The following is a 144,179-nucleotide window of genomic DNA, read 5'->3' as shown; positions in this document are numbered from 1 at the left end:
ACGTATCCCTCACATCCGTTAATCAAACGTCAACTCATCGATAGGGTCCATGGGGTCTCAAATAAGGGGGTTCGGGATCTGAAAATAATTAAGTAGCATGAAGTTAGCCGTTTATCTAATTAGAATTAAGTCAAGTAAAATATAAAGGTTTATTAGATTTAGAATTACTTATTTTTATTTTTGATTACATAACTAGATCTATATTATAGATACGATTCAAATACTATAATTATACTATTATCATAAAATGCTAATTATAGTATAAGAAGAAGAGATCTGTTTTCTTTTATATAAGAATATTTCTAAATATATAATTATAAAATAAAATCAAAGGCTAAATAACAATAAGTATAGACAAGGTATAATTTAATTTTATAATTCATACTCTATCTTGATTAATTAGAGACTATGTAGTCTTTACTTGATAAATAATAAATAAATAACTAAATAAGCCTAGTATTTATTTATTGCAAAATAATAATATATAATAAATTAATAGAATTACTTAAAATGTAAGAATATTAGAATATAAATCTAATAATTATAAGTTACAAATCTATGTATTAATCTAATAGACATATAAGTAAATAAATAAATATAAGTATTACCTATATTTATGTGTAATAGTTTATAACCTAATTAATCATTAATTAATTATAATTAATAATAATTATATTGATGAATATATATATTATTATTAAAATAATTAATGTCTAAATCTATTTGTATTAATTAAGAAAGAAATACCTAAATAAATAAATAATAAAATAAAAATAAGGAGTACTAGCACTAGTGCTGGGCTTGGCCCAGCACTGGCCTACTATAGTGCTGGGCCGAGCCCAGCACTGTTGTAGAAAAAAAGAGAGGAGAAGCAGCTGAGGAAGAAGAAGAAGAAGAAGAAAGGAAGAAGAAAGAAGAAAGAAGAAGAAGAAGAAGAAGAAGAAGAAGAAGAAGAGAAGAAGAGAAGAAAGAGAGGAGGGGAGGGAAGGGAGGGGACTGGGCCGACGGGGAGGGGCTCGGCTGCTGCTGGCTAGCCAGAAGTTAGCCTCTCGCCGACAGCTCTATTCCGACGAACTTGAGAGAGAGAGAGAGAGAGAGAGAGAGAGGGGGGGGGGAGAGGAGGAAATAGGCTCACTGGCGTTAGTGGAGGTGGCGGTGACAGTGGTAGTACAGAGAGAGAGAAAGAGTGTTTGAGAGAGAAAGAGAGGAGAGTGAGAGAGAGACCAAAAGAGAGAGAGAGAGAAGTAAAAGAGAGAGAGCCAGTGGGGAGGGAGGCCGCGGCGACGGCGGGGCCCATCGTGCCAGCTGACCCGACCAGGTTGGAGCATGGCAGGCCTCGTGCCATGCAATAAATTAAGTTTTTTTTAAAGGTTGGGTTGTTACAATTTGTGCGTTCGAACTTAACCAATAAAAATCAAGTCATCGTATTCAAACGCACTTGGGCCCGTTCAAACGCACTTGAGAACAAGTCAGCTTGTTCGAATGCACTTAGGCCACGTTCGAATGCACCTATGTAATATGCAAATTCTAAACTTACATGAGTTCTGACATGACTAGGATTTGGCTCTATCTTGGTAATATATATAAGCATTGTGATGCCCTAACTCTAGTGTGGTTGGTGAACGCAATTGAAAGAGAGTTCTTAAGGCTACATCGTTTCTTCTACCAATAAGGTCTGTCTCTTCTACATCGCATTAAGTTTTCGTCTTAAGGGTCATTTAGACGAAAGATCAATCTCGAGGGCTACTGAGGTTGGAGATTAATCACGGGAAGCGGTTGTTTTGTGAGTCAGTCTTGTAACTGCTACTATTTTAGTGATTGGTTTTTATCCGGGTTTGAATTTGTGATTTTTTCCATTTGGGTTTCGTTATAGATCAAATCTGGAATGATCCATCCATAGGATGATTATGAAAATTTTAATGATGGTAGCCTCGTGATTTAGGATTCTAATGGCTCTAGTTTCACCTAAATCGGAGGTCGAGATGAAAGATAAAAATAAAATAGTGGAGATAGGTCAGGGAGGGCAGAACGGTAATTTCTGACATTATGACGGTCGTCAGAGGGTGGTGGATGGCCAAGAGTGGTGGTGAACAGCCGTGTAGTAGGTGGCTGCTGGAGGTAGGAGGTGACTAGGGTTTGGATGCTTAAAAAGGATCTACGGTTATGATCTACTCCTATAAAGATAAAAATAATATAACGACTAAGGTAAAAAGATAAGGACAAAAATAATAACTGTCTAAACTCATATTTCTTTCAATGATAATTATCAACTCGTGTCCACCACTATTTATAGGAGTAAAATCCCTAGCGGATTGGATCCACATGCGGATTATCTGATTTATTTGAAATTCAAAACAGAAAGATAAAGCTAAGTAACTAATTTGACTCGACTCGACTTGACTCAACTTAACCCATGTGATCAGATGGTAACAATCCACCACGCTTCCGACACTTTGTCCTCAAGGTGACTAGTCTCTCACACCCTTGTACTCATATAACTTGTCATGCCAATTAGTGGATTTGTGTTCGTCTTCTTCGAATCCACCTAGGAACATGACATGGGATGGTTCGCGCTTGCATTTATGACCGGGGGTAAATCGATCATCACAGTAAAAACACAAGCCTTTTCTTCGGCGCTCTTCCAAGTCGTTGGGTACAAAGTGGCGCATGATCATCTGTCGGTTAGGCTGAGCCATTGGTGTAGGCTGAGTCGGGGCAAATGCCGTCTCTAATGGGCCGTGGGCTTGGGCCGTCTTTCTTCTCTCCTCCTTGTAGATCTGGTTCAGCTAATCCAACTTGGACTCTATCAGAACAGCTAAGGAGAAGGCCTCGTCAGAAGTAGTAGGCCTCAAAGCCTTGACCTTAGCCTGAATGTCAGGCCTAAGCCCGCTAATGAAAGTACTCTTGAGGGTCGAGTCAGACTAGTTAGTGACTCGGTTGCATATCTGCTCGAACTCCTCCTAATAAGCTCGAACTGTTGACTGAGTCAGCTTAGTCAACATGGCCTGAAAGTCCTCGTACTGGGTCGGACCGAACTGAGCACAAATCGTATCCGCAAAGTCCTGCCAAGACTTAAATGGTCGAGTTTGCTCAGCCGACTGGTACCACCTAATCGCCATGCCCTCTAAGTGGAATGAGGCTAGCTAGGCCTTCTGGTGGTCGGGCGTGCCATGGTACGTGAAAAACTGCTCCGCTAGATAGGTCCAATCTAGCGAGTCTCCTCCAAAATTTTTTGGAAAATTAAGCATGACGATCCGAGCTTAGATCCCAAAATATGGTCTGTCATCACGGACGAAGTGACCTCAGGGTCGAGGCTGGTCTCGTGGGTAATAGGCCCACGAGTTTGGCTCATATCGCCCTCGGGCTGCACGCGAGTTCAGCTCAGTCTGACGACGCGGGCCCACCGGTTCATTCCACCATTCACCCTTGGGCTCGTACTCACATGCGGGGTCTTGTTCATAGGTTCCAAACTGATTCGCACGAGGTGGTCAAACCAATTTGCAAAAATTTGGCCTGCCTAAAAAATTGTGCACTTTATCTCCTTCATTCCAATAACCTAACCTTAAGGCTAAATTTGGAATTCGGCCTAGGGGCACTACCATAGGGTGCATAGGGAGCAATGGTAGTTGGGTTCGATTGGGGGTCGTTGGCAATCACCCCTAGTTGGTCCTCGCAGCGGTGGAACGGTGCTGAGCAGCGGTAGAGGGCTAAACTCGAGCTCAAGCTCGAGCTAGTACAACGGCAGCCCTAGTGCGTCATCAGCCGGTACATTGGACGCCAACGGCTGCGGAAGGGAGATGAGATCGTGGCGGAGCCACCCCAACATAACCGTAGCTTCCTGCGGCTATGGCTGTCGGGTTCGACGACCCAAAGGTTGCCTACGGCTACGGCAGCCACCATTGGCCGGCAATCGGCCCAAGGAAGCCGGTTGTGGTCACCGGTGGGCGTGGGAGTGTCAGACCCACGATAATCAGCTGTGAGTTTGCTGCAGCGTGAACCGCCATTACTGGAAGTCTCTTGGCCAGTGCTGACGCGAACGGTGGTCGGGGCTCGAGTCTAGGGGTCCCATAGGAGGGACCGGACATAGCGGTGGGGGTCGGGAGCGATTGGATGACCGCCGGGTCTAGCCTCCCACCACCGTTGGGGAAGACAGCTTGAGGGCCGTCTCTGGCGGCTGCTTCAGCGTCGATGCGGCGACGGGCTCGGCTTGCAGGGACAAAAGGCATTCCTCCACGACCAGAGGAAGGGTTCTCGCCAGCGGTTGGGTCTCCTCTCCACCTCCTTCACGATTTGAAGTTGGTGGTCATGGTTGGGCTATTTTTGTAGTGGCCGTCGGCACTGTCAGCATAGGTCGGTGGAGGGCGGCTAGTAAGGCCTCTGTCAAAGCTTGGATGGAGTCCTTGAGGGCGATTTGGATCTCCTTCGCATTCTCCTTCGACTCGACCAAAAATGCTTTAGAAAAAGCTTTTGCCCACACCGGTGGCTCGTTATCGACAGCTGTTGGGGTTGGAGGGGGGGTGTGCCAGATCAACTCCCACAAGAACAGAGATGAGATTGTGGTCCTCCATGGTCGATCCCTCCTCATTGGCCTTAGAACGCGTGTTAACCATCTTTCAAGGAACATCGACTCTGATACCAATGTTATGGACCAGATCTAGAATAATCTGTCCATGGGATGTTAGATGAAGGTAGCATCATGAGTTAGGGTTCTAATGGCTCTGGTTTTACCTAAATCGGAGGTCGGGATGAAAAGATAAAAATTAAATAGCGGAGATAGGTCAGGGAGGACAGAACGGTAATTTCTAACATTGTGGCGGTCGTCGGAGGGTGGTGGACAGCCGTATAGTAGGGTGGCTACTAGAGGTAGAAGGTGGCTAGGGTTTGGATGCTTAAAAAGGATTTACGATTATGATCTACTCCTATGAAGATAAAGACAATCTAACGGCTAAGGTAAAAAGATCAAGACGAAAATAATAACCGGCTAAACTCAAATTTCTCTTAATGATAATTATCAACTCATGTCCACCCCTATTTATAGGAGTAAAATCCCTAGCGGATCGAATCCACATACGAATTATTTAATTTATTTAAAATTCAAAACAAAAAGATAAAGCTAAGTAACTAATTTGACTCGACTTAACCCATGTGGTCGGATCGTAACAGTTTTTCCATGTAAAAATCTTGGTGTTCATATTTTCTTTTGTTTTTTTAATATTTATTCTGCATTTATTTAAGTAAAGTGGTGATATCGTTGGCTAGGGTTTAGATACATACGTGTGTCTAGATTTTTTTCAAAAATAATCATACGAAGAAGCACAACTAAGATTAAGAAAGTTTTTCCTGGCAATCTATGTTTTCATAATAGAAGTATAAAAACGCAAAATGTGCGTTCGAAAGCCTACATCGTGTTTGCACATGCAAAGAACGCCTTTCGTGCGTTCGAATGCGATCGGGCGTGTTCAAACGCGATCGGCGGGAATCTTCAAGAATTAGGGTTAATAATTGTATTTTGGCTTGTTAGCTAGCCTCTATAAAGGTGTGGATGGCAGCCAAAATCATTATACTATTGGATTATTAATTTCTTGCCTCCTATCTTCTCTCCATTCTCTCTACCCTAATCTCTCTCATTCTTTACCAACCTACCACCTCTACTATTGGCAAGGTCTCTCCTAACTTCTAATCTCCCTCGTCTGTCGAGTCCTCCCTTTTCCTTAGAATCTCGACCACTTCTTCCCCTTCGTCTTTATCACTTAAACAACATCAACCATCCACCTTCATCTCCATTACCATCCAATACCTAACATTCACTCCACCCATCACCACCACCATCATCCGCAATATATCGTGTTTTCATCCTAGTTGTATTTTGAATCTACGAAGGGTCAAGGAGTTACAGATTGATTCCATATGATTTCGTAATTTTTTGACCACGAGAGAATATTTGGTGAATATTTTCCCTCGTTTGCGCCTTACTGTTTCCTACAATAAATTCAGATTTTGAAGGAATCGTTCTGTAGCCCTATCATTGGTATCAAAGCCAGGCTAACCTTAGACCTCCATTAATGGTTGAAACAAGGAAGATGACATCGACAAGGAGATCAATGAGGAGCACACCAACAAGGGAAGACTCAACCCACGATAATCCTAACCGTGAGGTCGATTCTCTTAGAGTGACCACGATAGAATCGAGTCAACCAACGATCATGGGTGTGAATATGGGCTTAGCAAATAAACTTAGGGGCATGTTCCAAACATTGCTGCATAGAGTTGATGCAATGCAGAATAATCATAATGCTTTAAAGGAATATGTCATGAACCGACCGGCTTCATCATCTCCTCGACGAAGATCGGTGCCTCAAGAAGGACTAGCAGTGGGACCACACCGAACCGATACCCCATAGGTTCAGACCTGAACCAATAATCTTTTGCGAACCCAACAATGCTATTTAGGGGAGAACCGCACATTTAAACTTTTCAAAATTCCAAGGCGGTGATCTAACCGATTGGGTGTTTCAAGTTGAATAATACTTTGATTGTCAAGGGATAGTGGAGGACGCAAATGTTCAGATGGCAAGTTTTCATCTCCAAGGAACGACATTGCATTAATATAGATCAGTTATTTATGGTGGAGGATTTACTGATTGGGCTAACTTTTGTAGGAGGATGAAGATTTTGCTGCCACATTAAGCAAGATGGTTCAAAGGATGACCGTATTGGAGTACCAAGCTGAATTTGAAAGAGTAAGTAGTTGTTGTGAGCCACCTTGGCCCGAATCGAATCGATATTGATGAGCACATTCATTTCAGGGCTACGAAATAAGATACAGGCGGATGTTAGTGCTCTTTGTCCTACCACTCTTGAAGAGGCCTTTGAGAAGGCCGTGAGGATGGAGCAAAAACATAAGGCTCTTAAGATGGCAGCAAAAACAAGTTAGAGTAACCGAAATGGGCGGTTTGCGCCTAGAACGCCAGCTAGAAGTTCTACGGGTTAAAAAACAACGGCTACGAGTACTAGACCACGACCACCTTTGAGACATTCCTCCGATGTTAGAGGAGTCACTAGACCCCCTGTTCGAACTCTCACGCCTACCCAGGTGGAGGAGCAAAGAGCGAAGGGCATTTGCTTTCGATGCGATGAACGTTTCACCCCCGGTCATCGGTATTCCAAACCGATCGGGAGTGTGATGCTCATCGACAGTCTCGAGGAGGATGATGAGGTTGTTGATGATAGAGAGCGTTCAAAGGAGGTTCATGAGGAGGTCGTTGAGGAGGGTGCAAGAGTGTGATACTTTACCATTACAATTTACGTATAAATAAATTAGAGATAGTTTAAATAAATAAAAACTCTTTAATCAATATATCAACATAATATTCTTGCAAGTAAATTATAAAAAAATTTATCAATTAGTTTAAGTACGAAATTCGTAGTTTAAGTATGAAATTCTGACAATAATTCACAGTTTTTTAAGTACAATAACAACTTTCATTAATTTTAACAATTTTATTATTTTTTTACATTGTAGAATTTATATACTTCACCATTACAATTTACATATTAATAAATTAGAGATAGTTTAAATAAATAAAAACTCCTTAATCAATGTTTCAAAAAATATAACTTAATCTAATATTACAAGTAAATCACAATATATATACTTAAAAAATATGAATTATTGTCAGAATTTTATACTTAAACTACGAATTTCTTCTCAAATTCTTCGTTTCACTGTAGATAAATGTCAAATATGAAGAAATTCTAAATGCAAAAGTTTCAATTCATATTTTTTTGGATGTCAGGTGCATATCTTCTGAATATTTTACTTAAATTACGCATAATTAGAAATTTGTAGTTTAAGTATGAATTTCATATTTTAAGTATAAATTTCGTACTTAAACTATAAAATTTTAGTTTGCACAGTTTTAAAAAAATATTCACAAGATAATCCTCTAAAGTCAAAAGTTATGAAACTAATTGGAAAAAATCAATGACATTATGATCTATAATTTTTATATTCGGAGTATTTTTAGATTCAAAATATATTTACAGCAGAATAAAAAATTCATAGTTTAAATATGAAATTCTAACAATAATTCATAGTCTTTTAAGTATATATTGTAATTTAATTGTAATATTAGATTAAGTTATATTATTGAAACATTGATTAAGGAGTTTTTATTTATTTAAACTATGTCTAATTTGTTTTTATTTATTTAAATTCTACAATGTAAAAAAATAACGAAAGTTGTTATTATATTTACAAAAGTAATTAATTAAAGATATATTTTTTATACTTCTCTCTAATCACTATTTAATTAATACAATAAGAGACTAATTAGAGATAGTTTAAATAAGTAAAAACTCTTTAATCAATATTTCAAAGAGAGAACTTAATCTATATTGCAAATAAATTATAATATCTACTTAAAAACTGTGAATTATTGTAAGAATTTTATATTTAAACTATGAATTATTTGTTCAGCTGCAAAAAGATTTCAAATTTAAAGAAACTTTGAATACAAAAGTTCTAAATCATGATGTTATAAATTTTATTTAATTAATTTCATAATTTTTGGATATTAGATAATTATCTTTTAAATATTTTTTTGAAACTGTGCTGAACTGAAATTTTATTATTTAAGTACGAAATTTGTATTTAAAGTATGAATTTTATATTTAAATTATGAAATTCTAATTCTACATAGTTTAAAAAAAAATAATCTCTTATATATTTAACCATTGGAATTGACATAGAAATAAATAATAATCATGCCAAGTTATGTTTTTAGTTATTTAACTAATTATAATTATATCATAATTATCTCATATTAATTTCTTATTTTGTTAAGTAAAGAGCGATTAAAAATTTGTATAAAAGTAGAAAGAATTAAGAGATTTAAAAAAGAGCAATGGAAGAAGAAAATGATATGATAAAGAAGAAGAAGAAAAATGAATTAGCAATAGCATATAAAGTAGAAGATAAAGAAGACTAAGAAAATGAGTATGAGTCATTTCTCTCTCTTATAGTGTCCCATTAATATTTAGTGACGCACTAAATAACAGAAATGACAAATAAAAAAAAAAAAAGCCTCAAGTGCAAGAGAAACAAAAAATGACCCTAGCTCTTCGAATTGAAAATCAAGTTGTTTTTAGATACAAGTAACTAATAAATTATAGTATCTACTTAAAAATAAATTACGAAATACAAAAAAAGTTTCGTACTTAAACGAAAATTTCATATTTACACTAAGAAATATTCATTTTGCGTAGATAGATTCCTTTGAAGAAACTCTGAATACACAAGCTCTAGATTATGATGCCACCAATTTTATCTAATTAATTTTATAATATTTTATCGTTAGACGATATCTTATAAATATTGTTTTGAAACTCCTAGTAATTAAAATTTTGTAGTCTAAATATGAAAACTATGTGACCCGTACTTTTTTTATTTTCTTTTTCTTGTTATGCTGCCACTCAGTTCTTTTTCTTTTTTTTATCTATTAATTACTTTTTTTTATACAAGTCTCTATAATTATTCAATTAATATAGTAAAAAATTAATTAGAGATAATGATAAAATAATTATAATAAGTTAAATAAACAAAAACTCCTCAATTATATTTCAAAAAGAGATCTTAATCTATGTTGTAAATAAATTATAATATCTATTTAAAAAAATTATAAATTATAGTAAAAAAATTATACTTAAACTAAGAATTATTTGTTCCACAGTAAATAGATTTCAAATATAAAGAAACTCTAAATATAAAACTTTTAGATTATAATTTCATAGATTACATCCAATTGGTTTAATAATATTTGGACATCAGATAAATAAATAAAAAATATCTTATCATCAAAGAAAACCGAAAAAGGGTCTACTAATTGGATTTTTATTGCAAATAACCCAACTTCTAATTATAAAAGGAGAGCAAATTAAAGTAAAAAAGAGGAGAGTAAATAAAACCTGCCACCTCGAAGGTGGACTCCCATGGCTTTTTCCCCTTCTTCCACCTTGGAAGGAGCTCTGCTCCTCCTCGTTGCCGTCCTCCTCCCTCTCCGCCTCCTATCCATCGGCATCGACCTCATTGGGAGCCCCGATCGCCGAAGATCTGGAACTGTTCGATCAGTCGTCGTCCTCGTTTCCGTCGCCGCCTTGCTTTCCGCCATCTATGCTCTCTCCGATCTCGAGACCTCGTCGTTAAAAGATGCTGCGATATCGCAAGTAGAGGAGTCAAATCGCATCATGAAATCGGAGGTAGAGGAGCTCAAGCTCAAGATTACTCGACTAGGTAATTAGATTTGTCACTTTTCTAGTTCGAATGCATAGCAAAATGGGTTCTTCCAGTTACAAAGAACTGCATGGTTGCTAATATGGAATTGTACAATTCTATCAATGATTCTTGCCAAACTCTCTAGTTGGTATCGTTGTTAGGAACAACCGGCTCTGCAAAAGGGGCAAAAGTTTCATCTGTTATCTTAATTGGAAAGTGGACATACGCAGAAAGTTTAAACCTTTTCTTTTTTAGAAAACCATGTAATGCAATTAGAAGGAAATTTAGTCTTTGGATGGTAATGTTTTGATGCAGTACATCAAAACAGACAGCATGTGGGAATACAATGCATCTACCATTTAGTGTGAGAGTTTAAGCCCATGCAACCTAGATACAACCCCTTCAAAAATCCTCTGACATATTGGATTACTAACTACGGAAACACGATGGATATTAGGTATAGAATTGTTTATTTCCATGGACCATTACTTCACTAACTTGCTATTTAGTTTCAAGTTGGAGACATCGGCCTAGATGAATTTATGAAATATTCTCTTACAACCATACTTCTGCATTTTGAAACCATGTGGGTTTTTATAAAATGAGTACAACTTACTTTTGATATTTATCAAACCTCTAATATTCTGCCCAACTACTTGTCTAGAACTTGGATATTGTACTTCTTATGAACTAAATCATTAATGGAAGAGCATTATTCAAACAGAACATTGACTTTAAATTACCGTCTTTATGGTCCTTAATGTGCATAGATTCCCAATAGTGAACTTCAATTGTCCCTACGGCCTTATCTAAAAATTTCCAGATGTACTAGTGAAGTGTAAACTTCTTATTTTATCCTAAAACTCATTGACACGAATTCTAGATCTAGTTCACACATAAGGGCTGAGCAAGAAAGACCATGTATGATGATGGATAAATTCTTTCTACGAGCACATTTAAGGAACCATAAGGTGTTAACCAACTGGGATTCTTGCCAATAAGAATGCCCTCTGTAGAACTAAATATATTTTCTTGTTAGTCAACTATTAATGGTGTATATGTTGGTAGAATCTGGAAAGCTCACAGCCATGGTGCAGAGAATGGTCCAATTATATTGTCCAAAAACATTCATTAAAACTTAGGGATCCATCATAAAGCTAAGAGAAAGAGAAGTGTAAGATGAAATTGCAGCCAATTGATATGATGTGTAAGTGATGCCCTGTAAGGCTGTAACTACTTTTAGCTTCTCAAGAACTAACAAGAATACTTGGAATTCAGGTTGTATGGGTAGGTTATGCTGTGGAAGGCTAGGGAGAAGTTGGTTGTGGTGTGATACAAAAGAAAAGCCTACAATAAATACAATATTAAGTGAATTATGGCATAATAGTTTCAAGTTTGTAACTACAAGGTGTTTCAAAATGTTTCCACAAAGGAGGATTTTGACTAGCTTTACTTTTTCGGATAATTAGCATTGATATTTATAATTTAGGCCTTCACCTAATGTTTCTTCATAACAAGTGTACTTTTCATATATATTTTTTCTTCTTTTATTTATTACCATGATTTTCCTATATCTTGTACCTTGTGCAGAATGAGATGTATTATGTAATTAGTTCAATATTGTTCACAACCAATAACCTAGATGCCTAAGCTAGTGTCCCATACACTTTGGGAAACTCCATTTCCTTGATCTAGAATATAGTACCTATATAAACCATAGACTATTATGTAACTATCACTTATATTTTCTTTATTATCATAAGTTCATAATTTTTAATAAATTAAAGATTTGTTTAGTTTTTTATATTTTGTTAAATCATTAGTTGACCTAAAAGCTTAAGTTATTAGATAACATACCACTAATACATATCATATCTTTAACATTCCCTTCATGTGTAGCATCTATACATTGTACATGGATTAAGGAAAGATAATAGATTGTGCGGCCTCTACATCGTATAAGAATAAATAATAGAAGATTAGGATTAACTAGGGCTAGACAAGATTTAACTCCATACCTTTAGAATATCAGACTCCGATACCATGTTAAATAACTAGTTGACCAAAAACTCAATCTATTAGCTAACGGGCTAACAAAGCATATCATATCTTTAAGGGACTAAAGGGCATCACAATGTAAAGGGCTAAGGATGGGGTATGGAAATCAAACATTACATGACCTTACCCTTACTATTAAAGATATTGTCTCCATGACTTGAAGCATAGGCTTCTTTGATGCAAGTGTCAAGCGTAAGTGTCAGCAAGTCTTTCAGTCTCAATGGTATTATAGTATGTATATATTTGTATAAGTAATTACTCAAAACAATATTTTTCCAATTTTTAAATCCTAGAGCTTGTTTGCAAGATATTCTTGGTGGTAATGCTTAACATCAAATAACTGCCTCCTATAGTTGGCAAGAGAAGTTCTGAAATTTTTTTGAAAAGTTTTTGTTGGCATGAAGATGTTACTGTATATAAACTATTATATGTTGTATGAATCAAATCAATATGTTTGGTTAATTAAATATTTTGTTTTCATCCTTCTTTCAATAAATGACTTTTGTACAATGCATGTAGAACATATTTTGGAGGAAAGTACAAGAACCTTAAATTCGAGAGAAGCTCAGTTGGAAGAAGACAATAAACTTATTGAGGCAATGGAGCATGATATCCAAGCGTTAATATATGAGCAAGACAAAGTTAAGGTATTATAATTCTGATCTCATGGGAAGTTCCTAAAGTCACATGTTTTGCTTTCTTTTGTACATTTAGATTTTTCTCAAGTCCAATTCTGAAATTACGTGGGAACCAATGAATATTCTTACAGAAGTGCTGCTGCAGATGACTAATATCACATTTAAGTTGTTTCAGTGTGAAGACTGTTGGTGATGATCTTAATACATCTTTCTGGGGCATCAGCATCCAGCGGATCTCATTTGTTTTCATTGGCCCCCTCCACTTCACCATCCTAGACTGAGTTTGTGTTGCTTTGGTCCTTATTAATGGCCTAGGACACCGTGTTAAGTCTCTCCATGATAGATGGCCAGCAATCCTTATTGCCACCAACATGGCAATCCTTGATTTGATTACTTGAAATAGACTTTTGAGCTTAGATTTGGTTCACTAGCATCCAAGGTTTTAAGTATCGGAATCAGGATCGGGATTAGCCGTCCAAAAAAATGATATGTATCGATGGTATCGGTTGTCTGCATCAGTTTGTATGTTAAATTAAAATTTAAAATATAGAAAAATTCTATAATTTTAAAAAAACAATAATAATAGGATATAAATATAAATTATTCATATATAAATTTAAAAATCAACAAATAAATATTGTTTTCTTAATTTTATCTCTCTTTTTACCACTCACACTCTCTTTCCCTTTCATATAAATAAAAAAAAAAATTCATACTCTCCCTCACTAACTCTCTCTCTTATTAATTTGTTCTCCCACTAACTCTTCCTATGGCTCACTTACTCTCTTTCTTATTAACTCTCCCACTACCACTCCCTCTCCCTCACCGACTCCTCTCTCTCATTAACTCTCTCTTCCTCTCGTCGACTCCTCTCGATCTCTCCCTCTCCAATTCTCTCTCCCTTCTCGATCTCTCTCTCTTCGATTCTCTCTCCCTCTTCGATTCTCTCTCCTCTCTATCTCTCTCCCACTAACTCTTCTTTTTCCTCACCGACTTCCTTCTCTCTCGGTCTCTCCCTCTTTGATTCTTCTTCGGCGATTCTTCTTCGACAATTTTCGATGAGGTATTTTCTTTGTTTTTTTCTCTCACTCCCTCCGACAAGCTCTCTTTATATCTCCCACTCTCCTCTCTTTTTTTTCTTACTCTCCCTCTCTTTCTCCCTTTCTCTCTCGATTTCGGTCGGTTTTGGCCGATATGGCTGATTCTGACCCAAAACGGGATCGGGTATCGGTCGATCTGCTCTTGCCGATCTCGATCCATTTTGGCCAATCCCACTCGGGATTGGTCGAAACTTGGAACCATGTTAGCATCATCATAGAATGACATTTCTCTATTTTATCATATTGGGAAGATTTAATTGATTGACTGTATTTCATAAAATCTGCATTTCTTTGGTATCTATATTGATAGGTAATTTTATTACTCTTATTCTACTTAGTGGTGCTAATTCTTTGCTGGAACTGGATTATACAGAGGTGGTGCCTAAAATAATTAAATGACCTTTGCCCTTGTGATAGTACATTTTTCACAATGGTTAAACCATTATGGCGTAATACTAGTTGATAGCCAGAATGATTCTATTAAGAATTCTATGTAAATGGCTCCTAACAAATTATATCCAATCATTCTATATTTGCTATCTAATCCCATGATTTAAGGAATTCACTGCAACTCATTGTAATTGCATTGTGTTAATATATACATGTGATTGCCTGGCTCTCACTTCAACTCTAATAGAGAGGAGAAAATTATTCCATTTGTTTCTTCATGTTATTAGACATCGTTGTCTAACGACACCGATAAGACCTCACAACGTCTCTCACCTCCCTTCTATTGTTAATCGCTTAGACTCCACCAATTATCTCATCTAGAAGACTCGGTTCAAACTATTTCTCCGCGCCTAGAAGCTACTTGACATTGTCAAAGGTTGTGCTTCTTTTTCAACACCTATGTTCTTGTCCTCTACCAAGGACGGTGTTGAGTCTACCTTCTCCTCCACTCCTGCCTATGAATCATGGCTCATCCATGATCAACTTGCATTTTGTTGGATCTTGAGTTATGTTGATGATGCTATTGTTCCACAATTGATTGTCGTAGATTCATCACACGAGGCTGGCAAACCCTTGCACGCCATTACTCAACAGAATCAAGCATGTGTTATGCAACTTCACACCCAACTACATCACTTACAGAAGAGCTCTCTGACAATGGTAGAGTATCTCAACAAAGCCAAGATGATTGTGGATGGTCTTGCTTCCATCGGTTGTATTACATCTCGTTTTCTACTTGGGCTAGGTCTTGACCACTCGTAGTTGAGAATGGCTCTCAATGCCATCGGAGATGTTCATACTCTTGAATCTCTTCATGAAATTCTTCTCATGTTTACTGGCCACTTCTACGGCCAACATAGTGCAACACACCTCGAAGCCTTACAAGTCTATCGTCTCGGATTCAACATCATCTCGACCAACTTATCATGGAGGAAAGGGTCATGGCAAAGGACAATGTGGCCTCAAATGCTAAGTCTGCTCTTGTCAGGGCCACTCAGCCTTGGCATGCCACAATCACTTTAATCTGAACTATCAATATCGTGCTTCTACAACGAGATCCCATTCTGCAAGCTTATGTCGCTCTTCTTCCTAGTCCCAACACACTTGTTGGTGATTCCGTGTGGCATCCGGACTACAGCGCAACTCAACATGTTACATCTGACCTTGCCAATCTCTCTATTCAGTCAGGCTATGTAGGATCGGATTAGGTCAAAATCGGTGATGGTTCATGTTTAATGATTTCCCATATTGGCTCATCTTCTTTTATTTTCAATAATAATTTTTTTCGACTTGATAATAAATGACGTGTTCCTTCTATATCTTGTAATCTTCTCTTTGTTTCTCAATGCCGATTTTTTGCAATCGAGCCATTCAATCACTTTCTAAGAAGAGCTTGACTATATAGTGCAGTGCAGCCCCAGCCCCACATACATCTTCACAAGACAATAATTGTACTTTTTAGTTTTCTCCCACCTTTTGTCTTGTGAAGGATCAATCTGCGAGCAAAATACTTCTCAAAGATCCTTTGCAAAATCAGTTATATTGTCTTCTACCTTCTAGTCCATGCTTTTCCCCAGTAGCTCTCCTTGCTGTCTCGGCATCCTCCCCATCTCTTTCTACATGGCATCATCATCTTGGTCATGCTACTATGGATACTACTCGTCGTCTTCTTCGTCAAGAGTCTTTGTTGTTTTCTAAAAGTAATGATATTTTTTGTTCTTCGTGTGTTATGACTTATGAGTAAATGTCACCAATTGCCTTTCATTAATCATATTGTGTGCTTCTAGCCAATTGGAATTAGTGCACATGGATATTTGGGGTTCTAGGCCTATTTTGTCAAAGTATGGTTATTGTTATTATATTCATTTCTTGGATGATTATTTGAAATTCTCATGGATTTATCCTATCAAATTTCATTATGAAATATGTGAATTTTTCAAAAAGTTTTGCTCATGGTGAAACATTTTGAATGTCAAAATCAAAGTTTCTACAATCTTATGGCGATCGTGAATTTTTATCCAAACACTTCCATTCTCTTGATATATGGTATTGGTCATCACATTTCCTGTCCTCATACGCCCCAACAAAACGGGGCTGCAGAACAAAAACATTGTCATATTGTGGAGTCGGGACTTGCTCTATTACATAAATCTGGTGTTCCATCTCATTATTGGGACTTTGCTTTTGATACAGTATTATATGTTATGAATCGTCTTTCTACTCGGTCTTTATGTTGGTCATAACCATGGGAAGTCTTACATCACAAAAGGCCTGATTATGCTTTTCTTCGTGCCTTTGGGTGTCTTTGTTTTCCCTATCTTCAACCTTATACTCATCACAAGTTGGAGCCCCATTCAACACTGTGTTTTTTGGGGTATCCAACTGGGTATGTTGGCTTTAGTTCCCTTGATATTCAGTCCGGTTGCATTTATATTTCTTGTCATGTCTTCTTCGACGAGAACGCGTTTCCTCTTTAAGTCATCTCCTTCCTCTTCATCATCGTCTTCTTCCTACCCATGCTCGGGAGTATTTTAACGTCACCCGTCTATTTTTTCTGTCTAATGTTTGGTGGTCTGTAGGTAACTATGGTGTTTTTGCCACGTCGACCACTATTGAGTCCTTGCGACCTCAGCCACTACAACTCACTATCCCTTTGACAGAGCACACCTCTCAGTCATTTATTCCACCTGTGCCACCATTGCTGAAGGTATATAGTTGACGACCACATGGAATCATCATTAGTGTTTGTCCGACTACCACCAACTTTTCAGTCCAAGAACAAACACTTCCTTGCAATGTCAACTCTACTTCACACGTCAGTTCCGGGCAAAATACTAATGTCGTTTCATTTGCTCCTGATGTTGACAACACTCATGTTCATGAGGTGCCTATGCTTGGTGATCCTGGTGATCCTGTGACTACCAATTCCATGTTGGCTGTTGCTGATTCCTGGTTGGCCTATGTGATTCCTCCTATTCAGCCATGTGTCAATTCTCCCACTCCAGCTATGGTGAAAATAAGATAAAAAAGACCATTTATCAAAAGAAGTCCAAAACTGATACGATGAAACTGGAACCGAATCCGACCAAGATGTTTCGTTTTATAATGAAACCATAACCAAAAACAAAACTTTAAACTATGGGTGAAAGCTGTTGTTTGGTTGACCTGTGATAACCAAACTTTGACTAAGGATAATTTGGTTAAGAGGAGGTAGTCTGGGAGGAAGAAGGAAGGTTTTTAAGTACTATTTCCTCCCTTAGCATGTGATTGATTTACTTGATTGGAAGAGCAGATCTGCTAGTAAAAATGGTAGGCCATGGTGGAATATGTGTACTGCTGCAGTAATTTGGGATGTCTGCTTGGAAAGGAATAGGAGAATTTTTCAGCAACAAGAGAAGACCTAGAAGGAGATTTTAGCTAGTATTAAAGCTATTTTCTTGTGTTGGACAAATGCAGTCAGAGAGTAGTTTAAGAGCAAGGCCTGGAGGCTTATTCACACAGGAAATGAGCTAGATCCTGTGATTCTGGATGAAGATTGAAGCTGATCACCTGTTATATTGCTGGAAGCTGTACTTTGCTTTTATTTCACCATGAAGTATAAATGGGTTTAGTGGTGTGGTAAAGTCCTTGTTTTGGCTTGCTGATAGTAAGCTTGAAGTTGTGGCGATGGATAGTGGTATAGTTTTGGTGATGGTTGTTGGTCTATGATTGTAGGTAGACTTGGTAGTGCTGTGGTTTTCTGTTGATGTATTTTGGGTGTTTGTTTTTTGGTATCGGAACAGCCTGTTAGAGATGTGATCTTCTGTTGGCTTTGTTTTGCTACTAATGGTTGGAACTCTTCTTTTTTTTAGTTTCAAATGAAACTGGACATTTTGTGTATGTTCTTCTAAAAATAGTCCTAATATCCAATGGATCTTCCGTATAGCATAGCGTGAGCAGTATTGGAATACCCATCTAGGAGAAATTTGATAAATTCTTAATTTTGTTTCTGATTGATTCTTTTTTGTTATATTAAGCTTGTGGCATATGGAAGAGGAGGCCCAGCTATTCTCAAGAAAGTATTAGAGCTATGGCAGAGGAGATCTCACTCTCTCTCTCTTCCTCTGCATGTTTTATGTAATTATATATGTGTGTGCCTGTCTAACTTTATGTGGCATTGACATGGGTAATAACTAGGTGCAGCTTTTAAAGGATGAGTCAAGAAAGATGAACTCCAATATTTACATTCTAGAATCATTAGCAAATGATTCAGAGAAAAGATTGGAAGCTCTATCTTCAGAAGTTAAGAAGGTGAGTTTTCTACACAACATTGATTGCTATAAGCATCTTACAGTGGCTTTAAGCAATGTCACTTACGCTACAAGTTTGTACAGATGACTTGCATTAAATTTATTTCTCTCAGGTATTAAGTTCGATTAGTTTGATTATGTCAAACTTCAGAATTTTATTGTTTCTTATTGCAAAGCTAGGCAGAAGAAATATTGATAACTATCATATATGCTAAATCTGGGGACCTATACCAGAAAAATGGTTGTAAGTTAATTTCTTGATTGATTAGATTCATGAGTCATAAATATGTCTGCTCCTCAAAATGTTTCTCAAAGTAAATTAAGAAAAATCATCCATGAACACAGCCACTTATTTGCTTAGTCTAATTGTAAAACTATAAAAGTTACTAAATGGAGATTATAGGAAGTCTCAAACTTGAGGACTGGAAAGAAAGCAAATTTCTTTTGAGGAGCCAACTAACTAATTGGAGTAATACTAAAATAGTTAGACTTCGTAAGTCCAGTATGAATATGCCATACATGCTACAGACTAAGAGTTAAATTCTGCATGGTACATGCTAATTTACAAATAAACATGAATTATTGCTTTAGTGAAAAAAATGAATTGTTTTTCTGTTGTGCAAAATTAATCATACTAATTAAGCACTACACAGTTATATGGTGGTTGTTGGTGTCGGAAAATTCAAAATGAAAAATTAAGCATGAAACAATGTCCTTGTTTTGGGGACGATCGTTATTAAATGTCTTTTGTTATTAGAGTCTAGAAATTATGTACTATATTATTTGGTTTTCATTTTTCTTCTTTAGCTTTAGAATGCTAGAGATATTAATCATTAGTATTAAATTGGATATTTAGGCTTATTTAGCAGAGAAAGCATCATTCTAGGACATTGCCCTTTGACCTTTCTGCTACTCTCTTAGAGTTAAGGACAAGACATTGTGTAATGGCTTCTGATCCCATGAGTTTCATAGAAGGCCTTGGAGAGTCTGGATGTAAGTTGACTATCAATCAGTCTATCACTATAGTTAGCATGTTTGTATTGAATTATGTGCCTAGGATGTGGAAAGCAAGAGTGTTTATAAATGAGTGTGATTTATTTATAAGAATTCATGGGATCTTATGATCAATGATCATATGTCGGAAAATTTGCAACATAGGATGTCAACTTGGTGCACCTGTTTCTCTTGAAAGGTTTTCTGACTAGCTTTCTATCAATACATCAAATGCATATTGGTGATTGGAAAGCTGACGATGATCCTAGCAATCTTCTGTGGTTAACTACGGCCTAGGAAGCAGTGATTATGTGTCACCTGAAACTATTCATGCCTAGTATTTTTGTGTGTAAGGGTCAGATTCAGGTTTGACCTGAACTGAAACCTACTCGTTACCCTTTTTAACTTAAGTTAAAAGGTTTCCGACTTGTGTTTCAATCAAGTCAAAATTGAATACTACCTGACCTAAAAGTCTAAAACCCTTCTAACCTAAAGGATTTCTAGGCTGGGTCCAGGTTATGTCATATTTTAAGAATTCCTTTAATTGTTTCCTGAGAGCTATTGATATGGACCAAGGATTAATTGGTAATGAACTAAAGTCCTCTCCTCAAATACTTTGTTTGCAATGGCTCATACTCACACTTTTCATATTCTTCTGAATGTATTATGTTTTCAGACTCAGAAAGTATCATGAAGTTATAATCAGAAAGAATCCTTTGAATTAGTTATTTGTCTATAATGATCAGATTGAGAATGTGGTTGCGGAGCAATGGATTCAAGTTCGTCAATTTGAGCAAGCATTTCAATTAACAAAGGTATGTTTCCATGCACTAATATTTTACTTTTTGGTGACACAAACAAGCAGAGATGCTCATTGAACTTGCTTGTAGATGATGGCATCAAAGGTTCGTAGGAGAAGTATGCATAGAGATGGGAAATATCACATATGGCCTAGCAAGTACATGATGTCGAAGGTACTTTGATATTTACCATGTTTTTTCTCAATTAGGGATTAATGTAGGAATGTTTGAAACTTATGGTTCAAAGGTGCATATTTTGAGAATGCTATTACATTAGCATTACCGCTGAAAATTGTTCTGATTTATTCAGAACCAAATCTGTTTCTCTTTCCAAGCATGGATCAAAATTTTGATTTTGGTGTCCGTCAGTTTCTCTTTCGATCCTAGGAATAAACAAAACATTTTGGCCACAATAGATTGGTTTCAGCTTGGGGTAGTCCAAAATCAATGTTGAGACCACCAATCTTTCTAGTTGAGCCTTTGAACAGTGAGTTCTGGTCATTGTTTTGGATAGTTCTTGACACAAACTTGAAACCATGGTTTTTATAGATTTGTGCTGATGGAATGTGTTAACCCAGATTGGTTATTTGACTGAGATACCAGATTTCTAACAGTACCTAAGATGTTGATTGGTAGGGCTCAAGGTTCGAAAAATCGGGAACAGGATCGGCCTTCCGAAAAAACGATACGTGTCGATCAGATCGGCCGTATTGGTCGCCTAGATCGGATCGGACTTTGTAATTACATAACATTCTAAATATTATTTAAAAATACAGAAAAACTTGTAAAAATTTGGAAGCAAGTTTACCAAAAATAAGAAAAGAAAAAAGAAAAAACTATGGTGCAATAAAAATTGAAAAGAAGAGATTAAAAAGAGCGTGAGTGGAAGAAAGTCAAACAAAAAAAAAACCATGATGCAGTGAAGAAGAAGAAGAAAAAGAAGAAAAAGAAAAGAGAAGAAAAAGGGAAAGAGTGGAAGAAATAAAAAAAACTGAGAGAAATAATGATTATATGGAAGAAAGTCAAACAAAATACCGGAGTTTGTTGGAGTTCGCTGGAGTTTGTCGGAATTCGTCAGAGTTCACCGGATATCTCTGTAAGAGAAATAATGATTATATGTAAGGAGAGAATAAAAGAAAGAAAGAGTAAAAGAAAGAAAAAGAGGAAGAGAGAGTGAAAGAGAGGAGTTCGGATCGAGGCTGGATCGGGATTGGGTTCAGCTGATCCCGATCCGGATCTGTCGATCTGTATCGGGATCGGCCGATACGGTGAACCATGGGACTAGGCCTTTTTCCTCTTTACTATTTTCTCCCTTTTCTCTTGAGCTCATCAACATAAGTGTGGCTCTTCATAACTCCTGAAGAGTGCATTCAATATAAATTCCACTTATAAAGTTATAATAGATCTAAGTCCTTTCATTGCCTCTGCCATCTATTGCCAAACTCACCTGTGGAGAGCGAGAGCTGGTTAATGTCCCCGGAATGGTATTCTTCATAGAATTATGTTTCCAACATAGGATTTTGTTCTATCGGTTGAAGGAATCAATTAGTTGAGGCTTATATATTGGTTATATGGTGGTGAACAACAGGGCCTCTTTTGGCAGTCGATTGTATGCTTAAATGCCCTATTTATTTGCTATTTGACCCCTGCATTTTCCTAAAAATAGTCAAGACACACCCTGTTGTTGGTTTCTGTAACAGACATAAACCTTGGATATGGGTTAATTTAACTAGACTTATAAACTTAGTAAACTGCCCTTCTTTCGATCCTCGCTCAAAATGCTATTATTGTCAGATCCACTTGGTGTGGGTCGGCCTTTCCATCAAGATGGTCGTGGTTGCAGCGCACAGTAAAGTTCTGTCGAGCCTGACCTGTAGCATGTGGCAAGCTCGGTTGAAAGAACTGTGAGGTTCTCCCATTCTCATAGTAAATTGACATTCAACCCAGGACTTCAAGAATAAAAAGTAAATACCAAGAAGAAAGAAGCATTGAGGACATGGACACTCTTGAAGTACAAGCACAAATTTCCCACTTTATAGGGAAGATAACAGTTAAAGATCAAACACCTAATCTAATCCAAAGTCCATGAAAATTCATCTTCTTGGCAAAACCAGAATTCAAATAGAAACCCAAAGTGGCTTTGTATACTATCCTAGTGTCAATGGCCTTGAAGAAAATATCCTAGTTGCTCCGCTGCTGCAACGTGTGTTTGTTGTCAATAGAGGTGCTCGTTGAGGAAGCCGAGATGAACATCGTAATCAAATATAGACCACCAAATGTGGTGAGGAGAAAGAAGCAATGGGTAAAGGTGGCATGGTTGCCATGGGCATCACCTCCTCTCCGGCCTTTGCTTTTGCTTCAATGCCAACATTTGGGGCCATGGTTTGTGTATATTGTTATACGACAACTTGGACGGAAAAGGGCAAAAGGTATAATGATATTTTGGGTGTATAAGAATAACGAAATTTGGAATCAAGATGGAAATTTTATTATATTAAAAGCTTGTCCAATTAAATCTAACCCAAGACATTTTTTGCAGTTTTTTTATAGAAATACAAGGGGTGAATGGAAAATAGGGATAATATAGGGTGTGAATTGCAGAATTACTTAAAAACAGCGTGTTGTTTGCAAACTTCCCATTTATATTTGTTTTATTACTCATTAATAAAGGTTGAAAACAACGATGGTCGTGCTACAGGCATGGAATGTACCGACCACCGATCGGCATAGCACGGTATGACATGTGCCATAAGAGAAGAGAAAAAGGTAAGGGATACTCACCTTTGCCTTCGCCGTCGTCATCGTTGGGGCTCGCATCAGGTGCCCTAGCCCGAGGGAGGAGGAAGGGAGAGAGAGAGAAAGAGAGAGAGAGAGACTTAAGTTTTTTGGCGGTCGATTGTATGCTTGAATTGTGCCCTAGCCCGGTAACCTCTCTCTCCCTTTCTCTCTCTCGATATTTCTTCCTCCTTCCTCGGGCTAGGGCACCCGATACAAGCTCGGGCAACGACGACGGAGTGCGACGATCGATGACGGTGATGGGTAGCTCGACGACGAGGTCGATGGCGAGCAAGGCGAAGCTATTAGGAGGGGTGTCATGCAGCACCTCTCGTGCCACGTGCCGGTACGTTGCCGACACGGCCATCCATGGTTGAAAGTAAGGATTGGTTTTGGAGCTAGTGATACTAAGTCCTTCAAACATTTTGGAAGTTATTGAGGAAGCATCTATTGGCTTATTTTAGAACCAATTCTCACATTATTCCACTCTTTTTGTTGTCTTCAATATTTCTCTTTACACATGATTTTTGAATTGTCTCTCGCCTTTTTTTTTTACCCTTTTCCTTGTGAATTTCAATTTTGATGCTCTATGCTTCTCTTTGTCACATATAGACTCAGTAGTTGAGCTGGTGTACAGGCTATAGAAAAAGGCAGTGAGAGGGGTGCTTCTTAGTCTGTTCGTACAAATAGATGTAGAGATAGTGGGGCAGCATGAGTTTGAGTGAAGATGGTCCTGAGTGTATTTTGTGTGATTCCAGAGAGAGGAATGGTAGTTTGAGGTCAGTGGTATGGGTTGGGTGAGGCTGGCATTTCCTAAGCTCCTGGATTTATTATTGACTTATCTTGTGTAGGAGTGTTATTGGATTCATTATATTGTGCAATCAAATTTGATTGCACAGTATTCATCTAGTGTCTTCCAAGAGCACTATTATCACAATTTATATATATTGTTTGAAGACAATAGCAGAAATAGACATTCATATAACAGTTGAAACAGACATGTCATATACATTGTGGTTGTATTGATTGAGATTAATTTCTATTGTACTGGTGCCATTTTGTGGAATGATGCTTGTGTTTTTCTGACCCCTATAATGTTCTTCTAGGTCCGACAGTTTCTTAAATGCATTAATCTCCAGCATATGACAGAGGTTGCTCTGCCTGATTCCTTCTTTTTGGGGGGTTCAGTCTCACAGTCTTTCATATCTCAAGCTTATAGTCAGAGTGAAAGAATCATGTCAGGAGCTCAAACATATCACTATAAGGTGCCAGTCTTTCACATTCTCCTTTATTGGTTGGTAGACGACGTATTTTGATTATTCATGTTAACAAAGGATGTCTATAAGTGCAGATGGCTTTTTTTTTAAAGTCTCTTCCATCTCCTGCTATTCACGTGCAGATAAATATTTTCACTTTTTGTTAGTTCACTCTCTAGTCAGTATAGATAGCTGACAATTGCATGGATTTTTGTTCCGCAACTCATTAACACAACCATGGCTTTTTGTTGAAAATGTTCAGTTGACCAGGATAAATACTACTTTCTTGTGTAGGTTAAAGAGTTTGTGAAATATATGATGGGATTGAACAAATATACTGCACCATTCGCAGACACAGTGATTGGCTTCTCGGTATGCATTTGTTCACCTGTCTTTCTTACTTGAGCTTTATTGTTTCCATGTGTTTATGGCAATTCAAAATGGTGATTTGACTGATATTGTTCTTTAAACTTCAGGGACATGCTATATTGATATTCTTAATTTGGATGGCTTGGATATCCTGTTTGGCTTGGTTTTGGCCAGCCAAAGAAATCATCCATGTCCTAGAGAGTTGTCAAGTTTATTTTTGTTTTTGTCTTTGTTTTTGCCTTTTCCTTTTGTACTTTTATTTTTTTTAGATAACCGAGGCTGGTCTAGATTTTCTGAGCTCTTTCTTAAACAGGTTATAATTTTTAAGTCAATGTCTGCTTTATATAGGTGTCTGCGTCTTGTAAATATTGGTTAAAGTGATTAGAATTTTTATTAGTTATTACTATTTTTTGAGTTGTATCTGTATCTCCGCTACATAACAGTGAAAAAAGCATTTATATGCTCTCTGGTTATTTTTTCAGAGAGAGAAGTGAGAATTTTGATGATGTCTTAAATTAAATCTATGTTGCTGGAATTTGTATTCAGAAACATTCATACAATATAAATCCTATTAGCTTTTGATTGGCATTATTTTAGAAGCATTTTATTTCTTTGTGCATGAAGATACCATTAATAGGTGGATCGTGAGGAACAAAACACTACACTTGGGCATCTTTCAATTGAGTGGTATTTCATTTCACAATAACTAATGAAGTGCTAGAACAATTTAAACCGGTGGGATTGACGGAAAACTGAATTTATAAATTTACCCTTCCTTTCTCTCTCTCTCTCTCCTCCTACTATCATCTTCACTACCTCATCACAATGACTGCCATCTTATTCACCATCACTTATATCACCACCACCACTATTAACAATCTATCATGTATACCACCAGCATCATCCCCTTGCTACTTCCCTCACCACATTTACCACTATGTCAACATCACTTCTATACTTTCCCACCACTTTTGATCCAGAAGCACCTTCGAACATCCTAGAGCTGACATAATTATGAAAAGTTCTCTAGTTCTCGAGTTCTAACTCAGGGAAAGAGTCTTCTACTTTTAGAAGAAGGGCAAATTGTGCTCTCGCTGTGTAGGTTGTATGGCATCCTTGAGTACATCTGGCTGGCAGAGTATCCTTCTGCATGGATCCATTCCATGTGTCTGTGCTAAAGGAAATACTTACATAACCTTTTCCATGTGCTTCAGAAGGACCTAAGTTATGAGGAGCAGCCATTGTATATACTTGATAGAGTGAGGTCTCGGAGGGTTAGAGTCATAGCCTTGGTCAAGGTTCTTTGGAGAAATCAATTAGTGAAGGAGGTCTTGTGAGAGAACGAGGAAGAAATGTGGTTGAGTATCCTTTTCTATTCAATGTAGCCAGTTTTTGGTCAACATTTTATTTTTGGTCAACATGACCACTACCAGCCACGAGCAGAGCAGAGCATCACACAATTACCACACCTCAATTTCTTTCTTTACTCTCTCACCTTTCCCTCTTGTTCAGCTATTCTATCACCATACCCCTCTTCTAAGCTCTCTCTCTCTCTCTCTCCTATTAACCCATCTAGACATTTGTTGGTGAGTCCACTTTCCATTTCTTTTGTGTAATTTGGGTTTGGTTGCATAGTGCAAGTCTTCAGCACCACCCTGCTGCTATCCTTCCCTTGGAAAATTGGCCGATGGTTGAGTTTCCATTGGTGACCTTAGAGGTCCGGAAAGTAAGCCCTGTCAAGGACTCCCATTATAGCCCCTCTCTATCCTCTTTTATCAACCCCTAGTCGACACTATCGTCGATGTCTTCCTTTCGAAACCAACCAAGTAGGCTTCATAGTAGCAATCCCATGCCACGAGGGTGTTCTAATACCACCACTACTTTTCCTAGGTCCTAGCAATGACAACACCTTGACTCCGATCAAGCTTCCCCCTGTCGACTGCTAGAAACCTCCTCGTTGCTTCAGAAAAGCAGCTAGGGAGATGTTTTTCCTTTCAAGAGCCCATCGATTTAATTGGGCCACCCTCTTTTCCCTTTCCCGTAGTTGCATGTGTGCACAGGATTAGTGTACGTGGGTTGCTAGTGATTGATAGACAACTAGCAACGTCACTCCCTTCCCCTTATACTTCCCTCTTCCCTAATCGCTGTAGGCATGTGGTTGTAGAAAAGAAGTGCGTTTAGAGTGGAGCATCCTCATCACTAGGGAAACTAATGACTTCATATAAGTGGACTAACCCATTACTAATAATTAATGATAATATGTGGTGATAAATTGATATAAGAAAGGGCCTAATGCATAGTGTAATATAATTTATTAGAAGAGTTTATATGGTTGACATAGCATGACACTTGTCATTACTCATGAATTGTCTAATTGATTCTATAGTTGTTGTAGCATGTTTACAATAACAATATATAATTATTTTATGATGATGATGACCCGTGTATGAATATTGATTGCCATATTGGTATCTTACTTACACAATAACATGTCACTAACATGCATGCACTACTATAAAGGGTATGGCCTCTATGTCTCGATAGTAACTAACAAACCTCTCCAGCCATGGTAAAAGGTAAAAAAAGTTATATTTTTATAGTATATAGTATGATCCACACTTAAAGTCTCAATCTATGATTACAAATAATCATGTATGTAGTTTGTTGAGCTTAGAAAGGTGAGTAAACTATCATTAAATAATTAAACCTCTTTGGGTATTAAATTAGAGGTATACGGGGTAGGATAATGTGAACCTAGTGGTACTTGATAGGCACAGGGTAAGGTGCCTTTAATGAGTTCAATGATTCCACGGTTTTAATGCTTGTGTAGACGCATCGTACAAGTGGTGGTTAGAATGATGAGCTCATGACTAAGGTTTTCAATCTATGGTGGCAGATGATTAGTCAGATGTTAGCTTGGTGATGGGCATACAATTTTACCATTAGGGTTTACCCACCCTCTTGGGGGTGTTTATTTTGGCCAGCAAACCTAGTGGTAAGTGTGATAGGTGAGCATGTGTATGCTTAGAAAGGGTGTAAACATGTAAATCTTCTTATGTTATGTAATTTCTTAAACATTGTCATGTTAGAGATAGCTGCATTTGTTGAGCATTAAACTCATCTATATTTGATTTATGATAATCGCTTAAGAAAAAAAGAAGTGACTACTGGAAGCAACTTGCGGTTATTTACTTAGTGATGTGTTATGTCCTCCTGTATTATTTATTTTGTAATTGCACTACTAAAATTAATTTAACCAATGTATAATCAATCACGTTAAACTCTAATTAGAGCTAATTTCTTATTATGAGCAATTCATAATGGAACTCTCATGCCACAATCTAATTCATTAAAATTGATTTATAATAATTAATATATCCTCTAAAATTGATTAATATTTAAGCCTCAAGTTTGACATGGTTAGTTAAACAAGATTAAAATAAAATAAAATAGATTAAATGAGCAAATAATCCACTTCGGTCAGCCTAAGGCCAAAGCAATGGGTTGGGTTGCAATCAACCCAAAGGCCACCAACTTGACCTACTAAACTTGGGCTCAAAATCCTAAACCAACTAAGTCTATGTTATGAACCAGATTTGGAGTGATTTGTGCGTAAAAAAAAATGAAAATTTATGTGGTCGTAGCCTCAAGAGTTAGGGTTCCAATAGTTCTAGTTTTACATAAATCTGACATCGAGATGAAAAGTTATAAACAAAGGAATGGAGGAAGGTCAGAATAGAATAAAATAGTGAATATCCGACATTGCGGTGGTTGTCGGAGGGTGGAGGACGGCCAAGGGTGATGGTCAGCCATAAGGTAGGATGGTTGCTGGTGGAAGGTGGTGGCTAGGGTTTGAGTACTTAAAGGTGGATCTAGGGTTATGATCTACTACTATGAAGATAAAAAAGATCTAACGTCTATAATAAAAAATAAAGATGGAAGAAGAATTTTGGCAAAACCCAGATTCATTCTAGGACTCTAATCAACACATGTTTACTCCTATTTATAGGAGTAAAAATCTTAGCAGATTGGATCCACATGTGTATTATTTGATTTATTTAAAATGTAAAGCAATAAGAGGAATCTAACTAACTAACTTAATTCGACTCGACTTAACCCACGTAGGCAGATCATAACAATCCACCATGCTTCTAAAACCTTGTCCTCAAGATGACTAGTCCCTTATGTCCTTGTACTCGAATAGCTTGTCGTGCCAATCAGTGGACTTAGGTTCATCCTCTTCGAGTCCGCTTAGGAACATGATGTGGGTTGGCTGGCGCTTGCATTTATAACCGGGGGTAAATGGATCATCACAATAAAAACACAAGCCATTCCTTCTGTGCTCCTCTAATTCATTAGCTAGAAAGCAGCGTGAGATCATCTAATAGTTGGGTCGAGCCGTCTATGCGGGCTGGGTCAGGGTAGGTGCAGTCTCTAGTGGCCTTTGGGCTTGGGTCGTCTTTTTTTAATCGTCTTTGTGGATCTGGTTCAACTAATCCAACTTAGACTCCAACAGAACAGGTAAGAAGAATGCCTCATCAAAAGTAGTGGGCCTCAAAGCCTTGACCTCAGCTTGAATGTTATGCCTGAGCCTACTAATGAATGTGCTCTTTAGAGCTGAGTTTGACTAATTAGTGACCCGATTGCATATCCATTCGAACTCTTCTTGATAAGCTCGAACTGTTGTTGATTGAGTCAACTTAGTCAACATGGCCTAAAAATCTTCGTACTGGGTCAGATCGAATTGAGTACAAATTGCATCTGCGATCTTGCTAAGACTTGAATAGTTGAGTCCGCTTAACTGATTGGTACCACCTAATCGTCACGCCCTCAAAGTGGAAAGATGATAGCTGTACCTTTTTGTAACACCCAAACCCTAAACACATGTATGACACGAGTCCACATGGCACATGCAAGGCACCTGACAATTTGGTTAATTGTCGACAATCAAATAAACTTATATCAATACCAAAATTTTATCCACAATATCTAAATTAAAAATAACTTAAGTCTAACTGTCAATAACATACAGATAACTCTAATAGGGCCCCACATAAATCACAACACATCATGAAGAGTATTTCACAATTACATATACACAACGGTGGTATATACATAATTCAACAAGTATCAAGTCACCTGTTAAAATATAAGACAAGGATAAAGACACTCTGAAATGTCAACTGATACATTATATAACATAACGCATCTAGCATATAACACTAACCACATTCTACTTTTCACCCGTTGGCAAGACTTCTAAGGGAGTATTCTGCTCCACTTATTTACCTATATTTTTGGAAAGGAGAAAACAAAGAGAGTCATGAGCTAAAAGCCTAGTGAATAGACATTATCTCGAATTAGAGATGTCAAATAAAGATTAAATCATGTACTGGATAATATGAATTGGAAAGAAGCATCATGCTATGAATGAGCATATAAGCAAGTCCCCGCTAATCTCAGATTTATAATATATATCATGTTATGATTGATCAAGAACACAACTCTCGACAATATATAAATAAACCTCCATGTCACACCATCATCGTATCACTCTCAAATGCAATACATATGATGCATGTCAACTATGACCATGTCATGATGTCAAATGTAATAGTATCTGAAGCATGATAACTACTCGATAATCATATGCAATTTTTAGTATCACAATCATCATCGACATCTCGGTATAACATCATCATATTATACCAACGTGTATAGTTAACATTTGGTACCCGGTCTCGAATCCAACCTAAAGGTTTAGAGCATACCTTGCCAACCGTTAAGGGTATTTCAATCAAATAATCATACCCTACCAACCATTAAAGGTATCATCATCATCTAGACCTAGGTACCAAACTAGCTAATAGAAACTATATGAGGATAACCCGCCACATATGTTCTGACAAACGGCATATATCCAAATGTCTGCTACGTACAAAGACTACTGACCTCGGACGTAAGGCCACAGGATCGTGACTATTTCGAGCGATCAATCAACTCCAAGCACACCCTAAACATCGCGCCCACTTGGGTATCCTCATGCTTTCTACTAACTATTCTATCAATGAAATTTTATGCTTTCTTTCTAGATGACAGATCATATGCATATATCCAGTACAATAACAAGTCAATGCATAACATGAATTTAAGTGAAACAGGAATCAAGAGAAAAATAATGCAATGTAGTCTCCAACCATGTAGTCAACACATGCATACCCATACTAATCTATCACATGTATACTCATTTTATAGATCAACTCAACATAAAGTGTAGATAGTCTATTTATCTCTAATAATCTCTATATATCACCAGTATATTCATATCCCAAATTAGTCTAATAAAATGCATGATAAAATATGCTCGACTGAAATTATCTCTAGATAAGGTTATATAATCATATTAGAAGCTAAAATATGCATATACATAATTAAATAATAGATCCTAATTTAAGAAAGGCATCTGGGGGATAAGACTACTCACAATAACTGTAATTATTAAGTAACCACTCTTTCCCGTTTACTACAACAATGAGCAATCCTCGATAGCAAGGTTCACGAGATCATGAACATGGGGGTCAGAATCTCAAATTATTTATAACATATAATTTCAGTCTTTTCACTAATTAAAATTAACCTGTAACGCCCCCGCCCGGCATAGGCATGTGCACACCCACACGGCACGTGCGGCGCACGTGACAGGTCGAGCGAGACCCATCATGCACAGATACTCTATTGTGCCCATACAATCATGACATCATCAAATACTACTTGCTAACATATTCATGCTCACATAATCCAACACCAAATAAAATATACTATCAACCAAATAAACTTGTTAACATGTGAATATCCAAGTCCATAATAATATACACTAGACCACTAATTAATCTGGTAGGACCCACACAGGCCACAATAAACCATCAAGGTACAACTAAACAACTAATACAAGAGTACACTATAGTCTAACTTGTCTTATACCAATTATCGTATATACAATGAAGTACAAATATAAAATAATAGTACAACTCAATATCTAATTAAACTATTTTTTATACCATCTCGCATTTATAGCTCACCTCATCTTTCTAAAATATCTCATCGGAATATCTCGAGTCGGTATCACGTACCATATTATCTGTGGGGGTTAGAAAAGAAATAAGGAGAGTCATGAGCAAAAGGCTCAGTGAATAGACCCTACCCCGAATCAGTGATGCTAAACAGAGAGTAAATCATGTATTGAATAATATGAATTAGAAAGCAGCATGATGCCATGTATGAACATGTATATATGTATCATCAATGACATATATATGAATAAAATCAATTCTCATGAATGAGCATATTATATCCTCAACCAAAAATATATCACATGATAAAATTACCATATAACATCACCGAATATAACAATATATCATGTATATCAATTATGATCCAATGATAGTAGTCACATCAATGATGATGCATGATGCATGCCAACCACTAGATAATCGTATATGTCAGAATCAGATATAATCCACATATCTCTCACTATCACAATCATCCGTCTTAATTATGAATATCATCCACCATGCTGGACTACGGTACCCGGCCTCAAACTCGATACACATCATGTCACAAGCTCAGAGCATACCCTGTCATACGCTAAGAGTATCTCTGTAGATAAATCATACCCTGCCATACTCTGAGGATATCTCTGTGGATAAATCATACCCTGCCATACGCTAAGGGTATCTCAGAAGAAGGTAATCATATCCTGTCATACACTAAGGGTATATCAATGATAGTTGTACCCTGTCATACGCTAAGAGTACAACCATCAGCCATTACCATACTCTGTCATACGCTAAGAGTATGTCTAGTACCAGTCCGAACCAGATACCGTTCCAGCCATCACATCATATCATATCACATCACATACACATGTACTTTTATGATTTCCTTTACATGATAAATCATATGCATATATATCCAGTACGACAACAGATCATGCAACTCAGGAATTTAGGTTATAAAGAAGCCAAGAGAAAAATAATGCAATGCCGACTCTAACCATGTATCTAACATATGTATACTTTTGCTAGCCTATCACATGCATACTCATGATAGAGATCATCCCGACATAAAAATTATAACAATATAATTATCTCTATATATAACCAATGGACTCATCTCAGATCAGCCTAATCAAATGCATGATAAAAATATGCTTGACTGAAATCATCTCTATATAAAGCCATATAATCATGCTGGAGGTCAAAACATGCGTGTACATAAGATATAATATATCCTAATTTGAGAAAGGCGTCTAGGGGATAAGACTACTCACTACCACTGCAAATATCCAACAACCACTCGTTCACGTTGCTACGACAATGATCAAGCCTCGATAGCTAAGTCCACGGGATCCTGAACAAGAGGGTCAGAATTTGAAATTATTTAAGTAGTATGATGTTAGTCGTTTATCTTATTATAATCCGTTCATGTAATATATGATGATTTATAAGGTTTTAGAATTTTAACTTATCTTTATTACTAGCTAGATTTTTAATTACAGATAAAAATAAAAATAAAAATATAGATGAAAACCTAACTATAATTATATCTTGATTAATTAAAGATTACTTCATAAAATAATAAATAAATACATAAGCCTAGTATTTTATTTGTTACAAAAATAACAATATATAATAAATTAATAGAATTACTTAAAATGTATATCATAAGAATATTAGAATATAAATCTAATAATTATAATTTACAAATCTATCTATTAATCTAATATACATATAAGTAAATAAATAAATAAATAAATATAGTATTACCTATATTTATGTGTAATAGTTTATAGCCTAATTAATCATCAATAAACATTAATTAACAATAATCATAATGATGAATATGTATTATTATTAAAATAAATAATGTTTAAATCTATTTGTATTAATTAAGATAGAAAGACCTAAATAAATAAATAATAAAATTAAAAAGGATAATGGATCACTAGTACTAGTGTTGGGCCAAGCCCAGCACTGTTGCAGAAAAATAAGAAGAGAAGAAGCAGTTGAGGAAGAAGAAGAAGAAAAGAAGAAAGAAGAAGAAGGAACAAGAAGAAGAGAAGAGAAGAAGGGAAGATAGAGGAGGGAGGTGCAGACCCTGGCCGGTAGGGAGGGCACCGGCAGCTAGTGGCCAACCAACTGCCGGCCTCTCGCCGGCGGCTCGGCTTCGACGGGCCCGAGCCCAAAGTAAGAAAAAGAGAAAGAGAGAGAGAGATAGTGAGAGAGAGAGAGAGAGAAAGGGTGAGAGAGAGAGTGAGAGAGAGAGAGGAGGAGGCTCACCGTGTTAGTGGAGGTGGTGGTGGCGGCGGTCGCAGGCCGACACCAGTAGAGGGAGAGAGAGAGATAGAGAGAGAGAGAGATAGAGAGAGAGAGAACAAGAGAGAGAGAAAAAGAGATATTTAGAGGGAGAGAGAGAGGCGGTGGGGGGAGGGGGTTTAGCGGCGGCTGTGGCGGCGCTGGGGCCCGCTGCGGCCACGCTAGGGGGTGCATGGCACCCCCATGCCATGCCCAACTGCATGGGCATGAGGCCGGCCACGTCGTGCCCATGCAAAACTAAATTTTTTTTAAGGCTAGGTTGTTACATAACCTAACTAAAAGATAATTCCTATATGTTATTTATTAACCATAACTATATTATCAAATAATTTATTTAGGACATAATTATCTGCCTATTATTCTCTTAGATAATCAAGAAAATAAGAATTAAATTAATGCAAGTAATGTACATAACTCTAATAATTACTATACCTAGCTAGGATTAATATAGTAATTTATATTACATGTATTTTGCTAATCCTTATATAATTAAATTTTTTTATTAACCATGATATAATTAGATTTAATTCATATAAATTAAATACATTAGATTAACTACAATAATTAAATAACTAATAACACAATCTAACCTAATTTAAATAGTAAATAAATAAATTAAAAAAATAAATTGCACATAGTGCTCGGCTCAGCCCAACACCTCACAGCATTAGGGTGCTGGGCCGAGCCTAGCACCACAATCCTACGGGCGTTGGGCCGAGCCCAGCACCCAAGCGCACCTGAGAGAAGAAGAAGAAGAAGAAGAATAATAAGAGGAGGACGAGGAGGAGAAGAAGAGGAAGAAGAAGAAGAAAGGGAAAGAAGTGGGGTCGAGTTGCAAGGGAGGGGAACAGCCGTTGGTGGTCACTTAGTGGCCGGCCTCGTGGAGAAATAGTGAGAGGTAGAGAACTAAAGAGAGAGGGAGAGAAAGAGAGAAGGAATGAGAGAGAGAGGCTCACTGACGAGTAGAAGGGCCAAGGACGACTCTTCCTAGCGGTGGGAGGTCGCTAAGAGACTAGAGGGGGAGAGAGAGAGAGAGAGGTTGAGAGAATGAGAGGAGAGAAAATTAGAGAGAAAGGAAGAGAGAGGGGTCGGGGTGGTCATGTGGCAGCGGCGGAGTTGGTGGGCTCGGTCCCACCTCCACGCGTCACTAGGATGCCAAGGTAGAGTGGCTCGATGGAGGTGCGTGGCACCTCCACCGTTGCCACAGCATGCAAAGCACAAGGCCGACCACAACGTGGTCGATAATATTGTGCCCAGCTATTTTTTTTATTACTACTTGGGTTATTACACTTTTAGTGGTGGGGTGTGTCATGGTACAGAAAATAATTGCTCCATGAGATAGGTCCAATCTAGTGAGTCTCATCTAGAGAATATTGGGAATCAAGTTTGCCGATCGTCGCGGGCCAAGTGACCTCGTTGTTGAGGCTGGTCACATGGTCATAGGCCTATGGGTCTGACTCTTGTCGCGCCCAAGCCACATGGAAGTTCAGCTTAGTCTTATGGTGTGAGAGTACGAGATCATTCCACCAATTCTCCTCAGGCTTGTACTTATGCTCAGGGGTCATGCACATAACTCACAAACTAGTTTGCACGAGGTGGTTGAATTGGTTCGCAAAAATCTAGCCTGCCTAAAAAATTGTGCACTTCATCACTTCCATGCACTTGCTTAGCCCTATGGCTGAAATTGGCTTCCTGCCGAGGGGCGCTATAGCCTCGATGGATGCTAGGTAGGGTAGGTGGCTGGAGGTAGTTGCTATTCAGTGGGGTGCTAGGAAGAAGAAGAAAGAAAGAAAGAAAGAAGAATAAGAAGATAAGAGAAGAGAAGAAGAAAGTAAAGGAGAGGTGCCTGGCCAGCGGTGAAGGGCTCGACCACTATTGTCCAACCAGCGGTCGGCCTCTCGCTGGCGGCTCGGCTCCGACGAGCCTAACCCCAAGGGCAAGAAAAAGAGAGGAGAGAGGAGGGAGAGAGAGGGAGAGAGAAAGAAAAAGAAGGGAGGAGAGAAGAGAGGAAATGGGGCTCATCTTGACCACCGTGGCGACGGTGGCAGTGACGGCAGCAGTGGCGGGTCGGCGGTGGTAGTAGAGAGAGAGAGAGAGAGAGAGAGAGAGAGAGAGAGAGAGAGAGAGAGAGAGAGAGAGAGAGAGAGAGAGTGGGGAGAGGAAAGGTGATGGCTGCACCGGGGCACGACGCAGCCAACTAGCTACAACTGGTTGGTTGCGGCAGTGACACTAGGGGTGCGTGGCACCCCCATGCCGCATGCCATTGCATGGGCACGAGGCTAGCCACATTGTGGCTAGCCATGTCATGCCCATAATAATTTTTTTTAAGGTTGGGTTGTTAGAAAATCGACCAGAGCGACTCCTGCTCCTCCTCCAACGGCGACCTCTGACTTCCTCGGCGGGATAAATGATATTTGTCTCAAGCCTCACCTTCTTCGTTCTCTGGTGAGAGATCGCCTCCCCAGTGCTGACGAGAAGTTAGGCCGCAGCTCAACCAACCACTAACTTGGGTTGGGCTACACCTAACCAAAGCCAACTTGCGTGGGCTCAACCCAACCCAAGTCCACCACCAACATTGGACTAGGCAATAGCTAGCCCAAACCAACTTGGGCTAGGTTGATAGCCGCTCAACCCACCCAATAACTAAATGGGTTAGGCTAGACCCATCCCAGCCCAACTCCCACTTAGGTTCGGTGCATGTTGGGCTGCACCTAGCCCAAACACACTTGGGCTGGGCCACAGCCCAGGTCCTACCACAACACAACCCATGCAGGCCCCAACAAGGCCCCAACAGGCCATTTTGAATTTTGGTTTAATCACAAGGCCCCAACAAAAAGAAAAAAGATAAAAAAAGGCCAAAACTGCTTATGTGCAAAAATGTTGATTTTGTACCACTAATATTGAAACTCAATTTGAGAAATTTTGTATGCAAAAATGTTGATATTTTTTACTTTTTATTTTATTTTAGTTTTTGATTTTTTGATTTTTTGATATTTTTAGCCCTACCCGATTTAACCTCTACAACTAATACCTAAACTAGGGGTGGCAATCAGACCGAGTTAGTCGAGTTTGGGTTGGGTCAAAGTAGTACTAACACGAACACAACCCGTTTAATAAATTGGTCAATTTTTCTATACATGAACACGACCAATTTATTAAAAGGATAACATGACACGATCTGTTTAACCCGTTTAATAAATAAATTATATTTTTTATACAACCCGTTTAACTGGACATGACTCGTTTAACCCGTTTAAATAAACATATTATATTTTTTATTCAACTCGTTTAACCCATCTATACAACCCGTTTAACATATTTAATTAATTTGGGTAAAATTTTCATTTAAAACCCTATATTAAGCGAATTTTTTGTCAAAATGATATTGCATAAAAATAGGGTAGCTAGTGAAAAATAATTGTTCTTTCATTTAGCACACTATATACAACTAATAACCCGTTTAACTAGTTTATATCCATTTAACACAACACCCATTTAACAAAAATATCACACATTTACACAAATCGATTAGATTTATAATATTACGGGAATATTTAGTAAAAATAAATTCAAATTGGCTCAGTAGTTTTCGGTGATGGGAGGCATCGCCGGAGTTGGCGAAGCGGCGATGGCGGAGGCAAGGCTCCAGGAGCTGGCTCCCATGGCGACGAGCTTTAGATCTGCTAAGGAAGATAAGGCAGGAGAGGTCAGAGGCGACTAGTGCGACTGAAGATGGAGAGGTTGTCGGTGTGGCCAGAGACGGAGAGGCGATGGCAAGTGGAGACGAGGACGGAGGCACTGTGGCAGGTGGAGACAAGGACGGAGGCACCGCGGCAAATGGTTGAGACATGTAGAAACATCGAACGAGGATGGCAGGCGGAGATGGGGAGCGGAGACGCAACGATAGGTGGAGATGGAGACGCGAGAGGCGACAAGCAGCAGGCACGGGAGGCGGCAAGCAGTAGGCGCAGGAGGAGCAAGAGGAGCATGCGCAATGGTAGGTGTGAGAGGCAACAAGCACGGAGGCGCGGGAGAAAGAGATGGGGCAATTTTTTTTTCTTTTGAAATGCTGAGGCAGCTGGAGAAAAGGAAATGAAGAGATTGAGATTTTAGAGAGAGTTATATATATATAGGTTAGCGGGTTGACCCGACATGACTCAACCCATATATATAGGTCAAAGATGAAATTTTTAATAAATGTGCCAGAGCGAGCGAGTTTGACAAAGATATTTTAATAGAAATGTCCACCTCCTCTTTGTACGCACTAGCAAGGATGAGATTTTTTTGGTAATATCTGCTCTAGATTAAAAGATATGAAGATCAAGCATATTTGTTATTGGAAAAAGGATATATAGTGGCAAAATTATTATTTTGGGTAATAGGTCTAATCCTCAAACCTTTATTACTTTGCCTCAACCGTAACCTTTATATTTATAGGTGTAGCTCGCTTCAAGTTATGAGAAGTTGAAAAACAAATTAATAATCTAAAAAAAAAGGTTCATTTAACAAATTAATAATCTAAACAAGTTCCATCCTCTAGCTTGCCAACATAAATTTCCATCACTTTGGGACCACCTTTTAATTGTTCTCCGAGACAATATATGTCTTCTACTACCATTAGGGTGTAAACAAGCCGAGCCTAAGCGAGCTAGCTCCGGCTCAGGCTCAGCTAAAAATTAATTTTAAGCCTTAGAATTGGGCTCAGGCTAGGCTCAACTCAACTTGAGCTGAGTTCGAACCATGCCAAACCAAGCTCGAGCCTGAAATGAACCTATCATCAAGCCAGATCGAGTCCTAGCTCAGGCTCGGCTCAGGCTCGATATTAATTTCAAGCCGATTTTAGCGGCTTGAGCTCGGCTCAGCTCCGCCCTAGCCAATCCAAGCCGCTCGTGCTATGACCCACCAGATTTTGCCGACATGGTCCAAACTCATCAATTTGACCCACCAGATTTTGCCATGTGCTATGCCGTTCGCTCATTGGACGGTGGAGATATATGGTAAGAATTAATTACTTCTCGCTTTTGAATGTGATCATCTTTATTTATATATTGTTTGGAGTAGGGGTGAAAATTGATTGAATAATGCTTAACCCATATCCAAATCCATATTTTTAGACCGGATACAAATATTGGACAAAATTTAAAATAATATCTTAATTAAACGGATACGGATAATTTTCAGATAGAGAATCAGATCTTAAACGGATATTGATTGAATTTAAAAAAATTATAATATTTTATTTATATATAATTAACACAAAAATATTAAGAGTTTTACAACAAATAAATTTTTTGTATAGAGCCTAAGCAAGCCGGCTCCTACTCAGGCTCGGCTCGATATTAATTTCAAGCCAATTTTAGTGGCTTGTGCTCGGCTTAGCTCTGCCCTAGCTGAGCCGAGTCCGAGCCGCTCATCGAGCTTGACAGCCTTATCTGGTGGAAGCCCAAATCACTGGAGAAGCAACTAAGGCAGCAAGGCATCAAAGGCAACCCTTACAGGCTCCTCTATGGGGACATTAAGGAAGAAATAGAGACCATCAATGAGACATGGTCTAAACCCATCAATTTGACCCACCAGATTTTGCTATGTGCTATGTCGTTCGCTCATTAGACGGTGGAGATATACAGTAATAATTAATTACTTGTTGGTTTTGAATGTCATCATCTTTATTTATATATTTTTGTGGGTTTGGAGTAGGAGTGAAAACGGATTGCTCAATCATATCCAAATCCATATGGATATTGAACGGATATCAAAATTTAAAACCATAACTGATACAGATAATTTTTGGATAGAGAATCGGATCTTAAACGGATATTGATTGAATTTAAAAAAATTATAATATTTTATTTAGATATAATTAATATAAAAATATTAAGAGTTTTACAACTAATAAATTTTTTGTACGTCAAATATGTAAAATTAGACAAATTAATCTCTATAAATAATATATAATGTATTATTAGTGATAATATTAATATTTACTATTTAAAATAAGCAAACTAAAAACTGTAAATTATTTAGAAAAATATGTGAGTGAATGGATATCCGATATCCGAATTTTTTTTTTTTTAATTCTATCAGTTGAATTCTATATGAATAGGATTGAAATTTTGTAGCCGAATCTGGTCGGATATAAATCCGACCCGTGAGTCTAAACCCTGTCTCTCCCCTCTCAAAATCGGCTCCTCGTCCTCCTCGTCCTCCTCCTCCAATGGCGGCCTCTGACTTCCTCGGCGGGATAAACGACATACGTCTCAAGCCTCGCCTTCTTCGTTCTCTTGTGAGAGATCGCCTCCCCGGCGCCGACGAGAAGCACCCTTTTCCGAACCCATCGGAGCTCTCCTCTATTCTCGCCTCAATCAAAACCCACGGCTTTCTCTCGGAGGATATTCCTGACCCGCCCAATGAGAAGTTGGCCGAGGCATGGCGGTCTGCCTTCGACGCCTGGGTCGATCGCGTCCTCTCGCTTGTCTCCAGTGCAATGGTAGTTGATATTTTTTTAATCATATATTGTCTTTTAGTTTGCTGAGTATGACCGGGGAAAATTTGAAATAGGTAGAAAAATATATCCTTTCTTGAGTTTTTTCTTCTCTTATTTTGCATCCCTTGATAAATGCAAGACTCGATCGCTCAGCTGGGTTTTGACCTTTCTATTCTCATATGTTCATGTGCGAAGAAAAAAAAAGGAGTTTTAAGATGACTCGGAAAATTTTATATGTTTGACAATTGATATTTGTTGGAAAAAGGACAGGTGAATTGCTTTCTAGAGTTTCCTGTGGAAATTATGCCATGTATATGCTGTTCTAACACCTGAGCAAGGAGATTTTATTGCGAATATTCACTTGTATGCTCTTTGTTATGTTTTGTTCAACTTCTTTAGAGTAAAAGATTTATGCCATCTTTTGTGATCTTTTGTCATTTTAAATGATCTAGCCAGACAAATGTTGGGCGGGCACTTGTTTACTAGGCGTGACCATTGCAGAGTGCAGCACTGATCGTCTGGCAGCATCATATTCTCTTTGGTTTGAGAGACTTCTGCCAATTATTCAGGTTATTTATATTGATTGTTGTGCTTTAGATGCTCTCTTTCAGTGGAATCTTCTTGCTAGATTGTTAATCATGTTTCCTTGGAGTCTCAAATCAAATGTATAGGTTATATCAATTTCCGGGGTCCTGTGCCTATCTATGCTATATAGTTCTATGCTATATAGTTATCTCCCTGTTCTGGGAAGAATGAAATGCTTCTTAGAGGCATCTCCCATTGGCTTCTGTCGTAATTTTTTTTTTCTCCAAAACCAGAAGAAGAATGTTTGTATGAATTATATGATGTTGAATATTTGATTTCTTACTGCCTGATGGAGGTTTAAGTTCTTTAGCCTTTAAGTTCTTTAAGGTGCATATCATCTGTTACTTTTTATAATCTCCCTTTTATAAACACTAGAGAATCGGTGTTTTTTTTTATATGTAGTCCTATAAGCTAAAAGGTCAACTTATTTTTTTTAGGGCACTCCCTTGACTCCACTACATCAAAAGTATTAAGCTTCAGGATTTTAAGTTGTCTTTAGAAAGGGAGATTTAGGGGCATGTGTTTTCTTCTTAACTTTCTTCTATGATCATGACTATAAATGTAGTTCCAAGGGGCTATACTTCATACACTTCTCCAATGGGAGGAAAGATTAGGGGATTCTTATTTAGGAGCTGGAGACTAAACATCACTAATATTCTTTCTTGGTACGTCAACTGTTACGAAGTATGGATAAAGATTCAGATAAGGGATAATGGTTGCAACACAAGATAGAACACCATACGATCTTGAAAAATAAGGATGGAATATGCTTAGGATACATAGCTCATACATGTATATTTATCATAATCAAATTGGACATTTGACTTGGTAAGAGGTTGTGTCATTGGTTATAGCTTCAACCCATGGGTTACCCAGTTGGACTATCAATTTATCTAAAATAATTTTAATATTTAAAAAATTTATACATAGTTCTAACTAATTCTAAAAACCCAAAAATTATTTATAAAAGTAATATAATCGTAGGTCTTCTATTGTTTAACTTTTTTTTTACTAATCCTTACATGTATAAATACATCAAAAGCCAGCCACATATCAATCAATTTCTGAATATTAAAACAATAGTAAGTTACTAACTAAACATATTCCACACATAAATGCAGTCATTAACAAGAAATGAGATAAAAGGCTACTCCATTTGATAAAATTGATGTTCACAAAATTTCAAAACACAGTAGAGTTTAGCTGTCTCAAAGACTATGACTTATAATAGAACTATATCATATTAGACTTATCAACTATCATTCTGTTAACTTATTGAGTGCTCCTATTCCATTCAATTCAATCCGTGCAAATCTCTAAACAGGTAATTTGGTTGTTATTATCTATCTCATCGTTAAATGTAAGGTTCAAAAACTCGATATCAGAATTGAGATTGGATACGTATCGGCCGTATTAGCCATCGTATTGGATTGAACTATTTTTAATTACGTAAAATTCTAAATAATATTTAAAAAAACACATCTTTTTAAATTTAGAAAAATATTAAAAACATATAAATTTTTTTTATCACATATGAAGCCTAAAAATTAAAGAAAAAAACCCACTCAAAACCATAATGAACTTCGATTTAAATTTGACAAATTTGTATATTTATAAATTATTCATGATTTCTAGTTTCGGTCGATCCCGAGTGCGATCGGCTGATACCCGATTCATTTCAGGTCGGGATAGGCCGTATCGGTCGATCTCGCCCAAGACGAGCATGGGTAAGAGAGAAAGAAAGGGGAAAGAGAGAGAGAAAGGGAGGGATCAAGAGAGGGAAAGAGAGGGAGGAAGAGAGAGGGAAAGAGAGGGAGGAAGAAAGAGAGGGAAAGAGAGAGAAAGAGAGAAAGAGAGATGGAGCAAGAGAGAGGGAAAGAGAGGGAAAAAAAGAGAGGGAAAGAGTGAGAGGGAGAAAGAGATAGAGTTTGTGGGTTGCAGCAGTAAGAGGGAGAGGGAAAAAGAGAGAGATGAGAAGAGGAGAGAGACATGGAGAGAAACCAAAAATTAAAAAACTATGTTAAAGAGGGAAAGAGGTGGTAGTCGGTGAGGGAGAAGGAGAGTTTTTAAGGGAGAGAGTTAGTAGAAGAGAGTTAATTAGGGAGAGAGTTTGATAAGAGAGAGTTAGTGGGAGAGAGTTTGATAAGAGAGAGTTAGTGGGAGAGAGTTTGATAAGAGAGAGTTAGTGTGAGAGAGTTTGATAAGAGAGAGTTAGTGGGAGAGAGTTTGATAAGAGAGAGTTAGTGTGAGAGAGTTTGATAAGAGAGAGTTAGTGAGAGAGAGAGTTTGATAAAAAAGAGAATTAGTAGAGAAAAGGTAAGAATTTTTTTTATTTGTGTGGGAGAGAGAGAGTGTGAGTGGTAGAAAAAGGGAGAAATAGAAATTGAGAAAATAGAAGGAGAGTTTTTAAGGGAGAGAGTTAGTAGAAGAGAGTTAATTAGGGAGAGAGTTTGATAAGAGAGAGTTAGTGGGAGAGAGTTTGATAAGAGAGAGTTAGTGTGAGAGAGTTTGATAAGAGAGAGTTAGTGGGAGAGAGTTTGATAAGAGAGAGTTAGTGTGAGAGAGTTTGATAAGAGAGAGTTAGTGAGAGAGAGAGTTTGATAAAAAAGAGAATTAGTAGAGAAAAGGTAAGAATTTTTTTTATTTGTGTGGGAGAGAGAGAGTGTGAGTGGTAGAAAAAGGGAGAAATAGAAATTGAGAAAATAGAATGAGAGTTTTTAAGGGAGAGAGTTAGTAGAAGAGAGTTAAATTAGGGAGAGAGTTTGATAAGAGAGAGTTAGTGGGAGAGAGTTTGATAAGAGAGATAGTGAGAGAGAGAGTTTGATAAAAAAAGAGAATTAGTGGAGAAAAGGTAAGAATTTTTTTTATTTGTGTGGGAGAGAGAGAGTGTGAGTGGTAGAAAATGGGAGAAATAGAAATTGAGAAAATAGTATTTATTTTTTAGTTTTTAGACTTTATATATGAATAATTTATATTTATATTTTATTATTATTTTTCTAAAAAATTAAGAATTTTTTGTATTTAGAAAATTATATTAAAATACAGGTCGATACGGACGGTCGATACTGCCGATACGGCCGATATATATCATTTTTTCAGACGGTCTATCCCGATCCTGATTCTGATACTTAGAACTTTGAAATTATTATTGCAGAACAACAGTGAAGGGGGAGATCTCTTTCTCATTGTTGTTCTACAATCAAGGTTCTCAGTTTCGGCCGATCCCGATCCCAGCTGAAACCCGATCCGTTTCGGTCGAGATCGGCCGAAACCGAAACGGGTGGGAACGGGTCGGATCCGACCCCCGGGGGACATCAATAATTGATGTCCCCACCCCCCACCCCCCACCCCCCCACCTGCCTCTCTCCCTTTTCTCTTTTCCTCTCTTTCTCTCTTTTCTTTCTTTCTCTCTTTCTCACGGATCTCTTACTCTCTTTCTCACCGGTGACTGAGTAGTGAGTAGATCTCCGTCTCTCCGGTGACCTTAACCTTCGGCGACGTTCTCCGACGACCTCAATCTCTAGCGACCTTGGGTAAGTTTTTTTTCAGTGTTTTTTTTTTTCCATTGTGTAGCAGCTGCTGCTGCAGTAGAAGAGCAGCACTGTTGCTCTGTTGCTGCTGCAGCAGAGACTTCTTTGCCAGCAGAGCAGCAACAACACTTGGTGCTGCTTATGCAGTTATGCCTCATAAATTTTAAATTATTTTATATTTTATTTTGATTTTTGTTTATGTTTTTTAGTTGCAGAGCTAAAATATCAATGGCTCCAAAAGAGAAGTCATATGATACCGACATTGGGTGGCAACATTGCAGCACTATTAGGCAAGATAAAAGGCGCGTTAAATGCAACTGGTGTGGAAAGAAAATGAGTGGTGGTGTCAGCCGTTCGAAAGAACATTTAGCTGGAAGACAAGGAAATGTAGCAGTTTGCACTCATGTGTCTTTGGAAGTTAGAAAACAGATGTTAGCTTATTTAATTGGCAAAAAGTAGGATAAACAATTGATGCATAATCTTGTACACACTGATGATGATAGTAGTGAGCAAAATGAGGAGGATGAGGAGAGACAGATGAGGAGGGCAATAAAAGAGAGCAGAAATATGCATGGAGAAGAGGAAGAGATGAGAAGAAGCACTGGTGGTAACTTTCAGAGATCTAGATCAGTTAATATACGAGGAGAGAGAATATGGGGGCAGTAGTTCTACCCATAGGACTCCTGGTGTTATAGCAGAGTCTGAAAATATTGGACCAATGGATACATATCTTCAGAAAAAAGGGGTCGTACATAGACTTCAATCAAGACAGCTCTCAAAGGAATTAAAAATGCAAAGAAACACACTGGTAGAGCTATCTCTAAATTTTTCTTCTACAATTATATTTCTTTCAATGTAGCTGATAGCCCTTACTATCACACTATGGTGGATGCTATACAATCAGTAGGGCCTGGTATTCCCCCTCATAGTTCAAATGATATTGCTATTAAATATCTTGACACAGAAGTAGATAAACTTCATACTTATATTGAGACATTTAAACGGTATTGGGATGAATTTGGTTGTACACTGATATGTGATGGGTGGAGTACACAAAACAGAAGAAATATAATTAATTTCTTAGTGTACTCTAGCATGGGGACAATATTTTTGAAGTCTGTGAATGCTACTGCTCATTTCAAAAATGCAGATTATATTTGTCAGTTGATGGATGAGGTGGTACAAGAAATCAGTGAAAAAAGAGTAGTCAAAGTAGTTATTGATAATGGGGCAAATTATAAAGTTGTTGGAAATTTACTGATGATTAAAAGACCTCATTTATATTGGACGCCATGTGCTGCACATTGTATTAATCTGATGTTAGAGGATATTGCAAAAGAGCCTGAAATTGACATGGTCATATGTGAAGGTCAGAGGTTAACAAATTTTATATATAACCATGGTTGAGTTCTTAATTTACTCAGGCAGATGACTGGTGGTAGGGAGATTATCAGACCTGGCGTCACTAGATTTGCCACTCACTTTTTAGCCTTGGAGAGCATTATGCGCTATAAGGATGATATTATGCGGATGTTTACATCACAGGAGTGGTCTATGAAAATTAAGAATATGAGACCTAAATATAAATTTTTAGGTGAAACTTTGAAAAATATGGCTCTTGGAAATACATTTTGGGATAATATTACAATTGCCACCGCAGTATTTGAGCCTCTTGTCAAAATATTAAGACTTGTAGACAGTGATGACAAATCTAAGATGGGTTTCTTATATGAGGCAATTGACATAGCTAAAGAATCAATAAAAAAAATGTGGGCCAAAATTATAGGAAGTGGTAGAAGATGATTGATTCTAGATAGAACAAACAACTACATAGAGATATACACGCTGCTGGTAAGCATGCTTTTAAGTTTTAAGTTTTAATTTACTTTTATTTATGAATATTTAAAAATTTGAATGCTTACAAATTTTAAATTTCTACAGGGTTATTTTTTAATCCAAGATTTCAATTATCTAAAAATGTCAATAATGATAGTGAAGTCTTGTTGGGGGTTAGAAAGGTAATCAGCAAGCTTGAGTCTGATATTCATAAACAAATCCTGTACGATAAAGAAATGAGTTATGATTCAATTAAATAATTTTATTATTATTTGTTTCAAGTTTTAACTTTCAATAATCAATATAATCAATAAGCTAATAATATATTTCTGATTTCAGATGGAGAGATATAGATTGAGAGATGGGCAATTCAGTACTGCTAAAGTTGCTGCAGCTATATCTCATAACACTCCAGCTGAATGGTGGTCTATTTATGGATGGGAGGAGGCACCAAATTTGACGCCAATAGCAAAGAAGATTTTAAGTCAAACTGTGTCTTCATCACAGTGTAAAAGAAATTGGACTACTTTCTCCTTAATCCACACAAAAACACGCAACCGATTGACAATGGAAAGATTAGAGAAGTTAGTTTTTTGTCATTATAATATGAGATTGAGGGAAAGAAATTTAAGAAGAAAGGCAGAAAATGAACAACTGATTGATTTAAATCATGTTTTTGATGAAGAAGACCCATTGACTCCATGGATCAGAAAAATAGAGGACAGGTTATTAGATGACAGAGATAACCCATAGTTAGATGAAATATTGGGAGAGACCACGACGAGGGCAGAGGCTGGTACGAGTCATTCAGCAGCGAGAGATAGTATACCTACTAGTATTAGTCATAGTCCTAATGATACATATGGTGGTGAGATCATTCCATCTACATTTGTTAAAGAAAGTTAAGGAGGCATAAGGAGTGAAGATAGAAAAATTGAGGATATATATACATATCAGCGACATCGTTATGAGATGCATTTTGGTTCCTATAATTATGGTACATCAAGTATTTATTGTTTGGAGCCATCACAAGATCCATATGCTAGTTATTATCCTCAGTATCCTTAGTATTCTTAGGCACAAGATCCAAATGCTGGTTATTATCCTTCTCAAACGCAAGTCATACAATAAGATCTATACAATATGACTAGTATGATGGAATCACTTTTTGGAGCATCAGGTCTCAGATATCAATATTTACAAACTTATGGTGATTATGATAATGAAGACTATAGAAATTTACGAGAACCAGCTTAGTATTCTACAAAGTTTTAAATTTTGAGTAAGTTAATGCATTTTTTAAAGTTTTTAGACTTCATATGTGAGTAATTTTTGTTTTCTTATTTTTTGTCATTTTTTCTAAATTTTTCTGCATTTTTCTACATTTTTAAATAATATTTAGAATTTTATATAATTAAAAAATAGTCCGATCCGATACGTACGGCCGATACGTATCGTTTTTCTGGACGGCCGATACCGATCCCGATCCCGATACTGGGAACCTTGTCTACAATAGTAAAAATAGAGGAGTTAAAGAGTGGGTGAGAAAGAGAAAAGAGAAATGGAAAAAAAAAAGAAAAAAAATGCTCACCCGAGTTTACTAGAGCGCAGAGTAGCTAGAGAGCTCACTAGATTGGTCACCGAATGACTCGATAAAGTATGAGAGGTAGGACAGTGTGTATGAGAGATATGATAAAAACTAAAAACTTAAAAAGAAGGCAGCTGATGATATCGATTACTTATGCCTCCTAGGTTAGATATATTTTAGATTCAACTTGAATTAGAAAAAAAAGTTTCGGCTAATATGATCGAGACAGATCGGCCAATATGGTTGAGATAGATTGACCAATACGGTTGACAGACTGGCCAATAAGGTCGCGACAGGTTGGCCAATATGGTTGAGACAGATCGACCCATACCGTCGAGACAAATCAGTTGATACGGCCAAAACTAGCCGATCCTAGATCAAAACTAGTCTCTAGATTGGTTTCCAGTCAGGATCGAGATTGGCCATGGTCGATCCAACTAGAGATTGGCTGATTTTGGGACCATGGTTAAATGTATTCCCAAAAGCTTTTAATGCATTTGCATTCTCCACTCTAATTCTACTTTGATTATCTTGCTCATTTCTATGAAAAGAATCAAATTCACTGTGTTGATTGCAATTCTCTATCATCATCTAAGATAGAATATTTACTATTTTGTTTTAATTTTAGGACTAAATTACCCTTAGAGTAAGTAATAATTGAATGTTAAGGACTGTTAGGTACTTTTGTATAAATTCTGAACCACTCGTTTATTAGTCCAATCACCTAGTTTGGTCTGATTCTAATAACTATGTATATATGTAAATATTTATGTCTACACATACATATCAGTGTACTTATGTACTTGCATTTTCTTAATTGAGGAAGTAAATATTCATAACAAACAGTCTAATATTTTACTAAGATGTAAGATAAATATGCATTTAATCTATAAATCATAAGAAATTGACCAATGCAATATGATATCCTGATATAGATCATTACATGGGCAGGCAAACTAACTCTTTTCACAAAGAGAACCCTCTAGATTTGATAAGAAATGAAAGGTAATAGTCCCCTTCAATTTAACTCGTATTAATAGAAATCTCAGATGTATCCATGAAGTATTCACAATATTAACTTTTTTCTTGGATACTTAAAAAGAAGTTCCTGATATGTATCCGGAACTCCAATAGTATCCAATATGTATCGAAGTATCCTATGAGTATCATATCTAATACAGATGCACAAGAATATGGAAGATCTGTGCTTTCTAGGTGAACCACTATCCACCATCAATTGACAAGAAAATGGAAGATCTGTGCTTTCTAGGTGAACCACTATCCACCATCAATTGACAGCAAGAGAGTGAGATGAGGCGTTATGTGAGAGATCAAGAGCCAGGACTTAGGAGCACACCATATAGTGGTGAACAGTAGAGATTGGGTTTTTCTTCTCTTTTAGTGGGCCTTTGATACATCACATAAATCTGCATTCAAGTCTGTTGACATGCTTTTCCATCTACATATCCTCCTACTGCCATTTGCATCTGCCTCACGGCTAAAAGAGGCACCATTCTCACGGAGGACTGACAATATGGTCCATATGTGGCCCAACCACATTCTTGGTTTGCATATACCATATGCAGTGTGGGCTGGCAGCCATCATGAATGGTACTGGATTATCAATAGAATAGCACCTTGGATGAGCTGTGCTACTTCATGCTTCAACATTAACTTTGATAAAAGATTTAGAAGATTAACAGATAGATGCCACCATACTGTCCATCTTATCTAGAAAATTTGACATGTTTTGACATCTATATATCAGTATACCATGATGCAATATTCTTGCTGAAATCTTTTAATTATATTGCAAATAGTGTTGTACAATATTTGAGGTGCCTCGTATTGACGATAATTTGTTTTCTATTAGCAGCTGCCATCCAGTACCTATTATGTAAAAGTGGCTTCTTGTGCTTCCTTTGCTGATCTTTTCACAAGGTTTGTTGAATATGGTACATGAAAGATTCTTCTGTACTAGAAATTATATTTTCTCAATATTAAGTTAATGCTCACAATAATAGTTGTGTGGTTGAGCCATCTGCAGAACCCTCTTCTGATATTCTTTTATAATATGTGCTAATTGACAGATTTATTTAACTTATGAAAGTGCTGATTCAATCCTGCACCTTATACCAATCCTTTTCCTGATTTTTGGGTTGAACTAACTTAACATACAGTATGCAGGGGATTTCCACCTTAGGTGGCAACAGAGCATAACTTTCTCTAATATTGTGAGACAAGATACTATTGATGATGAGATGATTAGAGTGATTTGTCTATATTAAGTAAACTCATGCTTTTAATTCGGAAAATAATTTAGATATATATGAACTGTATAAATTGGTAAACTAATGCATCAGTCTGATGGTTCTTGGTATTCATAATTGTTTAACCTTATGTACGTTTTGTTCGACTATTTTTCAGTCAATCCTTTGGCGTATTTCATGATTGAACATATTCTATATTTTGCATGTACAGCCAAGAATTTGCAGATATCGAAACATACTCTTATAGTTGTATGATATTGGCTCCTTGTTAATGAGCCACTCCTTTTCAGCATGAATTTTCAGTTTTTGTCACTTTCAGAATATTTCTGTCTTCCTCAAAGACAAAAAATTGATATCTTTTCAGTTCTTAGACTTATTTCTTAAATTATTATTTCCTCTTCTTTCAGTTTGCTACTAACATGTCAATTTCTAGACAAGATTATGGACCATGTTGGTGTTTGTCACCCAAATTTTTTGAAGATCTATCTGAAATTAATGCTATTGGAATTCCACTAGACAAGAAAATTCTGGCAGCAATGGCTTGTTTGCTACATCGTTTAGGTTATATCAGTCATGTAAATCAGTCACAGTACATACATTACACCACTGTATTATGCCAAATTTTAGCTGACATATCAGTACCATATTCTAATGCAATATTTCTTTATGGAGAATGATAAATTGATGGCACTACTTTTTATGCTTATTTTTTTAAATATTATATTCCCAGGTATTCTTTCTTGTGTTCAGGTTGGCTGGTCTTTTGTATTTGAAGAAAGATACGACATCTCTTGCTGGGAGACTTGTCCAACCAGTGCTCCAGTTGTTAAATGAGAATGGTCAAGTGGCTATATGGGTTTGTTTCGTTTCTCAAGAAACTTTCTTTACATTGCTTCCTGGTTGTTACTAACTACAACTTTAAGAATCTTATTGTTTATCCATCCAGGAAGGAGCAGTTGATTTGTTATGTGTGCTTATGAAATTTTATCCATCATCTATCAATCGGTACTATGACAATGTGAGATTGCTTCTTGGCCCTCATTTTGTTCTTGCTGAAAGAACTCTACCATTTCATTTGTCTGTCTTTTCCTCTTGCATTCTGTTGCAATATTTTGTGCACCTTTATGTGATTGACATTTACAAAAGAAAAGTACTATGACTCTCAGATGTTAAAATATATTTTATTTTATCCGCTTTGATTGAACTTTTCTCAAGAATCTTAATGCAATTTTAACTTTGTTGACTGCAAATGTCGTGGTATTGAGTTGTCTGTGAGGTGGAATCTTCAGACGAGCAAGAGTCATTAAATGTTAAAAAGTGTAAATGCATCTTAGAAGCAACGTATAAGTTATAAAATTTTAAACTAAGTAGAATTAAGATAATATCTGCATGTGTATTAACATTACCTGGAACATATAGTCAGGTAAGGTCCTGTCTTTCTTGCTTTACTTTGCTAATTAAACTTAAGTAGAAGTATACCAATGGCGAGAACTTTAAGATTCAATACCTTCTTTGGCCTTTGTTCTCTATTCAATCGCCCTCAAGATGTTTAAGATCATAATGGCCACAGATTATTAATTCAGCCTTTGCATTTTCTTTCTATATCTTCTCATGAAGATAATGGGGCAAATATAACCCTGCAAATCAGGAAGCATGGATATTTTCATGTTCTATGTGTGTCAGTGTTAGTAGCAGATAAAATAGTTGTCAAGTATTTGAAAGAAGCATATCAGATACTTATTTGAAGTACTTGAGTTTTAAAATAAAGAAAAATGGGAACAGCTAATACTTCTTCAATACTTTCAATAGCCATGCAATAGAATTAGTGATTTATCTGACCTTTCATAGTATTTAATAATTTGATCTGGATGTTCAATATTACAATTTTTGTTAACCTTTTGACTTTATTTAGGACTAAAATGAGACGCTAACTCAATAGAAATACATGGCAGGTTGAATTTGGTCTTTCATCAAAAGTTATATCCACAAAATGCAATGTGCATATATCAAAGGTAAGGTGCAGAGATTCCCTTAACTTGAGTACCACTCTTATTTATTTGTTGATTGAAATATGAAGCAGGCAAGCTCTTGGCTATGTGCTCATCTCCATCTTTCTTTGTCAGCATATTATATTTTAAAGAGAATGATGGTATATTCTGTTATTGCTTCAGAAATTTGCCAGAAGTTTGGCACTACTACCGCAGGTGAGAGGTGATGAAGATAGTTGGTCCTTGATGATGCAAAAGATACTGATATTTATAGTTATGCTTCTTAATGATGCTTTTGAGGGACTAGAGGAAGGTAATCATACTGGATAAATTTTGGTGTATTCAATGTTCTCTCTTCTTCAAGTCTTCTTGGGGTTTAACAGTTAGTAACACTTGTGCACTGCAGAAAATAAACGTTCTGAGGTCATGAAGTTATTAGTTCCCCCAGGAAAAGACCCCCCTCCACTATTTGGAGGTCAGTTAAGGTATGAAGAAGAACCTGACCATGCAACCAGAAGCCTTCATGGGTCTGTTGTCCCAATGGTGTCTACTCTTATTTATTGCTGTTGTGATATGCTGACAAATCCTTATCCTGTTCAGGTTGGTCATTTATCTATTTTATTTTATGTCAGAGACTGTCCAATCGTATACTTTATTGAAATATTGTGGATTACCTACAGAATACCCATTATTGGTCTTTTGTCTTCTGGATGCTACTAATTTAACTTTTACACGTCTATTGGTCAATAGGTAACTGTTCCTGTTCGCCCTTTGCTCGCTTTGGTAGGTAGGGTCCTCTTGTTAGATGGTTCCTTGCACACAGCCCTATTGCCTTTCACAACCTCCATGCATCAAGAACTTCTCTGTTCAGTACTTCCTTCATTTCATATGGACTGCTTGGATCTTTTGATTGCAATTATTAAAGGGTTGAGGAGGTGAGATGATTAATCTTCTAGTGGGACTGAACACTATGATTCTATGTTGACATACTTATCTTGTTCCTTCCATGATACTGTAGAACTAGTTTTCTCTCCTACATATTCTCTTTTTGTGAAGGTGTTATTGATTATTTGAGTTATTCATATTGAATAGTCTTTTTGTACCTACTCTTTCTCCAAAATTATTTTGGGACTTCATATTTTGATGTTGCATTGAACAGCTTATGTTGACCTATCAATCCTAATCTTCTTGTCAACTTTGGTTTATACTTGATTCTGTAGTTGTGTAGTGTGTAGAATAGTTTGACATACTTAAGCATATTCTCATTATGTTTCTCATTTTCCTGCAGCCAACTCTTACCTCATGCTGCTAATGTTGCGCAACTCCTAAGAGAATACTTTAAGAGAGTTAAATTGCCCTCCCTGAGGGTTAAAGTCTATTCTGTCGTTCAGTTATTGCTGATCTCAATGGGTGTTGGTAGGTCATTCTTTTTCCTATTTGTCTTATTTTTCTTATTTATCTTTAAAATGTGTTTGGTTGCTAGGAAGTAGGAAAAGAAAGTGACAATTCTTTAGTAATCTATTACTTTTAAGTGTTTGGATGAAAAAAGTGGAGTGGTAATTGAATTTCATCACTTTCCTAAAGGTCATGTTTGGTTGTCGAGAAGTGGGGGAAATAAAGTGGTCTCGAGAAGTAGTTCTTAGGGAACTTACTTCCCAACAAAAATTTACCACTTTCTATTGTTTGGTGAGACCAAAAAGTGTAAGATTGAAACTAAAGAGTTTCTTATTTTTTATTGTTTGGTTGAGGGCAGTAAAAAACTGAAAGTAGACTTTCTCATGTTTCGGTGTTTAGTTTGAAAACAAGAAAATTGAAAGTAAGGATTTAGATATTAGTGAGATAATATCTTAAAACTAAAATGATGATTCGAATAAAAAGAAAAAGAAAAAGGACAATGATTTTGGGCTAAATGTAAATATGAAGTACTTGAGAGAAAATGACAAGTAATAAATGTACTTTAGAAATAAAAAGTTCTTTAGAAAAATGTAGATCTGACATTAGAATCATCATTATTTGTAGAAAGAAAAAGGACAATTAGGGTGCACCTTTGTGGATCTGAAATACTTTAGAAAAAGTGTTTATACATCTAAAATGATGAGTAATACATGTCAAGTAATAAAACAAAAAAAGTACTTTAAAAAATGTCAGAAGTACTGTGATTCTATTTATATTTTTTTTAATGATGATAGCTAATTAAAATAAAATTTTAGTCAAATATTACTTACAATTAACAGTAGTATGATTCTTTCCTATCTTTTTTGATGGATGTTATTCTTGGAAGAGGAAGATGAAGAGATCATAAATTAGGAAAGTGGTGGCTTAAGATGGGGAACTTAATAGTCAGGGAAATAGAGTTAGGAAGTGTGACTCTCCCCTCCTCAAGAGAAAAACTGGATTTGGCTAAAATTATAGAAGTCTGTTAATTTAGGGGAAGTTAGAAAAATCACTTCCTTACCCACTTCTTGCAGTTAAACAATAGAAAGTGAGGTAATTTTTGAAACTATCTACTTCACTTCCCTTCTTTGCAACCAAACATGTCCAATGTTGGCTCATTTCACTTCATCTTCTAAACAGAGAGAGTGACACTTTCCATGTTTTTGTTTGTATGTCATCATTAATTATTACAATTATTCACTTTCATCAAAATCTTTCAATTTTTATCAAACACTGTAAGTCATGGTGATTTACTAGAAGTGACTTCACTAGAAATTTTTACCACTTTTTTCGCCATTTTTTATCAACCAAACACACCCTAAAGAAAATTATTACTCACCTAATCATGTAGATTGTTAAAGTCTTGTTGTCATTAGTGGCATGGAAAAGTGTAATTCAAGGATGCTATCGATTACACCAAAAAGAAAAAGGAAAAGGAAAGAAAAAAGAGAAGAAATGAGGAAATAAAGAATAACAAGACAATATTCTGTGCCATTTGTTGGCATCAGATGCTATCACAGTTTGCTTAAAATGTTGGTGTGACAGCTGACTTCATGCTTGAAATGCATCCTTGGTACCGTGCTTTCTCAAGCCAGATATGGGATGATATGAACTGTAGCTAAGCATTGCACACTTTTTTGAATGAAATCTTAGAAAGCTCTAATGGACTTCCTGCATTAAAAACAGATTCTATTATTCTTGTCAACAACCTGAACCTCTGGTCACCATAGTTATGTTTTCCAATTATAGCCTATGCCTCTTATTTTGCCAAATTTAGAAGAAATTGTCATTTCATTCTAAATCGTTGTTCAGGACTATTCTTATGGTGCTTCAGTCTGTAATTTTGTATAATTGTCCTTCAATTCACATTCTTGTATATGAATATGGCAATTTCCTTTATCCTCTATTATGTTGTCGTGCCAATTAGTATGAATCGATATGTATCATGCAAATTAGCAACATTGATACTCTATTATGGCTGTTCACCCATGTCTACTCATGCCACTAAAATAAAACATATTCTTCAAACAAACCCAATTTGGAGTCTTTTCCATATCTTTTGATTGATTTTTAGTTCTTGACCAATACAAATTACACTTCAAATTGAGAAATCAAAGGGAACTTTTAGTTTTCACAAAGTTATTTGCTCTAAAATAGGAAAATTTATGAGACTAGAATCTAATTTTATGTGTTCTAGTGCTTAAGGACATTAAATTAGCCCCTAAAACCTATTTTAAGGCCTATAAAGGTTTATAGATTTTTCTTTTGGGCATGCCAAAGTTATCTAGTTTGCGCACACCGGTTTGGCGTGGCACGTGCCAACAATGCGTAATGTGCTGAGCCAAGATCGACATGCCCCATGCCTCTAGCACAACAATCCTTGCCTTTATGGATATTCCATCGTGCTATGTATCTTGGATATTTTTATTTTCCTCGTATCTCTCTCTGCATGTATCTCTCTTTGCACTGAAATTGTTTTGTTACTAATTCACAAGGTTGGGCTCTTGACCAGGGATGGCTTTATATGTAGCTCAAGAAATAATGATCAATGTCTCTGCTGATCTGGATGATGGTTTTGGAAGCGGTTCAAAGTCTCTGAGTACATACTCACTAAAAGTAGTAAATGAGGCATCACTTCAGAGGTTCTCTAGGAAGAGGAAACATGTTTCCTCATCACAGATACAAAATGGTGTTAATCTTGAAACCATGGCTGTTAGCAGAAAACCAACTACTCCACTAACTGTCAAGATAGCTGCACTGAATGCATTGGAAACCCTTTTAACTGTGGTATGGTTAAGATTCAAATATTTTTCATCCTTTACATCATTGTAGCTAGCGACATGCTTTATGTTAGCTTTAAATATTAATAATGCAACTTGCCAGAAAGAATTACATCTGTAACCTTGAGCTAACTTACTTTCTTAGGAAGCAGGTGAGGTAATTTCTTGGTTCAGGAAAGATTATCCGATTCTAATAATTCTTTTGTCAATCTTCTAAAGTATCTATAACATTGGAGCACTTTAAGTTGAAACTGCAGTCAAATGTTGGAGTTGCACAATAGGCCACAGGCCTATGATCAAATGGCAAAATGAAGAAAGTAGGCTTGATAATATTTAATACTGGAGCTCTACAAGAAGAGCACTAAATGATGACATAAGAATTGTGATACTTATATGCTAAATGCTACTAAGTAGTGGATCTGGGGATGATGTATTTGTAACCTGTCAATGGATTGTATACTATTTGGAAAAGGAGCTGGTATGTAGTGCTAATTTGCTACACTAAAATCCTTAGTTTAGATGTTTTACTTATTTTTGTTAGTTTACAGTGTTGACTCCTGAATACTTATGTAATTCTTGATGGTTCTTCGTAGGATATGTTTGTGAAGTCACTAGTTTGTTTTAATTTCTCCTGATGCCCTAACATTATTTAGATGCAACATTGGTAGAATCCTGCACAGCCAGAAATTTTGAGTTATTCATTGTTACATTGGACTTTATGCTTCCTTCTGCACTTTGTTGCATGATTTTAGTTTCTTTTGAGGCAGTGGAAACAATTGATGTCATTCCTTATTGCTCAGGGTGGGTCCTTAAAGTTGGAAAGAGGGAGGTCAGATGTGGACCTACTTTTGATAAATGTTGCAACTAATGCCTTTGATGCGGGTTGGAGCTATGAAAGACAATCTGCCATTTCAGAGGAATCAGCTGTCTCTCGAGCAGATTTTCAGCTTGCAGCATTACAGGCACTACTAGCATCTCTGCTCTCATCCTCTGATCATTGTGGCCCTTATTTATCACAAGGCCTCGAACTTTTTCGTCGAGGTAACACTGGTAGCACATATCTATAAGTTTTTAGCTTTTCACTGGATAAAGGATGAATGAAAAGCCAATAGATTAATTGCAACAGTCCAAGATATGCTTAAAGCATGTTTTCCTCTTTTATTAAATAGATTTGCATTTCTGAAACCAACATGCACAGATAAATAGTAAAGTATATCCATTTTTACAGTGTTGCCCTTTGAACTTGGAATAGGTGTAGTTGGTTGCTTAGTTTTTCGGAATGAAGGGATCACATTCTTGTTACCTAATTTTCTTTTCAGGTATTATATTTTGTGCAGTAATTCTTGCTTTTTTGCTATGGGAACTAGCTTCAGTTGTGCTTAGATTGCTGAGGGTAAGAGGTGTATAGTATTGCATAAGTGTTCAACTGTCTAGGGCCACCTATTCTTGCTGTGCACTACATTTCAGTTAGCTCTTACTCCAGAACCTTGAAACCTCTGTCTATCTTTTAAACTATACAATTGTATAAGCACAAAACATCTATTTCCACCTCTGTTGCATTCCTAAGGTCCCCAAGAAATGGAGCATCTTAAAACCTCACTTTTGGATGTTTGTCTTAAAAATCATGGGATGGAGTTATATATTTGTCTTCTTGTTTTCAGAAAATTATTGGTGATATACTGGAACATATTATTGTCTTGGAGGAAGTACTAATTGCTTCTTTAACATTTAGACAATCAAAAATATGAATTTTCCTATTTCAAGTAGGAATGCATGCACATAATTTCTTGAGCTCGGATATGGCAGCACTGTTGCAATTCCATCACCTTTTATGAGATGGGAAGTCCTGCTCATGATTAATAGATTCTGATATTTTCTTATAGTCTAGAATTCAATCTTCTGCAGATTGCTTCTTAAATAAACTACTTTTGCTAGACCAGTTTCTAGTTTCTATTGTAAATTGTTTGCTACTTTTTCTTACACAGGTAAATTAGAAACTGGAACACAGCTTGCAGCATTTTCTGCGCATGCATTATTGGCTTTGGATGTTCTTATCCATCCTCGGACCCTCTCATTAATGGACTTCCCCAATGCCAAGAGCCATACATCTGATGAAGGATTCATTAATAAAGTCCCTGAGGGTACATTCTTTGGTAGTCAGAAACCTTACTTGATCCCGACTTTAAGTGCTGACCTGGGAGCCACAGATGATGCCGAGGATGCTTTTACGTACCTTTTGGACCCTGGTGAAGAGGATCAAACTGTTGGTAGCTTAACAAAGAATTTCATGGCAGGAAGGCATGCAGGAGCTGACATGCTCAAGGATCATGAGGAAGTACGAGGCACTGAGCAGCCTTTGGACAATGATGATGTGGAAATGCCATCTCCAAGCATCAAGGGAAAAGAAAATATGGTCAAGTTGAATAAGATGGAGAACACCAATTCAGCTGCTGCTGCAGCAGTTTGTGAGGATGAGATGGTGCATAACTTGGTCACCAACAATCCGAGCATTCTCAGCAATAACATTGATACATCCAAAGGCCTAGATGATGGTGATTTTCCTTCGAAGTCGGTAACTTCAGCTGAAGATGCAATTCCATCACTGAATACGTCTGACTTCAAAGACGGTTCAGGATATGCTTCAAAAAGCTCTACTGCCTTCAGCCAGGCAAAGGTGCATGATTCTGACTCTGAGTCACTGGATTCATTACCAGATATCGTTGTCGGTGAACCAGATTCAGATTCAGATTAGATATTTTATCAAAATTTTCTGCTAGTAGCGATGTAGGTAATTAAACCTGACATTTTGTATCATTAATTTTGCAGGCCTGGTATTAATTCTGTTTGTTTTGGCGAATTAAACCTACATCTGAGTTGAGCCTTCTTTTTTGGAGATGTAAATTATTTTATTAGTGATTAAATCTACACTTCTACAACCTGGGCATTCAGAGTCAGAAATTTCATCACCCTACAACAGGATAGAAATATTTACTTGGGGTACTTGAACGCTGGCTGTCTCAAAAGGAAAAGAGCTCCTCCTTGGAGGGTGTTGGCTTTTGGCTTGTAAATAATCAAGAGATATGATAGATATTATGATGAATTTATGGCAAAAGAACGCCTACAAGCTTAATCTTGAGCAAGTTAGTAGGCTCTTTTCCTGATGGTTTTAAGTTTTGGCTGAAATGGATCATTTTGGTCAAAAGCGATCCGTTTCGAATCTAGGTTAGATTATAGATTTTAGCCATGATCTGTCTGACAGCCATCTAAAACTGGTAACTTCAGTACTTCACTAGCTTTGGATAGTTTTCGATCATTCTTGATCCAATCCATTAAAAAATAGAAACAAACGAAGGGGTAGTAAATGAGTAGAAATTCTCATAGTTACAATTTTTAGATTTTCATAGATTGCTTTTGATTTTTGAAATGTTTGAAAAGAGGGCGAACTTAAATTAACCAAAAAAGAATAATGTCACTTAGACCGTTTCAACTGATTATTTTTTAGGTACACTCTCTGAACTTTACTATTTTGTTATTCACGTACACTTTTGAACTAAGAAATATATTTACATATATCTCATTGATAGACTAAAAAAGTAACTATATGAACCTTTAAATTAAAAAAAATTAGCTCAAGGGTATGAGTGGTAAAAAAAGTTTAGAGAGTATTTAAAAAACGATGATATATCTCTAAAAAAATATATTTTATTCTCATAGTAATTATTGTAATTCTAGTCTATACAAAACCATCATCACTTTTCCCATTAAAACTAATGGTAAAGATATTTTTCTATTAAAACTGCTAATTATTTGATCATTTTATCCTTTATATTATCTTATTTTAGAATATTTGTAATACCTAAAATATAAAAGTGAGAAAGATTGAGTAAATTAGTACAAGGGGATAAAAAGGGTATTTTAATCTATTCATATTAAAATTAACATTTGTTAACTAGTCACTATAAGTTGGAATCATGAGGGTTAAGTTAAGTGACACAAATAAAGATTTAGATAGCCATTTTGAATTTTGGTTTATCCACAAGGCCCCAACAAAAAAGAAAAAAAAAAAAAAAAGCCAAAACTGCTTATCCGCATAAATGTTGATTTTCTACCACAAATATTGAAACTCCAAATCTCGTCCTTTTCCATTTGAGAAATTTTGTATGTTTAGTTGTATGTGCTACTAATTCTCTTGGCCCGTTTATTTTTAGAATAAGAATAGCTTTATTTTAGAATAAGTCTTCTTATTTTGCTATAGTAACTAAATAACAACTTACCTTATTTTGGAATATTAATTCATTATTTTCTCTCATCTTATTCCATACAACTTTTAAAAAATAATTTAATAATAACTCAGAATTACTATTTTGCTCATAGATTCGACAACACTTAATTACACATCACCACAGCTATCATTGAGATTTACTCGCTCTCCTCTATCTCTTCTCTTAAATATTGGTCATCTCATTTACAATTAAGAATCCATCTCTTTTTTCTTGAACTAGTAAATTTTGCAAAAATGAAAAAAAAATTAAGCTTGCACTCTTTTAAAATAACTCTGCTATGCATAGTTAGTTCCTCGTAATATTCAGAAATAATAACACAGTACGAGGTTATTTCCCTGTAGCGCAGACTTATAACTCCACATTGGTCTAAAATTACATCGTAGTGTATGATTATTTTCCTGTAATATTGAAAAATATTATTGCAGTGCAGGTTTATTTTCCTATAGTGTAAACTTATAACCATGTAATGCGGGATTATAACTCCGCACTAGTGTAAAATTACCTCACAATGCATGATTATTTTCTATTAATGCGAGTATATAAAGTATTTTAAGTATACAGTTGTAATAAAAAAATAATTTAGATAAATATATATAGCAGTGCGGGTTTATTTTCCTATAGTGTAAACTTATAACCATGTAATGCGGGATTATAACCCCGCACTAGTGTAAAATTACCTCGCAATTTATAATTATTTTCTATTAATGCGTGTATATAAAGTATTTTAAGTATACTGTTGTAATAAAAAAATAATTTAGATAAATATATATTACTACTACTGCTTTATATCCAATTAAGAGTATTTTTATCATTTAGTATAAAACATTACTTATTCCCAAGACAAATTTATTATTCTTCAATACTTTAATATCAACTTTATATTACATCTATACCATCAGCCCAAACAGTGTTAGTATATATCTGACTCAAGTGTTTGCTGCACATAATTGTTATAACATATGGTTCTACTTGCAAATAGTTAAAATGTATAGCGTAAACTATAAATTAATTAGAAGGCAAAGTGTTAAATATAAATTTCCTTTTTTTTGTTTTAAATTTACGGTGTTTCTTAATCTTGATATAACATGGATTCAAACGCACTCAGAAAAGGGACCTGAATGTCAGATGCTAATATTTAGGAGTAGAATTATTCAAGAAATAAAGCCGAAAATTATAATTTAGAAGTTGTATACTAAAGCAACAAATGATAGTTTCCTAGAAGCACGACGATGACAACCAAATCAAGACCAAAGGATGTTGTGGTGCTCGAAGCTACTTAATCATATTCATAGTCCACTACTACCAGAGTTGCATGTTTACAATTTTACTCGAAGATACTCAAATTCTATTCGCCAAGATTTTGGCCTGAATATGTGAAGAAAGATTAGTTCTGCATTTAGAAGTAATTACAAAACCTTAGCATATCTAGGTGAACATCCCAGTTACAAATTTTATGTAGGCACAAGCCTAAGAATGATTTCAAAGAAATCTTTCAATAAAAAAATGGAATGATTTCAAAGAAAATACAGTCTGTGAATGCACGAACCAGCCAGAGATCTAACTCAAAAACTGACCAATATAACCTGCTCACTAGCTTTATGTCGCTAAAAAAAAATCACGTACCTCCTCTTTCATCCATTAAACGTGTTATCATATGCAGTTGTTATGCCTCTCTCTTCGAGTGATTGATCTACCCCTACGGATTCGTCGGGTTGTGAGAGCATCCAATAAGATATCCAGTGAGGTTTCAACTGCTTCAGCATGTTTGTCCAACCCAAGTTGACTGAGCTGAGGACGGAGGTGCAATTCTGAGAGAAGACCAGCAGCAGCAGCAGCCGTGCAAGTGCGATCCCATGCTGGCTGAGGCCTGTTATAAAGAAGTGTAAATAGAGTTCTAATAAATTGCTCAGAATAACATAAAAAAGGTAGGACAAGAGGACAAGTGAAAATAGAAGAGTTGATCTCACCGTAGCTTATGCATTATAGAGGCACCCAGAGTTGATAGTGAAATACAAGGTGGATCTTCCTCCCCCGATGATAATGTCCACCTCTCCTGCAAACCAGCTCTTAGTTTGCAAGGAAATTTAATTGAGCAAAGAACATCATTTTTCATCAAACAGCCACGAAAGGCATATAACATATCCAACAGCCTAAAGGTACCATGGAACATCACTTCAGTTCCTGTCATTACTCTCTGGACAAGGATGTGCTCAGATTGAGTGAACATATATGATAATTATAATTGCTATTTTGATTTAAAGTTCCACTCACACAAATTGGAACTTCTAATTGCATATTTTCTCTAATGACGTACTGTTAAAGAAAATTATTTGACAGACTAACCACATAGAGACACAAATTCCATCTCAAGATTCTGATGTGAATTTCTGGAATAAGAAACCAATTAATTTCTTAAGAATAGAAGCACATTATTGATTAAGGGCCATAAGACTGCAAATAGATATATATAGTTGTTTGCTTAGTTGTTCTGTCAAGTTAGTCACTTATCTCCAGATACATAAAAAAGTAAAAGTTAGTCACACGGAAATGTAGATTTGCATGGCAGTGAATTTCATGAAACAGCAAATTAACTTTCCAGGAATACTTGCACCCTATCAGACTCTCATCCAGCTGACCACATCCATTCATATTGATCTTATTCTGAAATATTTATCTGCATGACTATCTCATATTGGATATCAGTACATAGCATCATGAATATGTAATAATCTCATTGATAGAACTTGAGAACCTTTGGCCCTCCAATAACAGTTCTCATTCCAGTATTATTGAAAAATTAAAGAAGACATTATTCAAAATTCAAATAGTAATAAAGTACTAAAGAGGTTAAATCTTAAATCCATGCCAAAATTCAAATATAGGCCAACTTATTATGCATAATGGGCACACTTTAAAATCACAAAAAAATGCTGTTAATATACCTTAGTATTAGGGTTGTAGAAATTAGATGTGAACTTGAACTATTTTATCTAATAAAGAAAATATGGATTATCTCATCCAAATAGCTTAAAAAGAATGTTATCATCACATGAACAGAACCAAAGCTCAGATTTTACCTTTAACCTTCTATACATTGCAGCAGAATTACTCCAGGTACCATCAATCAAAACAAAGTTTACAGGTTTATCTCTAAGATCCTGCACAATACACATAAATAAGAATAAAGCATTTGAAATCACCAGTATTTGCATTTAAAAGCATACAAGATGAGCTAAACTCCTTCAGTACAATGACAAAGAAGAATTTTCGCTAAAGATGAATTGTTACATATTTACAACAACTTGCGTTGATGCTTAAAGGTTCGCATGTATGAACAGAGAACAATAATTTCTTTATCGATTTGGTTTTGTTAGAGTCATACATGTTAATGCTCTATATATATCTTTACAGCTAAGGAATGGGAAAGGACCTTAATGCTTTTAGCTCATGTAAAGTCCCAGAGATATTACATTATAGCATTATAGACTACAAATTGATGGGCAAACACAGGCTGTAAGGAGATTAATTTGCTTTTAAGATGAAAGGCAACAAAAATAGAAAATGATGTTTTTCTTCTTCTATTAAATATAATCAGCAGGACTCAACATAATGGAAAAAGATTTCCCTAAAACATCTTCTAATCTGTCTAGTGTAACTTGATGAGCCATTTACAGTACTCCAACATTGGAGACTAAGTGACATCCACCTATGAAGTTTCTCTAGGCAGCTAAGGCTACTGCTGAAATCACGGAATAAGCTGATTAGAGAATTGAGGTAACATATTTTCCATTGTTTCTTCTGAAGTCAAAATTCTTATAATTGGACTGTCTTTGGATATTTCTTTTATTCTTCTCCAACTTTCGACTTAAGCTATAACCCATTCCCTTAATTGTGGAACTACTTTCTGCAGTTGATTTTTATATACATTTGAACTCTAAGAAAAAAAAAATATTTTTTTTCTCTCTTTTCTTTTCCTCTTGCACCAATACATAAGATGCCATTTTGCATAATTAGCTTCACTGAGATTCCAGCTTATGCAAAGGATATTTGACTTACTATCCTGCAATAGGATGTAACTCATTCTTTAAAAAATTTCGCCCCATCTTAAAAATATGGATGCCTGCCTGTAATTTGCACAAGCTGCAAGCATGACAGATCATCATATTCTACAAAAGAAACCTTCCAGATATTTGAATCTTGCATGGTCGTAGAACAACCAAAATTGTAGTTCAAACTTCAAGGAAACCAGAACATTGTAAGTTTTAACAAATCAATTACAGGCTCAAATAACCAAAATATGAATACCCTCTTTTGATCTTCAGAACTCATAAGTTGCTCATCAAAGAGAACATCCTGAATTGACTTGGGAGATGAATTCTTACTTGGGTATAGGAACCAAACCATGCCTTTTCCTGAGAAGACGAAGGAAAGAAAAAGAAAGTCAGGAATAAACTGACAGATGTTCAGAATTATTATGATGAACACAAATTAATCGCATAAAATAACACCAACATTACGAAGAAGAAAAATTAAAATCATCACGCATTAAGTGATATTCCCTAATATTTGAACTGTGATTAGCCACTGAATAGGTAAGCACTATTTGATATGAGAGAGATACTTTTCCCACTTAAGACTCGATTGAAGGCACTAAATAAGTATATTAGAGGATAGACAGTGCATCGGACAGAAACTTGATGCTGCATATCTTGAGACCTAAATTCTTATTACCATGTCTATCTCTAAGACCAGCAAAGACTGAATGTTACAAGGCCCACCAAAGTTGAGAATAAATGATGCTATAGTATAGATCTCTGTTAGAGTTATACTTAAATCACCTGTTGTTATAGTTATAGGTCCCAGTTAATGTCTAAGGGAGCTCAACTGAAAGAGCAAGTTCGTTTTGATGAGAGCACATCACCATTGGCAGCTCCCTAGTCCATCTTCTGATGGATAATCTCCAGGCCAGAGAAATGAGAATCCATGAAGCAGCTTGGTAGACAGGATAAACTTTTGTACAACTTATCATGGACAAGACTTCATGCTACGTAGGTATCCAGATTAGGTTGTAAAGCAAATTGTCCATAACAAACTTGAAAGACAAAACAGGATACATATAATCTACCTATATTTATTTGCATTTCAGGTTGTCAAGAGGAGTTTTTGGCTATATTTGACACAACTACTCACCTTCACATGAATGCTTTGTAAAAGCATGTCACATCTTAAATGTTTGAACAATATAGAGTATGTCAATGTTTTATGTATTAGAATGTGTCGATCCTTCATTCTTCTTTCATCAGTGTGACAAATGGCTTTGTCGTGTTAATTTGGAAAAGAGAATCTTTGATTTTCTAGTATTAAAAACTAAAACGACATCACAGGTCAAAAGGGTCCCACTAATGAGGGGTCTAAGGAGGCTAAGATATGAGAACCTACCTCCATTAGTAGAGAGATTATTTCCGCCGCTCAATCCAACGGAACATTTGGGTGCAACACAGCAAGGATTACTATCAAACTAAGTGATGCAAAACATCTTAATTCCCATTTCCACACCAAGAAGAAATTGAAACATTTGGTCTTATTAAGTATTAATTCCTACTAAAGCTAGAATGGCAACATCTAAACTCCATTCCAAAATAAAATTTTCATTTAGAGTTCTAGCAACACTTGATAATACTTACTGGTTGGATGAAACTTAATAATTTGTGCAATCTGTCCTTTCCTGATCTCTCAGATGCATATATCTTATTTAATATCCAAGACAAAGAGTTAAAGGATCTAGTACAACCTTCAATAGCAAAGAAATGTATGATAATTACCTAGTCCTTTACAAATACATGAAAGTTCAATAAATGGGCATAAAAGTTAGGTTTAAAGTTCCAGTAGAAAGTAGAAACTGATATATGACTCTGGTATGGAGGTTTAGGATGTATCCAGAAAGTATAATTAACAAAGGCAATTAATGTCCTTAATGAGATGCATTTGAAAAGCTTGAGCTAACTAATACATGAAGAAACAGTCAGCATGTGCCTACGGTTATCCATGATAGTAATGACTAATAACTTGTTTAAACTCCATGGTATAGTTAACAATTTAGTGGAAGAGATTCAGATATCAAACTAATTCAGCAGTTATCAAATTAAACCACAATTCCAAGAAATATATTATGTGTCTTCCAAAAACAATATACAATCTGATTTAATCAAAACAAATTCAGATATAACCTGAATGTGTGAATGCATCCCACATGATTTCCTCAAGTTCAGGAATGCCAAAAAGGCACAAGGATGCAGCTTGAGTACCGAATATTTGCCACAACAACTTTCCAGTATTATTTTGGCGCAAGAAGTCCTGCAAAATTAAGTAAACTTAAGCACTGATGACTGAACTATCCGAATATAACAAGTTATATTAAAGGCTATATATGTTGACACACCTTTGGATGCATGTAGAGCCAAAATCTTATTCCACTCCACAAAGTGCATGGAGCAAGTCTAGAACACATACAGTCTTCCATGGGAAGCCAGCACTAGAAAAATTTAGATGAACAATTCCCACATGTGAGTAACAAGAATAATCTAGAAAAGAAGAAGAAAAAGGATTGCAAAATCAGATTAAGCAGCATATCTTCTTTTATAAAAGTGACACTCAAACAAAATATTCACTAATTGTACCTTTTGGCAAAGGTATCCCCTACTCCCAAGCAATCGACAAGCTATCTGCCGAGCAGCAAAAAATTGCAGCTTCTTCTCAGAATCGGTTAAAGTTTCATAAACTGCTCTATGTTTCTTATCCTCCTGAGCCTTGAAATTTCCCTAAAAAGTTCAAATTAGAATAAATGAGAAAAAAATTAACACCAAATCACATAATGTTAATACCTCAATTTTGTAAGCCTAAGAATAAATATTGTAGAAGTGATCAAGTCCATTATAATTTTCCACTTTCAATTATAAAAGGAAAAGGTCACTAATGTGATATGAATGTATTTGTGTTATATAGCCTATCAATCCAACAAGTTAAAATATTATAGAACAAAGAGTTTCAAATTTGAATGATCCAACTTTCTTGGGAACCTTACTAACCTACTGCTACAAAAGATTAGGGTGTTAGAGATCTTGGACTTTATATCCTTTATATAACCTAATATTTACCCACAAATGTGGGCCCGGAGCCTCTCATAAAGGATCAACATGTATAACAACTGCAACTAAGCCTATGCTCCCAACTATTTGAAGTCTCTATATAGATCTTTTTCCTCCATCAATGTCTATTTAGCACAAGGGGCTGTGTCAAGTGTCAACAAGGGCTTTTCCCTGCATGTTCCTTCCGGAACAAATTTGCTTTTGCCTGACTCTCCGGAATGTTTCACTAGAGTGAAATCACTCCTGTTACCACATCATGCGGTGCACATTTCCATCTATCTTAATTGAGTCTCACTAACTTATCCTCCACCGATGCTACCTCTAACATGTATCACTTATAACCATTGCTCAGTCTACCTTTCCTTGTAATGCTACTCATCCTTCTCAATATCTTCATATAATTGACAACTTTTAATTTTACATATAGTTCTTCTACTTGTGGAAAATTTCATTGTAGAAAGCATTCCTGGTCTCGTCCTACAAATTTATTTCCTCCATCTTAAGGATATATGCCAATCACACAATTCTCAATTCCATGAAATCATGCTACAATAGTATTTGTTATATCCTCATAATCTCCCCAGTCCCCACTTAATGAATTGTGGATTCAAAGTAATGGAAAAACTCCCTCTTAGGTAGCTCCTGTCAGTTAAAAATACTTTTCCCTTTGATTTGATGCCTTAAGCCCTTAACTTTCTAAAATTGCATCCAATATAACTGATCTTAGAATTACATGTTATAAAACCTCTAGTTTTTTAGTATGTTCTCAATATTTCTACCTTATGATTCACTTTTATCTTAGATTTCACCAATTAAAACAAGTTCATTGACAAACAACATAATCCATGGAAACCTCTATTTGTTGTGTACTTATGTTAAGTAGCTTGACAACTATCCTAAAACATTGATCAAGTAAATTATCAAATATAATATTTCAAAATTAAAGATGCTACATTCGGACAGTCAATTCTTGAAATTTCAAAACTAAATAGAAGATCCTGGTTGGACTCCAACTCAAGACACCATGTTATCATACAAGCTAATAATTGATTAAACTGAATTATTGAATTAGATCATGGATTATATACTATTTTAGTAGTTAGAAGCAACCAACTTACAAGAGAGATTCAGTATCTGAAAAAAAAATAGCACCATACTTTAAAGCACGAGCACTTAAATAATAAACACTCTGTGATGTGGGCATCATCTTCAATTTGACCAAAATAAAGTTGCTTGAGTCTAATTTTGGTCTAGTTGATCTAATTAGGCTAAACTTATTTTCACATTTAATTTATTGAGTTGCTTTTTAATTTTCATATAGGTTTACCATATCTATCAATTGACTACCATATCTATCAATTGAATTAGTCAATTGATAGATATGGTAAACCTATATGCAGCGATGTTCGCATTGAGTTATTACCTAAATTAGGTTAGTAAATTTAGGTAAGACCTAATCAATTAGAATTCCATTAGGAAATGAATTCCTATTAGAATCTCAATTGATAGTTATGGTAAACTTATATGCGGAGGTAAGATAATCAATTAGAGTTCTATTAAGAAATAAGTTCCTATTAGAATCAGCTAGAATCAAAGTTGTTAACTAAGAGTTATTGCATGAGAAACAAGAAACGATTGGAATAAGATTTATTTGAAATCTCTCATTTTCTCCCCTGCGGGTCTTTTCCTCTCTCTCTTTTTTCTCCCTTTCTCCTACTCCATTTTAAAATTCTTCTCTAATCTCTTCTACTTCCTATCTAAACTTCTCTCCTTTAATCTCTACTTTTCATTAGTTACTGCTGCTGTCCAGAAGATTTTAGTAGTGAAAGAGAATTTTTGGGTGTCCGGACACGAAAAGGAAGACTTTGTTTCCAAGTAAAAGCACTACTATTCCACTTATTGGTAAACCTAAACTCTAAAGTCTTTCCTTACACTATATTTTAGGCCCTATCAACATGCCTACTTGAGAATTGAGAAAGTTACTGTCTTATCTGAGTGGTTTTCTCTCCTTCCATCTAGTAGTGATTCTTTTAATCAATTAACTTATTGTCAGTTATTGCTTACTATACTTTAATTTAGTTACTTGTTTTGGTCAATTGTTATCCGAAACATTGCATTCTTACTAGATTTGCGTCACTCTGTCTCCATATTAGATAGGTATAGCTAACAATATATGATATGGAAAATGTCGTACTTAAAAATTGACGTTCTTTCTGGAAAAAGTGCAAATACTAGGATACTAGAGTAAACTCAAAATTACACCGGATAACTTTCAAAAAGTGCAATTCTAAAAGGAATGTACATGAATAGACAATTATTCTGCTAGTGAAATTGTAAGTTCACATGACGGTGTCAACGAGTAACAACCTCATCATTGAAGGAGGAGAAGAAATTTGCAAAAAACAGCATCTGGATTCTGGAAACAGCTTAACGAGCATGTGAATTCCCCCTAATCTCACAGGATAAGCTCTTTAAAACTTGTCCACATTCTAATCTATCAAGCCCAAAATCGACTTTCGAATTCATCGCAAGTATAATAGCTCAGATCGATTATCAACTACCAACCTGGAGCTTACCACCAAGCCCACCAAAGCTCATGCTGGTCTCCATGTCTCTCTCCAATGCCTTCAATTCTTGGACCACCTGGGTCACCATGGCCGGGACGAGAGAGGAGGCGCCCCAGCCCTGCCATTCGTTCAAGCTCACTGCGTCGCTCTCTACCTCGACAACGCCTTCTTTGGGGTCCGAGGCCGCCATGGAGGACGAACGAGCTGTTAACGTGGGACGGTGCGCAAGAGGTTTATAAGGGGGTGCGCGGAATCGAGGGGCCACGACACGGGTGGGAGTCGTGAGCATCGTCGGATATGCAGGTTAGGTGTTTGCCTGCAGGTCCGAGAGAGAGGCAGTCACACAGAATGTGATATGGAGTAATGAATATGTTCGAGCTCATTGTTTAGAAAGGAAGACACTGTTGCGAGCCACTGCTATGGCTTAAAGTGGCCTTCATGAGTTTTTTCTTTTAATCCTTATTTTGAGATGATTTGAGATAATTTTACTTAAACCCATCCTAAATTATCACTGTTTTACATATGCACTTCCTGAACTTTTTTATTACTCACATATATACCCTAAACTAAGAAAAATATCTATATATATATATATTCTTATAAATTAAGAAAAAAAGTAATTATATGAACATCTAAATAATGTGTATGCGGTAAAAAAGAAAGAGTGTGTATGTGGTATATATCTATTTTATTGCTCAAATACACTTTTTTTTTAAATAAAGAGTCTATGTGGTAAAAAAGAATTTCAGGAAGTGTACATAAAAAATTATAATAGGTTAAAGGGTCTAAGTGAAATTATCTCTTTTATATTTAACATCATATATTTTCATTATCTACAATTCATAATATATATTTTTAATATTTATAGTTTGCACTACTTTTACGAAATATTAGCAAAACATACTTTGGGTTAGGTTAACCTTAACAAAAAGGAACTATTTAATAAAAAGTTAAAATTACTTGTCAATTAAAATATCTAATGCCTATGTTTTCACCATAAACCAAATATATTTATATTTTTGCCCAATAAACCATTTAAAGTTTTCTTTGCAGCTTCTTCCAAACTTTTTTTAAATACTAAAGTTGCCCTTGCACCAACTTTGATGATATCTTCTTGCATGGAGATATTATTTGTAAAATATGAAAAATCTAATTATCTCTTCTCTACCAAGAAAATTAAAATATCTTATGAATATTATTTTCGAAACCCTTCTTCTCCACAACAGCAAATCATTCATACCTTATTCTTCTTTGCTAGGGACAGCTCTCTTTTTCTCAAACCCACATTTGTGTATGGCTCATAGAACCAATGCGTGTAGCCGGGGCTTTTCTTTCCTTTATTGAGGAATCGAAGAGTGCAAAGCTTACGTAGATCTCATCCTTATTCTTGTTTCCACTTTTATAATGTTAAGTTTCTTATTTATAAATTTGGGTTCGCTCATACTGAAATTGGAAGAGAAAAAATAGGCTGGTTAGAAGAGATTCACATTAGATGGAATTGAAGATTATTTAGGATTTTGGGTATATGTCAATTCACTTGTCAGATTTTGCATATAAATGATCTTCATAAATTAGAGAAGTTATTAATTGTGCTTTTACATGGAAACCTAAATGGTCAGAGTAATATTTTATGTTTCTTTGGATTGTATTATATTACTCTATTACATTTGATAATTTATATAAAAAATTATTTTTTGTACTTAAGTTAATTTTATATCTTCTAAGGTTGTAATTATTTTATATTTTTTACTTGCTATTTCGTAGTTAAATACTATGAAATCCATAAATAATATTTTTGAAATTCATAGTTAGCATCTTTGAAATTCATAGTAATTTTGGAATCCGAAGATACTAACTATAAAGTCTATTATTAATAAGTTTTTAGTCCGGTATTACTTAATTTAGTTTTTTTATTCTGAATTTGTGGATAATGCTCTAATTAATTTGTTTATTATGTAGATATTCTATTTCTTATGGTCTCCTCATAAGAAAAGTTGATCTAAGAATTCAAATGCAGAAGATAGAATATTAGTCACAAGAAGATGAAAATGTTGAAGGTTCTCAAGAACTCCCGACTGTGTGATTTCAAGTCACTTTTTTCTATCCCAAAACAATATGACTCGTAAGAATAAATAAGTGAAATATTAGTTTTTTTTATCAATATAGCTTGTTACTAATGAGATCATTTTTATAGAGTGGATTGCAGGATTTTCTTTATATAGTACGAGAATCATCTACAAAATGACGCATCAATGACATTTGTACAAAATGATATGGCTAACCTTCATGCAGAAATTATAACAAAAATTATGAAAGAAAAAAGAAGTATCATAAGAGGTCAAAAAAGATAGAGAGTCCAAATAAAGTCACAATTACCTTAACAATAACTATCGTGCTTAGACAAGTAATATCTCACTTGACAGCTCTTCTACGATGGAAGAGTACTAAAGGAATCAAGCCCATATATTGATTTGTTATAGTGAAAACTAATTTTATAAAATAATAAAATTTTATTTGGAACAATTAAGAGTATATTGAATAATGAAGTTGTATTCTCACAATTTGTTTATAATAACAACTAATCTATATAAATATATATCTAAAATGTTTATGTGCAACAATAATTAGTTAATTTCTAAAATGTTTGTGTACCAACAAATAATCTATAGATAATTTCTAAAATATTTGTGTACAATAATTAACTATGGAATCCAAAATTAATATATACAAAATCTAAAAATATGAACTATGAAAATTAATTAGTACGGAATCCATAATTATAACTATGGGATCCATACTTAATAACTATAGAATCTATATTTATTAATAATGGAGTTCATAGTTAATAACTATAGAATCTATAGTTATTAGTTATAGAATCCAGAATAGTAAGTATGGAATTATATTTGATTGTGTATCATAATACATGTTGTTGTATACAAACATTTTAGAATGTATAGATTATTTGATGTTGTATACAAATATTAATAATCTACCTTAATAGTCGTAGATTCCATAGTTACTAACTATGGATGCATAGGATTTACTAGGTATTCTAGATAAATTTTATTGAACTTAATTCTATAAATAATGACTAGTAATAGATCGTATAAATACAAAATATAAATCTATTAATATAAAATGGGAATCCATATATACAAACAGATTAATAAATAAAACTCTAAGAAAATTGGAATGTCGTGACAAGTACCGGAGCTGATGTATACACTTGGTTATTTGCATCATTAGGATTGTCTTGGCAATATCTTACATTATTGATGTGATTTGGACCACACTAAGTTATCTCGTGCATGGATACAACCTAGGGACCATATTTTCTTATTTTGGTTTATTACTTTTCTTTAGAAAATAAGAATTCTAGTTGTTGTGTTCGAACGCCCTCGTTCAAATGTCTGTATACGTTCGCACATATAGAGGACACGAACTGTGCATTCGAACACACTTAACCCCGTTCGAACGCGATCGGCGAGAATGTATTATTTCTATGTTTACCATTTGTTAGTTTGGTTTGTTAGGTTAGCCTCTTAATATGTGAGTGGAACCTAATTATGGATTATAAATGAATATTGAATTTTCTTCCTTTCCTCCTTTACTTTAACTCTTCTCCTTTCTCGTTCAAGCCCTACTCATGTGGCATCTCGACGTTGGCTACCTCTAATCCCCCTCGACTGTCGAGTCCTCCATCCTCATTGGGATCTCGACCAACTTCTCTCCCCTCATCCTTATCCCTTCAACACCACGTGCCACCAAATCCATCACCATTATCACCACCTTTATCAACATCATCACCATCACTCGTCGTCTCCACCATCTCCGTAATATTGTGTATTTTCGCCATAGGTGTAGTCAGAATCTATGAAGGGAGTGAATATGAAAGCATATATCAGGAAGATACGGAATGATCACCGCTAGTTTTGTAATTTTCTGACTACAGGAGAATACTTTGAGATTATTCTCCTCCGATTACGCGGACTGATTCCCTGCATCCGAGCTTGATTAGAAACGGACGCGCAATCCATAACAATTATGCTCCACTTTTTTTTTATCTTTTGAGTATATTTTCTATTTTATCTCTACATTCTTGTCTTGGGATGGTATTCTTTTCTTTTGTTTTTGCCTCGATCTAACTCTCATCAGTGGAGATAACAATTTGATATATGGCACAAGATATAGAGGTAGACTTTTCTGAGCTATTTCCATTAGAGAGTTAGAAAAAAGTTTGCTGCAAAACTCTTCGTTTCTAGGAAAAAAAAAAACTTTGTTTTGCTGCAATAGAAGAAAGAAATCTCATCTCTTCTCTTATCTCTTGTTAGTCTTATAAAGTGAAAAAAATATAAAACAATATTTAATGTGTTGTTGGTTGTATGATGAAAATTTATATTTAAATAAAATCTTACCGTAATTAACAATTGAAGATATCTCTCTAAATTTAATGTTGGGAGATATCCTCAAAATCGGTGCAAGGGTATTTTTGGTACTTTTTCAAAAGTTTCTGTGAAGCTACAAAGAAAACTTAAATTGGGTAATAAGGCAAAATCTCCCTATGTTTTTTTTTATGAAGACATGGTAATACTTTTTATTTTCTTTTGGCAAAATCTCAAAGCTAGAAGAGAGAAAAAATTAGGGTAGTAAAAAATTGAAGTGAGATGCTCACTCTCAACCTTCTCTTCTCCTTCATCTCTTTTTTCCTATAAAATTATATATTAGGAAGTTACATCCAATTCAAGACTCTTGAGAGCTGTATTTTTAGTTCCTTAAAATTGATTTATTTAGATAAAATTCATACTTCAAGTCCTAGAATTTGGTTCCATTTGTTTGGCATTTTATTGACTCATGATAATTGTGTTCTAGGTTGTAGAAGAAATGGGTTTCTTAGTGTGATAAAAGTTTTAGGTTGGGTAAGAGCAATTTTAACTATATTTCTTGGTATGGATCATTGTGTCCTAGCTAAGTCGATGTCATTAGGATTTGAATATGAGAATACTCATATACATGAGCAATTTTAACTATTTGAGCACTATTCCATTGGCATCATATATTTCTTATATTATATGTTTTGTGATGTTAATTATGATATAATAATATCCATGTTATGAATGCAACCGGTGCACACCCAAGCCCCTATGTTAAAATAAATAAAAATATGTTATACACGTGGATCTGTATTAAATCAATCAAAGATCGAATCTCACAGTACTTATTAGTTCCATAAGATAAGGGTAAGGATAGATCGTGTGAAGCACGATGTCATAGGGTGGCGATATTTAATACTATATATATATATGACATAGAGCAGAAGATCCTAATCTATATGGATTCACAACTAATTAGTCGTGTGTTGGGCATACACAAGCACATTACTATCATTACTTAGTCTGAGATTTTTAATGAGAAAATTGGTATATAATGGATAAAGAAGGTTGGTATAAAATGGACCGATATAGTCCAGTTGGCTAAAGAGAAAGTATCGTGATTAAGTGTAACAACATGCTCATCACCAAGGAGCATAAACTATTAATCAATTCATCAGGCATAGATAGGCAAAATATCTACAGGATAACTCCTCCTTTAGTGTTGCTCGCATAGTAAATGTCAATAAATGAAAACCACGGTAAGGGAGATTTGCATGTGGATTGAGGCCCAGTAAGAGAAACTATTGAAAGAGTTTGACGTGTGTATGACTCACCGATACTTCTTATGAATGAAAAATAAAGCTACTAGCATAATAATAAAGATGTGAATGATATAAGAATTGTGATATAGGTGGTTATGTATTCTTAGGCTGCTATCAAATTTGCATTGCTCATGAGGGGCTTATGATAGATGTTTGCTGCACAGGTAATCTAATAGATCTAGATTGAATTTATAGGTGGTGTTGAGTCTTTTGAAGGTGTCTTTTTAATAAAAAGATATATCTATTAATAAATCTGTTAATTTAACTACCCTTCTCAATAGTCATTTATTTGAATCATCCGCTACCAATAGTCAACTAATCTAAATTATCTTCCTTTGAAGAGCACATCCAATATATAATATTTCTAGGATTGTCAACTCACATTCGTCCAAAGAAATAAATGGCCATGATCTTCTTATGGTAACTATAATCGTACTCATGCATAATGCTAAGCAAGCACAGCAAACTTCAGAGTCTTACGTCCCTGCCCCATGCATATACAACAGAAAACATGCTTGTATCTCTGACCTAGTCGCACTAGTATTTGTGGTAGATATAGTTCTCTGTTTGGTTGCAAAGAACAAGGAAAGTGAACCAGATAGTTTAGGAACTTACCCTACATTCTATTGATTGCAGTTTGATTGCAGTAAGTGAGTGTGAAGTAATTTATTTGACTTCCATATTTTTAGTCCAATTCACTTCTCAAGAAAAGTCCACTTTTCAACTCTAATTTTCAAACCACTATATTCCTAAAAGGCTTTACTTCTCAATACATATTATTTTATTTTAATTTCTTTTTTCTACACGTGTCCTTTTAAACTTACCTACATGTATACCCTCTAAAATTGCTATTCATGTTTATATCCTTTAAAATTATTGGTTTTTATATGAAAACTTTTTAAAACTTTTTTAATAACCCGCGAACCTAAATAATCATTAAATTTTTATCAAGTCGACTAAAAATAATAAAAATGCCCTTTTTTATTTTACACTGTTCAGTTAATGTTATTTATGTCTTATATCTTTGAAGTACTACTAAATTTAACCTTATATTTATTAAAATTAATTTGAAAGACATCTATGTAAAAAATATTGCATTTGAAGGACATACACATTGATTAAAAAAAACTTTAGAGAGGTATAAATGTAAATAAATCCATTTACTTTTATTTTAAAGTTCTAACAACTTCTATTTTATATTTTTTTTTAATCAAACAATAGATAGAAAAAAAGTTATGCTTTTAATCTTTCAATCCCACACCGTTTGCCTCACTAAATATTAGGAAGAATTAAGTTTTTATTATGAAGTTCACTTCTAGTTTTCAAGATCACTTCACTTTCCTCCGTAAGGTATTTTCTTAAATAATATAAAATAAAGATGCATAAAAATATAAATTTTTAATGACATTTGGTAAAATTTAAATTTCCTTCTAGATTTTTGTTACAAACAAGATCTAGATTTTTATGGGTGGTGGTCTCATGAGTCTCAGATTTAATGACTTTAGAATGAAATGATTCCTTAGTCGAGTGAAAACATATGAATGAAATAGTGGAGGAAGGTTGAAACTAAATTGAAATGGAAATATCGACGTTGAGGCAATCATCGACGAGGGGTGGACGGCCATGTGGTGGTGTAGGTCGGTCATATGAGTGGGTGGCTTATTAACTTAAGGTTCATTATGATATCAAAATCTCAAATAAACAATGACTATTCATATTTATGAGATTAGAGATATAGCAGGTCGAATCCAACTTGACATACTCGGCATATATACGGGATTATTTGCTTTAGTTCAAATTTAAAAGCAATAAGCGAAATCAACTAACTAGACTCAACTTAACTGACTCAATTCTCGTAGTCGAATCATATCAATTATTTGACAATATAATATTAGAGCTATTTTTCTTTGAAGAATGATGTTGTTGGAGTTTTATTCCAAATCTATTTGAATGAATTTGATTATGTTCTAATGAGATAGATCCATTCAAACATATATTCTTGGAGAGTAAATTTTATCTAATGTTGGAAGTCCATTCGAATTTCCTTCGTAAACATAGTTTTCTACTGGAAAAAAATAGCTCTAATTGGTCTAAAAGATGACATTTTAAATGGTGTGTGTACTATTACAAAAAGATGTTTATTTCATCTCTCAATCTCTTTAAATGAAGTGGGAAAGGACATCTAAACAAAATTAACAACAATCCTACTCTTTTATCTTTCTTTCATCATACAAAATCATTTATTTCAATTTTTTCTCTTGATTTTTGAGCTGGTGATTGATCCCAAGTTCCTTAGAAGTATAATCCTTGAAAAGTTAATAGTGAAGGTATTATATTTTGGATATAAAATTTTTAAGAGTCTATATATATATTGATGAGAAAATTACTATGTTAAAAGAAGCTATAAGCATCTTACCTTATCAACCCAAATTTCTATTTGATTTCACTCTACTTCACAAATTTTTCCTTACACCCTCACCTCCTAACAACCATATAAGGGTAGGAATCGGGATAGTTCGAGTTGAGTTTGAATTAGGTCATAATAATGTAAATATGAACATGACCCGTTCATTAAACATGTTACACAGATCATAAATGGGTTATCAAGTGGCATAATTTATTAAAATTTATATAAATGATTCGGATTAGAAATAAGATTTTTTAGTTATAAATCAGTTTTTTTAGTTATAAATGGATTAGTCAGATAATAAATAAATTATGGTGTCATAAATGGGTTATCGAGTAGAGTCATAAACAAATTAAATAGGTTGAAGTAATAAACATGAAAGAGACCTGTTTAATAATTAGGTTAGATAGATTAACTCAATTATGACTTGAACTTGATTAGATTAAACTCAAACCATTTAAAAATCATAGTATTGTCGGGTTACAGCATATGATCAACCCACTAATAAACATATTCTTTTAGAATAAAAATATTTACTAATATTCCAAAGTCAAGACTAAGATTCACTATGAGGGCCCCTAATCCAACAGGCTATCTAAAACAGATGTGGATAAATGACTATTTTGAATTGAATCAACTCATGGAACAAAGTCTCCCCAATCCATCTAGTCATATCCTCCTCAAAAAGTAAAAATAAAAATAAAAATAAAAAGGGAAAACCAAAACGGTAATCATATTCTGCAGGCATTAATCAAGTTGAAGCAATTCTTGAGCTTTAGGAGAAGTGGTTATCAGCATATCATATGGGTTCTTTGTCTTATGAATTTTGTTGGCGATAATATCATTTCCGGGCATTATTACATTTTTGATAAAGTGATATTCTTTAGTCTTTCATGGTACATTATTTGATTCTTAGTCAAATTCATTCAATGCTAGTGAGCACTATTTTCAAGTTTTTGACCAAACTAGACCCTTTTTTTTATTTACCAAAATAATTTACACTTCAAACTTAATACCAAAAAGACTCTTAAAAAAATAAGTGCTAAACTATTAAGCGTTTTACCTGCTCCAATATGGCTTAAGGTAAAACGCTGATTTGATCAGTGTTTTTAATTAAAAAAAACTAAACATTTCAGCTTTTTATTAGGAAAAAATGATACACATAAAATACTAAAAATATAAAGAAAAAATTTATAATGTTGTAACTTTGTGCTAGGTTATTTATATTAGTTATAAAATAAGTCGTGAGGATACAAAAGAGTCTGTAAGTTGAAATGACATAGTGATTCCTCGGTACTCTCAAAATCGCAAAAAAAAAGACCGTAACTCCTTCAAATTTACTTCGAATATTTTTTTAATTTTTTCAGATAAAATATTTATCTCTTCAGCGTTTTCTAAACATAAAATGTCGAAGAGTTCAATATTTTGTAAAATAAATTTTTTAATTTTTTTTAAAGATAGATTATTGAACTTATCAGCGTTTTACCTAGGACTACAATGCCAGAGACCCATTTTGATATTAAGTTTGAGGGATAATCAATTTATATAAATAAAATATAAAAAGGGACCAGTTTGGTCAAAAACTCCACTATCTTTAGAGTGTAAAAAAGATTACTCGTCAAAAATTTCCTCCTATCCAAAATTATCAGCACAATCTGAATCAGCATACTTAATGACACTAGTCACTGCTGCTATCATTTACGATGCCAACATCTGAAATGCATTTATATATTGAAATATTAATTCATTTTACTTCCTACAATTGAATCTTTCTAGGTTTGCCATGTAATGGTTAATAACACCCACTACTGCTAGTGAATTAGCTGATGAGTGGACCATGAAATACTTGAGACGTAATTACATATCGAAAGTGTGAAACTATCCTTTTTTTAAACAGATCGCATTCTTCGTTGAAAGTTAAAAATTTATTAATATCCGATGAGATTAATCCACATCTTCTATTGAACAAGTTATAGCCCAGGAACTCCACCACTATTAAGAAAAAACTACATACATTAGTATACCAGGAGTTCAAACACTGACGACATACCAACGAACCACCTTTACAATTAGAAAATATTAAAATCCTCGCAGCAAACATCACCAATAGGGATGGCAATCAGGTCAGGTTAAGCGGGTTCAGGTCGGGTCAGATTTCGGTCGGGTCAACTTTACCCTAACACGAACACAGATGGAGGCAAAGGCGGGAGATGGTGGCGGAGGCGGCAAACGAAGGCACTTTGTGAAGGCAGGCAGACGGAGGCGGAGGCGGTAGATGGACGTAGAGATAAGGGCGAATATAGAGGTGATAGATAGAGGCAGAGACGGGGGCGAAGGCGGCAGACGGGGGCGGAGGTGGGAGATTTTTTTCCCCCTTTCTTTGAAGCAGCTGGAGAGGAGTGGAGAGTGGAGAGGTGGTGTTAGGGTAGATGTAATTAAATTTAGGGTTTTAGTTTATATATATATATATATAACGGGTCAAATGGGTTAGCGGGTTGACCCGATCTGACCCGATTTGACTCGACCTGTATGCTTAAATAGGTTAAACGGGTCAAAACGGGTCAGTAGTATAAACCCGAACACGACCCAATTATTAAATGGGTTAGGTGGGTTGACCCGTTTACGACCTGAACTCAATTATACTAAACCCAAACCCGATTAAGAGTCGGGTTATCGGGTCGGGTCAAATTTTGCCACCCAAACTTGATTAAGGCAGAACGGTAAATATTTGACGTTGCGGCGGTTAATGGAGGGTGGCAAATGACCAAGGGTGGTAGTGGACAGCCGTAGGATAGGGTGGCTGCTAAAGGAAGGTCGTGGCTAAGTAACGTAAGGTAAATAAACTTAACTTAACTTAACTGAATATTCATTCCGTTCTTTCATTCCATGATAAATACGACCTAGTTAAATCAGCATTTTTTATCTTTCTCGAAATGTTTTTTCGTTCTTCTAAAGATATAATCTTAATCTAGAGAAACCTTGAATATGAAAGTTGTAGATCAGGACGTCTTCAATCTTTTCCAAGTAGTTTCGTAATATTTGATCAACTGATGAATATTTACACAATATTTTTCTAAAATTGTGCAAAAGGTAAACTGAACTGAACTTGGGTGATTAAATAAACTCTAATCTACTTAGTCTTTAACTAAATTATATAACCAGAATAAATAATATAACTAGACTTAATCCATCGAGCCCAATGTTATTATAATATGATCTTATCTAACTTAGATTGCATCAAATTTGCTTCACATAGCCACATCTAGTAAACAAATAGTGCATTGTTTTTTTCTGCTCATAGTGCACACACTTTGCAATACTTGACCAACATTTCCTTCTCAAATTATCTTTGGTCAAAAGCCTATTATTATAGGCTAGTCAGAGAAAAGCTTTAATATTTAAAGCAATTTTTATTTGCTAAATCTTAGCAAGTCCTTCAAAAATAATCACACCATCATTCATTTTAAAATCTATAGAGAAACGTCACTGTATATATGCTATTCTTCTCAAACTATCCAATAGTTGTATCTTTTCCTGTAGTGATCTGCACATTGCTGTTATTAAATCTAATTAATCATATATTATTTTGCCATAATCAAAGGCTCTATTAAATTTCTTCTATATTTTAAACATCAATTTTGACCATCTTAGACCTCCTAAACTAGTAAGATCAAACAAATGCGGATAGCACTTAGCCAGAGAGCAATCACCTATTTAAATATCAATCGAGAATTTAACCTTTCTATTCTCATGAACTTGCAATTGTTAGCCAGTCTTGAAATTAGACCTCTTCTACAAAACACCTTTGCTAGGATTGAGTTGAGCTGAGCTTAAGCCGGAGCTAGCTTGCTCAAGCTCGACTCGTTTGCACCCCTATTAAGAACCACATCTAATTATTTGAGTTCAATAACCTCTATCACCATTTTACTAAAAGAAGCCTCATATAATTCCTTCATATTAAGAATACACATATCATCGTATACTTTTCTCATACAAACTTTATCTCAATTAACCATAGCATAATTTTTCTTATCACTCATGAGTTCCATGCCACAAAAAATCCCTTCTCAACCATTTTCAATAGTATGTTTGATGCATTTCATTGATACATGGTTACATAATCTGATCAACCAATACTACATGGAATTGGTTGTCATTAATTAATCATTTAATGTTTTCATTTTCCAATGCAAGAATTCATTGCAAGAGCAGTCAGGTGCTGCAAGTTATCATGATCCACTTCACAACATTGCATAAGGCTGCAAAATGATAAGCTGCTAACGGATAGCAGAACTTTAACAACTTGTGGGAAGTTTCTTCGAGCTCCATTTCCAGGCTTGTTTAGTTTCCCAATAAATATTTATTGGTGCATAAACTCGCTCGTTAAATGCCAAAACCCTTAGCCTTGATAAAGAGGAGAACAATGAAATAATTAAAGGTTGATGAATTAATGACCAATTTCTTCCAAACAACTTTCTTTCCTAAGGTGAAAATGGGTCCAGTAAAATCCAATCTGATTCAATTTTGTTTTGTTGGGCATGGATTAAGATTTCTTTTCTTTTTTTATCCATCTATTTTGATCGCAATAGTCTATGCAGGCACTTATAGGATTGGAAGATTAGTATAGGAATTATTTAGTAAAATTTTTATGTGAACATTTAAATTTAAGAGAAATTTATGAATAACACCCAACATTTTGACTCTAGTAGAAATAAATCCCTCTATTTTATTATCTACAAATATAGATAAAATTATGACTTGATATTCTTTTAATAAATAGAGAACCCTATTAGTAAATAATAATAAAGGTTTTATTATAAATAATAGTCAAAATATAGGATGTTATATTTTTTACCTTAAATATATGTGCAAATTAAGCCGTATGTTTAAACAAATATTTACAAAATATAAGGCTCAAATTATAAATATTATAAATACAGGGCATAAATAAAAAATTGATGAAAAATAATTTATTATTTAATTAATTTTCATAAAAAGTGTGTTAAAAAGACTAATTTACCCTTACAAACTAAAAGGGTGATTAGTACTTCAGGTCATAATAACCGATAGCAGTTAGTATTACATCATTTGCCCATTTTAAATGCTTTGCTTTCTTTTCTCTGCCAAGAATAAGATCATATTCATTGCAATTGAAATTCGGAAGGAGTGATTCTGATGCACTAATTATTAAACCTGGAATACGGTTCTTCTTGTTAAAGCTCCAACTGACCTCTCACTTTAATAAGTACTTTAATAAAGGAAAGAAAAGTACAAGGAAAGGAAAGCATACTGCAAATTAACGGGGGGAATGAGACGGTGAGAATAGTTCATCCATTTAATAGAACTGTATATATTGACTGCTTTCTTTACTTACTTTTTTTTTTTCATTTTTTGAACCCGAAGATTAGATATAGGCTGGATGAAGGGCCAATGCTCTCTAGATACAGCGGCACTTAGACTCCACCGAGTTTTTCACTGCCTAATCTAGGCTTCAAACTATATGCATCATCGAACATTCAAACGCTATCAAGACTTGTTCTATGTCGTTGCGCTGCCGAGTTGTTCCTCTAAGTCATCAACTAAATCGAGCCAAGCAACCAAACTACCAAACCACTAAATAATTTCTCCACAATATTATTTAGAGTTAGAGTTAGAGTTAAACCCATAACCTCCTTAGTCATAGAAAGGATACCTACTAACTCTAGTTATTTTGCTTGAGATGTATTTACTTGAAACAATAGATAGATTTCCCACAATGTATCCACTGTAGCCATTTCCCAGTGTTATCCATGGTTTAATTTTCTTTGCCTTTCTCCTCTTGTTTGTTTGCAGTACCTACAAAAGAACTTATTCTTCACTTAACCAAAAATAAAGAACTTATTCTTCGAGTGGACGTCATGTGAAGATGAATATAGCTTTTGCAAGGCCAACGACATTTGTCAGCAATTGCTTGCTAATCACCACTAGTTACCACTTCTGCAAGTTTATCTATTCCAATAGAAAAGGCTAGGATTTCAGCATTAAGGTAGAATAGTGAAGGGTAGATTTTAAATTACCCCTGTGATATATTACAACTAAAAATAAAACTTTATTTATATCACCTTTGTGTTTTGTGGTTTAGACTAATCTAAAACCGTTAATTTTTTATTCAAACTTAAAAGGATAGAAATAGAGAAAGAGAAAATTATCGAAATAAAAAATATATAAAGAAAGTTTAAATTACTATAATAATATCTATATGATATTAATAATCTCATTGTTTGAACAAATATGAATCTTTTACCGACCGTATATTTAAATGGAGAAATATTATGATAATTAGATAATAACTAAGTCTTTGAGGCTTATAATCTTTAATAGGAGAAGATAGAAGAGGTTAAAAGTATATTTTATTTTAAATTGAAGAATAGGATACGATGAGTGAAATTAATGGAAGAAAAATGGCAATTATGATATTTTCATATTTCTTTATGGTGGGAAATTTTTTGGGAAAATTTTATTTAGATTTTGAACTATCACTATTTTAAACATACACTTCTTGAACTTTTTTATATACATTCCTTAAACTAAAAAAAAAATTCATATATATCTTCTTGAACTAAGAAAAAAGATACTATATATATGAACCTCTAAAAAAAAACGAATTGGATCAAGGGGTGTATACAGGGAAAAAAATGTTTAACGAGTGTATGTAGAAAAATAATGTTGTGCAAATCTACCAAATGGGTGAAAGTAGTGGAAGCAAGACCTTCTTCACCCCCAAATATCACAAATTGGAATAGTGAAAGAGAACACAATGCAAAGCTTTTGAAACCTCCAATAAGGATGTTAATGGTGATAGAAAAGCCCTAAGCAACTTCTAATTACGGATTAACACCCTAATATATGCAAACACCAAGCAAGACAACAATGGAGACAAAAGAGAGAGAGAGAGACAAGATTTACGTGGTTCGGCGATGTGCCTACGTCCACGGGCGGAGCAATCTTCTTTACTATGCAAATCCCTCACTTACAAAGAGTTTAAAAACTCCAATCACTCTCAATACAATGGTGGCTCAACCCTCATTAATGTTCTTCCAACTACTTGCCCTAAAAAATCCCCTTTAGTATTTATAGTCAGGGGTTTTTCAGTGTCGCGTTCGAACGCCTGCAGAAAGCCTGCTCTCGGGTTGGCTCGCGTTCGAACGCGGTTGGGGCCATTCGAACGCCTGCTTCACAGACTGCTCTCTGTCTGAGCCCGCTTTCGAACGCCCTCAGGGCGCGTTCGAACGCGCGGCACAGAAATGCTGAAACATACTGAATTTTTTGCTGAAACTGAATTTGAGCCAATTTTTAACAAATCTCCACCTTGGCGAAGAACTCAAAACTTCAGCAAATCACTCTCCACCATTCCAAAGTGACTTAATCATCCAAAAAGTGCTCCGCCTGCAAATTTGCGTCCTAAGACGCCAAACCAAACTCGGTCAATAGTGAGTGACATTAATCAAATCCAAACAATGTTGGAATTTGATTTTGGTCACTACTTTTGTCAACATATCAGCCGGATTATCAGCAGTTCCAATCTTGCAAAGTGAAATATCCTTTTCCTCCAAAATTTCTCTCACAAAATGGAAATGGACATCAATATGCTTTGTCCTTGTGTGATGAACTTGATTCTTAGCCAAACAAATTGCACTTTGGCTATCACAACGTACCTCCACCTTCTCCTAGTATACACCCAAGTCATCCGTCAGACCAAGCAACCAAATAGCCTCCTTTACCGCCTCTGTCACTGTCATATACTTAGCCTCTGTGGTAGATAATGCAACAGTCGACTATAAGGTAGACCTCCAACTCACCGGCCCTCTAGCAAGTGTGAAAATATATCTCCATGCCAAGTATTTTTCTTGCTTCTCCTAGATTCTTCATTTCAAACTCCTTATTCAATTGGAGCTTCAATTTATCAATCTCCACCTTGCTCTTAGATGCTATCAACATATCATCAACATATAAGAGCAAATAGATAAAGGATCCATCTTGAAGCTTCCTAAAGTACACGCAATGATCATAGTGACTGCGCTTGTACTTGTGCCTCCGTATAAACTGATCAAACCGTTTATACCACTGCCTAGGAGACTACTTTAAGCCATACAAGGATTTCTGCAATTTGCAAACTGTCTTCTTTTCCATTGATTTTGAATCCTTCTGGCTGTGTCATATAAATGTCCTCCTCCAAATCACCATGCAAGAAGGCGGTCTTCACATCCATCTAGGCTAGCTCAAGATCAAACTGAGCTACCAAGGCCAGCAAAATTCGAATAGAGGAGTGTTTCACCACCGGAGAAAACACTTCATTATAGTCAATCCCCTCCTTTTGAGCATACCCTTTTGCCACCAATCTAGCCTTGAATCTAACTCCGCCTTTTGATTTAGGATCATCCTTCTTGGCATATATCCACTTGCACCCAATAGCCTTCTTCCCCTTAGGGAGCTCCACCAAATCCCAAGTTTTATTTTTTTCAAGGGCCTTCATTTCATCATCCATCGCCTCTTTCCAATTTGCTCTTTCGGTGTTCTTCATAGCTTTTTTGAAGGAAGCGGGAAAGTCTTCATCAATTACCGGAAGAGCATAGGCCAACATATCAGAATAGCGTTCTGGTTTTCTGATTTCTCTTCTTTGCCTTCTAACTGCTATGGAGTCTTGATCATCAGTTTCTGGCTCCACACTGTCATCCTCTTGCAAATTTGAATCTTCCTCTTCATTTGCCCCTTCTGAAGGTGTGTCTTGTGGTGGACTTGAATCTGCCTCAAACTCCACCTGCTGTGGAACATCTTCAGCACTGTCATCAACTGGGCTATATGATGCTTGACTTTGCTTCAGCATGGATGATTCATCAAATGTAGTATCCCTGCTGATTACCAATTTCCTCAATTCTGGCCTCCAAACCCGAAATCCTTTCACTCCAGTGCTAAAGCCCAAGAAGATGCCCTTCTTGGCTCTAGGATCCAACTTGCTTTCCCTGACATAATAGTATGCAGGACAACCAAAGATATGTAAGGAATCATAATCTAAAACGGGTTTGCCAGACCATACCTCTAATGGGCTCTTCCCATTATTTGCAGATGAAGGTAGCCGGTTGATGAGATGACATGCATAGTTGACTGCCTCAGCCCAAAACTCCTTGCCCAATCCAGCATTGGACAACATACACCGAACCTTCTCCAATAAGGTCCGGTTTAGACGTTCTGCCACGCCATTTTGCTGAGGTGTCTCTCTAACGGTGAAATGCCTTTCAATCCCTTCTTCTTTGCATAACCTCATGAATGGATCGAAAGTGTACTCTCCACCGTTATCTGATCTTAGCTTCTTGATCTTCTTGCCAGTTTGATTCTCAATCATCTTCTTCCAATTCTAAAAAATTTCAAGCACTTGGTTCTTATGGTGCATGGTGTACACCCAAGACCTTCTAGAATAGTCATCTACAAAAGTGGCGAACAAGTGCTTTCCTCCTAATGAGGCCTTCCAGGTAGGCCCCCAAACATTTGTGTGAATATAATCCAAGATCTCCTTGGTCCGGTGTACCGCAGTAGCAAATTTAACTCTAGTTTGTTTGCCCAAAACACAGTGTTTGCAAAATTCCAACTTGAGGCTCTTTACACCCTTTAGCAAACCACGACTTGATAGACTTTGCAAAGCTTTCTGTCCTGGGTGCCCCAACCTCATGTGCCATAGTCTGGAAGAGTCAACCTCACTAACAGTGTTACTTGAGGCGGCCACAACTCTTCCCAAATCCGTAGAGCTTTGTAAGAATTACAAATTGCTTCTTCTTATGCCCTTCATCACCACCAATGCCCCCAAAGTCACCTTCAATGCTCCACCCTTTAAAGTAACAGTGAAGCCCTTTGATTCCAAAACCCCAAGGGAGATGAGATTCTTCTTCAAATCCGGTATGTACCGAACTTCCGTTAGCTCTTTGACGAACCCATCTTGGAGCTTCAGACGAATAGTGCCAATGCCTTCAGCTCTACAAGGGCTATCATTGCCCATAAACACAACTCCACCGGAGATATTCTCAAAAGTGAAAAACCAACTCCTGTTTGGACACATATGGTATGTGCAACTGGAGTCCAAAATCCATTCATCCGTGCTACATGCAAGAGCCGAGCCTACCAAGGCGCTTTCCGAGTCCTCATCATCCGAATGTGCCACATTTGCCTTTTGGGGTTTCTTGTCCTTGTTCTTCAAAACTGGACAATCCTTCTTCCAATGCCCTTTATTGCGGCAATAAGAACATTGGTCTTTGGCAATTGACTTCCTGTCTGAGGATGCACCTCTTGACTTTGAGAAGGATTTGCCTCTCTTCCCAAATTTTTTGTTTTCAGATCTACCCCTCACCATCAATGCATCTGAAGATGACTCATGAGTAGCTTGCTTATCCAATTTTCGGTACTCATTGTTAATCAATGCATTTGCAACATCTTCATAATGGATTGAATCCTTTCCATATAGTAGGGTAGTAGTGAAGTGGTCATAAGTGTCCGGCAAAGAATTCAACAATACCAATGCCTTGTCCTCATCTGAAATTTCAACATCCAAGTTTTGCAAGTCCGCAAGTAACTTGTTGAAGGCATTCAAATGCTCCGCCATCGGCGTTCCCATCTTGTATTGAAATCTGAAAAACTTCTTCAAATAGAGCCGGTTCTCAATGCTCTTGGTCATGTATTTGTCCTCCAGTTTCTTCCACAAGCCTTTTGCCGAATTTTCCCTCATCACAAAATACTTTTGGTCATTTGCTAGACAAAGCCTAATGGAACTACAAGCTTGCCGGTTCATTTTCTCCCAATCCTTTTCGGATATATCTTCGGGCTTCTCCTCCAAGGTGATGTCTAATTCTTGTTGGGACAACACATCCATAACTTCACATTGCCACATTCCAAGGTTGTTGGTGCCATCAAACTTCTCAACTTCAAACTTTGCATTTGAGATAAGTTTGCCCGATTTGGATGATTCCCTCATTTTGCTAAAATTTCTTCAAATCCTCACTATTCCCAAATCCAATAGCCTAGGTTTGAAACCAATAGCTCTGATACTAATTTGTTGTGCAAATCTACCAAATGGGTGAAAGTAGTGGAAGCAAGACCTTCTTCACCCCCAAATATCACAAATTGGAATAGTGAAAGAGAACACAATGCAAAGCTTTTGAAACCTCCAATAAGGATGTTAATGGTGATAGAAAAGCCCTAAGCAACTTCTAATCACGGATTAACACCCTAATATATGCAAACACCAAGCAAGACAACAATGGAGACAAAAGAGAGAGAGAGAGAGACAAGATTTACGTGGTTCGGCGATGTGCCTACGTCCACGGGCGGAGCAATCTTCTTTACTATGCAAATCCCTCACTTACAAAGAGTTTAAAAACTCCAATCACTCTCAATACAATGGTGGCTCAACCCTCATTAATGTTCTTCCAACTACTTGCCCTAAAAAATCCCCTTTAGTATTTATAGTCAGGGGTTTTTCAGTGTCGCGTTCGAACGCCCTCGGGGCGCGTTCGAACACACCCAATATAAACCCAGCAAAACTCAAGGGGCGTTCAAACGCAGGAGGGGGCCGTTCGAACGCCTGCAGAAAGCCTGCTCTCGGGTTGGCTCGCGTTCGAACGCGGTTGGGGCCGTTCGAACGCCTGCTTCACAGACTGCTCTCTGTCTGAGCCCGCGTTCGAACGCCCTCAGGGCGCGTTCGAACGCGCGGCACAGAAATGCTGAAACATGCTGAATTTTTTGCGGAAACTGAATTTGAGCTAATTTTTAACAAATAATAATATTCAGGGGGTCTAAGTAGAATTATTCCCCAAAAAATTAATTTGTTTTTATACTTTCCCTGTTAAGTTTGAATAAAAGGTTAATAGATTCACATAGTCTAACTTATAAAGGGTAAAGTGATACAAATAGAAGTTTGCAGGGTAGTTGATTTTATGTCAAAAATTGGTTAACTAATACTTCTATGTTAATTTTTTTCTAACCTACTTAATTTCTATGACTGGTTACAAAAAAAAAATTCATCTTCAGTTATACATCTTTGAAATTATCCTTGATGAAGTAATCCTAATGACTAGTATTTCTTATCCCCCTTTCCTAATTAATCTTGTGTGAGTAGTCTAGAGTTCCAATTGTCTACCTTGAATTAAAATCTTGTCCTCGAGACAATGCCCTCTATTTGGATTGTTACACCTCATCATCAGAATCTTGTCAGTGTTGATGAACACATAGTTCTACAGAAAATGTCATGTCTCTATGCCTAAGTTTCTGGATATGTAGGATAACACCAACAGAAATATATATATATATATATATATATATATATATATATATACAGTAAATAACAACACATGCAAATTACTTCCGAACGCATGACACATGGTGTTCACATTAAATTCCAGATGAGGATGAAACATATATGGTGGAGTACTTCCAGAAGTACTGCCTCAGTCATTTAGTCAATCATTTTTTTTATTTTCTTAACCTTTGCTTTGAGTTTAGGGACCGATAAATTAGTTCAGTAATTAAATATTTATTTATATTTTTTATATCTAATTAAGTTTATATTTTAAAAAATTTAAAACTAAGAAATAAGATTAACTAATTGAGTTCGGAGCCGCAAACTAAGAAAGATCTACATGTAATTGGATAAGCTTTGTAATGCACACTGCGACTGCGAGTTAATCTTGAAGTGCGAGTATTAGGTAGCTCAGCTACGAGCTCTTGGCAGTTGGCATGTACAATAAATGCTAGCTTCTAGGTTTTGGCAAGTCTTACTGCACTTGGCTGGATGGTTTAACACCTAGTGGTGGTGAGCCTAACCACTGTCTGAAACATAAGCATGGAAAGCAATGGTGGGCACTAGCTAGTGTTTTGAATAACTTTGAATATAGTGCCAATTTTCCTTATCACACACCCCTCCCCCTTTATTAACTCACATAGTCACATACCATCCATGTGTTGCATTCTATCCAGTTTCCTCCATTACATGTCATACCAAGTCATTTAAGGAGAGAGAGAGAGAGAGAGAGAGAGAGAGAGAGAGAGAGAGAGAGAGAGAGCAATGCCTTAACTTCATATCCTCTATTTAACACCCCCTTTGCTCTTTTCTTGAGACCATAACTTTATCCTCTACTCCTGTGCTTCTGAGTTCTGAATCCTCTCAGCTTTTAGGTAGCTAGTAATGGTTTCTGCTGATGCCATTCGAACTGCAGTTGGGATCTTAGGTAGTCATATATGGCTAATATGTCTTGTTTTCATGAGTGTTAGGTTTGGTGGGTGTGATTTTTTTTTTTTTTTTGCTTTTCCTTTTGAACCTTCTTTTCTTAATTTGTTCTCTTTCAGTTTCAACTGTAGTAAGGTTGGCCTTGATAATTATTTTCCTTTCCAAGATACAACGCAATAAGTACATCACTGTCTATTCTTAAAAATTATTTGGAATTCACAAACCTCTTTTGGTAAATCTTTTTGCAGGCAATGCAATTGCACTAGGATTGTTCTTATCACCAGTGTAAGTATAAATATCCACATAGATCTAGTTTCAATCTTTTGTTACAAAACACAAAATATCTCATTTGGATTTTTCTTGGTGCTTCCAATTTTTAGGCCAACATTCGTAAAGATATGGAAGAAGCGTTCAGTAGAACAATTCTCACCAGTCCCATACCTTTGCACCCTCCTCAACTGCATGATGTGGGTGGTCTACGGACTCCCTGTAGTGCATCCACATAGCATGCTGGTGATAACCATCAACGGGTCAGGCATGGCCATAGAGCTCTCCTATGTGCTCCTCTTCCTCGTCTACTCCCAGGGCAGGAAGAGGTTCCAGGTGCTCATTGCACTCCTCCTGGAAGTCGCCTTCGTCGGCGTCGTTGCGCTGCTCGTCCTCCTGCTTGCTCACACCCACGAGCGCCGCTCCATGGTCGTCGGCGTCCTCTGCGTCTTCTTCGGGACGTTGATGTACGTCGCCCCGTTGTCCATCATGGTATGTATCAATCTCCATCATGTACATGCATGATCATATATAACCATAGCTATCATGCAATATAGTGATTAAGAAAAAAGGAACGAGAAGGTCAGTCACACATTTTATGTGAGGTTCTACGAGATTTTTGGGATTGATTCAGGTGTTTCGCATGTGGTTTGGGTGCCAATAAGATTTAGTTTATGATAGTTTTGTTGATTTATTTTCTTGTAGAAAATGGTGATACAAACAAAGAGTGTGGAGTATATGCCTCTCTTCCTCTCTCTTGCCTCCTTCTTTAATGGCGTTTGCTGGACAGCCTACGCTCTCATCCGCTTTGATCCTTATATCACTGTAAGTTATTTCTTGCATCAAAATAAATATCTCTCTCTGTCTCTCTACAAAGACTCACAGACATATGGCAACATTCTTCTGCTACAAGTAGTCAGTCAATAGCTTTGAATGTTTTTTGTCGCTGCTTTAAGTTTGGTTCTTGTCTGGTCTCCAACGGGTCCAATTAATTAATTGAATTTGAAGCATGCATCAAGTAAACCTATCACTAAAAATTTGGCCCAGCCAAATCAATTGCACCCTCAGCTCAAGATAAGAATTGCACTCGTTCTATTCTTAAAATAGAATAAGCAAGAATTGTTGTCATCTAGGGCAGCTCACTCGAGCTCGGTTCGAAGTAGCTTAATATATATTTTAAAATATATAATAATGAGTTGTAGCATAGTTGGTTACATGCTTCAGTCTTAAATAATATGATATGGTTTGAATCCTAGGTTTCCATGTGGGGAAACCAAGAGATGAGAATAGTCTTCATATTTACCCACATCTTAGATATTATAATTATTGTACCTATGAATAAATATTATAATTTTTTTTTTTTGAAAAATCGAGTCAGCTCGAGCTAAGCTCGAGAGCTTCCCAATTTCTAGCCAAGCAAGCTATAGTTTACATTGATACTATCATCTCTATTTAAGCTTTTTAAAACTAGTCTCCGACTTTAGGGTATGCATCTATTATTACTTATTCGACCCGTGATTTATTTTCTAAAGAATTCTTAATGTCACTCCAACAACATACGTACTTGATCTAATTATGAGCAATGTGGCAGATTCCTAACGGTCTAGGAGTGATGTTTTCTGTGGGGCAACTGGTTCTCTATGCCATGTACTACAAATCTACTCAGAAGCAAATAGAAGCAAGGCAAAGGAAAGGAGAGTTGGGGATGAGTGAGGTGGTAGTCATGGGAGATAGTATCAAAGTGGGCAGTGTACCTCCCAAAGACCACATGCAAGCCTGAGATCCCAGAGATGTAGCAAAGGATACATATCAATCACTGATCCATCATTCCCAAGGGATAAATTGTGTGCTTTAGTCTTCTCTAGATTATATATTCTTGTTGATGCTAAATTGTTAAGTCCTATTCTGGTGTGAAACTTTTACTTCTGTTAGTCTTGTAATGATTGAGAGTCCTTTTGTTTTCAACTGGGCTTATATATTTCATGTAACTCCAGTGTCAAACTATCGGGCTGTTATAAAGAATGGTACTAGAATCCATTAGTTTGCATGACCATTGTCTACTTCTTTTCCTTTCTTTTCATATATATATATATATATATATGAAGAGAGAGAAAATGAGGACTAATATTAATAAAGATTAAGAATTAGAAAGAGACAACACAGAGAAGAGATATCACATTTGGACTTTTGAGTATTGCAGATCTCCCAGTTATGGCTTCCCAATCAAGCTGTTTATTATTTCTTTCCTTCCATATTACTCACAAAATGAGTGTTAATAAAAAGTCAATAGATCTTTTAATTTTTGAGTTGATATTACCTTTTCGCCAATAATTCTTATATTCCTTTAGAGGAGGAATAGTAAGAGGCAGGAAAAAAAATGGAGGACTTGTAGTGAGAACCGACACTGTGAGAAAGGATGTAAAGAAAATTATTTCTTCATTATCACCATGAAATTTGTTGTTTGCAGCTAACCAAAGAAATATCTTCACCTTAAAAATGACAGAAAACTTCATGACCAATATATAATTAATTAAACGAATCCCTCCTCTCCATGAGGGAAGTAGTAGTGTATATACATTAGAACTAGATCTTCAAGAAGCAGCACCATGGTTAATTAATTATGAATTATAGGCAGACTTTGAGATCTCTCTAATAGTAGCAATGTCAGGGGGACAAGTGACATTGTTTGGGTAACCGACTGGACTAGATTCTGTAGCTGATGATTTTTTTTTAGAAAGATGAATATTTTTAATATCGCATAAGAAGGAAAACATAATCAAGGAAGATCCCTTTAAGAATATCCATCTTTTATAGTAAGAGGCAAGAATAATAATATGAAAGAAGTACTAAGATATATATGCAACCATTGTAATGCAATATGGGCATGGACAATTGAAACGGTAACAAATATGTTTCTCTTTATTGTTCACCTGTATGCTATAGAATAATGTATTACTTGAGTATGCAATGTTAACATATACATGAAGAAACAATGCAGTATGACATTTATCTTGAGATGTGAGGAATGTCTCTATTATTCTATTTATGAGCTAGCTATGAGGGTGTGACTATATATTACACATACAAGGTGATGCTTTTTTTTTTTCTTATGGAAGTCCATAGCTAGGAGTTCAATTGATCAAGAGATCGCAAATCAAATATTATGAAACCCAGATAGTGCACCAGACCCACAAGTGATGGCATGTATGCTGAGATCATGCTATTGAAGACATGATGGCATTGTGTTGTTTGGTGAAAAATCTCTTCTTATTCTTGTAATCTCCAAGAAGGTAACCCTAAATATCATCTTTGCCAACTTTTTTCCATTGATAGATATGTTTCCAGATAGACTGTGTATGTAGCCCAGATTTGAGTGAACTACAAAAATCTTGTGTTGCGATGGTATCATGCTTCTCTAAATTATGCATTGAAAATAAATCTTGGGTGTTGTTTCTTTGAAATTGGTTTGCTTTGATATGTAACAAGTCTAATCTAAGTAGGTTGGAGATAAAGATGTCTCTTTCTTTCTTCATGAAGTGGTATCAAAGCTCAGGATTATATTCACTCGGATGTGTGGGGTCTTTCTCTAGTAGCTTTTTATGATAAGGTTCTTCAAGCGAATAATGGTGGAGAATTTACATAAGTGGAATTTGAGAAATTTTACATAAAGAGAGAATTACAAGACATGCATTATATCAATTGTCTACACACCTCAACAAAATAGCATGGTCGAGATAATGAGCTGTACTCCTATGGAGCGTGTTCAATATATTCTAAGCAATGTCAACCTAGAGCAAGAGCTATGGGTGAAACCGGTATCAATAGCTTGTTATCTCATTAACCATTCTCCTTCAATAGCATTAGAGATTAATATTCCAAATGAGGTTTGGTACGAAAGTCCAAGTTATTATTCACATTTGAAGATTTGGGGTTATGATGCATATGCACATGTTCCAAGTCATCAAAAGAATAAGTTGGATCTAAGGTTAAAGAGGTGTATCTTTGTGAGCTATAGCAAAAGTGTAAAATATTATATCTTGTGGGATCTAGTTACAAAAAAAATAATCATAGGTTGAGATGTATATTTTGTTGAGTCTTCTGTGCTAACAAAAGATATTGGAAAAAAAAATAATGATCAAGAAGAAGATATATCTCAAGATTTTGAATCTCACCAAGAAATTGCCTCGTAACTTGTCTTTTGATCATACTCCCATAGATATTAGTGAGCATGATGAAGAAAATAAAAATGATCAAGTAAATAATGATGAGAATGAAGGACCTAACCAATATATACAACATTCTTTCGGAGAAGCTCATGCTTTAAGTGGCATCAAGTCTACGTAGATCCCATTACTTTTCTTGCTTTAGTTGTTGGAGAAAAAGATCCAATGTCATATATTGGAGCCACAAAGAGAGATGATTCTAGTAATTGGAGAAGAGCTATGGAGGAAAAAAATGTTCGCACTTCATAGTAACAAGACTTGAAATTTTGTTGAGTTACCAAAAGGTAGAAAAATAATTGATTGCAAGTGGGTGTTCAAGAGAAAGAAAAGGTCATATGAAAAGTTTGAAAGATTTAGAGCAAGATTGGTAGCAAAGGAATTTTCTCAAAATAAGATTTTGATTTGATAAGATTTTTACATCGATGGTCAAGTTGGTTTTTATTCGTCTGGTTCTCTCATTAGTTATTATGGATGACCTAGAATTAGAATAAATGAACGTAAAAATAACTTTTTTACATATGAGGCTTAAAGAGGAAGTATACATGTAAAATTGGAAGATTTCATTAAAAAAGGTAAGGAAGAATTAGTTTGTATGTTGAAGAGATCATTATATAGACTCAAGCAAGTTTAAGATGAATCTTGGTTACATAAGAAATATGTATGATCATTGCATCTATTTCAAGTTCTTTGATGATAGTTCTTACTTATTTTTTATTTTGTATGATGATATGTTTTTAGCATGTAAGGGCAAAAGTAAAATTGATAAGCCCAAGTCAAATTTGAGCAAGAGGTTTGAGATTAAGACCTCGGGCTGGCAAGACAAATCATAGGGATTGAAATCTCAAGAGAGATTGGGAAATTAGTGTGTTGTCACTATCTTAAAGGGCATATATTGAGAGGGTGTTAGAATAACTACTTTGAAACCTCATTCCAAATTTTCATCAAAGCAATATCCAAAGAGTAAAGAAGATAAGCAAAGTATGGCTAAAATATCTTATACAAGGGCAATTGGAAGCCTAATATTTGTAATGATATGCACAAAACTAGATATTGGATATGCGGTAAGTGTGTTGAGTAGATTTGTAAAAAATCTCAGAAAGACACATTAGGAGGCTAGAAACTGAATGCTTTGGTATTTAAAAGGCACTAATGATAATGCTATTATATATATCAACTGTTTATCTCCTATGCATGATTTTGTTGATGCTAACTTTGCAGGTAATTTTGATAAAAGGGATGTCAACTATTTTGTATTTCGATTTGAAAATGGACCAGTGAGTTGGATATCAAGATTGCAAAGTATCTTAGTATTATATATCATATCACGGTGGCAGAGTACATGGCAGCTATAGAAGCATCAAAAGAAATAACATGGCTTCAAGGCTTAATAAGTGAGATTGGTGTTGTATGTAAGCCCATAAAGAAAGATATTGTGTGACAATATGGGTGTAATACATTTAGCTAAGAATCACATTCATCACAAGAGGAAAAGTACATATTAATGCAATATCATTATATTCGTCAAGTTGTAGAATATGGAAGAGTTTGGTTAGTGAAAGTAATGACCGTAGATAATTTGACGGATATATTTATGAAGCCGATGCAAATAGAGAAGTTGGAGCGAAGCCTCATTTCTCCAAGCCTCAAGAAAAATTGAGCTAAATAATAGAAAGGCAAGCATGTGTTTTTAATCAAGGTGGAGATTGTGTTGACTCATGTAAAACTCATGTTAGGGGCATACTTATTCAATATCCTTTGAGGGTTCTTTGATCTTTCTCTAAAGTGTGTAATAGGAATTTCTAACATATTCCTTTTGTGATGTCTATTATGAGAGGATTTCCTCTTCTAAGGATTAGGTTTTAACAAGAGACAAAGAAAGAGTACAAGAGAGCTTGAGTTTAATTTTCCTTAGGTTAAAAAGAAATTATTAGTGCTCAACGTCTTGAGCATGATCATCTTGCTTGGCTATTAAAGAGATGGTGGCATTGTCTTATTTGGTGAGAAATTTCTTCTTATTCTTATAATCTTCAAGGAGGTAACTCTAGTACCCTCTTTGTAAACTCTCTTCTATTGATAGCGGATATGCTTGCTAGTAAACTACGGATGTAGCTTGGATTTGGGTGAATCATATAAATCTTGTGTTACGATTTTCTATTGCTATTCTCTTCCAATTATTATGCATTGAGTGTAAATCTTAGGTGTTTGTTTGAAATTTGATTTGTTCATAGTATTGTGACAAGCCTAATCTAAGTCGGTTGAAGATAAAGATGTATCTTTCTTAGATAATGAAGTTCACTTTCTAATTGATAGTCATGTTTGGGTCGTTGACTGCGTAAACTATTATGGCACGGTCACTTAGCATCATTCATGAATGCAAGAGACAATTGTCGTGCAAAGTTGATATTATAAAGGTATCCAGGAAAATGGATTTTTTAATAGTGGTATTAGATAGCTTATTAGTGATTGCTATGTAGCATATACCCAACAGATGGAGGTGGTCATCAATGTCCTGGTTGAGTTATGGCTAAGAGGATTTTTTCATCCTTATTGTGAAGCAAACCATAAGGTAACTATCCTACTTGTGTACACGACCAAAAGAGTGGCACATGGGGAAAGAGGAAAGCCCTTGAAGTAAAGTCATTACATATCTTCCAAATGGCCCACATGGTATAGAAAGCATAGATTGTTGGTCATTGAAAAATTCCTCATTAAAATCCATAATCCAATTTGAGAAGGAGGAGATGTGTTGATGATTTGCGTGTTGAGCTGGTGGGCGAACCAAATAGCTTGAGCAAAGTGCTATTTATGAAGGAGGTCTTCAATGATTTCTACACTTGCATTGAGAAGGGGGTAGGTGACATCAATGTTGGGCATCATCTAGTAATGGAACTTAGCTTTGACAGGAGTGGCTCCAACCAAACAAAGCCAAATGAAGACTAACTTTTGGAATGGTGAGTTTACAGCCCTAAACAAGCTTTCATGTATGCATAGCGATAGGGTTAGAGGAGGAAGTCCAGCAAGTAATGGATAAGCGGTTTTAGAAGAGAATTTACTCAAGGTCGAGGGAGTCTATAGAAGATGGTTACTTTTGTTCAGAGATGCCTCTCAAGAATTTTTTTCTTTTTTTGATAACATGGGCCACCTTCAGAGTAAAGATATCATCTATAAGGCTACTATTCTAAGAAGCTATAAGGCTACTATTCTAAGAAGCACCAAATTGATTAATAAGGTTTGCCACCACACTGACATACTAAGAGAGAAATACATCTAAGAGATTGATATAGCCTACCGAGGGATCATTCCAGGTAGATAGGCCAATTTCGCTTCCAAGGTGCTTCTCGTCATCCATTATAAATTTCACCTTGAGGATGGAAAGGAGTTAACTTCTATTGACACCATCCACACAACTAGAGAGTAGGGGAGAGAAATTTTCATAGTTTATTTCCTAGTCGGATATTATACAGTGTTGATCAATGGAGCTACAAAGATTGATGGCTTCTGAGAAGTGGACTTGCCTAATAGTAGAAGATCATCGGTGAACATAAACTGGCTGATCTACTCAGCTTTCCTAGCTATCCTAAGGCAAATCAACATCGAGAGATGTTCCTTATTGAGTACATAAGAAAGCAAATTGGAACCCATTATAAATAGATGTGGGCTTATGGCCACTTGTAATAATTAGTCAAAGGAGCAAGTCTCGGGATAGGGCATCGATCACCATCAAAGCCATTCAAATGCATTTAACCCGAGAGTAGAAGATTAATTAGGGGTTCTAACAGTTGCAAGGTCATTTGGCATTTACTCAAGAGTTAGAAAATAAATTAGGCATTCGAATAGCCGACGACGAGGAGCCCTAGTTTAGTTATTTTAATTAAGTATTTTTTCTTATATTAGGCAATAAGATTCAAGCCTATTCAATCCTATTGTCAAGTCTAGTCGTGTTAGGGAGCCATTTACAAATAGATTGGTGTGCAACTGAATAATCATCTTGATTTATTAAAGTTAATTTGCAAAATCGTCTCCTTTCTTCTCATTCAACTATTTCTAAGATTTGAAACTCTAGCCACTATCTAATATATTCATTATTGCCTTCCTCTTCGTCTAGCGGAACCCCCTTAATCCTATGGAACGACCATACTTCTTCTCTATCCCTTTCCTACCGATTACTTTGACTTCCACCATTGTCATCTTCTCCATCTTACCACAACCCTAGGCCGATCACCACCATGCCTCTCTAGCTTTCCCTTTCCACGATCCATCCTAATAAATTCTTTCTCCATCCTGAATCTATATCAATCCCAAAAGTACTATACCATCTTACTGTTTGATCTAAAGTTATATCTTAACTTTGTAGATTCACGATAATTGTAACTTTTTGATCATGAGTTGTAACTAATTTCGTCTCTGGATTCGGACTCATAGTGATCGTGGGGTTAAGAAGGTGATCGTTACAGCACTCTTATCGTAAGCCTCTCGATAGGGAGAAAAAAACCATTTATCTAGTCATTCATTTTGAGCGAGAGTCTAACCAAAGAGAAACAACTGAGAATGAGCCTAATAAAATGGCTAGGAAAACATAGAGATAAAGAAAACATCAAAACACAATTCCACCCAATCAAAGGTTTTGGAGAGATCCGCCTTGATTATGAAGGCGTCACGTGGATGAGATCCTTATAGCCTATGGAAAGGGAGGGTGACAAGGTTAGATGGTAAGTGTTTGACAGATTTTCCAATATGTGAGAGCTTAATGAGTCAACAACTAAACTATACTCGTAAGGTTCATTTAATGTTGGAGTCAGGACCATGCTAGGCTTCAACAAATCAGTACCATCCTTACCCATTGCCTCTCAAACTTGTACCTTATCACCCATTTGGCGCTCCTCACCTAGTAGCGGAGGAGGTCCACCTTGTAAGGAAGGCAGCACTAGGGCAAACCGACTACATTCACCATTATTCAGTGGAGAGTTTGAAGCCACAATAGAGATGGTGAGGTTTGAGGATCTTGGCTTGAGGAGGCCTAAGAGGGTGGCGTGAAGATGAGGGGGTAATTTTTCACTGTAGTCATAGTCTATCCATCCATAGAAAGCACAAAAGAAAGGTTCAAGAGAGTGATAGTGAGGGCACCAACCAAGGCTGTGAGATATCGATGGTAACTCCAACACAGATGAATTTAGTCCACTTGAAAGTTTTAAAGGCTCCAATATTAACAATCCAAACTGATCCTCGCGACAAGTTTTTGCCCAATGATCTCCACCAAATATTCTAGAGGTAGGCCATGAAAGTACACCTAGAGGTCAAGTTATACTCGACTACCGAAGTGTCTGGGTACAATAGAGCTAGGGCAAAAATGTCCCTATTGAAAGTCTATGGTGTTCCATACCAAATGTTTCATTTGTCCTCCTTAGAGCTAAAGCAAATAAGAAATACATTCTAATCAGTTTTAATAAATTCTATAAACCCTACCACATTGAGTGGTTTGTCAAAAATAAGTTTTCCAACTAAACATAGCTTGGGGTTTTGAGCGGGAACTAGGTTTCCTTCCGGGAGGGGAATAGCCTCGTCCATAGAGTTGCCATTGAGAAGCTCTAAAAACTTTCAGAGTAGGTCTTCTTCAAAGACCATGCATTAAGGATGTCAAGAGGGAAAACCAGACAAGAGAAGGGAGGGGAAGCTGAGGGAACAATATAAGAACCTAAGGAGGAGAAAATAGGAAGAGAAGAGCTAAAATGGCTAAGAGGTCAGAGGATAGCAAAAAACAAGATAAGAAAGCTCTCTAGGAAGAGAGGAAAAGACTTTGGGAAGAGAGAAGAAGAGTGATATGAATAGATCTTTGTAATCTAGACATACATGGTGATGATCTTACTCAATAAAAATAAATTTAAAGGGCAACAAAAAATGGATACATTTGGTAGAGGGTAGGCACTAAATCTGAACACTTTACTTCTCCTTGGATAATCATAGCATTCACCTAATAATTAGTTTTGAGTTGTTATTGGCTTTAAAAAAATGATTCTTGATTTAGATAAGTATTCTTATAAACATATTTTACCAATGTAAAAGAAGTATATCATATTATTTGAATATCAAAATTATGATGGGTGAATTATGTCTACACCTCTAAATTATACCCGATTTCTATAGGAAACCTCTAAACTTTTTTTTAGGTTACAATGTCCATCTTAAACTTTTAAAAAATTTCAATGTTACCTTTCTATTAGTATACTTGAGAAAAATTAGGCAAATGAGCTTACCTGGCGATCAAGCAATTAATCTTGAAATGACCTAGATATTCTTGTTGTACATTTCAATCAAATCAATAGAGATTTAAATGTAGCTTTATTTTGACCCTTTAATTAAATTAGGATAAAAGAAATATAATTTAATTTTCATTATTATCTTTAGTCTTCCCTCCAACCTCCCCTTCATCATCACCACCTCGACCTTGGCTGCTCTCACCTTCACCGTCCATGGTTGTGGCTAATCTCGCCCTCACTAAGGGTTCTGATGAGGGAAGTTGAGTGGCTAGCATTGGCAACCTGAATGGCGAAGCCAAAGTCATTGAGGCAGGTGTGGAAGTGGTGGTCGAGGAGAACATTGGCAGACTTGACGTCGCCATGTATGACTGAGGGATGAATGGAGTGAAGGACGAACAGGCATGCCAATGGGCGTGAATTCCAAGACAGTGCTGCTGTGAAGTAGGCTGAGCTGGCTGAGTCATCCAGATTCGGCTTCTCCGCAGACTTCTTGATCGGCTGCTTCATCCTCTTCCTCTAATCCACCGAGCTCTCCCATAAGATCTCTGTCAACGTCCATCCCGATGCTTTCCACCTCGGCTCATGGCAATCCCTTTTGATCTCCTTGGGTACGCCTTCCAACAAACCAAGCTTGCTGTCTCATGGCTTGTGAAGACTCGATCTGAAAGCAAGGCATGCATGTGTGCCAGTGAGGAACCAAGCTGGCTTGGAGAACCTCTATAAGACCGCCAAATTGATAGCAACTAGATCACCACCTCTGCCGGAGTACTCTGATGAGGAGATCGGCGTGGGTTTAATAAATGAGACGAGTGGTTTGAGATTATTTGGATAATTTACTACTTTTTTTCTCGCTAAATTGATGAGATCATTTAGTTATTGCGAGTATAATTGTCAATAGACATTTTTTTGTTGTCATTAGCCGTTTAATTTTGCCCCAAAATTTAAGAAGGATATTATAATCTAAAAAAAGTTTATGAGGTCCACATAAAGCCCAGTACAATTCATGAGTATAAACGTAATTATTCCAATTATGATTGAGTATAAACGTAATTAATCCAATTATGATTGAAGGATTTCATATGGTAGGTTATTGTAGCCCTGGCTTTGATTGGGCCTCAATTGAGCTCTAGGATTTTATGCGGTAAGTTTCTTGATGGGCTGGGCAAAATATATACTATTTGCCATACTGGGCAAAAGAGATTTTAGTATCTACCTTGGAAAACCTTCTTGAGCGTAATCCAAGGCTCTGAAGAGGTAAAAGCACGACGAAGCTTCGTCCCCGTCGTGGTGTCAATCGGAGGAAAGCACGCGAAGAGCTGCCGCCATGGCCGCGTCTCTGCTCCACTCTCTCGCCCTTCCCCTGTCGCGTCGAAGGTAGCAAAACCTGAACTCTCTCCACACTCGATATGTTCGTTTAAATGCCTGAGAGGAAGCAGCCAATGTTTCTCATATGTATTTCCGCTATATGCTAGTTTTGCGATTCCTCGCCAACGCCCAAACTGCAAATTTAAGATCTTTGTAAGGTTCGGAGTGTTGGGTCTGCCAAGAGGTGGTTTGTTGAAGCTGCGGTATGTCAGGGAAGAGTTGGTTCCTCCTACAGAGGAGGATTTACAGGGGTAAGTGTTACCAAATTCTACTGCTTGAGCTGAATTGTGTTTTTGCTATGGTCGTCACCATAGTATAAATATGGTAGTTGAACTTGTTCCTGCTTTATCAGCTGGTCCGCTACTTGGTTTTGCTCAACTGTTAGTTTAGGATAGGCCAACATAAAAGGGTAGGAAAAAGTGGTTTTCCATTGGATTTTGGAATTGCCATTTTGCGTTAATTTCCATTGAATGCTGATTAGGCCTAGTTAAAAACTGTAACATGCTAATTAGGATGCTGAAAACGCTAGTTGCTTCAAACCTTGATAGAGCTCCACAGTCTAGGAAAGAATCTGTATTTAAGTTAAAGCACATTAATTTGGTCAGTGGATCGCGTTTACTTGACAAAACCTTTCTTTAAAGATATGCTACTCTTCTCTTTCTATGGTTTAAAACTTAAAATATACCTCCCTTCTTCAGCCATTCGGTGACAAAGGCTTTCCATCTTCAACTTTGATAGATGGTGGTGGCACTGTATTCTAAGAGTATGTATGCGGAAAAATGGTTTATTGTGCCAGTACCTCAAAGGCACTTGAGTCCTTCATTAACCTACTCTTATGCAGTAGAAAATTTTGTCTTAATGCTCATCTATGCCTCATACAAATATGAAGAAAAAATAGTCATTTTCTTTTTCTTTTTTGTTTCTTTTTTCTGGATCATTTCACTGTTATGAGAAACCTTCACCCTGTTTTTGTTAGGGTGGTGGATGAGAACTCCTTACTGTACTTTAATCTCAACTTTTAATAAGCCAAAGAAGATGTTACAGGTACAGATATCATATAAAATATATACATATCCAACCACTTATGGATTTACCCAAAGACTCTAAATTAAGTCTAGTCCCAAAATTACAAAAATACAATTGAAATTGACTCAAACAAGCAAGAAAAGAAGTAACCCATGAGACCAATTATTTCTTCTCTCATATGAAAGTATGCTTTAACTTTTCCTAATTTGCATCAGTTAAAAGGAAGATGTCAGGAGAAAGAGATTATGAGGTTTATGGATGAAAGATAAGACCAAAATAACCTTAAAAATTAGTGATTTCTGGGTCAAAACAGATATTCACATTGATCTACACTTATATTTTCCTAAATGAGTAGTTTTTAACTCTCAGAGTGAGATTTTTTGTTGAAATGGGCAAAAATAGACGTGTACGAGAACTAGCCAGGCTTGTGTTAGGGTGAGAGAAGGGTCGCACTTGCATCTGCTTCAGGTTTGTATTACACCAAGGTCAGCATAAACCCAGCCTTAGGTGCATTGACAGTCGCACATAGGCAAGTATTAGGCCTATGGGCTTTTTGCCAAATCTCTAACATTATTAGACTTGACCCTAGATTGGGTTGAGGGAGAAGAGAGAAGGAGAAGAGAAGAGTTTGGGAGAAAAATGTTTTGTTTTTCCATATCATAAAAGAGGGAGCAAAACCCTATTTATACAAGGTCATCATAAATAAGATAAACGAATCATATATATATATATATCTAATAACTCTAATACCCACCCTCAAACTCAAGGTGGATCATAAACTGAGAGTTTGCTGACTAAATGCTTAGTGGAAGGGGAAGATACTTCGTGAAGAAGTCAGCAATCTGCTCCTCAGTGCTGACGTGATGGAGCGAAATAATGTCAGCTCGGTACTCCTGACGAGTGTAGTGTATATCGAATTCAATGTGCTTTGTCCTCTCATGAAAAACAGGATTTTCAACAAGCTTTTTAGCACTATCATTGTCGACATGAAGAGGAGTTGGGAGGGGTAAGGGAACACCCATATCACTAAGGAGACGACGAAGCCAAACAATCTCCTTCGTCGCCACACACATAGTACGATACTCTGACTCAGTACTGGAGAGAGACACTACATTCTGCTTTTTGCTACGCCAAGAAATTAGGGAATCTCCTAGAAAAATGCAAAAGCCGGTAGTAGACTTTCGATCAGACCTGTCACCAGCATAATCTGCATCGGAATAAGCTCGCAGAGCTAAGATGGAAGTCGATGGCATGAAAAGAGAGCGAGTGATAGTGCCACGAAGGTATCGAAGAATATGTATAAAAGCAGCATAGTGGGCAGATCAAGGAGCCTGCATGAACATGAACTGAGTAACAAGACCAACTGCATAAGAAATATCAGGCCGGGTAATGGCCAAGTAGACGAGTGCCTCTACCAGCTGACGATATCTGGTCGGATCTGGAAGAAGCTAACCATCATTGGGCTGAAGCTTCACATGAAGCTCAATTAGGGTAGTAGCAAGACGAGTATCAGTGATGGTGGCACGATAGAGAATGTCTATAATATACTTTTGCTGGGACAGCAAAAGGCCATGGGATGACTGAGCAATTTCGATACCCAAAAAGTATCAAAGAGAACCGAGATTCTTCATCTCAAACTGATGCTAAAGATGCTGTTGGAGAGAGCGAATACCGACCGAGTCATCTCCAGTGATAATCATATCATCGACATACAGAAGGAGGACCCGAACCTGAGAAGAAGAGCGCAAAAATAGAGATGGCTCAGATGGGCTCTCATGAAATCCGTAGGCTGTGGGAACACTGCGAAATCGATCAAACCAGGCACGAGGGGCCTGCTTGAGCCCATAAATAGCTCGACGCAGTCGACAGATGTGACCTGGAGGAAGAGGGAAACCGGGTGGAGGATCCATATATACCTCCTCATCAAGAAGACCATAAAGAAACACATTCTTCACGCCCATCTGATGTAAAGGCCATTGACGACTAGAAGCAACAGCAAGAAGAGTGCGGATAGAAGTCATCTGGGCAACTGGAGCAAATGTCTCCTTATAGTCTATCCCGTACTCTTGAGTAAAGTCTTGAGCAACGAGACGAGCTTTGTACCTAGCTATGGATCCATCAGGTCGATACTTGACCTTGAAGATCCATTTACTGCTGACAGGCACAATGTCTGGCGGGCGAGGGACAACATCCCAAGTATGCATCTGCTGAAGGGCCTGAAGCTCATCTACCATAGCCTGCTGCCACTCTGGAACCTGGATGGCCTCACGATAGGACTTGGGCTGAGGGGTGGAGTGGATGGCTGCAAGAAAAGTATGAAACTGGGGGGAGTATGTAGTGAAAGACATCATAAATCCATACCAGTCAGGAGGGCGATGCTCACGCTCTGGATAGCGATGAGCGGGTGCAGGAGTCGTCACAGTAGAGGATGGAACGATCGGAGGGATACTACCAATAGAGGAAGGCTCAGCTGTAGGAGGGGGGACATGACCTGCGAGTGTAGGAGTATGGGAAGGTCGTTATGGGAGGGGGTACTCCTCTAGAAGAGGTGGAACCTCACTGAGAGAGCGGTCTGGAAAAGCAGATGGAAGTGATAGTAAAGGGGTGTCGATGGATAGAGTATCGAACAAGTGGGGGGTAGATGGTGGGGCTGAGGTAGGGATATCCGAGGGGACGGAGGATAGGATAGGTGTAGAGAGATCCAGAAATAAGAAGTCCGAAGGAGCCAAAGCGTCGGAGGTGAAGAAGGGTATCTCTTCCAGAAAAGTGACATGGTGTGATATCCTAAGACGACGAGCATAAGTGTCATAACAATGACAACTTTTATGCTCAGGACTATATCCTAGAAAGTTGCATTTAGCTGCTCGAGGGGATAACTTGTTGCGTTCACCGGGAGGAAGAAGAACAAAGTAGGTGCACCCAAAGATACAAAGATGACCATAAGATGGTGAAGTACCATGGAGATGCTCGTACGGGGTCACACCATCAAAGACTGAAGATGAAGTTTGATTGATTAGATAGAGAGCAGTAAGAAGAGCCTCAGCCCAATAAGAATGAGAAACAGAAGCCTCAAAAAGAAGAGCACGAGTGGTCTCAAGAAGATGACGATGCTTCTGTTCGGCAACACCATTCTGAGCAGGGGTATAGAGACACGACTGCTGAGGTAGGGTGCCGGTAGAAGAATGAATAGAACGAAATTCAGAGGAAAGGTACTCCTGAGCACCGTCAGATCGGAAGATTTTAATGGATCGACCAAACTGAGTACGAACCATGGAAGAGAAATCACAATAGATCTGACACACCTCAAAGCGCTAACGCATGAGGTAAACCCAAGTGAAACGATAGAAATCATCAATGAAACACACATAGTAGAGAAAACCAAGACCCGAAGACAGCGGAGCAGGGCCCTAAATATCAGAGTGCACAATGTAGAAAGGGGAATCAGAGATATTCGCACTAAGAGGAAAGGGAAGGGCCCGATGTTTTGCCAACCTATAGCCAGTACAAGGGGACAAACAAGAAAACCGACTACTGCCTAAGCACCCAGATCGGGACAAGGTCTTGAGACGCTGACTCGATACATGACCTAGACGCCGATGCCACAGGTCTGAAGGAGGGAGAGGAGTGACTGGACAAACACTAGGGCGAGGTGATGGCAGATGAAGCTGATCCAGGTAGTAAAGCCCATGGATTTGACTACCGATCCCAATCCTCTGGCCTGTAGACGGGTCTTGCACAAATAGGAAGTAGAAGAGAAGGATACAGTATAACCAGAGTTAGAAAGCTGAGTAATAGAAATAAGACTCAAGGTTAGGCCAGGAACAAGCCAAACATCATATAAAGTTAGACGACTCGTGGGATTCGTGGTAGGGGTAATATAGCCAATGTGAGAGATGGGATAATGGGTCCCATCAGCTGTGTGAACATGAGGAAGAGTCATAAGGGCAAGGGTGAGGCTAGTAAAGATGGAAGTGTCACCAGTCATATGATGTGAGGCGCCAGAATAAAAATCCAGGGTTTGGTCATACCAGAAACAGCAGAGGCAGAAGTAGAGGCACTAGTGAAACTAAAAGCTCCATGAATGAGTTGCTGAATCTGTTGGAGTTGCGCACCACTGAAGGTGGGATTGCTGGAGTGATCATATGAACTGGTGCTTGGTGTAGTAATCGAGGAAGCCAAGTGACGACTCTTGTCTTTGCTTGACCCCCCTTTGCTAGAATGGGGAACAAGCTCATGATGTAGTCGATAACAGCGTGCAACAAGATGACCAGGACGACCGCAATGAGTACACATGGGACGCGATGAGTGATGATCTCGTCCAGGCACATGAGAGACACGACCAGCAGTCAAAATATTAGGCGTGACTGATATAGGAGCAGGAGCAGTACTAAGCACACTCTCTACGACAATAGATGATAGTATAAAGGTGACTTGTTGAGAGAGTAAGAGACGCTGCCTAAGCTCCTCAGCCTGTAGCTCAGCTATGACACTGTCCAAGCTCGGGAGAGTGGAGCGATGCAACAGATGTCGAGTCAAATCTCCAAATTTCGGATGAAGGGCATTTAGGAAATCTATCATATGATCCTTGTCACGGTGGTGCCGAGTAGACATCGAGTCAGAGGGGCAGAAAGTAGGCTCCATTGAGGTAAGCTTACATCATATGTCAGTCATGCATGCGCAAAAGTTATGAATAGAGAGCTGACCCTGTTTGACCTCCTGAGCCTCGTGACGGAGCTGAAAGCGACGCATCAGACTTGACTGAACGAATCGGCGACTAAAATGGGCCCATATGGCCTGAGCAAAAGACAAGGTCTGAAGCTGAGGTCGAAACGATCAATCAAACCTACAAGATGAGGTAGGTGCAAACCTCCATGTCACGCAGGGCTCACTCATCATACTCTGGAGACGGAACCTCCGACTGAATAGCCTTTAGGTGTATCAGACTTAGTAGAAGCCACAATGGTGGCCTGGATGATAGTGCGAGGGGTAGCACACCCCGCAGAGATGCCGTCGATGTGCCCGAGAAGACGTCGACCGCGGAGGACCGTCTCAATGGAAGAGGCCCATGTGGTCCAATCTCGCTGAGTGACAAGTAGAAAACTAACTAATGATACACTCTCACGACCGACCAGGATATAAGACGCCATTGGAAGGGACGATAATTTATCAAACACCTTGAAAGCGATTCAAGATTTCCAACTTGACCCCACTCAAGCCTTTTGTCGAACATTTAGTGAGCAGGACTTTTGAATGGTGCAGCAGAGAAAAAAAAAGAAAGGGGAGCTGTGGATACAATAAACCTTCACATGGTGGGTACTGGTTAAAAAAAAATTGCTGCTGTTGCAGAATCGAAAAACTGCAGAAGAAGAGGAGACAAAAGGACTTTTGTCGAATACTTGGTGGGCACTAGCTGAAGAGAAAAAAATGCTGCTGCTGCTGCAGGATTGAAGAAATATGTGGCCGTGCTGCTGCTACTGCTGCTGAACACAGCGCTGCTGCTGCTGAACGAAGAAGATGGCGAGGAGGCCGAAAAACACGCTGTGCTGCTGCTGAAAAACAGTGGCAGCTGCAGCCGCTGTGGCTAATTGCTGCTGCTGCGTCTGCAGCTGTGGTGGAGGCTGCAGCAGTGGCTACTGCAGCAGCAGACGAGCTCGAGGAGTGAGGGGGGCAGCTCTCGAGATCGAAAATAATGAAAGAAAAAAGAAGAAGAAGAAGAAGAAGAAGACACAATCGAAGAGGGAGATGGAGAGAGACTGTTTGGAGAATGAGAGATCCAACAAGTGTCTCTAGAGATCGAGATTGCTTTGGTAGCATGTAACGTTATTAGACTTGACCCTAGATTGGGTTGAGGGAGAAGAGAGGAGAAGAGAAGAGTTTGGGAGAAAAATGTTTTGTTTTTCCATATCATGAAAGAGGGAGCAAAACCCTATTTATACAAGGTCATCATAAAATAAGATAAATGAATAATATATATATCTAATAATTCTAATACTCTATATTGAGTTCATTAGTTGGAATCCAATCTAGATCTATCCAGATTGAAATTTGTTTGATTTATACCGAAACTTTACCACTGCAAAGTTGTGCTAACAACATGCTTGATGTATCAAACAAAAGAAGCATCTCAGTCAATGAGACTCCCAGCATACAGCATCGAGGAAGGCTTTTGTAAGCAACCTTACCCATGCACTAGATGTTATTTGATTAGGTCTATGCTTTTGTTCTTTGATGTAACAAATAGCTTATAGTTAATTCATTTAATTTTCCTTTTAAATGTGATATGATAAGAAAAATAGCAATGCTGCAATAGTAGTGGACAATCTACTTTTTCTGTAGACTAATTGGTGCTTTGCCAATTAATTGTTAGCAGATCAAATATGCTTGATAAGGCATATATTGGAACGGATGGTATGGATGATTTGGAGAGACAACTTCAAGATTTATTTATTGAAATCAAAACCAAGCTTGAGATGGGAAATAAAGATGATGCCACAGACCTGCTTCAGGCAAATTATGAATCAGTAAAGGAACAAATAGAGGATGGTGTCAAAGGCATAGAGCAAGCTGCTGTTATGGACATCATAGCATTGGGATACATGGGCATAGGTGACTTTGAGTTTGTTGAGCATCTTTTAGATATGGTAATCTTTTCTACATTGGACTGCTTTTACAATGACAAACTTGTACGGTCACAGGCTATGAGATACCTACATTTTGTCCTTAAGAGACATTTCATGATTCTTTTATAATCTACATTTAATTTTTCTTTGCATAAGGCAAGGAATATCTCATCCTTTGTTCAGCAAGCTAATTATAGTACCAATTTCACAATAATCATATCATATAAAGATTTCTTGTGACAGGCTTCTTATAAGTGGTTTTGGCATATTGGCAATGTGAGATTGATAAGCCTAAGTGTCTAACATCATCTATTCCAAGAAGAAGGGCATTGATATGACATTACCTATACAACTATGTGAATCATATTTTTACCTATCTAACTCTGTCATCCTGCCCCCCAACGTCTACTTGAAGGGCATCATAATACCATATAATTTTTTTTCTCCATTCTTTAAGCCCCTTTTGGTCTTCCTCTTTCACTTGTTGCATATTAGAAACTAATCACATCAGTTCTTGCTGATGCTTTATAGATTTTCTTGGAATTCTCAAGAAGACAGGACCAACTTAATGATTCTTTCGATCATATATACTGTCTAAATGTTTAATTCTGATTTTTGAGATGCTGCTTCATATCTCATGTTGATCATTGCGAGATCATATATGATGGCAATTCTTTTTGAAAGATGGGGAACACTAGAAGTTTAGAATTAATGCGTCGTGACTGTTTCATGTTAAAAGTTATGGCATTAAGAGACAAGATCTCCCTGGAGAAATGGGTTGCGACATTTGAATGAGGCATGAACTATGCCACTTAAATCATTCTTATTCTTTCATATGTCACTGATATTTCTTATATATGTCACTTGGAAACCTCTTAGTTCTTCATCCTTCACTAATAAAATTGTATGTCATTTGTCACTATCAGTTGGCTGGAATCATGGGGCCTCTGCATGATGACGTCCCACTAGTGGATTCAATACTGGTACATATGGGAAGTATGTTCACTGCTTTAAGCAAGTTTGAGGATGCTATTCTTGCATATGAGAGAAGCCTGAAAATTTTAGAGAGGAAATTTGGTAAGTACTTGCAGTTGGTAAATTCTTCTTTAAATCCTTAAAGCAGAAATTTAAACTCAATGGCTTTTTATTTAAGATATTCTGGAAGCAAGATACTCAAATGTTCCAATTGTTAGTTTTGAAATAAAGTTGATCTTGAGATAAGGTGATTGTAGACAAGGTTCTAAGTATCGGTTTCGGAATCAAGATAGGGTGGTTGAAAAAACGATATTTATTGGCCGTATCAGCCGAATCTGCCTTCTGTTTCGGACACTTCGGAGTGGGGATCAACTAAATCATCTGTATCGGCCGATCCATTTCGGCGATACGGATCGGAATCAGCCAATACTTGAATCCATAATCGTAGATGAACAATGAGCTATGTGTGTTTATGTTTCAAGTCAGTGGCTATGGAATAATATCGTGATGTCTAGTATCCTATTTTTTACTGTGATATGTGAGGATTTTTCTGTCATCTGATCTTTGGTTCTTTAACACTAGAGTACTGCAAGAGGCTACAGTAACAATTAATGAAGACTTATAGGGAGGAGCCAAAATCAGAGGAGAAAGGAGCTGATATAACAGAGTGATTCAAATTTCATCATTGATGTGTATATGTGGCAAGAAGAGTCACACAGTGATAATGCTTTTTACATGTGAAGTTTTATTAATGATTAGAATAAAAGAATGATGATAAATAGATTACCAAAAGATGAGCATGGGTGATATAAATGAAGCCTAAAGGGCTTCCTATGTTTTTGTTGTAGCATTTTGGGAGGTACTTGATGATTGAAGTTGGAATAACACATGTTTAAGACCTCAGTTAGTGAGATTTAAAATGATCTACTCACTGGATCCTTGTAGCATCTAAAGTCCACTTGTTGAGAGAAGCACTCGACGCATCTTTTAAGCATAATATCAGTTATCAGAAGTAGTATAACTCCTATGAAACAATATTGGCACATAGTTTAAACTTTAAACTTTAAAGTGTTTACATGTATTACAGCTAACCAAGTGTTGCCATATGTGGTCGGCAGTCAGCACCGCATTGCGACCATACCCACAATCATTGTATAGTTTTGTTTAAGAGTGCTTACATATATGATATATCTTTAAAATGGACGCTAATTACTCAAGTTTCAACCTGTGACCTATAAACTCTGCATAGATTATGTAGCTTCTGTTCTGCCACTGATTACCATTCTTACAATGTTTTTAAATTGCAAGGAGTGTTGAATAATGTACTTCTTGTAGGAAATGATAATCCTTTGCTTATACCACCACTTATGGGCATGGCAAAGGTGTTTACATCCATTGGAAGGTCTACGAAAGCAATAGTCATCTATCACCGGGCTGTTGGTATTTTGGAAAAGACAAGAGGAAAAGAAAGTAAAGAACTTGTTGTACCATTGTTTGGCCTTGGTAATTTATTGATAAATGTAGGAAAAGCAGCAGAGGCTGAGACTTGCTTCAGCAGGTATGGCAATATTTGGCATTCTCCATCATTGACAACCATAACTAAAATAATTGATTTCTTTCCCAAAATGTAATGTGTTTTCTTGTTTTCATATTAATAAACTAATGAATAATCACTCTGTTGTATGTCCTTGACATGCTTCTATTGACAGCATTTTGTATTACTCATAATTCTTTCTTGCTGTTCTCTGTGACTAGTCACATGTCTAATGCTGGCAACAGTTTGAAGGCATGTTTCATTTGACTACTTGCACACATAAGTATTCTCTGATAAGTTCCCTCCATACTAAAGTTCATCTTAGTGCACAAGGCTCCCGCCTACGTGGGCGAAGGGCGCATAATAGAGATAGACCAAAATACACTGGTTATAGTAACTATGACTAGTCTTTACTTACTGATAGCTAAATTATGTTGTTAGTTAGTGAAGCCACGCATGTACCAGATTATTGCTCATTGCCATTGCTTAAATGGAGATCTGGCAACATTTCATTTTCTTTAATTCCCCATCATCATCCATTTGTAGCAGTTTCCACATATTGTGTCAGTTTGCAGTTCTCATTTCATCTGCAACTCTCATTTCATTAATCAATAGTCTGATGTCTAAACCAGCTCAAGTCTAGAAAATTCTGTATAGGAGTAGAATATGAGCTGCTTGAAAGAATGCCATTTTTCATGTAAAAGTAAACTGCTGCTTAATAATTTAGGAAAAAGTAAAAGCAGATGAAGGAAGAAGGAAGAAGTATATTTCTTCTATAGTTATATGGCCAGAGAGGTATGCTGCAAGAAGCCAGGAAGCTTGATACTTGATAGTCCTCTAGTTGTTATGGAGCTGAACGTAATGATCATCTCATTATGAGAAAGAGGGAATATTTGTCATCTGTAGTCTACTAGTCTTAGCATTAGCTATTGCTTGACAACTTTGATTTGTGTAATCTTTTATGTTCTGTATTTCATATATCCTGTTTACTCTGTCATCACATGATCTTTTAGAAATGATTTACCAAGAATTTTTTTTTGATAAAGATTCAGTTAAACAGGCCAATTAGATCACTTTTATAACTCCTGAAATTAGTTGTTCTAGACTTTCAGTTGTGTTATCTATTAGATAAAAAAAAAATCTAGGTTATTAGCTAATTATTTGAGGAGCTTAACTCCTCAAATATATCTTGTTTATGGAAAGTAACAGCAAACAACGTTTTCCCTTTTACCCAAATTGGGGCTTGCTCATGCATTCCTTGGAGGGCCATCTATCAGGCCCACAATACTCAATTCTCCAAGTCACTCCTGTTGCATAATCAGTTATCATTCCTACCTTGTTTCAAACCCTGTTTTTTTTCACAAAGACTCCCTGAGGGGCATTGACCTTTGATTTGAATGCTTAATGTATATGAGATGTTCTTATATTTTAAGTTGTTTTTTCTGCAAACTAAATCATAGATCTTGCAAAATGTGATGCTATATCTGGTTAGTTTTGTCATGCTTCTACTAGGATGAGAAGGATGATTGGCCATATGTTCTTTAGTTGGCATGACCAATTAATTGAAATGTCTGTCTGTCTGTCTTGTCACATTAGCTTACTTGATAATCCAATCTTCCCACTGAAACAAAGTTGATCCTTATAAACTTGTGCTTTTGATAAACTAAAATTTACCTACTTTTCAACAGAGTTTGAACTGATTTCTCCTGCCGTTGTCATCAGCATTATCCTTCTAATGGCAACAGCTCTTGGCTGATCAGTTACATACTTACATCCTGAAGAAAGCATTTTTTTCAGAAAGTCAATGATTACTCTGTAGTTCTTGCTATTGTAACCTCATTATTATGTAGTAATGTAGACCCTGCTAGTTACCTATTCCTAATGTTCACCCCCTTTTGAGTGCTCGCCTCGGGATCTTGCTTGATCAGATGCCACACCTTGAGATTATTCCTGAGGAAGAACAACTATGGCGAGCACATATCATGAATTGCGGGATCCTAAGCATTGTTCTTGCTATAACTGAGATTCATTTCTCCATTGTTTTCAGATGAAGGACATTTATTGAAAGATGGATGATTGTCAACACATTGAGATCATGATGAAATCTCTCTCTCAGAGGATGCATAGATCTTTTATGTGCTGTTTTTATAGATGGCCATTTGGACTGTGAGAGCATAGCTTCGAATCAAGTCTAGACCTAGTCTGAACCCACTTTATAAGCCATGAATGCGAGCTTCCTTATGAGGCTTTCTATGGAAGAGGGCTAGCAGAAAAGAATCACTTATCACTGCCAACTTAGGGTAGTTGTATAGGTGAAGAATGATTGTCCCTGAACCCTAAACCCTTAAGAAAGTTCTCTAATAATTCGTCTGTGCCTCCAAATTAGCTGACAATCTCTTTGAGTCATATACTTATTGCAGTTCTTTCTTTTACCCTCTAAAGGATTCCTGCAGTTATTGAAGATATTTCTTCTGCAAAGAAAAAAAGAAGAGATTGATAATAAAGAGCCTATCTTCCGTAAATGTTCATTTCATGGAATGTCATGCGTTTCAATTGGAATGATTGATATGTGTCAATTCAGATCACACCAACGAATTACCGGCATAGGTATGGGGATAGGATCTCAATATTCTTCACGACCATCCCTACTGACCTGTGTCACTAGATATTGGAAATATCTTACTTCAAAATGGCTTGATTTGTGGTCTCCTTCATCCTTTTGGGTACCCCTTTGCCTATTGGTAAGTAACCTATATAAATTATACTTCAATTTCAGAAATCAATGGATTTTTTGGTTTTCCCCAAGTTATGTGTCCCACTTTGAAGAAGTTGAAAAGATTAGGGGAAATCATGAAATTATAAATTTTGGTGTTTGATTCAAGTAAAACTACCACTTTCTACGACACATTGCATGTTTTACATCATAATCTAGTATTGAAATGCTTCAATTTAGCCCCTAACATATATTAAGGCCCTAAAAACGTTTAAAGATTGTTTCTTGACATATTGAGGTTATACATCATGCTAGCCAATGTTGACACACTGGCTCGGCACAGCACATGCTGATTACAGGTAGTGCTAAGCTGAGGCCTCATGTCATGTACTTCTGGCATGGGATCCTCCATTCCTATCTGAACGGGTGAGAGATAAGCATGAAATGTTGTCCTTTGATCTTTTTCTTCTGTTCTTTGATTCTTACTTCTATGTTCGGAAGGCCGAAAACTCGAACACTAGACTTAACCCTAGACTCAAATTATAATCTATCTTGGTCTACAGATTGATCCTCGAAGTTTCATTGAAACAATCTTTCTCATTTTATTTTCAGAATTGCAATAGCTTTCGTTGATGAATAAAGATATTTGTGCTTCCTTTTGATTCACTCGTGCTTGTTCTCTTTATGAAAAATTATTTCTTTTCACGTCATTGTCACCTTCCTTCCGTACTTGCCATATATCAGCATGATACAGGCCATAAGTCTTCAACATGTATGCTGCCGATAGACCAGTTACACTCTCCAACTGGTGGCACCTTAATCTGTAGTTGTTCTTCATTTGTCCAAATTTTAAGATCTAAATGCTATAACAGCTATTGTATTTTTGTTTCTTAGTTCTGTTCTACATATTGCATTTTTCCTCAGCTTTAACAATATTTCTCTTTTTCTTTCCTCTATTTTGAAGAATTTTGGAGATATATAAAGAAGCATATGGAGAGAATGATGGAAGGACTGGAATGGCTATGTGTTCCTTTGCACATGCTCTTTGTGCAACAGGTAAATAATACCTTCAACCATGACAGATGACTTTTAGACATTCTTTTACTGCCAATAATCTCCAATAATCTGCATTGAAGGTTTGACGAACCATTGTTTGTCAGCTGCACAATATTATTTCCCTCAGCTTGTATTGGTTTTGCAGGAAATGTGGAGGAAGCTATTCATATGTATAAAAGAGGTCTCCAGGTTATCAAGGATACAGAATATATGGCTTCAGATGATGATGTTCTTGAAAAGATGAAGACTGATTTGGCAGAATTACTGCATGCCACTGGCAGGTAACATTTTGTCCTTTTATGTTTGGTGAACTACATAGTAGATAGGCCCCTCAATAAGGCTTTCCAGTGTACTCAGTGTCTCAGTGGGCCAAGTTGAGTCCTGGAAATTGCCTCTCTAGTAATGGGAGTAAGGTTGTGTACATCTTGTCTCTCTAGTCCAAATTGATTGGAGCTCATGAGTTAGGACTCCTTTGTAGACTCTATACTCTGGTAAAACAAAATAGAAAATTTGTCATAAAATAAGGTGTACTAATCATATGAAAGGATTATCATACTAAGCATCAATCCTTCTAATTTTAAGGATGGGTCATTCATTTTCCTCAACATGGAGGTTGTTCATTTGTTATTCTCAATGTGGAGATATCTATTGTTATCATCAAGTAGATCTCCCTGGTCACGGTCCAACAAGTATGGCTCAAGCCTGATTTTTGGTGTATGGATCATGCACTCATTACCTGCAAATTAGATATCTGTTGCTAGCACAAAGAGGCATGGGTGATTGTTGACTATATTATTTGACGTACACAAACTTGGATGGAGTGCATGATCTGATAACTAAGTCCCTGTCCTCTAATGACTAGCTCAACATTCTTCGTTTTAATCAACATTTACCCCATGCTTGGCAGAAATGTTGCTTTATAGGAGAATGTTGAAGCTATTGAAAGTTCTAGCCTCAGAGCTTCATTTTTCTAATTGAAGTACATTCAAGATTAGAATCTTATTTGGTTTCTCTCCTTTCCTTTAAATTCATAGATGTAACATGTACTTCAGCACTATATCTTTGAAGTTGAACATCAGAAAAACACATTTTAATGTGCTAGGGATATTTTGCAAGCTTGGTTACACTGGTTTTCTCCTAATGATTTCTTGACAGATTGATTATGAGTTATCTAAGTATTCTTGGTACATGCCTTTTTGTCCTGACAGAGAACAGGAGGGTAGAGAGCTACTTCAGGAATGTTTACTGATTACTGAGAAATACAAAGGAATTGAACATCCTAATTCAGTAACTCACCTTCTGAATCTTGCCACCTCACATTCTCGTTCAAAAAATTTTGTAGAGGCAGAACGATTATTAAGGACATGTTTGCATATAATGTCAAGGGCACTTGGCCCAAATGATCAAGCGCTAACTGTTCCTTTATTACATCTTGCTGTTACTCTGTATCATCTAAAACAGAATGAAGAAGCTGAGGTTCTTGCACTAGAAGCCCTAAGAATACGTGAGGATGCATTTGGAATGGAATCTCTTCCAGTAGGTGAGCATATTATATATGAGAAGTTATATCTAAATATAGTTTGAACTTTTGTATATTCCAGACTGCCAATTGACTGAAACAAATGTTCGATTCCGACTTCAAAATTCACATCCTCTCATGATATATGATTTCATTCTACCCTGGACTCTAGTAATAGCAAAACCACAGGATAGCTTGCCAATATTCTAATAAGTATTTCAGTTCACATAGTTTTTTTTTCCTAGAAATTTGTAAATAACACTGTACATTATTATTGGTTACACACTTCTCTTTGGACCTTCACTGTCCGCCCCTGGGATTTGTGTTTATTGACCAAAAAGCACCCTCCCCTTAGCCTGTCAAACTAAGAGTTATTACACAGGCATGGGTTAAAGTAATACACATGCCACTTGTCTGGAATACCCTTAAGTTATTAATGTATGAGCCACACATACCTACTCCACCAAAAGTGAGCTATAAGTAGGGACAGGATGGTGCTTTTGAAATTTAATGGTAAATTGTTTAAAGGAAATAGAATATACTTTTTTATATGCCATTAAGTTAGTGGATGTCAGGTTCAGATTAATGCAGGATGTTTTTGGGCAATTAAACAAAAGGCAGGATCGGCCTGTGAAGTTTAAAAAGGCAGGGTGCAAACAGTAATAATCACCATGGTCTTATTTATAAGTTTCCCACTGAATGAGTATTTCTAAAAGAAAGGAAGTGTAACATCTACTTTTATCACCAAAAATTGTGCTATCAATTATGTGCCTAAAACATCAAAGGGCAAAGATGATGGTATCACATACTTTAATTGTGCCAAGTCAATATAACAAATGTGGTTTTTTCTGTACATGGAATCTCCTATTAGCATCATGATAAAGATTTGAATCTCACATATAGTCATTTATTTGGTATACTTTTAATTACTTTTTTTTTCTGGCTAGATTTGTGTGAAACAGTCATACATTGGTTTATCCTCAAATTTTGTCATGCGCTTTGAGAGTGATTAGTTTCTTTCTTTAGTTTGACAATTACTTGTGAAGGGTCATCTCTAGGAAATTTTAGAACGACGAAAGTATTCCACATAGGCCAAACCTTAAAGAACTTGGAAATTCATTGCAGAAACATATATGGAAAAGCTGCATTCTGGAACCAACAATGCTAGACAGCAGTTGATAATCTCAAAGTAGATATTCAATTGTGTTATCTTGTTACTCAACTGTGTTTTCAAAGTAGAACAATTACTACCCATTCTCAACTGAAAATTTCTAGTTATCAGCTTAATTATTGTGGAAGATAACAATAGCTTATGGTAGTAACTGATATATGCATATCATCCTCTGCAGGTGAAGCCCTTGACTGCCTAGTGTCTATTCAGGCAAGATTAGAAAAGGATGATAGAGATATATTGGATAAACTGAAAAGGATTCTGAGCATTCAAGAGAAAGAGACGGGTTATGAGAGTGAAGAAGTAATGATCACCTTAAAGAAGATTGTTTTCTATTTGGATAAAATGGGGATGAAGGATGAGAAATTACCTCTTCAGAGGAGACTGTCTATTCTTAGAACCAAATTCAAGCAGAAGATTCCTGTTTGAAAGACTACAATGTTGCAGAAGAGCATTCTGAAAAGTATGTCCCTCATTATCCTGGATTTCTGCTTTTCCTTTTTTTTTCATTTACATCCTGATATTTTTTAAATTTGTCAACCATACTGCAGCTATATCCTATCATGGTAATGCAGTACTGCTGATTGATTGTGTTTGTCGGATTAGTCAGCAGTCGCTGCAACCTTGTCCAGAGCCCGAACAGAATGGGGCTTTTCAAGAATATGTTTGACCCGGATATGGTGGAACCATTGCAATCTCTGTAATGCAACTGAGCCCTACTATCTGGTGAAGCTAACTACAACAGTCCGGCATGAAGCTCCACTATTCTACGTGTATATCTTGGTATCAATGGATGAGCTGAGTGAGTGGTCTGGGTTCCTTCGTTGTTTGGGATATGGATTTGTTCTGGCTTTGGAAATCTGGTACTTTCAGATCGGTATCGTTATTGCAACTACTGGAGGACAAAAGGACATCTTGGATCACAAAAAATATGTTGTATCTCTGGTATTTTATGGCCAAAGTTGCAAGTTAAATAATTTAGGTTTGTTCCCCTCCCATTCTCCATGTCTATGCTTTGTATTAAGCATCAATGTTTATTCCTTATGGATGACCCCATAAGAGACAAACTGCAGTCTTGACACTATTGTGTAAATGTTATATTCGTTATTTGTTACATCCTAGCTTCTGTTACGTAGAAAATATTTTAGATCCCCCCAATGTTAATCACGCTTGATACTTCTTTGGATATGTAAAAAAGAATATTTTATTTTATTTTTCAATTCTCTCTTAATTTTTCATTCTTTCATAACCCATCAGACCGATGTAGGTTTTCTCTTCTCTGGGTATACTCCTACAACGGTCTGATGGGTTATGAAAGAATGAAAAATTAAGAGAGAATTGAAAAATAAAATAAAATATTCTTTTTTACATAATTGCCCATGAAAAGCTGGTATCAGAGCCACTGTTCCTCAGACATGCGTTTTCTATGACAACAACCAGAGCCATAGCTGCAAAGCGAGATGAGGAAAAAGAGATTCTCCCAATAGAGGAGGAAACAGTTGCGGAGACTTTCACTCGCGGAATCGCTCGACCAAATCGAAATATGGAAGAGCCTAGCGTTCAAGCCATGTTTGGGTTTCTTTTCAAACAAATGGTCATCAACAATTAGATGATGATGGAGATGATATGGGAATTACGGGCGACAAGGGAAGCCATGGCGAACGGGAATGCACCATCGACCCCACGACACGAGTCCACCCCTATGAACTCGCTGCCACCGATTTAGAATTTGCACCCACAAGAGCCTTTGCTGCCACCACCCTATGGGCAAAAGCAAGCAAGGATGGTTCCACTAGGCCGAGCTGTGGGTGAGCCTATCCGACGAGCGAACCACTATGGAGAACGCCTTGGAGATTTACATCCATGGGCGAGACAATAAGAATCAGAACCGCGTCGAGTTAATCAAAATCGAAGGAGGGATCATCAACCATTCATGGTGCATCCTCCTCTGGTTAGACAAGGACTTGGATATGATCTGGATCGAGACAACGGTATCTGTGGGCAAATTGTGCGTCTCGAATTTTTCAAGTTCAAAGGTGGCGATCCGATCAATTGGTTGTATAGGGCGGAACAATTCTTCGCGTACCAAGGTACAATGGAAGAATATAAGGTGACGCTTGTGAGCTTCCACCTTGAAGATGCGACGCTTCACTAGTTTCGAGCAGCCAATGCCTATGAGACAATTAAAACTTGGGCCGACTTTTGTGTCGATATCACGCGACAATTTGGAGCGTTGGGGTATGAAGACTTCGTTGTTTTCCTCTTAAAGACGGTGCAAAGGACCATGGTTGGGCATACCAAGAAGAATTTGAGAGAATAAGTAGCCGATGCCAAACCCCATGGACGGATTAACAACTTCGCAGCACCTTCATCTCTGGGCTGTGGGGAGACATACAAGCCGACATGAGGGCTTTAAGACGTAGAACTTTAAAGGAGGCCTTCAAAGATGCAGTACTCATGGAAGACAAACATCGAGCCATGAAGTTACACCTCAAACAGAACTGGACGAGTTAAGGAAGCCGCAATCCAACTTAACAAACCATAGCGGTAGAAAATGTAATCGGCGTACCAAGAACCGCTGCTGCAATGGAGCCTTCTCGAGCACCCCTAAAGCACTCCCAAGATGTGAAGTATATGCCTAGAGGTCCGAGACGAGCACTCACACCTGTTCAAATGGAGGAACGAAGAGCTAAAGGCCTATACTTTCGTTGTGATGAGAAGTTTATACCCGGGCATCGCTGCGCTAAACTGATGGGATCGGTGATGCTAATTGACGGATTAGAGGAGGTTGATGATGAGATTGCAGATGAAGATGAGGGTGTGGCAGGACAGCAAGGAGGAGTAGTTGAGGAGTGACCTGTGGAGGACATGATGGCCGATATCTCCTTCCACGCCTATTCCGGGGTAGCCGCACCAAGGACTTTGCGGGTGAATGGTGTAATCAAGACAACCATAGTGAGAATCTTGATCGACACCGGGTCCACCCACAACTTCATTGACAATAGGATTCTTAGGAAGATTGGGCTTGAGTCAGAACCCACGGAAGGGTTCGATGTGACGATTGGAGATGGCACCACATTACGGGCAGATCTCATTTGTGGAGGTGTGGAGTTGAAGGCGCAAGGCCAAATTTTCACATTGGATCTTTATCCGTTGGCCTCGCGAGGTGCCGACATTACTTTGGGGACTCAATGGCTTTGAAGCTTAGGGCCCGTGACAGTTGACTTTACAAACCTCACATTGACATTTCAGAGGAATGACCGGAGAGTGCTGCTGGATGGAAGTCAACCACTGCTGGAACTTCCAAACGTAGGGGACGCAAGGGAGCTCGCTTCTTTTTCGGCACCCACCTTTCCTTTCTTCTCAAATCTGCGGAGAGCCAGCGCAGAGGATAATGATCTGGTTTGACTCATGGAGGAGCTGAGAGACAACCCATCAAGCCACCCCGAGCACGAGGAGCACGATGGGTTACTACTCGAGCACAGGCAAATCAAGGCGCCCGTGGACGATGTGCTACGAGGACTATTGATAGCACACTTCCATGATACTCCTATAGCAGGCCATGAAGGGGTCTTACGTACCTACAAGCGGATGGCCCAAAACTGCACATGGACAAGCAATGAAGTCGACGTGAAGAAGTATGTGCGTGAATACCAAATCTGCCAACGAGTCAAATTGGAGACACTCAAGCCCAGCGGGCTATTGCAACCACTGCCTATACTGGAGCATATTTGGGAGGATATCTCCATGGACTTCATCGAGGGGTTGGCGGAGGTTCGAGGATAATCGGTGGTGTTCGTTGCGGTGGATAGGCTGAGCAAATATGCTCATTTTATAGCATTAACACACCCGTTTTCAGCGAAAAAGGTTGTTGAAATTTTTGTTCAGGAAGTGACACGCTTGCATGGGATGCCTAGGATGATCGTGTCAGACTAGGATCGCATCTTCATCAGCGAGTTTTGGTCCGAGTTCTTCAGATTGCAAGGGACTCGAGTCAGCCTTAGTTCAGCTTATCATCCCGAGACAGATGGCTAAACCGAGGTGGTGAATTGCGGACTAGAGCAATACTTGCGATGCTTTGTGGCGGACCGACCAAAGGATTGGGTCAAATTCCTTCCATGGGCCGAGTGGTCATACAATACAGCTCATCACGCTAGCATCGGCATAACCCCCTTTGAGGCGGTTTATGGGCGCACTCCCCTTGTCTTGCGTGCCTACGATAGACTCACAGCGATAGATAGGACCGAGCTCGACTTGGAACTTACTAATCGGGATGAAACCTTGAGACGACTCAAGATTCACCTAGCAATAGCCCAAAACCTCATGAAGCAGACTCATCACAAAGGCCAGTGTGAGCGAGAGTTTGAGGTGGATCAATTGGTGTTCATTCGAGCTCAACCGTACCGGCAATCCACATTGAGGCCAATTTTGAACCAGAAGTTGGGTCACAAGTACTATGGTCCGTACTGAGTGCTACAATGAATTGGTCCAGTAGCTTACTGGTTGGACCTACCTGAGGGGACTAGGATCCATCTGATTTTTTGTGTGTCGGCATTGAAGGCCCAGATCAGGCCTAACCATGTGGTGGGTTCGGCATTGCCCGAACCAATGGAGGAAGATGGCTCAGCTGAACCGGTCTGAGTCTTAGGCCGTAGAAGAAGACGTCATGGATCCAGATTGGAGACAGAAGTGCTAATCGAGTGGCTAGGCAAGCCCACTGACGAGTCAACTTGGGAGTTAGAGTCAGATATCATGGATTGCTTCCCCAATTTCATACCTTGAGGACAAGGTTGCGGAAGCGTGGTGGATTGATACGATTCGGGCTTCACCGATGTCATCTCGAGCATGGATACACTTTAGGGATGTCTTTGTTTCTTGTTTTAGTGTTTAATTCTTAAACAAATAACTTTTCTGTATTTCACGTTCGAACGCGGGTGGAGTAAGTTTGAATGCGCTTGTGAACGCTTGCATCAAGTTCGCACATCCAGAGAGTGCGAAATTTGCGTTCGAACGCGCCTACGAACGCCTACATCGCGTTCACATATATAAAGAACACAAAATGCGTGTTCGAACGTGGTTAGCGAAAATCTACTATTTTAGGGTTAATAATTGTCATTTTTGAATTGTTTAGTTAGCCTCTAAAGGTGTGGATGGCAACCATAAAATCATTATTGAATAAATTGAGTTTTGCCTTGTCTCCTTCGTCTTCTTCTCTCTCGTTCTCTCGTTCTCTCGTTCCCCGACGTCGCCGCTTCTAGCCTCCCTCGACCGGCCAATCACCCTAGTCCCTTAGGGGCGGGTGGCCCACTCCTTCTCCTTCTTCCAATCTATCCATCACTTTGCCCTAACCCTTCCATCACCAATAACCCTTCCACCATCACTTATTCACCGGTGCCACCCCAGTAACGTCGATCCATCAACCTCCACCATCACTAAGGATTTCGTGCCTCCATCCACGGATCCTAAAATAGACACCCCGATGTTTGTCCTATAATTGGACGATATCTCAAAATCCCAATATCCGATTCACCTGAAACTTGATCTATTGGAAAGCTCTTTTCCGAGGCTAGAACATATCAAAATTTCACATCAATTCGATGGCTGAATCTTTTGGGATCTATTTTCAAAGTTCCGTGTCAAATCCTGTCCAAATCTGAAAATCGGAATAGATCGAGCCTTGGCCAAAAGGGGAGATCATATCACAGTAGAGAATGTTTATAGTAATAATAGAGGTTGTTTATAGTAACAGCGGCATGATTCTCAATCAAGTTGATGTGACTGGCGTGATGATGGCTTTACGTTCATACCCTCCCGCGAACTCAACGTCCGACGAAGACAGATGTTGAGTTTGGATCTTAAAAAGTCAAAGCATGTGCGCAATAGGTTCTTTGTAAAGAGGTCGGCAAGCTGATCAGCAGTGGGAACATATTTGATCACCAAGCGTTTTTGTGCAACTCTTTCACGAACAAAGTGATAGTTAACTTCTATATGCTTAGTTCGTGCATGAAAAGCCTGTGCTTGAGCGAGACACTATTAATTATTTCTTTGCTGTCCAAGCAATGAGGTTGCGACCAAGAAAGACACAAAAGCCTGTGGTGGAGCGCCGATCATCTGGAGATCCGGCCCAATTTGCATCAGAATAGGCTTGTAAATGGAGAGAGGTGTCACGATAAATTTGTAGACCATGGTGCAACGTTCCTTTTAGATAGCGAAGAATTCGCTTTGCAGCTACCCAATGTGATGTGCATGGAGCATGCATAAACTGACATACTTGATTGACGATGAAGGAAATTTCTGGGCGAGTAAGTGTAACATACTGAAGAGCACCAACTAGACTTCTATAGGTTGTTGGGTTGGGAAGGAGATCACCACTGCTATGGACTAGTTTATGTGATGTCGGAGCAGGAGTTGCGATAGGTTTAGCGCTTTCAAGTCCAAATCGTTGTAGTAGCTCCATTATGTACTTTGTTTGTGAAAGGTGAAGACCAGAGTTAGTGAAGTGTGCTTCAACACCAAGAAAGAAATGAAGTTTTCCCAAGTCGTTGACTCCATGTTGTTCCCAGTGACAAGGATGTCGTCAACATAGATTAGCATGTAGATGATAGAGTTGTGATGTTGCCGGATGAATAGAGAAGAGTTAGACTTAGAGGCAGTGAAGCCAACATGATATAGAAGACCACATAGGCGTTCAAACCAGGCTCTAGGGGCTTGTTTTAGACTGTAGAGTGCGCGGTGGAGTCGACAAACATGGTTGGGGAAGCGAGGATGCTGGAAACCTTGAGGTTGGAGCATGTAGACTTCTTCCTTTACATAGCCATGTAAGAAGGCATTTTGTACGTCGAGTTGCCGAATTTGCCAATTTCGAGAGACAACAAGAGAGAGCACAAGTCGAATGGTTGTAGGTTTAATAACAGGACTGAAGGTCTCATGAAAGTCTCTTCCTGCTTGTTGATGGAATCCTTTGGCAACTAATCGTGCTTTGTGCCTTTCAATAGTTCCATTCAGGTTTCGTTTGATGCGATATACCCATCAAACGTGAAGATGTGATAATAGTTATTGGCTCAGTTTGAGTGGAAGAAGGTTCAAGTGATGGTGGAGGTAAATCATTAATGGAATTGGGTATTGACGTGACTGGACTGCATGAGGTTGATGGTAAAGTAGATGGTGATGCAGGTATAGGTAGCAATGAAATAGGTGGTGAGTCTGGTTGTGATGTAGTTGGTGAGATGGTGGGAATTGTGGAGAAAGGAAACTGAGACTCGTGTTGTGGTTTGAATCTCAGAAAAATGCATAAAGATGATTGAAATTGTAGCTTATGAGTGGCATAAGGACGGAAACAAGGATAGTAGGCACAACCAAAGGTGCGCAGCATTGTGTAGTCCCATGGATGCTGTAGAAGTTTTTCCTATGGAGACTTGCTGTGAAGAACCGGAGAAGGAAGCATATTTGTAAGGTACGTGGCATGAAGAAAAGCTTCAACCCAAAAACAGATAGGTGCAGAAGCATGCACAAGAAGGGAAAGACCATGATCAACAATTTGTCGATGACGTCATTCGACAGTGCCATTTTGGTGTGGTGTATAAGGGCATGAGAATCATTGTTGAATGCCATTTGAGTGAAGAAAATGTTTGAATGATGTATTGGTAAATTTGCCACCGCCATCACTTTGAAAGGAAGAAATTTTCTGATTTAAATGCTTCTGAATGTAGCAATGAAATTTAATAAAAGTCGCCAGAACATCACTTTTATTCTTCAATGGAAAGAACCATATATAGCGTGAGTAGTCGTCAACAAAGGAAACATAATAGCGATAGCCAGCATGAGAGGGATCACGACTCGGTCCCCATACATTGCCAAACAACAGTTGTAGAGGACGACTGCTTCGGATGCCAGAGCGAGGAAGAGGAAGACGATGTGATTTCCCCATTTGACATGCTATGCATGGTGTTTTTATTTGCGAGTACCAGAGAGAGGAAGGTGAAATATACTAATAATAGAGCTGACGGTGGAAGGAGCAGCATGACCAAGCCGATTGTGCCAAGTGGACATTGTTGCATGATCACCTTGAACAACAACATTATTTGCAAGTTTTGTTGATTTTTGGAAGGAGTATAATCCATTGTTAAAGTATTTGTCCCGTCATTTTGTCCTTGACAGCAAAGCTAGAAGAAGTAAATTCAAGTCAAAACTCCAGCGCCAGGGGCTGCTAGGGGGATGAAAAGGGCATCCATTTTCATCCCACCGGTAGGTGGGGAGGTGGATGAACCCAATGCAGTTTAAATCATTGGTGAGCTTTGAAATAGAGATCAAGTTTTTTTGAATCGATGGAACATGCAAGACATTGCGAAGAGAAATCGAGGAAGAAAGAGAAGAGCTTCCAAATGAGATATACCCAAAGCTTGACCATTACCGACATAGACATGGTCAGTTCCGCTGTAGGATTGGGTAGAGTCTAGATTGTTTGCATCATGGGTAAGATGATGTGTTGCACTAGAGTCTGGATACCAAAGTGGATTAGATTCTTCGTCTTGTAGAGAAGAGAGGTTAGCCGAGGGGGAGCCTTGGAAGGAATGGTCAAAACGCTTTGAGTAGTTGAGGCTGGTGTGACCACCGCCATTGCAAAGTTGGCAAGTTAGAGGTGCTGCATTCCAGGCTTGTTTTTGCTGGAATTGTTGTTGTTGAGGTGGAAATAGGTGTTGTTGTTGGCGACCATGACCATGTTGGTTGCGTTCACCACCACAGCAACCATGTTGGAAGTATTGTTGTTGACCACCACGCCCCTGGTTTTGATAACTATTACCATGTCCTCTATTCGAAGCACGACCACGCCCACAGTTGTTAATAGAGTTGCTATGAGAGACATAGTTTGCTTGTGGAGAAGAGAGATCAATTTGAGAAAGTTGTGTCATGGTGAACCGAGTCTCTTGTATTAAGAGAGCTGTAGAGATCGTCAAGTGCGATGCACTTCGAGAGCAGGATTCGGAAGTATATCGCCGCCAATTGAGCTTCTTCACTCTTTCTTTGCCCTTAGTCTGCCCTCAGACGGAATGCCGGCGAGGCGTACGTACTCGTTAGTGGGATTGGTAGGTCAAATCGTCCTGATGAACGGCTATCATTTGTCGTTCATAACCCGAGACGGTCGGTATACTAAATCATATTAGTAAAATATACTGCTGATGGGACCGGGGGCAGAACCAAGTAAGGAAGGGAGTTTCCGTTATTTATCTTTTGCGCCCAGCAGCTTGAAAGGATCGAATCCTACTTCCACGAGCAAGGTCACTACTTGTTCTCACGGAGCTCATCTTGTTTACAGAATTATGGGATGTATGGACATTGAGAATCTCTTCTCTGTGCATCTCTAGATGAAGGGAGAAGTGGATGTGATGGAGCGAAAACAAGAAGAAGAAGAAAAGGGATCCCAAAGTTAAAACATCGATCGATTTGGACCACAACATCCTTACACGAAGAAAGGGATCACTGGTGGACTCAAACTGCATCGAAATGAAACTGGCGGTAGGCAAATGGAAGCTGCTGAGGTTTAAGGGGGTCTTTCTTTCATTTTTGCATTTCCATTGATGTGAGATGCCTATGACTTGCGAATAACCTTGGCTCTCGCTAACAGAGAGATGATCTATCCACTGGTTGAGAGCTGCGCTCAACGCTAGAAGGAGAAGGAGCTGGCAAAGAGGAAGAGGACCCATGTCAGAGATGTAGGGCCACAAACAACCCTATAAAAGAAGAAGACTGATCTTTCGCTGAAAAAGATAGATACATAGGCTTTCAAAGATGAATGTGAGTTTTAGGTAAACCCCGTTTTTAGGACTTGGAAGGTCATGTCATCTATGGGGCAAGCTGATCTCAGGTTCCGAAAGCACATACCAGCATGCACGTTTTCCTTCGTCCAAACAATTGAAACTTCGAGTCTCGGATAGCGCCTTTCTTTCTCCGAACCCGCCTCTCAGACTTCTTTGCTACCGCTCAGGGAAAGCTTGATTCGGGCTGCTCCGCCGATACCTTTCCTTTCTACCTGGAGAGCTATGGCTCTGATTCAGGAAAAGCGGATCTTCTTCCACTTGCTTTGTCTGCCCCTCTCTCATGCCACATGGGAACTTCGAGCGATATCTGACTCACTATGCGCCTGACTTTGGGGACTAGCCTTTCTGACCCGACCTGACCTTTGGCTCTGGCTTATTGATGTGGGAACCCAGGTCTTTTCGTCCTCACTGAGCGAGCAAAACCCCTCTTTTCAGATCTACACCCCTCAGGATCGATTACAAAAGGCTGTCGTCATTCGAAGGAGAGGAGGGTGAGAGTCATCAGCAGATGGCAAAGACGAAGTCTCAGGAGAGGAAAGTAGAATAGAAGTGGACTCGGGACCCTACAGAAGCTACGGCAGAGGAAGAAGAAGGATAAAACAAAACATAATGCTTTCGACGAAAGAACACATGTGACGAGACCTGAAGGCGACGAGATTGAGGATCAACACTAAGCCTTTTGTTTGCCAAAAAGTTCACCGGACCTCAAATATCTGAATGAATTATCTCAGACGGGGGCAGGAGTTACAGTGTCACTAGACTGAAAGGGGAGGGCAGAGACCTCGAGTCAGCGCATAAAGAATGGAATGGTACATTACCACCATTAGTTAGAGATCCATACCATTCACTGAAGCACAGGCCCGAGATCGAGCGCCAGGGTCAAAGCCTTGATGACTGGTAAAGAAAGGGGTCGGCATAAGATTCTATAAGACTCGCTTGGTCCATCAAAGAAAGAAAAAGAGAGAATTAGGCAGAACCACCTATCAGCATTCAGACTTTGGAAGAAAAAAAGTGCGTACCAAGAGACGGATCAAGGCGATGGAGAAAGTCAGGCAATGACCAGGCTTCTTTCTACTACAACTCACATAGGCCATTTTCTTCGATTTTTTTGATCGATAATTCAAGTTCACCGATCGAAACCAAGACAGACAAAATGGAATGGAAGAGATCTCCACTCTGGTACAGGGTCAAGTGGTACATCGACTGCTCAAAGGTAAAGTGTGCACAATCTTCATCTGGATTATGGGAAAAACCCTGTTGCACCCTAATGAATCAACTATGAAGGTGGCAGAGGCCGGGGCCCTGGATGCGCTAGCGATCAGCACATTAGGGGAGTACTTGCCCGGGTTTCAACGGTTCAATCATTAGGTGTAGGCGCTGATGAACCATTTGATGAGCTTATGTAACAACAGTCGCGACCGACTATTAAGATCTTCATATTCGGGGCCAAGACCACCCATAATATATAGAGCTATCTCCTAGTCTGAGATAGAATGTGAAGCAACAGAAAGATTATCCGCAAGGTTGTGGGCTTTGTCAAAGTAGTCAGCAATTGATAATGTACCTTTCTTAAATGTTTGCAGTTGGAATCGCAGGTGGAGTATGCAAATTTGAGAGGTGGATGAGTAGATACGCTTGAGCGACACCCACATGTCTTCTACAGATTGGAGACGCATGACTTGTCTGAGAACGGACTTGGATAGTGTGTCAAGAATCCAACTCATGACGACCATGTGGATGCGTCGCCATGCAGTATACACTGGGTTGAGTTGGTTGCCGGAGTCATCTAGTAGGTATTTGGTTGGGCATGGTGTGGATCCGTCCATATGCCCATATACGTCCTGGCTTAAGAACACAAGAAGAAATTGTGCCTTCCACATTAGATAATTCTGCTAATCTAGCTTAACTAATATGTGGTGAAAGATATTGGAGATGGAGGATGTTGCATTTGAGATAGTGGAGCTGGAAGAGATCAGTAGAGTTGGCCATGAAAAAAAAATGCGAGAGTTACATGTCTAATGCTCTAATACCATGTAAGAATTCAAATAAGGATTAGCAAAGGCAATTATAACCTTTGCTATGCTTCTGTATTTATAATGATGTTACAATATACGGAAAGAATAGGGAGGTTACAAATCAATTTCTGAATATCCTCTATTTACGTTATACAAGGCATGATATCAAGAATATTTGACATGATTATTTATCACAGCAGAGAATGTTTATAATAATAACAGGGATTGTTTATAGTAGTAGTGGCATAATTCTCAATTAGGTTGATGTGACTGGCGTGATGATGGCTTTACGTTCATAAGTGAGTGGTCTGAGTTCCTTCGTTGTTTTGGATATGGATTTGTTCTGACTTTGAAAATCTGGTACTTTCAGATCGGTATAGTTATTACAACTATTGGTGTGGACAAGAGGACACCCTGGATCAACAAAAATATGTTGTATATCTGGTTTTTTTATGGCCAAAGTTGCAAGTTAAATAATTTAGGTTTGTTCCCCTCCCATTCTCCATGTCTATGCTTGTATTAAGCATCAATGTTTCTTCCTTATGGATGACCCCATAGGAGACAAACTGCAGTCTTGACACTACTGAGTGTGTAAACGTTATATTCGTTATTTGTTAGATGCTAGCTTCTGTTACGCAAAAAATATTTTAGATTCCCCCAATGTTAATCATGCTTGATACTTACTTTGGATATTTTTGTGAGTAATCATGGACTTCTTTAATAGCTGAACGATAGAAAGATTTATGTTAATGTGTATGCTCTGAGCAACAGATGTACTTGTTTATATTTGCTCATAAGCTTTTAAACAGAGAGTATCTCACTTTCACTACCAGTTTTTGCTGAATCTAATTACATATTTCTGCACCATTTATCCTTTCGTTGACTTATTATATAGACAGAGCTGCCACCATTCTGCAGCATTGAACACTACAAATATTTAGTCAAAGTTCTACTGATCATACCCACACACAATTGCTACCGTGTAAAAATGCAAGTAGGAGTATACCCAGAGGAGAGAAAACCTACACCGATCTGATGGGTTATGAAAGAATGAAAAATTAAGAGAGAATTGAAAAATATTGCCCCTGAAAATCTTTATTTTATATAGTCCACCAATATGAGTGACACTTGATATAATAATAAAAAATGAGTAACATTTGAACCAGATAGAATTAACGGATGTACAGAATGAAGCTAAATAGAAACATAACAACAGACAACGATCCGAACCCGATAGAGTAGAATTTAAATGAATGAATGGAACAAAAAGGTGGGTCGATCAAATTTTAGCTGAAGTCTTTAGCAGCAGCAAACCGTCCGCTGCATCCCACTCGTCTACCGTTGTACTCCTGAGAAGAGCCAGTCCGAGCCCAGCAACCTCCTCATCATTGCTCCGTCGACGCCGGAAGGCCCACATCTGGATCTCGTCACGGGCTCTCATGCGATTCCATCCGACGAACATGCCCCATTGGCCGATGAGGCGGTAGCTTGCGTTGCAGTTGAGGTACTTGAAAACCATCTCGAATTCTCGACCAGATTCATCAAGAACCGTCACCGGAAGTCCCTTCATCTTGTCATTTGTCAGCTCCATCTCTCCCGGACTCATCATCTCCAGGAGGGGCGTCTGCATGACGCTCATACCCGGTAGAAGAAGACGGCTCTGCCCGCCGGAGACGTCGCTTTCGGAGAGGGATTTCCCGAGAATCCACGTCGGGTCCTCGATGCCAAGGCGCCGTAGCGTCGCCAAACCCTCGTCGTAATGAGAAGGAGAAAGGACTCGACGAGGCTTTGGCTTTGGCGGCAGCTTCATCCTCTTCCTCGGCGGCTCCTCGTCGACGGCATTGGCCTTGGCAGACGATGGCTCTCCGATCTCGGTGCCCGGGAAGATCCTCACGATCCGGCTACCGAATCGGATGATCATCCTCGGAACCTTCTCGGCGACCACCTGAACCACGGCGCTTGCCGAATTCTCCGCCTCTTGCGGGTTTCCTGAAACAACGGCGGCGTTGTCCTCTTGGAGGTGGAACCCCGAACGAGAGCTCTCCTCCGACATCGATCTTGATCTTAGAGGATGGCTCAGACGATGATGCGGAGAAGGAGAGGGAGAAAAAATTGGAAGAAGTGGACGGAGAAGAAGAGGGCAGGGAGCCATTAGCCTTGATATATAACAAGGGGAGAATGCCGGACGGAGTAACTTCTCCGACTCCTAAACCCATCAGGTTTACCCTTTTCCGGCAAGGTAACACGTTTCCGACGCGGATTCGAATGAGTTCGAGCAAGCCGACTCAGCAACTGGCTCGAATTCCTCTCATACCAAAAATCGAGCTCGGCTTGATCTGCTCGACTTAAATCCACGTTATATGTTTAAAAAAAAACTATCGTCAAGATTCTGGGTTTGAATAAAGCACCCCCGTCAGCGCTCGATTCTATAAATCTTTTAGTCGATTATGAATTAAGGAATTTGTAAGGGAGTTAGGAATTTCGTTTTTAGTGGTATAATGGATCCTAGTCTTAATAGATTCAATATTGTTCCCACTCTGAAAAGGGACGATCCTTCCATCACCAAGGATTATACAGACCAATGTAACATACATAATTTACGTGATTTTAGCCCAAAGATTGAACCCTTTTCTTGATAAACAGATAACCAAATAGTAGAATGCATTTGTACTAAGCAGATAAATTGCATATAATCGTGTCATAGCATAATGATTGAAACCTTTTCCATATCAAGAATTCAAAATGTATCAGCAAAAGTTTTGTCCTTTATCTTTCAAAAGCATTTTACCGAATGGAGTGAGGTTTTTTTTGCATGACTGTTTAAAACCTGATATATTCTCAAGCCGTGTCATTAGTTGCCTCACTTTCTCCTCCTTGATTGTGATGATCAATGGAGAAGCTAATGGGAGGGCCATCCCAAATAGAGGTCTACGGCTAGGATGTCATCTTTCTTCATATTTATTTATCTTGAGATTAAATATGTTATCTCTTTCGCTAAAGAATGAAGCTAAACTTGGTAACATCTAAGGGATCAGACTAGGTAGGGGAGATTCCAGTGTCACACACTTGATGTTTGTTGACGACCTCCTCCGTTTTAGCAATGCATCAATCAAAAATGCCTCCAACTTGAAGAATATTATTGGCGCATACTGCAAGGTTTCTAGACAAGCCATAAACATGAAAAACTCAGCAATTGTATTCAAAAAAAAATTCTCTAACCAAGTGCAGTGCTCACTAATATTCTCTAATGTTCAAGTAAAGGGATTAGACGTTGGAGATAAGTACCTAAGTTGTCATCTGCTGAATCCAAAATCCAAGTCAGAGGCTTTCAGGTTTGTTGTAGACAAAAATTCAAAATAAATTAATCGAGTTTAAGGCAAAATTATTGTCTCATGCAGGTCAACTAATTTTGATCAAATTGGTCCTTAGCTCAATATTGTTATTCTTCATGACTACCACTATCTTTCTCAAGTCTCTCCACAGTAAAACCAAAAGGTTAATGTGAAACTTCTAGTGAGGCTTTCAACTGAGCAACTCTCATATCTATTTCATAAGCTGGGGTCTGATATATCAGTCGCTTAACTCTAGAGGATTGGGAGTCCACTCAGATGAGCTAATCAACAAAAGCCTGACTGGCCTAAAGACTAGTCAGCAACCTCACCAGCCCTTAGGCCCTCATTCTCAAAGCTAGATACTTTTGGAATTCTTCTTTCTAGGTCGTAAAGATGGGAAGCAGATCATTTGTACCTAAGCGGCAATAATGAAGCCAAGGGATAATCTAAAGCAGAATATTACTTGGACTATAGGGAACGGCTCCGGTGCTAATATTTTGAAAAATCCCTGGCTCACTAGCATAGAGCTGTTAGATATCTCTTTCATAAGCTATATTAAAAATATCTGAGACCTAATAAGGGGTTCAACTTAAAATTCAGACCATATTAAGCTCTTATTCTCGCAAGATGTTGCTAAGCATATCCTCACCAAGTGTATTGGTCCATCTACTATGTGCGAGCTGAACAAGCTATTATGGATGCCTCCTTGTCAGGTGTTTTTACTTGCAAGTTTGCAATTGTTTGCTCTCCAAAGGCCGTTGGTACAACTCTTCCTCCACACCTGATCAGAAACTTTTATGGAAGCTTATTTGGAGATGTAAGAACTTTATTCCCCACATAAAAACCTTCCAAAAGAGAGCCCTAGCTAGAGCTCTTCTTGTAAAAGCTCCAATCAACAAACGAATCTTGGAGCTAGACTCCACTTGTGCTCTTTGTAATTCAGCGAAAGAAGCGGTTAAGTATTTGCTGCTATAATGTCCTTTTGCTAGAGCTGCATGTTTCTACTCGAGACTAGGACTAAAGTTAGAAGGCTCCATAAATGGACTGGATAACTAAATCTTATCTCTGAAAAATCATATGAGCCTTGAATAGATGGCGTATGCTTTCAGTTTTCTCTAAAGTATTTGGAAACTCAGAAATGATGATATCTTTAGAGGTTCTAAGAGTGATAAAGTGAAACTGATTCATACGTGGTATGTTTTGCTTGATCGTCTCCCAAGGGTTTTAATTGAGAGTACACAAGAGAAATCTAGATCTACAAGACCAAAGCAAGGGTACATAGGAGCATTATATCATAAATAAGTATATAAATGTATCCTCAATAATAATATACAAATAAAATATAAATATTATGTCATAACTGATCAAAGTACATAATTCTCAATAATGTATAAATAATCTCCATGTTATACCATCATCATACATCTCTCTCAAATATGATACATATCATGCATACTAACCTTAACTATGCTATGATATCAAATACAATCACATATGATTTAACACCCATAAAAAAATATTAAAAAAAAATTTAAGCACACGCACCATGCGCGTGCACTCTAACCGTCGCACACGTGCTTGACGCGTGCGTTGACTAATTCTCCTTCTTCCCCCACCTTTCGAAGTTAGTTGCGAGAGGTAGGAGAGAAGCGTGCCGACTCCACTCCGCTCCCCTCTCCCCCTCATCTCTATATAAACTCCAACACCCCTCCCCTTTGGCTTTCTTGGCTTTGCAATCTCCCTCTCTCTCGCTCTTCCACCACTTTCTCTCTTTTCTCTTTTCGAGCCGCCGAAGACCTCATCGTGGAGAGCGAATCATTGGAGCGCCGGCGACCAATCAAAACCCCCTCACCTCAATCCTCGGGTCAGCCTCCTTCTCCCGTTTAAATTAATTTGAATATTGCTTAGTAAATCATAGTTAAGTGTAGTTTATCCATTTCTATCTTCGTAGGAGAAATTCGTCGGTCGACGACTTCGAGTCGATTACCCACCGGTCCGAGAAGTTTCCCCAAATCAGCCTCTTGCCATGGGTATCAAATTTGGGTACCCATGGGCTGCGTGGGAGGCAATGCCATGTCGCCTCCCACTGCCGGGTTCCTTGGTCACTAGCGGCCACCACTAGTAGTGGTGGCCTCGCTCGTTAGCCTCGATTGACTCACCTCTTCACATGGAAGAGGTGGGTACTCGGGATGAGGGCTTCGAGCCCATTTTCACTAAATTAGGAAGCTCCACGGCCGCCAACCATGGAGTTCCTCACTCCTCACCATCGGCAACACTGGTCGATGGTTCAAACCGGGCTATAACCCAAGTCGACCTCGTTGACTTTGGGGGGGGTCAGTGGAGCTTGGCTACTAGTGACGGGGATCGCCAGCAGCAGCAACTCCATCTCTCTATTCCTAGAGAAGAAGAAGCCTGAGCTGGGTGGGGGTTGATCAATCCCCACCAGCTTGTGTTGGCTACGAGTGTGGGTTGCAGCCCATGCCCGTAGCCAGCGATGGACTAGGCTCGCGAGCCCAGTCCACCCAACCTCTATGGACTACGGGGGTGGGCCGTAGCCTACGCCCGTAGCCAGCGGTGGACTGGGCTCCTCAGCCTAGTCCACCCGACCTTTATAGACTACGGTGTGGGCCGCAACCCACACTCGTAGCTAGAAGTGGATTGGACTCAGCCTAGTCCACCCAATTTTTTTGGTGGTTTATGTGGTGGACTGGGCTCTTAAGCCTAGCCCACTCAATTTCTGGGCAGGCTACAATGTGGGCCATGGCCCACACCTGTAGCTAGCCTATCATTTGGCCTAATGGGCTGTAGGTAGGCCCGCAGCCCACTTTCACATCATTAATGTTGACTAGGTCTTGAACCCAGCTTAGCCTGTGAATCCTAAGCCAGCTAGTCATTTCTAGACTTATCCTACGAATAATGTTTACATATGTCATTTCTTACTTGCATTAATTACTACTTATTGCATATGTATGATAGACCCCATGCTTAATTATAATACAGGTTACTTTGATGATCATGATATAATAAATAATAGAAGTAATGACACCACATGCACGTATCATTGTTAGTCTAGTTCCAACTAGGCAGTGCCAGTCTCACCCACTCAACCCGGGGCTAAAGGTAGAGTGTATTATATAGTATTATATTAGCGGTCTACACTTGAGGTCGTTAGCTGGTGGAGCATTTAGGTGATTACACTGCCCTAGTTGGGACTAGTCTAGAATGATATTAGTAAGATGATTGAAAGGTAGTGTTATAGTTCTAGCGGTACCCAATGACGTAGGGTCAGGGCGTCTATCGAGCTATGAGCTCTTACTCGCTATATGCGATGATACTACTCTGTGCGATGATTCAGCTACAAGTAATGATTCTGCTCTATGCGATAATTTACTAGAGCGGTAATGATGAGCCTACAATTGGGATCCTTAGTCTGATGACCACAGACAATCGATCATACGCAGCATCGCCAAGCATGTATGGGCGAGAATACCACTAAATGACTAGTCCCCTTCAATACTATGTTGCTTTGTGAAATCTGACATTAGTGGCATGGTTTCTGTGTGGATTTTTATATATATTAAGCTATGATGATGAAAGTTTATTGAAAATTATATTGTACACATTTACTTAATATGTTCATAATTATGGTTATGCATTTCTATTTATCATGCAATATAATATTCATAGATTACTATTGGATTATACTTGCTAGGCCCTGTGCTCACTGCTATTTCGATGAAAATATTTCAAAGCTAATTTTGGAGGACAAGGATATCAAGTAGCAGCAGATTTGTTTTCCTATTAGTATTGTTTATTCTATTATTCTTAGTTAGACTTTAGCCCCTACGAGGGTTTTTATGCTTAAAATTTGTGTATGGACTTGTATTTTTAGAGTCTTGTTGAGGCCTGTGATAATTATAACTTTGAATTATTTGCTTGAATTATTATGGTATTTCTAGACTTATGATAGATACTTTGTGAGATTATTTTACTGATAAGTCATGTGAGAATCACGTGGTTCTCTCCATGTGAGAATCAGTAGAGTTTGCCATGAAAAAAAATGTGAGAGTTACTCGTCTAATGCTCTGATACCATGTAAGAATTCAAATAAGGATTAGCAAAGGCAATTATAAGCTTTGCTATGCTTATGTATTTATAATGATATTACAATATACGGAAAGAATAAGGAGGTTACAAATCAGTTTCTGAATATCCTCTATTTATGTTATACAAGGCATGATATCAAGAATATTTGACATGATTATTTACCATAACAGCAGAGAATGTTTATAGTAATAATAGGGACTGTTTATAGTAACAGTGGCATAATTCTCAATCAGATTGATGTGACTGGCGTGATGATGGCTTTACGTTCATAAGTGAGTGGTTTGTCTGGGTTCCTTCGTTGTTTGGGATATGGATTTGTTCTGGCTTTGGAAATCTGGTACTTTCTGATCGGTATAGTTATTACAACTAGTGGTGTGGACAAGAGGACACCCTGGATCAACAAAAGTATGTTGTATATCTGGTTTTTTATGGCCAAAGTTGCAAGTTAAATAATTTAGGTTTGTTCCCCTCCAATTCTCCATGTCTATGCTTGTATTAAGCATTAATGTTTCTACCTTATGGATGACCCTATAGGAGACAAACTGCAGTCTTGACACTATTGAGTGTGTAAACGTTATATTCGTTATTTGTTAGATGCTAGCTTCTGTTACGCAGAAAATAGTTTAGATTCCCCAATGTTAATCACGCTTGATACTTATTAGGATCTTTTTGTGAGTAATCATGGACTTCTTTTAATGCTGAACGATTGAATGATTTATGTTAATGTGTATGCTCTGAGCAACAGATGTACTTGTTTATATTTGCTCATAAGCTTTTAAACAGAGAGTATCTCACTTTCACTACCAGTTTTTGCTGAATCTAATTGCATATTTCTGCACCATTTATTCTTCCGTTGACTTATTATATGGACAGTGGTTCCACCATTCTGCAGCATTGAATACTACAAATATTTAGTCAAAGTTCTACTGATCATACCCACACACAATTGCTACCGTGTAAAAATGCAAGTAGGAGTATACCCAGAGGAGAGAAAACCTTTCCCATGAAAGAATGAAAAATTAAGAGAGAATTGAAAAATATTTCCCCTGAAAATCTTTATTTTATATAGTCCACCAATATGAGTGACACTTGATATAATAATAAAAAATGAGTGACATTTGAACCAGATAGAATTAACGGATGTACAGAATAAAGCTAAATAGAAACATAACAACAGACAACGACCCGAACCCGATAGAGTAGAATTTAAATGAATGAATGGAACAAAAAGGTGGGTCGATCAAATTTTAGCTCAAGTCTTGAGCAGCAGCAAACCCTCCGCTGCATCCCACTCGTCTACCGTTGTACTCCTGAGAAGAGCCAGTCCGAGCCCATCAACCTCCTCGTCATTGCTCCGTCGACGCCGGAAGGCCCACATCTGGATCTCGTCACGGGCTCTCATGCGATTCCATCCGACGAACACGCCCCATTGGCCGATGAGGCGGTAGCTGCCGTTGCAGTTGAGGTACTTGAACACCATCTCGAATTCTCGACCACATTCATCAAGAACCGTCACCGGAAGTCCCTTCATCTTGTCATTTGTCAGCTCCATCTCTCCCGGACTCATCATCTCCAGGAGGGGCGTCTGCATGACCCTCATACCCGGTAGAAGAAGACGGCTCTGCCCGCCGGAGACGTCGCTTTCGGAGAGGGATTTCCCGAGAATCCACGTCGGGTCCTCGATGCCAAGGCGCCGTAGCGTCGCCAAACCCTCGTCGTAATGAGAAGGAGAAAGGACTCGACGAGGCTTTGGCTTTGGCGGCAGCTTCATCCTCTTCCTCGGCGGCTCCTCGTCGACGGCATTGGCCTTGGCAGACGATGGCTCTCCGATCTCGGTGCCCGGGAAGATCCTCACGATCCGGCTACCGAATCGGATGATCATCCTCGGAACCTTCTCGGCGACCACCTGAACCACGGCGCTTGCCGAATTCTCCGCCTCTTGCGGGTTTCCTGAAACAACGGCGGCGTTGTCCTCTTGGAGGTGGAACCCCGAACGAGAGCTCTCCTCCGACATCGATCTTGATCTTAGAGGATGGCTCAGACGATGATGCGGAGAAGGAGAGGGAGAAAAATTGGAAGAAGTGGACGGAGAAGAAGAGGGCAGGGAGCCATTAGCCTTGATATATAACAAGGGGAGAATGCCGGACGGAGTAACTTCTCCGACTCCTAAACCCATCAGGTTTACCCTTTTCCGGCAAGGTAACACGTTTCCGACGCGGATTCGAATGAGTTCGAGCAAGCCGACTCAGCAACTGGCTCGAATTCCTCTCATACCAAAAATCGAGCTCGGCTTGATCTGCTCGACTTAAATCCACGTTATATGTTTAAGAAAAAAACTATCGTCAAGATTCTGGGTTTGAATAAAGCACCCCCGTCAGCGCTCGATTCTATAAATCTTTTAGTCGATTATGAATTAAGGAATTTGTAAGGGAGTTAGGAATTTCGTTTTTAGTGGTATAATGGATCCTAGTCTTAATAGATTCAATATTGTTCCCACTCTGAAAAGGGACGATCCTTCCATCACCAAGGATTATACAGACCAATGTAACATACATAATTTACGTGATTTTAGCCCAAAGATTGAACCCTTTTCTTGATAAACAGATAACCAAATAGTAGAATGCATTTGTACTAAGCAGATAAATTGCATATAATCGTGTCATAGCATAATGATTGAAACCTTTTCCATATCAAGAATTCAAAATGTATCAGCAAAAGTTTTGTCCTTTATCTTTCAAAAGCATTTTACCGAATGGAGTGAGGTTTTTTTTGCATGACTGTTTAAAACCTGATATATTCTCAAGCCGTGTCATTAGTCTAGAATGATATTAGTAAGATGATTGAGAGGTAGGGTTATAGTTCTAGTGGTACCCAATGACGTAGGGTCAGGACGTCTATCGAGCTGTGAGCTCTTACCCGCTATATGCGATGATACTACTCTGTGCGATGATTCAGCTACAAGTAATGATTCTGCTCTATGCGATAATTTACTAGAGCGGTAATGATATGTGCCTACGATTGGGATCCTTAGTCTGATGGCCATAGACAATCGGTCATATGCAGCATCGCCAAGCATGTATGGGCAAGAATACCACTAAATGACTAGTCCCCCTCAATACTATGTTGCTTTGTGAAATCTGACATTAGTGACATGGTTTCTGTGTGGCTTTTTATATATATTGAGCTATGATGATGAAAGTTTATTGAAAATTATATTGTACACATTTACTTGATATGTTCATAATTATGGTTATGCATTTCTATTTATCATGCAATATAATATTTATAGATTACTATTGGATTATACTTGCTAGGCCCTGTGCTCACCGCCATTTCGATGGAAATATTTCAGAGCTAATTATGGAGGACAAGGATATCAAGTAGCAGCAGATTTGTTTTCCTATTAGTATTGTTTATTCTGTTATTCTTAGTTAGACTTTAGCCCCTACGAGGGTTTTTATGCTTATAATTTGTGTATGGACTTGTATTCTTAGAGTCTTGTTGAGGCCTGTGATAATTATAACTTTGAATTATTTGCTTCGATTATTATAGTATTTCTAGACTTATGATAGATACTTTGTGAGATTATTTCACTAATAAGTCATATTAGAATCACATGGTTCTCTCCATGTGAGGAACACATGATTTTTGGAAGTGGGTGTTTCAACTTAGTATCAGAGGATAGGTTCACTATAATCTGGCAAGTTCTCTAGGGTACACTCCAAGTATTGATTTAGGAAGTTTAGAGACCATGATAGATTGGACATAAGGGATGTTAGTGACATGTAGGTATAATTTATGAATTATAAATAAATTACTTTGAACTTAATAGGAATGCCGCCTAAATGCACTAGATCGATTCGTGCGACTGCTTCTAAGAAAGCTTCTGCTCCAGTTGATGAGCCGGCTTTGGATGCTTCAGCCAGCAGCATAGAGGCCCTCGGGTGTTTGGCCAAACAGCAGTAGAGGTTCAT

At 37.5% G+C, this 144,179-nt stretch overlaps 5 protein-coding genes and 2 long non-coding RNA genes across 15 annotated transcripts; 5 read left to right on the top strand and 2 right to left on the bottom strand.

Moving 5' to 3' along the window:
- The first annotated feature begins 9,908 nt into the window (after positions 1-9,908).
- LOC140782082 (uncharacterized) lies at positions 9,909-25,498 on the top strand. 4 transcript variants are annotated; one of them, XM_073128448.1, is made up of 9 exons: positions 9,920-10,291; positions 12,851-12,978; positions 18,536-18,577; positions 18,696-18,809; positions 20,548-20,616; positions 20,692-20,775; positions 24,483-24,641; positions 24,927-25,004; positions 25,109-25,498. In XM_073128448.1, exons 1-9 carry the CDS (start codon positions 9,991-9,993, stop codon positions 25,268-25,270), a joined length of 1,137 nt encoding a protein of 378 aa, XP_072984549.1. In that variant the 5' UTR covers positions 9,920-9,990; the 3' UTR covers positions 25,271-25,498. The 4 variants fall into 4 exon arrangements, with proteins under 4 accessions (XP_072984551.1, XP_072984549.1, XP_072984550.1 ...); XM_073128450.1 differs by lacking the exon at positions 18,536-18,577 and having other exon boundaries at positions 9,909-10,291; positions 18,702-18,809; XM_073128449.1 differs by lacking the exon at positions 18,536-18,577.
- A 15,036-nt stretch (positions 25,499-40,534) lies between these two features.
- Positions 40,535-59,844, top strand: LOC140782710 (uncharacterized). 3 transcript variants are annotated; one of them, XM_073129433.1, is made up of 14 exons: positions 40,535-40,862; positions 41,312-41,428; positions 50,275-50,339; positions 51,419-51,524; positions 51,615-51,686; positions 52,621-52,680; positions 52,840-52,969; positions 53,063-53,256; positions 53,407-53,591; positions 53,945-54,072; positions 56,603-56,877; positions 57,671-57,911; positions 58,856-59,544; positions 59,697-59,844. In XM_073129433.1, exons 1-14 carry the CDS (start codon positions 40,590-40,592, stop codon positions 59,706-59,708), a joined length of 2,547 nt encoding a protein of 848 aa, XP_072985534.1. In that variant the 5' UTR covers positions 40,535-40,589; the 3' UTR covers positions 59,709-59,844. The 3 variants fall into 3 exon arrangements, with proteins under 3 accessions (XP_072985534.1, XP_072985533.1, XP_072985535.1); XM_073129432.1 differs by having other exon boundaries at positions 58,856-59,844; XM_073129434.1 differs by having other exon boundaries at positions 40,539-40,862; positions 41,316-41,428; positions 58,856-59,844.
- A 2,652-nt stretch (positions 59,845-62,496) lies between these two features.
- LOC140781133 (uncharacterized) lies at positions 62,497-71,237 on the bottom strand. 2 transcript variants are annotated; one of them, XM_073126947.1, is made up of 8 exons: positions 70,864-71,237; positions 67,831-67,971; positions 67,593-67,685; positions 67,381-67,507; positions 65,459-65,565; positions 64,231-64,311; positions 63,121-63,206; positions 62,497-63,020 (listed from the first exon to the last, which is right to left on the bottom strand). In XM_073126947.1, the coding sequence occupies exons 1-8, from the start codon at positions 71,152-71,154 to the stop codon at positions 62,804-62,806; spliced, it is 1,143 nt and encodes a 380-aa protein (XP_072983048.1). In that variant the 5' UTR covers positions 71,155-71,237; the 3' UTR covers positions 62,497-62,803. The 2 variants fall into 2 exon arrangements, with proteins under 2 accessions (XP_072983048.1, XP_072983050.1); XM_073126949.1 differs by having other exon boundaries at positions 67,831-67,959.
- Positions 71,238-91,989: 20,752 nt separating this feature from the next.
- On the top strand, positions 91,990-94,527 carry LOC140782394 (bidirectional sugar transporter SWEET4-like). The gene is made up of 5 exons (XM_073128924.1): positions 91,990-92,214; positions 92,462-92,498; positions 92,594-92,972; positions 93,186-93,305; positions 94,072-94,527. The coding sequence occupies exons 1-5, from the start codon at positions 92,172-92,174 to the stop codon at positions 94,258-94,260; spliced, it is 768 nt and encodes a 255-aa protein (XP_072985025.1). The 5' UTR covers positions 91,990-92,171; the 3' UTR covers positions 94,261-94,527.
- Positions 94,528-104,117: 9,590 nt separating this feature from the next.
- On the top strand, positions 104,118-122,076 carry LOC140782703 (uncharacterized). Of its 2 annotated transcripts, none has more exons than XM_073129423.1 (10): positions 104,118-104,331; positions 104,430-104,573; positions 111,719-111,989; positions 112,895-113,045; positions 114,279-114,501; positions 118,155-118,246; positions 118,392-118,527; positions 119,455-119,786; positions 121,115-121,399; positions 121,488-122,076. In XM_073129423.1, the coding sequence occupies exons 1-9, from the start codon at positions 104,282-104,284 to the stop codon at positions 121,363-121,365; spliced, it is 1,650 nt and encodes a 549-aa protein (XP_072985524.1). In that variant the 5' UTR covers positions 104,118-104,281; the 3' UTR covers positions 121,366-121,399; positions 121,488-122,076. The 2 variants fall into 2 exon arrangements, with proteins under 2 accessions (XP_072985524.1, XP_072985525.1); XM_073129424.1 differs by having other exon boundaries at positions 121,543-121,679.
- Positions 122,077-129,907: 7,831 nt separating this feature from the next.
- LOC140781129 (uncharacterized) lies at positions 129,908-132,891 on the top strand. 2 transcript variants are annotated; one of them, XR_012107647.1, is made up of 2 exons: positions 129,908-130,449; positions 130,559-132,891. It is a non-coding gene; the product is annotated as an uncharacterized lncRNA (long non-coding RNA). The 2 variants fall into 2 exon arrangements; XR_012107646.1 differs by having other exon boundaries at positions 129,908-130,472.
- LOC140781128 (uncharacterized) lies at positions 130,495-132,256 on the bottom strand. The gene is made up of 2 exons (XR_012107645.1): positions 131,593-132,256; positions 130,495-131,511 (listed from the first exon to the last, which is right to left on the bottom strand). It is a non-coding gene; the product is annotated as an uncharacterized lncRNA (long non-coding RNA).
- Positions 132,892-144,179: the final 11,288 nt, after the last annotated feature.

This window comes from Typha latifolia, chromosome 2, assembly GCF_019914945.1.
Source record: "Typha latifolia isolate L0001 chromosome 2, TyphaL0001v2, whole genome shotgun sequence".
Taxonomy (NCBI): domain Eukaryota; kingdom Viridiplantae; phylum Streptophyta; class Magnoliopsida; order Poales; family Typhaceae; genus Typha; species Typha latifolia.
The sequence above is the reverse complement of the archived record's forward strand: the minus strand, read 5'-3'. Positions and strand labels throughout refer to the sequence as shown.

Bases quoted from the DNA above. Each gene is read 5' to 3' on its own strand.
- LOC140782082 (XM_073128448.1), top strand. From the start codon at position 9,991: ATGGCTTTTTCCCCTTCTTCCACCTTGGAAGGAGCTCTGCTCCTCCTC. The intron at 12,979-18,535 runs GTATTATAATTC...TGTTATATTAAG, and splicing joins ATGAGCAAGACAAAGTTAAG to CTTGTGGCATATGGAAGAGG. The intron at 18,810-20,547 runs GTGAGTTTTCTA...TATAATGATCAG, and splicing joins TATCTTCAGAAGTTAAGAAG to ATTGAGAATGTGGTTGCGGA.
- LOC140782710 (XM_073129432.1), top strand. From the start codon at position 40,590: ATGGCGGCCTCTGACTTCCTCGGCGGGATAAACGACATACGTCTCAAG. The intron at 52,681-52,839 runs GTAAGGTGCAGA...TTATTGCTTCAG, and splicing joins GCAATGTGCATATATCAAAG to AAATTTGCCAGAAGTTTGGC. The intron at 52,970-53,062 runs GTAATCATACTG...TGTGCACTGCAG, and splicing joins TTTTGAGGGACTAGAGGAAG to AAAATAAACGTTCTGAGGTC.
- LOC140781133 (XM_073126947.1), bottom strand. From the start codon at position 71,154: ATGCTCACGACTCCCACCCGTGTCGTGGCCCCTCGATTCCGCGCACCC. The intron at 64,312-65,458 runs GTATTCATATTT...TGTATTGTGCAG, and splicing joins GTTCTGAAGATCAAAAGAGG to GATCTTAGAGATAAACCTGT. The intron at 63,207-64,230 runs GTAAAATCTGAG...GCTGGTTTGCAG, and splicing joins CAATGTATAGAAGGTTAAAG to GAGAGGTGGACATTATCATC.
- LOC140782394 (XM_073128924.1), top strand. From the start codon at position 92,172: ATGGTTTCTGCTGATGCCATTCGAACTGCAGTTGGGATCTTAG. The intron at 92,499-92,593 runs GTAAGTATAAAT...TCCAATTTTTAG, and splicing joins GGATTGTTCTTATCACCAGT to GCCAACATTCGTAAAGATAT. The intron at 92,973-93,185 runs GTATGTATCAAT...ATTTTCTTGTAG, and splicing joins TCGCCCCGTTGTCCATCATG to AAAATGGTGATACAAACAAA.
- LOC140782703 (XM_073129423.1), top strand. From the start codon at position 104,282: ATGGCCGCGTCTCTGCTCCACTCTCTCGCCCTTCCCCTGTCGCGTCGA. The intron at 118,528-119,454 runs GTAACATTTTGT...TTGTCCTGACAG, and splicing joins TTACTGCATGCCACTGGCAG to AGAACAGGAGGGTAGAGAGC. The intron at 119,787-121,114 runs GTGAGCATATTA...CATCCTCTGCAG, and splicing joins AATGGAATCTCTTCCAGTAG to GTGAAGCCCTTGACTGCCTA.